The sequence below is a fragment of the Entelurus aequoreus genome, linkage group LG06 (assembly GCF_033978785.1).
Source record: "Entelurus aequoreus isolate RoL-2023_Sb linkage group LG06, RoL_Eaeq_v1.1, whole genome shotgun sequence".
Lineage (NCBI taxonomy): Eukaryota > Metazoa > Chordata > Actinopteri > Syngnathiformes > Syngnathidae > Entelurus > Entelurus aequoreus.
The window spans coordinates 45,653,131-45,797,309 of NC_084736.1; the positions used below are offsets into that span (position 1 = coordinate 45,653,131).

General features: G+C 38.4%; 4 protein-coding genes across 13 annotated transcripts in view; all 4 read right to left on the bottom strand.

The window, feature by feature from the left end:
* Window positions 1–13,430: 13,430 nt before the first annotated feature.
* Window positions 13,431–55,753, bottom strand: tbx5b (T-box transcription factor 5b). Of its 5 annotated transcripts, XM_062050797.1 has the most exons (13): window positions 55,322–55,753; window positions 52,588–52,769; window positions 52,020–52,111; window positions 49,452–49,559; window positions 49,060–49,210; window positions 45,280–45,429; window positions 45,021–45,115; window positions 44,738–44,857; window positions 41,167–41,314; window positions 38,003–38,155; window positions 26,731–26,822; window positions 22,411–22,661; window positions 13,431–17,062 (listed from the first exon to the last, which is right to left on the bottom strand). In XM_062050797.1, exons 5-13 carry the CDS (start codon window positions 49,093–49,095, stop codon window positions 16,554–16,556), a joined length of 1,554 nt encoding a protein of 517 aa, XP_061906781.1. In that variant the 5' UTR covers window positions 49,096–49,210; window positions 49,452–49,559; window positions 52,020–52,111; window positions 52,588–52,769; window positions 55,322–55,753; the 3' UTR covers window positions 13,431–16,553. The 5 variants fall into 5 exon arrangements, with proteins under 5 accessions (XP_061906781.1, XP_061906782.1, XP_061906780.1 ...); XM_062050798.1 differs by lacking the exon at window positions 52,588–52,769; XM_062050796.1 differs by lacking the exon at window positions 52,020–52,111.
* Window positions 55,754–58,345: 2,592 nt separating this feature from the next.
* plekha2 (pleckstrin homology domain containing A2) lies at window positions 58,346–107,513 on the bottom strand. Its single transcript, XM_062050808.1, has 12 exons — window positions 107,133–107,513; window positions 86,462–86,622; window positions 86,309–86,365; window positions 80,168–80,216; window positions 79,928–80,025; window positions 73,049–73,180; window positions 72,864–72,944; window positions 72,729–72,797; window positions 72,584–72,654; window positions 64,659–64,722; window positions 63,829–63,906; window positions 58,346–59,632 (listed from the first exon to the last, which is right to left on the bottom strand). The coding sequence occupies exons 2-12, from the start codon at window positions 86,600–86,602 to the stop codon at window positions 59,192–59,194; spliced, it is 1,281 nt and encodes a 426-aa protein (XP_061906792.1). The 5' UTR covers window positions 86,603–86,622; window positions 107,133–107,513; the 3' UTR covers window positions 58,346–59,191.
* Window positions 107,514–111,257: 3,744 nt separating this feature from the next.
* On the bottom strand, window positions 111,258–117,560 carry si:ch211-113d22.2 (uncharacterized). 2 transcript variants are annotated; one of them, XM_062050813.1, is made up of 3 exons: window positions 117,437–117,560; window positions 114,456–114,569; window positions 111,258–113,810 (listed from the first exon to the last, which is right to left on the bottom strand). In XM_062050813.1, the coding sequence occupies exons 1-3, from the start codon at window positions 117,483–117,485 to the stop codon at window positions 113,587–113,589; spliced, it is 387 nt and encodes a 128-aa protein (XP_061906797.1). In that variant the 5' UTR covers window positions 117,486–117,560; the 3' UTR covers window positions 111,258–113,586. The 2 variants fall into 2 exon arrangements, with proteins under 2 accessions (XP_061906797.1, XP_061906795.1); XM_062050811.1 differs by having other exon boundaries at window positions 114,456–114,596; window positions 117,437–117,548.
* Window positions 117,561–120,274: 2,714 nt separating this feature from the next.
* Window positions 120,275–144,179, bottom strand: part of LOC133652257 (transforming acidic coiled-coil-containing protein 1-like) — a 69,450-nt gene continuing 45,545 nt past the window's right edge. Inside the window, exons 4-14 of one of the 5 annotated variants that reach the window (XM_062050802.1) lie at window positions 137,908–138,271; window positions 132,155–132,203; window positions 131,994–132,072; window positions 131,299–131,345; window positions 129,079–129,213; window positions 128,924–129,000; window positions 128,809–128,852; window positions 125,784–125,944; window positions 125,444–125,550; window positions 123,135–123,255; window positions 120,275–123,064 (exon numbers count right to left, since the gene is read on the bottom strand). In XM_062050802.1, coding sequence (XP_061906786.1) covers window positions 122,996–123,064; window positions 123,135–123,255; window positions 125,444–125,550; window positions 125,784–125,944; window positions 128,809–128,852; window positions 128,924–129,000; window positions 129,079–129,213; window positions 131,299–131,345; window positions 131,994–132,072; window positions 132,155–132,203; window positions 137,908–138,271 — 1,253 coding nt within the window. In that variant the 3' untranslated portion in view covers window positions 120,275–122,995. The remainder of the gene's footprint in view (window positions 123,065–123,134; window positions 123,256–125,443; window positions 125,551–125,783; window positions 125,945–128,808; window positions 128,853–128,923; window positions 129,001–129,078; window positions 129,214–131,298; window positions 131,346–131,993; window positions 132,073–132,154; window positions 132,204–137,907; window positions 138,272–144,179) is intronic. The other 4 variants (XM_062050803.1, XM_062050806.1, XM_062050805.1 and 1 more) reach the window with 4 other exon arrangements.

Consider the following 144,179-nt stretch of genomic DNA (forward strand, 5'->3'; position numbering starts at 1 on the left):
ATGACAGCGAATGGTTGGAATGACTCTTTTTCTGATAGGTGATGATGCACTTCAACTCGCCATGTTGCCACTTTAATGACTCAAATGAATGCAACTATTGAAACATGAATAGTAAAAGTCTCTACATTTTCTAACTTGAAAGTCTGCAGTCACACAAGAACAGGAAGAGCAGCATCCGCCTAATAAAGATGAAGCATAATAAACTTTTAGCAATGACACTCCATCTTGGGCCACTTATTCTACACAAAATGACATCATTAATGGCGAGCCTCGCACAATTGCCCCTTAGTGTCCTGCAAAGGCATCCGTATATATTCAAAGCAGCCATTGGGTCCCTAATGAAATAAAGATACGTTTGCTGTCCCTTTTAATAAAAGCTTCTTGCTCGGAGGCAAACTGAATGTATATATTCAAGCAATAACTTTGGTTATTACTTTAGTATGAAAACATAACCTCAATATTCTTACAGTAATGCTGAGCATTTTCAAAAACCTTTTCACTTGTATTACATTTTCTCTGATATTTGGTAAGAACTGCAAAGAAAATTAAACTACAAAAATAAAAATCATTAAAAACCGTATAGTTATAACAATACGACTAGTTTCAGCTGTCACCTATGGCAGTGATGTGCATTGATAGACTAAATAATATGTGTCCATTGAACTGAAATATATTTGTTATGTTTATGATTTTTGGGGTTTTGGGAGTTTTGTAGTTTTTGTATGTTATTGACTTCTTGGCCATTGTTCTGTTTTCACCTGTTTGTTTCAGTTTGTAGACACTGCTGGGCCTGATGGGGGAGCGGAGCCAGGTGACACCTGGGACTGATTAGGCCATTAGGCCTTTTAAGCCGGGGACTAAAATGGTTTGTTGCTTCGATTGTTCTGCCCTTCGTGTCTTTGAGATCCTGGTGTTTGCAAGTGTTTTCAGTTGTTATCTACTTCTGGCTTCTTGCTTCCTCGCCCTAGTTTTGGTGACTAGTTAGTTACCCTTTTTCTTTTCCCAAGCAGTATTGCTTCGCTTTTTGTGTGTGGACTATTTACTGTTTATTCCCAATTTTTGCTTTCGTTGTACTTTGTACCTTTTATCAAGCCTTATGCTTCGCTTTCTGTTGGGACTTTTTTTTGCCATTTCGCCTCATCAGCTTCTGTGGAATAAATTCTCTATTGTTTGTGAATCTACCTGCCTCGCATTTTGGGTTCCTGCCTCAGGGATCCTGACAGAACGAACCAACAATGGAACCATCCGAGACTGAGGAGGTTGGCTTGCCTATAAGCACTGTGGGCCGAAGGCTCAACGACCATGAGAATGCCCTGCAAGATTTGAACGCTATGGTCCAGTCGTTGGCAGCCAACTTCGGGGAGATGTCCTTTCTGTCACCTGCCACCAGACCATCACTTCCTGGGTCACGTCAACCCAGTATTGCGCCTCTGGCCAGATTCGAGGGAGACTTTTTGGAGTGCAATACATTCATCCACCACTGCCAGTTGATGTGCGACTTCCAGCCTTCCACATATTCCTCTGTTCGAGCAAAGGTGGCAAACCTGGTCAGCCGGTGGTGCAACAGCTTGGGCAGTCACAATCTTCAAGAACTGCCCTGAACTCCGAGACTCTCTGACAAACTTTGTGGTGGAGTCCAGGCAAGTGTTTGATCACCCTTGAAAGAGAGGCGGGAGATCGACTGATAACGTTGCGTCGGGACAAAGAGTCGGTGGCAGAACATTCCATCTCCTTTCGGATTCTGGCAGCTGAAAGCGGGTGGGATGAGCGTGCTCTATGCTCCATTTTTTGCTCCAGTCTCAAACCTGGCATGAAAGATGAGCTGGCACCGCGTGACACGTGAGCGGTCGAGGGAGAAGACCATGGAACGCAGCATTCCTTCCACCTGTCTGGCGAATTCTGGGTCCACATCTGCTAGAGTTTCTACTTCTGGACCAGCTACACTGGATACACTGACGAGGTCATGCAGCTGGGAGGTAGCCATCTCTCGCCAACTGAGCACAACCGTTGGCTCAGACTACGATTGTGCCTGTATTGTGGCCTGGCAGGCCACATAGTTCTTTGATACCTAATCAAACCTAAGCCTCTGCAGTCTACTGACAAGCAGAACTTCACCTTGGGACACTCGACCTCTGACCTTTCCTTGGCACGTCTGCAGTTGGAAGGTACTCCGTTGTGGGAGGGGTGTTCTACCAAGTTTATTTCTTTGATTGACTCTGGGGCAAATACTTGTTTCGTAGATGTGGACTTTGTAACGGAGCATAAGATACCTACCGTTCTGCTTACTACACCTAAGATAGTTCGCTCTCTAGATGGTAAGATTCTAGCCCATATTACCCATCTGGCAATTGCCTTGACTTTAATTCTGGCAGGGAATCACAGAGAATCTGTAAAAAAAATGTCTTATACCTTCTCTGTCTACACCGGTTATTTTAGGGCTCGCTTGGTTTAAGGTACACAATCCCTTTATAGATTCGACTAAGATAAGTGTTACTGACTGGAGTGTTTTTTGTCATGCACATTGAATTCAGGCAGCATGTCCATCACTTATGCCAAATCCTGTGTCCGTTAGTGAGATTGACCTCTTTCTAGTGCCTCTCGCTTATCATGACCTTCCTGAGATTTTTAGCAAAGACTGTGCTTTATCCCTTGCTCCTCATAGGATTTACGACTGTGTTATGAATTTTACGACTGTGCTATGAATTTACTTACGGGAGCACCCCTACCTTCTTCTTGCCTTTTTAATATTTCCCTTGCTGAACGTCGCTCTAGGGAGGACTATATATCTAGCTCGCTTACTTCAAATCTAAAATGACCATCTTCGTCCACTCTTGGTGCAGGATTATTTTTCGTAGACAAGAAATATGGCTCATTAAGACCCTGTATTGATTATAGAGCACTCAATGATATCACAGTGAGGGATAAGTACCGTCTGCCATTTATGGGGTCCGCATTTACTCCACTGCATTCTGCCACTGTGTTCACCAAACTAGACTTGCATAATGCTTATCACCTGGTTCGGGTCAGAGAGAGGGATGAGTGCAAGACACCATTTAATACACCAATGGGTCATTTTGAATATTTGGTCATGCCGTTCGGGCTAACTAATGCTCCAGCTACCTTTCAGAAATTAATCAATGATGTGTTACGAGACATGCTTGGCCGTTTTGTATTCGTCTACCTGGATGACATTTTGATTTTTTCGTCATCCCTTGGGGAACATATTAAGCTTGTGCGCTTGGTCCTTCAAAGATTACTTAAGAACCGGCTGTTTGTTAAGGCAGAGAAGTGTGCGTTTCATTCCGATACAGTTTCTTTTCTTGGATTCATTGTTGAAAAGGGACAGATCAGAGCAGACCCGACCAAGATTCAGGCAATTGATTGGCCTACGCCTACCTCTTGGAAGCTTCTTCAGAAATGTTTGGGTTTTGCTAACTTTTGAAGACGCTTTATTAGAAACTATAGCCGTGTGCTGACGCTTTGAGAAAAGTCACACTCACTAAGGTTCCGTTTAGGTGGTCTGAGGAGGCGGAGGCAGTGTTCAACACGTTAAAGAAATTATTTACTTCCCCTCTTGTGTTGTCCCACCCTGGCCCCACTCTTCAGTTTACAGTGAAGGTTGGTGCCTCAGAGACAGGGTTGTTGCAGTGTTGTCTCAACGTAGTGCCGATGATGGTAAACTCCACCCCAGCACTTTTTTTTCGTGCCGTCTTTCTTCAGCTGAGAGAAACTATGATATCGGTAATAGAGAGTTGCTGGCCGTGGTGCTGGCCTTAGGAAAGGAGGCATTAGTTAGAGGGCTCTGTTCATCCGTTTCTGGTGCTTACTGACCATAACAATATGGAATATTTATGCTCCGCCAAGAGACTTAATGCCCGCCAGGCGAGGTGGGCTCTATTGCTGACCAGATTCCGTTTCACTCTCACCTATCGTCCGGGATCTCTTAACCGAAAACCTGATGCTCTTTCCAGTGCCATCCTCTTTCCAGACCACCCTTCCTCAATCCCAAGTGGTGGGGGCTCTCCAGTGGGAGGTGGAGGATCAGGTTTTGGACGCACTTCGGAATACCCACGCACCTGTTGGCTGCCCTTCTGCACGATAATTTGTCGTTCCTGAAATACGGGCAGATATCCTGGCTTGGGGTCATTCCTCCAAATTAGCTTGTCATCCGGGATTACGTCGCACTCTATTCTTGTTGTCGCGGCACTTCTGGTGACCAACAATGGCTGCAGACACAGAGCAGTTTGTGGCGTCGTGCTCTGTGTGCTCCCGGAGTAAGTCATTCCATCAGGACCCAGCAGGTCTGCTTTGATCCCTCCCTGTTCCATTGAGACCCTGGTCCCAAATTGCTATGGACTTTGTTACAGGATTACCACCTTTCAACCGGTACACCACAGTTCTTACCATTGGGACCTTCATGGGATTCCTTTGGATATTATCTCGAACAGAGGACCTCGGTTTACGTCAGCGGTGTGGTATGGTAGGCTTTCTGCAAGGCGTTGGGTGCGTCATTCAGTCTCTCTTCCGGCTACCATCCCCAGACTAATGGTCAGTTGGAACGCACTAATCAGGACATGGAAGATGCTATCAGATGTGTTTGCTATCAGGACCCAACTAAGTGGGCGGGCCAACTTCCCTAGATTGAATACACCCATAACACCCTTATCAGGTCAGCAACTGGAAAGTCTCCTTTCTACTCAGCCTATGGGTTCCAGCCTCCAGTCTTTCCATCTCTGGAGTCAGAAATAACCGTTCCTTCCTCGAACAGCATTTCGGACGGGCTCGCCATGCTTGGCACAACACTCGGACAGCCCTGAAAAAGAGGTCTAGATGCAATCAGCGTGCAGCCAACTGCCATCGTGTTGCAGCGCCCTGCTGTGCTCCAGGTCATAAGGTGTGGCTGTCATCTAAAGACGCTCTTGCTCTATCCTCTAAGAATGTGGCTCCTCGTTACGTGGGGCCTTTTGAGGTGAAGAGGATTATCAACCCGGGTGCGGTCAGACTCAAACTGCCAACTTTCATCCCACTTATCATGTGTCTAAATTCAAGCCAGTTGTTACCAGTCCTTTCAGCCCCCCAGCTGTGCTTTCTCCTCCCAGGCTGGTTGACGGTCATCCAGCATTTGAGGTTAAGGCCATTATTGACTCTAGCAGATGCGACTGGGGCGTCCAATACTTGGTAGATTGGTAAGGTTATGGTCCTGAGGATCACTCGTGGATCTCACGTAAATTTATCTCAGACCCATCTGTAATTGCAAACTTCCACAATAAGTTCCCCGAGAGACCAGGTAGGCCACCAGGTGGTGGTCATTGGGGCGGGGGGTTTATGATGCAAGATTTATTATTTTGGGGTTTTGTAGTCTTTGCCTTTGTTATTGCCTTCTTGGCTATTGTTCTGTTTTTCACCCGTTTGTTTCCCTTTGTAGACATTGCTGGGCCTGATGAGGGGGCGGAGCCAGGAGTTACACCTGGGACTGATTAGGCAATTAGGCCTGCAAGGGACTGCAATTGTGTGTTGTAGTTCGTTACTTCGATGTTCTGCCCTTTGTGTCTTTGAGATCCTGGTGTTTGCAAGTATTTTCAGTTGTTATCTACTCCTGGCTTCTTGCTTCCTCGCCCTAGTTTTGGTGACTATTTTTTTTTTTACTACTTTTTACGGCTTCACGCCACATTTTTTTAGTTATCTTTTTTTTCCCAAGCAGTATTGCTTCGCGAATGTTGGTGGACTATTTACTATTTATTACCAATTTTTGTATCTTTTATCAAGCCTTATGCTTCGCTTTTTGTTGAGACTTTTTGCCATTTTGCCTTGTCAGCTTCTGTGGAATAAATTCTATATTTTTTGTAAATCTATCTGCCTTGCGTTTTGGGTTCCTGCCTAACATTTTCTGACAATATTTTCTGTATGATTCCAATTGGGTTTTTTTTCCGTTTTGTAAAGTAAGCTGCATTTTCATATTTCATGTTTGAATGGAGGGCAGAAACTTGCAAACCTCTGACGGGAAAAAAATATGGAGGACTTTGAAATCAAAGTATAAAAGATTTTCCTGGGTAAAGAATGAATGTACATTGTATACAAACAAAAGGTAAGACCACAAATGGTTTTCAGTTTTATAAGAAAATATTAATAAATGGGATTAAGAAGTATGGTGGTGTTTTGAGATAAGAGCTGTCTCTCGGCTAATAAGTGGCAAGCAAAACTTTGAGTTATTTGGCGTAGCAAATGTCACAGTGAACCCCGTAATAAAATAAAACCAGACATTTGCAGCTAGAATAGTCATTTACCACATTAGCAATGTATAGAGTGTATTTGTTTAAAGTTACGACTAGTTTAAAGTTATCTTCATTGAAAAGTACAGTGCTTTTCCTTCAAAAATAAGGACATTTCAATGTGACCCCAAACTTTTGAACGGTAGTGTATATATATATACACATATGTGTGTGTGTATATATATATATATATATATATATATATATATATATATATATATATATATATATATATATATATATATATATATATATATATATATATATATACATATATATATATATATATATGTCACGTTATCGATGGGAAAATGCATTTTTAGACAATATGATTTGCCTGAGCGTCTAGGAGACACAGAGAGTAACCAGCGGTGGAAAATGGATTATAAAGGACATATTTTAAAAAAATTAAATGAAAATTGTAACATTTTTAAACTTGGGAATTCCCGCAGGCCGGATTTTGGACGCTGACGGGCCAGATTCGGCCCGTGGGCCGTGGTTTGGGGACCCCTGCACTATACGGTATATCATACCTTTACTTGTAAATTAAGTCCATTCGCCTTTCCTTCTGGATGAAGATCTCTATGACTTTGTTGTAGAGGTCCTCCTTTTTCTCTTTTTCTTTGAGTTTTAAAAGTCTCTCTTTCTCAATTGAGATAATTGCCACGAAATGCAAGCTCCTGTTTCCCCAAAAAGCAAGTGATGTTTATCAGCTCTTTTATTATCTCATGATTTTCCTTTACACTTGCATTGTGGATGCTGAAATTTAGTCTCCTTTGTTCATTTTGGAGCCAGATCAATACGTGATATTCCAAACGTTTTTAAAGAAATCTGACCTTAAATGTGGGCAGATGAGCTTTTATGTTTTTTGGGGCTTCTTGGCAGGTTTTTCAAATGCATCCCATCCATTTACTACCGCTTGTCCCTCTCTGGGTCCAAACACGGTCACTCATTGAGAATAAAAGGCAGGAAAAGAAATAAATACGTTTTTTTGTATAGCACAGCCACAAAGCCATTCTTTTCCAGTATACCAATCCTTTTGAAATGAACGTGTTATTTTCTGTCCTCGGACCACATACCTTTGAACCAAATCTGGCAGCTCTGGCGTTGGTCTCCCAGTATTAATGACTTCTTGTTTTGATTGAAAGTCCAGTCTTGAAAAATTCGTCATTTTACAAATCAAATCCTCCATTTTTAGGGCGAAAAAGCATCACAGTTTGTGGGAAGTGTAGCAGTTGTTGTCTGTTGTTTTTTCTTAGACTTCTTAAGGGTTAACAGGTGTTGGCAGTTCATGAACTTTTGATATATCGCCCCCTACCTTGAGGCAGAGGTACTTGCTGCCTCGTGGCCTGCCTTTTCCCCGTGGCAACAAGCACGCACCCCTCGCACGCACACGCTCAATACACTTTGTGTGTAGCCGTGGAGGCACCACTCTTGTCTGCCACGTTATTTTCATCAGGAAACACGGAATTTCCGCTATTATGACCATGTACATTATCAAAATATACAGGAACCTCACCAAAATCACATAGAAAGCACAGATCCAAAAGAGAAATATTAAAACATATTTTATTTTATTACTTCGTTTTTGAACATCTCATGGTTAAGCCTTTTAACCCCCTGGTGGCAAGATGAGGCACTGACTCACTTGTCTCCCCTGACAGCGCGTCACTGACAGAAGCAGAATTAGGTGCCAAAATGATGTCTAAACAGCAGACATTTATCCATGAAAATATGGAAAAGCTGCTGATTGTGTGTTTGATGGAGAAGCAGGTGAAATAAGATGCCGCTCTCTCCAAGGTAAATGCTGTACATCATTTTTAAATGACTCCATACATGACTGTAGTTGTTTGTAGTACATTCAAGTGCAGTGATTCTCAAATTGTAGTACGCATGCTCCATTTAGTGCAGTGGTTCTTAACCTGGGTTCGATCAAACCCTAGGGGTTCGGTGAGTCGAGCTCAGGGGTTCGGCGGAGGTCAAGACACACCGACTCATCGTGTAAAGAAAAACTTCTCCCTATCGGCGTACTACGGATACGGCAACAGCAGAAGTCACACTGATTTGCAGGTGTGTAATTTGTTGTGAGTTTATGCACTGTGTTGGTTTTGTTCTTTGAACAAGGTGATGTTCATGCACGGTTCATTTTGTGCACCAATAAAAAAACATGGTAACACTTTAGTATGGGGAACATATTCACCATTAATTACTTGCTTATTAACATGCAAATTAGTAACATATTAGCTCTTAACTAGTCATTATTAAGTACTTATTAATGCCTTATTCGGCATGGCCTTATTATAACCCTAACCCTCTAACCCTGACCCTAACTAAATAACTCTAAATTAAGTCTTTGTTACTTAGAATATGTTCCCTATACTAAAGTGTTACCAAAAACATATAACTTTGTCTTGAATTTGAAAAAAACCCAACATTTTATTTTTCACTAAAGAAGGGTTCGGTGAATGCACATATGAAACTGGTGGGGTTCGGTACCTCCAACAAGGTTAAGAACCACTGATCTAGTGGTACGTCAAAGAATCACTCAATGAAATATTCAAACACAGTGTTACTGTTCAAACTGTGTGTAATGTTAGTGGCCAAAAATATTGTTAAATAAAACCTCTGCCTTGTTTTTAATGAATACTTAGGCCTACTATGCTACTGTATTTTAATGGTGGTACTTGGAGAGCCAAGTGTTTTCTGAGGTGGTAACTAGCGGAAAAAGGTTGAGAATTATTCCATTATTTTTATACAATATTTATTTTTATTTTTATTTTTATAAGGCATGTTGCATGTTACTTGTACCCACGCTAAAACAACTATTTTTTTAAATGATTATTTATTACATTATTTTATATTGGCAGGTGGAGGATTGGGGGGTCAGTTGTTGCCTTTTCTTGAATTTGTTAAAAAATGAGGAAAGGAGAATGTGCAAAAAGTGCATGGAGGAGGATGTGTGTATGAGTGTGTGTGTGCGTGTCAGGAGATAAGCGGCACTTAAGCTCTTTGATCACAAAGGTTCATCCATCTAGTGTTGGAACATGTGTATGAGAAAGTCCTCGACTGACTGATGATCACACGCACACACACACACACACACACACAGACACACACACACACACATTACCGTTATTTTATATCATAGAAAATCTGCCTTTTTAAAACCAGGTTACAGTCCTGAATGGGTAATCATTTCAAAAGTCATATTTGCAGGGGAATATGTAAAACCTTCTATTCGACTTGCGTGCATAACTGACCTCGTTTACTGTACCAGCAAGCAGGAGGAGAACCAATCCATCTTGAAAAAGCAGGAGGCCCCTCTGAGCCCACCTCATTCTTGCCCCCCTCATTTTGGTCTGGCAACGAAGGGTTAAGGAGGAACAGAACCTCTGAAGAGCTGCCTGCTTAACCTCCGACCTCAACGTGTGAGGAGAAGGGGAAAAAAAGGAGAAAGAAAGACATGCGAGTAAACGTACACACAACTAGGTGAAGAAAAAAACATTTACAGCAGGTGTTTTGTGCAGCCTCGCTGAATTTGTGTGCGTGTTTTAGGGAGCGGCACCCATGTTTCAGCATCCCCCAACCCCAGCAGACTCCTCTCCTCTGTGGGCAAGCAGGTTGTCAGTGAGGGGGTCCAGCTGGTGCAGACTGGAGATGCCAAACAAGCTGTCAAAGATAAGAGGCGGGTGATGAAGGTACGCCTGGCAACCACTCTGGGGGGACGGTTAATGAGTGCGAGGCTCGGGAGGCGCTCTTACGTGTGTGATAACAACAACATATACATTGTTACATCGCTAATAGCCTCCAAATGTTATTGTAGGACAATTTGCAAGAATACTCTCAGGAAAGGGAACAAGGTCATATGACGTAAAATTAAATTGTCAGTGGTTCCACTCGCGAAAGTGCAGACTATAAATAACCTAACGAGGAATGTTAATTACCTCTGTCGTGTGTGTTTCCACGTTAGCAGGATTATGGCAAATCTGCTAATCTAATCTTTTAGAAGAGGAACACATAACATCTTGGTCATTATCGCTGTGGAAAAACGCCAGTAGACTTCTATTCTTCTTTATTTTGTTTGGGAAAACTGTAATTGTGGCCCCCTTCAGGACTGGGGTGGAACAGCCGAAGAGGGCTAGGATATATTTTATTCATCCCACAAAGGGGAAATCATGCAGTTGCAGCGCAGATACAAAAACATCCAAACCCTTTATTCATCGAATCGAAAATACTGAAATTCCAAGACATAGTGAATTTGCATTTACCATAAATTGATTAACGTGGACCCCGACTTAAACAAGTTGAAAAACTTATCCGGGTGTTACCATTTAGTGGTCAATTGTGCGGAATATGTACTGTACTGTGCAATCTACTAATACAAGTTTCAATCAATCAATCAATCAATCAATGCAAACAGCTAAAATTATGCAAACTACAATCTGCTACCAAAGAATAAACAACAATTCTTCTCAACAAAAGAGGAGAAATATAATCTTAGAGACAAATGTAATTTAAAACATTTGTACGCACGTACAACATTTAAGACCTTCAGTATATCAGTATGTGGAATGAAGTTATGGAATGGATTAAGCAAAGAAATCAAACAATGTACTGATGTGATCCACTTCAAGAAACTCTTCAAACTTAAAGTGTTTACAAAGTACAAAGAAGAAGAACCATGATAAACATTCTGAATTTATCTCATCCATCCATTCATTTTCTAAATAATCTTACTCATCTCACCATATGAAATATAACTTACTTCACTAATGATTTATTCATTTTTTAATGTTATCACTTATGGAGTATATTGTGAATAAATTGAGAATGGGAAGTGGACAAAAGTTTTAGCAACTGTTATGTAAAGGAAAAGGGGTGTTATGATCCGTTGCCCGGATCAAGTTTTGTTTAGTCATGTTCTGTTTAGTTCTGGACTCCCTTAGTTTTTGTTTTGTGCACCCCTGGGTTTGTTTTGGTTACCATGGGTGCTGATTGGTTTCACCTGCCTCTGATTAGTGTTCAGCACGCTCACCTGCTGCCGGGCACTAATCAGAGAGCTATTTATTCACGTTGTGCGCCACACTCGGTCTGGCTTCGTTGTTTGCTAAATGCAACAGTTACGTTTGGTTATTCCTGTTTCCTAGTTCATTATTCCTGTGCTAATTAAGTTTTTACCTTTGCTTCTGCGTGCGAACGGCACGCATCCCTTTTGTTTGTTTGTTTCCTGCATGTTTGTATCTCTTATATGATTCATGACAAATAAATCATCTCCTACCTGCACGCTTCGTCCGGAGTTGTCCGTCTACATCCTGGGAGAACGACCACGCAGTAAGATGCGACCCCGACATGACAAGGGGTAGGATTAAATAAGCTCTGCTTCTTCCTACTCCTTTTCGAACATGTTGAATAGAGAAACTGGAAATTGTATCATGTTGTATGCATGCATGTTCCAAATAAACACAAACTCAACTCAACTCAAAAAGTCCACAAAAAAATAAGGTACAAAACATGAAAACAAGATGGAACTGTTGAAAGAACACAAAGTACATATAAGACATTGATAGAGCACAGAGCTGATGCAACCATCTGCCACTTCAGCGGTGCCATTTTTACATACAGCTACAAAGTTAGTCACAACAAAAAAAGCAATGAATAATACACTTTGTGCATGATTGCACCAAGCATAGACAGACAACAAAACAGAAAACACAATTTCTAAACTGTGCATTAGTCAACTTGTTGCACTTCATTGTGGCTCCTAATGCATCTTGAGGCAGCACGATAAAAAAAGGAAAGTGAAAGTGAAAACTGAAGTGACATTACTAATTTCAAAGAGCCTTTTGAAAGACTAGCTTATTATATTTTACTGATTTATTTTTTTTACTGACGGAAACAATCACCTATAGCAGTTAAGTCATTTTAATTTACACCATTATTAACCTATCGGTGGGCATTATCAGAAATACTGACTATATATATATTTTTTGCAACTAGTCTTTAAGATGTTGTCATATTCTCGTGTTTTGAAAGTGACATCACTATTTAGAATTTCCTCTTGATTAAAACAACTTTTTAGCGCAAGAGCTTTTAAGCAAAAACACATCCAAAATGTATACAATAAAATGTGCTTATGTAAATAAAACTAGAATATAAGTTGCTGGCGCAGCATGTGCATAAAAAACTGCTCCCAAACGAAAGGGGCCAGCAACTGTGAATTGGTTCACATCAGTCACATAAGGGAGCCGCTTCAAAAGACACGATTTGTTCGCAAATGGCCCTACAACACTCACCTTTAGGCATTTCCACTCAGCACCAACATTTTGGAACAGAAGAAATATAAAAGCAAGATACTTTTGTGGCAGCGTAGGAGAATGTTATGTAAAAGTTTGACTTTTGCACCTCCGTGCACTTAACTGTGGTGCATTCAAGGACCCTCAATTAAAGTTAGAAAAACAGAGCCATCACTAGGTTTTAGAGACAGAGGGAAACTTAACTCCCAGGAGATTGTATGATAAAATAATTACATAATCACACTATTATGATTTGTATTATCCATGGATGAGAATACGATGTGAATCTCTACTTTACGACAGTTAACATATTAATAATCATATTTAAGTTAATAATGACAGATTATATGATCATTCAATTCATATTCTGGCAACTTAATATTGAATTTGATGGCACTTTCTGTAAAAAAAAAAAAAAAATAAAAAGTTCATTTTTTAAACAAATTTAGATATGTTTATTCCATCTTTAAAAAGTCAATACACTTAGACTTAGACAAACTTTATTGATCCACAAGGGAAATTGTTCCACACAGTAGCTCAGTTTCAAAGGATGGAAAGGGTAAGGATGGAAAGGATAAAGCAGGTAAAAAGTAGCTAAAAATGTATCATACCATATCTAATATTTACATATTATATATATAATATATACTGATATATTATATTTTTATATAAGGTGTTTTTTAAAAAGCTGGTTTCAAATACCGGTAAATCCTTGCAATAATTAGTTTTTAGTGCCTGCATGTAAACATAACAAATGTGCGTGTATGTTTGCAAAATTCTGCAGACATGTCAGCATAATCATAAAGAACCAAACTGCAACCAACCGCTACCAAAATTCTGAAAAACTTTATTCAGTTCTGTATATAAATCCAATTCAACATACAATTTTACCACAGCTATTTAACACCATGTGGAAATAGAGGGTGGACCCAATTTTGAGGACATATCTCAACACAACAGCATCTTGTTTCACAAGAGTGACAACAAATCAAGAGTAATAAATACTATAAAACACACACACAAAAAAAACTTTCGCACCATCTCACACACACACACACGCACACACGCACACACACGCACACACGCACACACGCACACAGACACATTAAGGAATGATGAGGGTTTGCTCTCTGCAAACTGAGCACCTTCTCATGTTACTGCATATAAAACCAGGGTGGAAATGTTAGAAAATGGCTACAAAAAAATAAAAATCTCAACTTGCTTCGATATTCCACAGAGCCACGGTTTGTCCTTTTAACGGGCGGCAGGAAGTAATACTATCCAGATGTGACAGGAAATGACTTTCCTCTATGAACTATTATGTGCAAATAACAGGGGCCAATTAGGGTGCCTAATAACAGACTAATGATAATAAACTTATATTAACCTGAGTGGATCAAATATCTCATTTACAGCACTGTGTTGCAACTCTCACAGGTCAAAGGTCAACACAGAAAAACAAAAACAAAAAACATGTCATGAAAACTCACCGCGCTTTAGCTCTCGGACTGGTCAGCTATGTTGGACGAGGGCGGAGTCGGCCCTCAAGATGATTGGTTGGCTAGTGGGGGGTGACGGAGAGGACACCGGTGACAGATGCGTGATGTTGAGATGTGCATTTACCCAGAATGCAGTGGGAAGTGTATTTACAGGTCCCTCAGCCTGTAGCACGATCTAAACAAAGTGTTTATCTCGCTGGTGCCTGCAGCTACTTCTGCTTGTCTCATTGCAAATGAGCTCAGAGCGGTCTTGAGTCGAGCTGACACAGCCTTTACATGGCCACACACACACACACACACACACACACACACACTCACACACACACACACACACGCACACACACACACACACACACACACACATCCTTGTATTTGTTACCTTCTTGAGACCTCCGAATAATGCCTACCTCTCTAGGACAACCCTTTCTAGATATGTAAAGATTTTTATTTACAACATTAATGATATATACATACTATGCAAATATAAAAAAGGTAAGCTTTTAGTTGTTGTTTTTTTCTGAATGTTTTGTTTGTAATTGGTTTTTAATTTTCATTATTTACTTCAAGTTATTACAGTATGTCTCTATATACATATTTATTTATTTTTTTAAATTAATTTTGGCCAAAGGGGGTGCATTTAAATTTCTTACACACACTTGTAATTACATATGTTGGCCAGAGGGGGAGCACTTTTAATACCAACACACAGTCAATTTGAAAAATCCCTCCCTTTTGGGACCACCTTAATTTTGATAGATTTCACCACCAGGGGTGCAAATGAGACATTCTCTATTAGATGCAATGGTTTTCCGTATTGGGACCATGATTTCAGTCCTAACTGGTTCACCGGTCCTCATATGGAAGGTACTTTTCCATGTTAATGTCTCAAGAAGGATTGAAATACGAGAACACACACACACACACAGATTCTTGTATTTGTTACTTTCTTGAGACCTTCAAAAAATGCCTACCTCTTTAGGACCACCTTTTCTAGATATTTAGAGATTTGTATTTACAACATTAATAATATATACATATTATGCACATATAAAAAAGGTAAGCTTTTAGTTATTTTTTAAAAACATTTTTGGTTTGTAATTGTTTTTTAATCTTCACTATTTACTTCAAGTTATTACAGTATGTCTTTATATTAGCGATGTCCGATAATATCGGCCTGCCGATATCGGCCGATAAATGCTTTAAAATGTAATATCGGAAATGATTGGTATCGGTTTTTTATTATCGGTATCGGTTTATTTTAATTGTATTTATTTTTTATTAAATCAACATAAAAAACACGAGATATACTTAAATTAGTACACCAACCCAAAAAACCTCCCTCCCCCATTTACACTCATTCACACAAAAGTGTTGTTTCTTTCTGTTATTAATATTCTGGTTCCTACATTATATATCAATATATATCAATACAGTCTGCAAGGGATACAGTCCGTAAGCACACATGATTGTGCGTGCTGCTGGTCCACTAATAGTACTAACCTTTAACAGTTAATTTGACTCATTTTCATTAATTACTCGTTTCTATGTAACTGTTTTTATATTGTTTTACTTTCTTTTTTATTCAAGAAAATGTTTTACATTTATTCATCTTATTTTATTTATTTTTTATTTTTTAAAAAGGACCTTATCTTCACCATACCTGGTTGTCCAAATTAGGCATAATAATGTGTTAATTCCACGACTGTATACATCGGTATCAGTTGATATCGGTATCAGTAATTAAGGGTTTGGTCAATATCGGGATATCGGCAAAAAGCCATTATCGGACATCCCTACTTTATATATTTATTTTTATTTTTTTAAATTAATTTTGGCCAAAGGGGGCGCATTTCAATTTCTTAGACACACTTGTTATTACATATGTTGGCCAGATGGGGAGCACTTTTAATACCAACACAAAGTCAATTTGAAAAATCCTTAATGTTGATAGATTTCACCAAAAGGGGTGCAAATGAGACATTCTCTATATTCTTTTTTCCTTGTTGATGTCTCCAGAAGGGTAAAAATACAAGAACACACACACACAAGCACGCACACACACAAACTTATGCCTTTTCTGCGTCATGGATGTGCTTTGCTCCACTAAAGATTAAAAAATAAATAAAAAAATACTCCCCGTAGGGGCTTTTGCTGTGAGATTATTGTGGTCCATAAAAGTCTGACGGTGGGTCACAATTTACATCTTTGACAATGACGCAAAGTGGAGGGGGAAAAAAACAGCCTGGTTCTGTTCAGTGTTTGGTCTGAAACGGGTCTCACAGTGCAAAACATTTGGTTGACATCAGTCTTTGGGTTACAGAAAGAGAATAAAACACAACTTTGATGTTCCTTGTGCTGCTCAAATTTGGAAGTCCAAGTTTTTAATGAAGCGCCGCTCCATGCGGCACACGGGAGGGACACTTTGGACCAATTGGCACGGCACAGGATGACACAAAGGTGATGGAGTTAGTCCCTGCGGAGTGCAGCGTCTTTTAGGAGGCGGCGCTCCATTCGGGAACGCCGCACCGGATGTGCGTCTCTAATGAGTGATAGCGCGGGGGGGACAGGTTGGGGGCGAAACGAGGATACTCTCTGTGAAGAGGCGGGCTGAGTTGCCTGCTGTGAGCGTTCCCGGCGCTCTGGCTCTGGTAGAGGGCGTGAGAAACAGGCTCCCCCAGCGGCGGAGAGCCGTGGTGGGCTACGGCGCTGAGTCGAGAGCCCTGCGGACTGGAGCTGTAGGGGGCGTACGGCGGGTAGGGCTCCACAGGAGTCATGGCGCCGTACGACCAGGACGCACAGCCGCGCTCGTCGACTCGGCCCTCGGAGCCCGCAAACATGCACGCCTGGCGCTGGCTCATCTCCGAGCTGTAGGGGGCGTCGGTGAGCAGCAGGGGCGAGGGGGCGAAGGAGGAGGCGTGATAGTAGGACTCGCCAGGGCCCGGTGAGCTACCAGGGAACCCTCTCTTGAACTGGCGGGTTCCCGAAGAGCAGTTGTCATCCGCTGCATGGAGAAAATGTTATGACATTAAATCAGCACAGAGAAAGTTACCGCTACTTTAAAAGACCTTTTATTGCCGAGCTCGGCCCGAAATGTGCACATAAAAGAAAACCGCATTGGTTTTGCAGCTTGACATTTACTGAGGCAGAAAAATAAAGAGTGCTTGATTCATGTTGGTGGGCTGATCCTAATGGACTGCACGCATTATATGGAGATGGCACTGAGCTTATGGCAGATACTTTGTCTTCTTGGGGAATTTAGACATAAACAGACTTTACCAGGCTTAGACTTTATTGTATTCAGGAAACTCTTCTATGCTTCCATTGTGCGTCCATAATGTTTAACTCTTGGTGTGCAGCACTCATAAACAGATTGCAAATGAGCAAGAGAAATAGGCTGACCCTAAAACTAAAAACTAGCATTAGTTTGTCCCTCCAGGAATTTGCGATGCTACGATGGCGCCAATTCCCGCAAATTATGTTCGGCCTCGCAACTTTGACCAATTGCTTGTATTCCGACACATGACTTCTTCCCGGAAGTGAAAACCAGTGGTGGTCAACCAAGCCAAGATGGCTGTTGCGTGCGAACTGAGTACAAAAGAGGCTTAAATCTTCCTGCAAAAAGCAGATACGAGCAAAAAAATCTAACTATGCAATGGAATAAATCCATATACTTGATCAAGAGTGATATCAGGGATTATACGTCGGTCGCGTTCTCAGACATATCAAACTATTGCGCGCCAGACACCATTCTACACGACAAAACAGATGGAAACTTGGAAAAACATGAAGGTCTACAACTTTATTGTGTGTGGCTGGGTCAAGGATATTGGTATCAAGACTATCCCGGATAAATATGCCTCGTTTTTGCACGGGTAAGGTTGCATTTCATGATTTAACTTTGCGTCTACTGAGTTTTGTAGCAATTGCATGCGCTGTTTACGAGTAGCGTGTTTTCCCCTGTCTTTATCAAAATATAACTATAGATGTCAACATTGTGTATGTGCTGAAAGATTCATTTATGATTGTTGCTTTTGGTAAAAACTTAACTCTTTTAGGTTTTGCTCACATTTGCTTTCTTTTATTTAGACGTGTTGGTGCTTTTCGAAAAACTCGTAGCAAACATGTGATAAGAAATACAAATAATATCAAGATAATACTTAAAGGAGAAATAATAAATGTTAAAAGTATATCAAACAAACCTTCAACAAAGTGATCACCGCAAACGCATGCATTCTTCGACTCTGCTCCCTTGGACTGGAGTGTGAGCTGCATGCTTTTCTCATCATTGTTTTCTAAAATTTGCAGTCTTCCGCCCTTTTCGATTACCTCTCGAGGAACTCTGAAGAAACATTTATACTTTTTGCGATTTGAACGATTCGTACAGCCGAAAACAACACAAGCATAGGGCATTTTTTCTTCGAGAAAAGCTAAATGTCTCCTCGTATCCATTGAGAACAGAGCTAGCTTGACCACCCCACATATTTAATGGGCGGGACATGAGCTAGCTTGACCACCACACATATTTAATGGGCGGGACATGAGCCGGACATGACACTACACATTTTTTGCCTGTCTAATCTAAATGTTTGTTTCTTGTGTAGACTAAGCAGGAACATCAACGTGTAACAATATAGAGCTTGAAAAAGTGTGACGTAGTAAACCCAATGCGCATAGTAGGTCTTGTGGGCCTCTGAATCGCTTATTTACACATCTGAATGCAAGTCAAGTTCAACAGCGCAACAGGTGGCATCATTAACTGCCACAAACATTGTCATGATTGCTCCAGGGGAAAAAAAGTATTTGGTGAGATTTTTGTTATTTCTAGCGTGAAAGCAAAGCCGACGAAACTTGGGTTAATAAGCTGATAAAGAGACGGCAAATAGCCTGTGTAGCAGCCGTGAGACAATCAAACATGACTTTTAACGCCATCACCTGGTACATGTTCATGCAGTGTTTCTTAACATTTTTGGGGCCAGGAGCACCCCCTAGAGGGTCGCCAAAAAAAAATCTGTTTCTCAGCTGTTGTCCGTATGAGCCGCAGTGGTACTCAGTTGTAATACCCGTTTCCACCACTTGTGGCAGTAATGACAACATCAAACAAAGAGAATACGTCTGGAGCTAAAGTCATAGAGAAGTTTCTTAAGCGCAAACATTATGACTGAAGTGGTGAAGCTGTGTTTTCTTTTGTATTTTAATTTTATTGACAGTTTAGTTAAGAAACATCTTATTTATTATTAATTTAGTTCCTTTGCAAATTTATTTTTTATAGTTTTTTAAGAGTCCCTTCTTTTGCTTTAAAATTGATTCGAGCTTAGTTTTCTAATTAGCCTGACCTAAGCCATGATAATAATCTTTGTGATTAACACACGTTTTCATATCAATTCATAGGGTTGTAAACTATAAGTAGGTTATATATAATTATTGAATACGATTAAAATCAAGAGTATAATTATAAATTCTGTGTTAATATTTGAGTGGAAAATTTGGGCTCCGAGGTCAAAAAGGTTACGAACCCCTGTGTTAGCGTGTTCACTGCATTTTCAGACTGGTAAGTTTGTTTTATTTAGTTACACCCGTAGCATTTTGTTGGTTGTTAGCATTAGCCAAGCTAGCTGCGGGCTACAAACAACATATAATGTTTTGGAAAAGAGCATGTCTGTTTACTTTTAGTCTTGGGTAAGCACAAAAATGAATGAGTATTATTTTCGGTGAAGTACTGTGTAGTAGTAGTAGTGTTTTTTTCAGGTAAACCTGCTGATGAAATAAGGCTGGGCACCCTTACTCCATCTCGAACACATAAGAGATTAAGATGATGCGCAATTTGAACAAAGGACAATGAACCTTAACAGACTCTGAAATTATTCACCGGTATTAAAAACTACTACACTGACGAGATAAAGATGAGTTTGGCTTTGACAATGGCGGAAGATTACTCAAATCTCTTGCTCATATGGATCAATTTCACCAATTGTACTTATTTTTTTCGAGGTAGCGATCCTTTAGAAAAGGGTACAGTTTGTCTCGGTAGGGTTCCCTTATTTTTATTTTTATTTTGTACGATCCATTTTAATACAGTTTGTTGCTCTCTCTCATGTTACAGGAGGTACAATTCAGCCATGTAAACAAAAGCTTTGGCCAACAAAAATGGCTACTGTGGCCCCACAATGCATTGCGAAATCACATGCCCTTTCGAGCTCTACTGTATATCAACTCTATTACTCAAACGGCATAAATGTCATCCTCCCGCGTGTACTTCCGGTTCCTGTCAACAGCGCTAGGCCTTCTGGGTAATGTGGTGTATAAACATTTAGCAACACACCGGCATCTTCACTGCCTATTTATTTATATTTATTTCACTTTTATTTATCCAGGGTAAGGCAATTAGGATTTTCATTTGGAATGCTGATCTCGCAAAGAGGCAACATTTACATGTTAGAGATGTTGAAGTGTGATGCAGCACTTTGTGCTACATTTTATATGAATGAAAAGTGCTATTGATAGATTGATAATCTCTCATTGTCTCTTATTCATCAACGATATTAAAACAATTATTCTTACTTATTTCAATTTTAAAGTGATTCATAATTTTAATTATAAATTTTTTTTATTATAATTTATTTTTAGAATACACTTTTAAAAACTTTAAAACATTTTTAGGCCATCTCTATGTTTACTCTCTGTGTGTATATGTCGGCAACCAAAAGGAGGTTTTGTAACCTGTAACTTATTTTAAGATATTTTGTTATTATTACTAAACCAAATAATACATTGCGTGAATCGGTTTGAATCGAGAATCGAGTTGAATCAAGAATCGATTCAGAGTCGAATCATCCCCCCAAAAATCGAAAATCGGATCGAATTGTGAGGTGCCCAAAGATTCCCACTTCTATGGTTTATGTCGTTTTGTTTCATTGTGCTTTGCTGAGCGTTTACTTTTCGACTTTATTTAGCCATCCTTGAACGCACCATAGTTGTGTACAATAAGACAAAGTAAAACCTTCGTTGCCAAATTTGCTATTATAAGTGACATTGGGTTCATTTTGGAACGTGTAGTTGATTATATCCCAGTTCGCCACAAAAAATAAATAATTTGTTGAAAATAATTACCAGAGTGAATACAATGATGTATTTTTCAATATTCAACATCAAAACTTGATTCTCCAGTTTCAAAGTTATATTGCAACACAGAAATAGCGTGAAACACATGTATAGTTCATGATCAACATCAACACCTATTCTAAAAAAATCATGTATTTTACTCATCTGGTACATTTTTTGTGTTAGCTTTTATCACCTAGCAAAGAAAAGACAGATGAACATTTAAAAGCAAGGCAGAAACTTAATGACATAAATATAGAGCCAAGGAGATGACATTATTGAGTCTCAATATTTTTATTAGTCTGTTTTAAAGTGGGAACACCTACTAGTACCACTAATAAATATTTACAGAATTGCTATAAAAAGCAAATCCACGTGTGCTCCCATATGTTTCTTATAAAAGCTCGAGACTGAGGAATGAGTCAATTTCTGTCTTTAATGTATCCCAAAAGGGCTAATTAGTGGACTCATAGGTCAACACTATTTGTATTGTACCTTTTCCACCAAAGCTAAAAAAAAAAAAAAAAAAGGTACAGGCATGTTCTAAAGCAGTTTCCATGCCTGTTCTAAAGGTTTAAAGGTCAGAAAATAACAATCAGTAATTTTAAGGGGGGATCTTTTTAGGACTTTGCATCATTGCAGCTAAAGAGACATATGTTTTGTTGAGGGTGTACATCAGTGCTGTTTGCTATTCAACTGACGGCCCGGGGGCCAAATCTAGCCCGGGAATGACACCATACCGGCCCCCAAGTGGGACATTCCTAAAAACACTAGAGTGCTCAAGTTGTAAAGAGGAACTTGAACCACTGTGCACACATTGGCAGATCCTCACTTTGACAACCTTGATAACCAACATAGAACACCGGGGTCCATACTTGGGATTCCTCACGGCACCCCTTTAAGTCCTCTCCTTTTGGCAGTTACAATGTTTTTCTTAAGGTGATTTATGTAACCAAGGTGTTGCTGTAACTTGTGTACTTCAGATGCAGTCAGTATAGTCATAGTATACTAGTGATGTTCCTCAAGGTTCCATTTTAGGTCCTCTCTTTTTCATCATTTGGGCTATTCAACTGGTAGCCCGCGGGTTTAGTTCTAAAATCTAGTGAGAGACTCACATTTTTGCAGAAGGTCCTAAGAAACAGATGAGGGCTCCTGTAACTCTGACAAAATAGACAAAAATAAAACTACTCTGGAAACGTGCTCCCCAAAACAGTTGAATATCCCTTGTGTACATTCAATAGTCCCTCTTACCTTTCCTCTTGGTGCAGTGGTAAAGCTGAGGCTGCTGGACATGCTGAGGATGAGACAAGGCGTATTGAGTGGGCGAAGCACCAAGCAGGGTCTGAGGGCTGCTGCTGCTGCTAAGGCCGTTCTCACAGCAGTAGGGCGATCCGGACGTGTCGGGTGAGCCCCTCAGACGCTGGATCTCCCCACTGAAGGGACTCCCGGTGGGGCATGATCTCTGGCGGCCAGTGCTGCGAGGGACCACGGGGTAATCCTTACTGCAAAATGAATACAAGACTAGATTACAGGGATTTCACTACATTAGCTTCTACCGTACATGCTCCTGTTTCGCCGTGCCCTCACTCGCTCTCTTTTTCGATCTTTTCTTTCAAGTCTACTTAGGCCTTCTCCATCCTTTCAGCGCTGATCTCCCTCTGTAAACACAGCCCTCCCGGTGAACTCTGTGGTATGTAGGGGACAGCGGGCCACATCTCGCTGACTGGCGCTGAGATTGTGACACGCACAAGCAGACACACGCACGCTCAAACACGGCCAGCGCCGCTGTGAGATAATTTGCTGTTCTAAAAATAAACATCCAGCCATGTGTCACTTCAGATATAGGCCCGTCTCCAAACCAACGCAGCACAATAACAAAGGGGGGTGGTGCACTGCATTGCACAGCACGGCACCCCCAGTGACATTCTTTTCTTTTGGCCTGCAAAAATCCTCCAAACTGCTTTTCACAATGGAGTGCAGCAGCCATAGTGGGCGCCAGGAACTTGATGAGCAGTGACAGCGCGATTGACAAGCAGTAGAATGGCATCACACGTTGTGTTGTTGTGTTAATGCTACAGACCTGCTTTCGGGTCAAGCTCAGCCTTCAGGTGACGGCGGTTTAGATCTTTTTTTTTTACCACTTAGCTCAACCCAACACATGCACGCTCGCGCCATATGTACGACATCATAACAGAGTGGAAAAGAAGGAGGAGGAAGAGGAAAATATCCTTTGAATGTGTCAGTTCTCTCGCACACAAACACAATGGATCTTTCAGAGAACACACACAGTCCTACCCTGACACACCTGCAAAAGTAAGAGAGCCAAGCAGATCTGGAGCCACATCTGTAAGACTCTTAGATCATCCTATTAACACCATTCATTCAACTCCTATTTCACTTTTACTCAGCATGATCTAGCTGCTCTTTATTTAGCTTTGTTCAAGAGCAGGGTAGGGCATTGTTTGAATTCGGACGAGTATGGTTCCGATTTCCGTTCCCAGTTCGGATTCTGGTTCCCAACGATTCTTTTAAGGGTCAGGGTCAAAAATAGGGATGTTCCGATCAGGGATTTATGTTGCCAATTCCGGAAATCCATGAGTGAGAACGCCCATTTATTTATGGTGAGTGCTATTGGCAGTTTAACAATATTAGCACATATTTAAACTACTTCTTAAGTCTCTTTTATTGCATTCAGTTGTTTGATCGACCCAAAGTCAAAAGTACACAAAAACTAAACAAAAGCAAACATTACTACTCATTAAAATATTTATTTTGCATTCAAAGTCCTCCTGTGTCCAGGGTAATTATTCGCAAAATTTGTAAACATTAACAACTATTTTAAAAAAAATGTTGAGAAAATAAAAATATGGATCTAATCACTATCGATCATATACTGATACTATACCTTCATGTCGACACCACCAAGTTATGGATCGAGCCGCCCTCCTATTACGTGTTGTATACTGCTGATGCGTTCGATTTACCTCGGAAGTCGGAGCTGGGAATACACAGCCGAGTTCTGAGTGTTCCAGTTACGAGGTCGGGAATCAAGATGGCCACAAACACAAAAGCTTTTCCTGCACTTAACTTGTTTGAATATTAACAACTTATGGGAAAATATGGACTCTTTCTGCAACACGGTGGATGAAGAGCAAACACAGATGCTATTGCTAGCGATTTAGAACATTTATACTACATGAAAACATTTTTTAGTTTACACCACAGTAACGTTACCATTTACAAACGTCCAACAAATTTAGTGTAACAAAAACTATTCAGGAAAAAAAATAATACAAATCATAAGTGCTGATAATGGATATTACAGAAGCTTATATTATTTTTTACATTTAGAGCAGCATTTTTTAAGTCAATTCGGGCGCGGTGAGAATTGTTGCCTTCCAGTTACCTCGGAAGTTGGAAGTAGGAGCTGGGAATGACGTTATCAGAGCTGTCAGCGTTCCTGTTACAATGTCTGAAATCAAGATGGCCACATCCACGAAAGCTATTTTTGTGCTTGCCTTGTCTGAATATAAACAACTAACGGGAAAATGTGCACTCTTTTTGCAACCTTTAAACACGGTGGATGAAGAAGAAACTTTGTAAAGAGCGTATATAGCACATGAAATAAATGTAGTTTACACTACGGTGACGTTAATCTATATAAAAGGTTTAACAATACATTGTATATGGCTCATTTACTGGGACAAAAACTAATCAGAAGTGCTAATGAACGCACCAGGTGCATTCCATTTGTACTGAGAAGTCGGAATTTCCGAGTTCCTAGTCGAAATTTCAACTGGAACGCCCTGCAACGTCGGTAAAGAGGTGAAGCGTAAATACTCATTATCCTCATTATTTGTTTGTGTCCAAATTTAGTGATTTTTACTCTAGGATTTTATGGTTTTATAATTTTTTTTCTTACCATCATGACAAGTGAGGCCCAGCCTCACCTGCCTACCCTGACCGCTCATCCCTGATAATTACATTTAGGATATTAAGAAATGCAGTTTGTTTTCCGTAATGGAAGTGATTATTATTAACTTAGGGGAGTGACTTCACACTTTAAATGGAGATAGACAATTAGCTGCTAGCTTGTCAGCCAGGGGACATAAAATAAATACAGTGTCGGCTAGAGGGGATTTGCATTTTTTCAAGAAAATTGTACCATACTGATTGGTGGCCGAATGACTAGCACATGCGTAAAAAATTACTACAGGGCTATTTTCAAGGAGTATAAATATTAATCCTTTGAACTTGAATATAAATGTTATGTTTCTTTCCACAGGCATGAACTTTCCCAAAAGTTTCAGTTTATTTTTCAAAAACCTCATAAAACAACATTTACACATGTCCGAGTATTGTTCAGTTTAGCGTTCATGCTGCCGAAATCGTGCCAATATATACCAACCGCATGGATAAACCATCATTTTTTAAATGTATTTATGGTGAGTGCTATTGACTATACTGTGTCCCGGAAATTCTTCCCTGTGTTTGTAAATATTAACAAAAATGAAAAAAAACTAAGGATTTTGAGAAAATGTAAATTCCTGGCAGTGGCCACTTGATAGTAACAGAGTAGCCCAACAGTTATTTTTATATTATCCTCTCTCTAGACTCTCAACCCACTATCTAATTAATCTATTTGTTCATTTTCTCTTATTAGCTGCTTACTTTCTGCTGTAAAATGCTTCCATCTACACTTCTTAAACTTTACGACTAGTTTACTGTGTTAAACATGATAATGTAACCTCAGAACTGCAGTTTATTTCCGCCAATGGGGGATTATTGTGGAGCGCCGCCACTAGGTGTATGGAGATAAACAGTTACCTGCCAGCCGCCTGTATGCCACCTAATTCTTCCGGTTGGCAGACTGAGTGCTGAAAATTGGAATCAATGTTTAAAAATTTGGACGATTCTGAGAGAATCCGAATGTAAGGCCCAGTTGCCTATTCGAGACACGTGTTTTATACAAGAGTGCACAAATCAAGGGTTTGTAAATGTTTTAGGAATTGGTGAGTCATAATTTTGTTAACGTCTTATCAAGCCTATAAGTCAGCAGATAAAAAGAGCCAAATTGACTAAATGCTTGCCAAATAAAGCAGGACTTTTTTGTCTAATGCCCCTGAAGGGAATAAAAATAAGGTCATAAGAGCCTCATATAAAGTCCAAACTGCTGTCATGCAGGACGAAAAAGAACGCACACACACACACCTGTCTATCAAAGTTGTCTTTACATTTTGCTATAAAGTGGTTGATAATTGCAACAATATGAAAATAATGTATGCCTTTTTTGTTAAGTTAAAACTGACTAATTGCTTTTAACTTGTTTATTAATGTATTTATAGACTCTTTACAAGGGTACCGTAATTGTAAAATGGCAGCTGGAAGGGCAAAGCATTGCACGGTTGAATACAGTGATCTTGATGTGATTTGATTGACACACACACACGCACACACACACACACACACACACACACACACACACACACACACACACACACACACACACACACACACACACACACACACACACACACACACACACACACACAAACACAAGAGTGTACTCACCCTTGCAGTTTGGCTATGCGGTGCAGCTCGTTGTCATCACTGCCTCTGAAGCCCTTTGCAAAGGGATTGTTCTCTATCTTTAACTGGGTAATCTGAGGACAAAACAAAGGAGCTCTTTTATAGACCTGCGCCGACATTAAAGCGCAGCACATCCAAAGCGCCATACATGCACACAGACACACCAGACACTTTTAAACCTCCTCTCTGGCGAATGAAAGTCAATGGTTTATTATTAGCAGGGGCCCCGTAGATGTTAAAAGCTGCACTGCTAAAGCTCTGCTCGGCCAACATTCCTCAGCCGCTGACGTTCCTGACGGAGAGGACAGTGTTCTCGCCAGCTGACAATGAATAAACTGTTTAGCCAAACAGTCGCCAGGTTTAAGCATTTTCAGGGCCAAAGCTTTTAGAGGTCCAGAGCTTTGATGTTGGGTCCTCGAACTTTTCTCATGGGGAGAAGCGTGTGTTTGGCAGCAGAACGAAGGCGAACTGCACACACAGTGACACCAGCTCAGATCTGAAATCTTAGATTACAAGATAGTACTAATATGGCAACTACATGCTTAGCAGGTATATAGTAGCACATCCAAGAAAAATATATATCGTAATTTAATGACCTTCAACAAACTGCTATTGCAGAAAATACAAAACAAAACAACGTATCGGATTATATCGGCTTCCAAAATCTCCTATATAAGATTCCGATACATTTATTTAAGTTAAAGTTAAAGTACCAATGATTGTCACACACACACTAGGTGTGGTGAAATGTGTCCTCTGCATTTGACCCATCCCCTTGTTCACCCCCTGGGAGGTGAGGGGAGCAGTGAGCAGCAGCGGTGGTCGCGCCCGGGAATCATTTTTGGTGATTTAACCACCAATTCCAACCCTTGATGCTGAGTGCCAAGCAGGGAGGTAATGGGACCAATTTTTATAGTCTTTGGTATGAACTCCCAACCTACCGATCTCAGGGCGGACACTCTAACTACAAGGCCACTGAGCAGGCATTTGTGCTAAGCTGGACAGCCAGTTAACATCTAAATGTCCTCCATTAAGCACACAAGGCTGGTCTGATCTTGTATTTACAAAATGTAAACATGGTAGGCTATAGGCTACTAGAGGCTAGCAGCTACACAACAGCTAAGCACGCAATAACACACAAGCTAATAAGTGTCATACTCGTTGATTGAACAATATTGCAGTCTTAAACACAACATTTGTCAATATAAACACGATTCAAATAATTATAGTTGCACATTACTTATATATACAAAGTCTCCAATGCAGAAGCATATTAGAAAGTATCGGATATATACAATGTATGCAGGATATATACAGTATATTGCATTAATACCGCTATCTTACAAATACTCAGGTCTCCAATATCAGTATCATATTGGAATACGGTATAAAAATCAGGGTAACACTTTAGTATGGGGAACATATTCACCATTAATTAGTTGCTTATTAACATGCAAATTAGTAAAATATTGGCTCTTAATGAGTCATTATTAAGTACTTATTAATGCCTTATTCTGTATGGCCTTATTATACAACCAGTAAGCCATTAACTAAGAGTCTTCCCTCAATAAGGTTAGGGTTAGGTTTAGTGTTGGGGTCAGGGTACTTAGAATATGTTCCCCTAGTGTCCAAATAACTCTAAATTAAGTCTTTGTTACTTAGAATATGTTCCCCATTCTAAAGTGTTACCTAAATCGATATGAATGGGTATACTCCTACAAATAACATCTTATATTTACACAAGGGCTGTCATAGTTAACGTCATAACGAATAAAATAAAATTTCCTTTAACAATGCCAAATTTTTTGACATGCCATTACCGTGTGCACATCCTGTGTGACCCTTGGTCCATACCATAGCGTGGGAAAACGCAACAGCATTCAAAATGGACCAAGAAAAGTATATGATAAATGGCAAGTTTAGCTTCTGGCAGGTGGCTCTCTCAAAAAGACCAAAGTTGTTTCCATCTACTTTCACTGCGGGTTGAGTTATCACCCGAGTAAGTCAAGTCTCAAATGCCACTTGCTAGCTGCTAGCTTATGCAGTGAGCCCTTCTCCCCCTCGCCAAAGGAAGACCACGCCGGAAAAAGCATGGACAACTACAACTTTCAGCAGCTAAATGGGTGACGACAGCTTTAATTTTGTGGTCGATTATTATTGTGGAGGACGAAGGGCAGCTCAAAATGACGTTATGAAGACTGAGGAGAGGCACTTCGCTGACACGGCCACACACTCAGCTGAGCTGGAGAAGGTGCTGAACCACGCCAGGTTTTTTTTTAAATTGTCATTTATAACAGGTTTGTATTTAAAGTAAGCCTGTGTCAGAAGTGGTACGCATTTGTGAGAGAGTGAGCGTATGTCTGTAAGAGTGTTTTTGTCCTTTTTCTGTTGAGCTGTTTAAAAAAGTATAATGTTTAAAAAAATAAACATTTGCATAAAGCAAACATATTGTCCAGTCCCATGTTGATAGTATTAAAAACTCTAAAGTATACTTATGATTGATTTAAAAAATATATCTGTGTTTAATTGTGAAAAGTTACAAGTTTACAGTGTTCGGAAAAATTGTGTTACACAATAACGGCCTTAAAGGGGAACTGCACTTTTTGGGGGGACTTGTGCCTATATCGTTCACAATCATTATGAAAGACATCACGACGGATGGATTTTTTTTTTAATTCATTCAGGTGAGAGGCATGATTTATGATCTAAAATAAACGTACAGGGAGCAGGGAAGCGAGGAAACAGCAGACCACTCGATGATGTAAACATAGGGAGACACGGAAGACATCACGTCGCCGCTTTAAATAGTTTGTCTGTGTTACTTAGCACTTATAATAACAATGTCACTAATACTTGGTTAGAATTCAAGTCATAAAATGTGAATAGAATATTGTTGGCGCTTTTTGAATGGTTATTTATCGCCAACAATAAAGTGCAGTAAGCAGACTTTTATTTACGTTTATTTAATATTTAGAATGCATTTTTAAAAATCCATCCGTCGTCATGTCTTTCATAATGATTGTGAACAATAGGCAAATGTCACGACGCGGGCTCGAACCCGCTTTTCCTCGACAGCTGGTGCTGCCGGCACCTCCGTTGGCAGCGTGCTTAGACACGCCCCTGCTCTAGCTGAGCGCAGCACGCCCACTGCATACACAAGATACAGTATAAGAAAGTTTTTCGAAAAAGTAACACATTAATTACTTTCCCTAGTAATCAATTCCATCTATAAAAGAACAATTTTGCTAGTTATTAAATTACTCTTTTGGGAATGTAACTGTAATTAATTAGTTTTCTAAATAATTTTTTCTAAAATTGCAAGTTAATTACGGATAATATTAGATTAATCCTGATTTTAAAAAATGTTATTGATAGAGTGACCTAATATTCATCACCAAATAAAATAAGATATGTGTCTGAGATAGGCTCCAGCACCCCCCGTGACCCCGAAAGAGACAAGCGATAGAAAATGGATGGATGGATGGAATGTAACTGCAATTAATTACTTTTCTAAATTATTTTTTCTAAAATTGCAAGTTAATTAGGGATAATATTAGATTAATCCTTATTTAAAAAATGTTATTGATAGAATGACCTAATATTCACCACCAAATAAAATAAGATATGTGTCTGAGATAGGCTCCAGCACCCCCCGCGACACCGAAAGGGACAAGCGGTAGAAAATGGATGGATGGATGGATGTTTCTTCCCACTCCTTTTCGAACATTGTAAGTAAGTGATCTTCTTTAATGTAACTTGTCTCATGCAAAAAGTAGCATACCATACCACTTAGAATGACAATTCTATACAAACATGAGCTCATCTCATCAAATCTAGTGTACATGTATTTGTGTAAATGATAAATGATAAATATATGGTCAGTGATTAGGTCAATGCATATGTGAGTGCACAAATGAGTAAGGAGACTGACTGGTGTGCTGGGTGGCAAATTTCACGACTAAGTACACTTTGACTGGACTTCATATAAAACTGTTACCAAGTTTTGAGCAAATAAATGATGCGCATTCATGTAAAACATTATAAAAATGTTCCTGAATGATATTCTGACAATAAAATTGCATTTTGTCCAAATATTGGACAAAATGTTAATTTAAATTAAGCAAGCAAGCAAGTAATAACCTGTGATTAATCATGATTAATCCAAATTCAAATGTGTGATTAATCTGATTAAAAAATAATAACTGGAGAGCACTCAGATTAATATAATTATGTAGTAAACATTCTCCTTCAATTTCTGCAATGAAGATATTACCAGCAATTTCAAGCAATAGTGGATATCAAGTGAGTTAACAATAGTTAAATGTAAAGTCTATTATCATTATCTTTGCTTGTGTGTAATTACTGAACTCCTGTTTTTATGACTTTTAGAATTCAAATATTATTGACTGGTATAGCAATCATGTGAAACGCAAATTAGCAAAGGGACTTTAGGCCTCAGTGATCTGTGTTTTGAGTGTAACATGCATGAGCCAAGATCAAGGGAAAGAAGCAAGCCATTACAGAGTGACACTCTCACACCCACACCCTGGCTCTAACACATGCACACACGCACCCACACACACACACACTTTTTTTTTCAGATATGCTCGCCAAAACGTAGTTCAGTAATTACACACAAGTAAAGATAATGATAATAGACTTTATGGACATACATAATATAGACAAAAAAAAAATGTTTGTGATCTCCAGGGAAAGCTGGACACTTTGGGGTGAGGACATTTTGGTCAAGGCTTTGTTCTAAGGTTAGAAGTGGGTGAAGAACAGTGTAGATTTGGGGATGAGAAACCCTGTCATAATGGTTTGGGTTTGGACAAGAAGCTAGGATATCATGCAAATGGACATCCTCATAGGAATGTAAAAGTAAAAATGTTTTTTGTAGGTTTGTGTAGAAGTTCAACTAATTTCATGTGTGCATATAAAACTTTAAAAATATATATTTTAGTTGCATATTTTTAACTATTATGAGTCTGTAGTTGACCATCTCTGTAGAGATAATGCTAGTTAGGATGAGAAATGTTGTGTGGGCACAACAACGATTTATACTGTATGTGTATGGACTAGCTGCATCAAAACATCTTAGCGTAGTAAATGCCTGCCGAAATGTTGTGATTTGAAAAGTACATGAAGAACAAAACATTTTTATTATTTAGGGTTGTTTTCCAAAAAGTGATTTTGTGCTTTTTTTTTTTTTTTTTAAGTAAAAACCTAATTCAGTAAAAGTGTAGGCAAATTTTTTTTTGACTGACACGCCTACTGTTTTTTTTTTTTTGTCCTTTCCAGCTACTCAGGCAAATCATATTGTTGATGTAGATGCCCATATTTGCTGTTCAGATTTACTTTACAAAAGAGAAGTGTGGGATACTTCTCTTGTTGCCTTATTTGTATTTGACTTTATTAAATGGATTTATATTAATGTTTGGCACAGCCGGACCGGAGCAGGAGGGGATAGGAAAAAAAAAAAAAAGGAAGACAGAGGGGGAAATTGCAGGGACGAGGGGGATAAGACAGAGAGACAACAACAACAACAAACACAACAATAACAATAACAACCACAACAACAGAACAGCATCAGCAAATACGATATGTACAAATGCGATACGAAAAGTAATAGCAAAGAAGCAGTTAGTGAAGTAAATATTAATAACACAAAAATGACAATGAACATTATTACAGTACAAATGGAGCAATACAAATACCAATAGAAAACACACTATTGATAATAAATAATAACAATAATTATTACTATTATCAACAATACAATTGTTTCAAATGCAATAATACATATATGTAATAACTTGAAATACAAAAGAAAGCAGATAAATGGAGGGGAAGAAAGAGAAGCGAACTGTATTTTCCGACTGTTTTGGCCAAAAACATGCTTAACTGATACAGTAGTGAAATTAGTCAAACAATCTAATCTAATTATAATGCATTTCGATATTATTTTCAAAATGTTTTCTAATCCTGAGTTACAGAGAAATATGATGCACTTTTATTTTAAATAGAAAAATTGGCCAGTTAGCATCTTTATATGGAATACAAGTCCCAGAATGCACTGCAATGGTGTTTGTCGCATTCATGTAATTTTCCCCATGTTGGCAGTACAGTAACGTGCAGTCACTGGAAGCAGGTGAGGCGGGGCCTCACGGGCCATCATGGAAAGAAAAAAAATGTGAAAAGAAAAAAAAAAAATTTAATTGTTATATGTATCCAGTGATTATACTATAAAGTTATTTTCCATTTAACTTCACCAGTTTTAGGTTATTTTTATTCAAAATCGCTGAATTTTCACATTTGCTGTTCAAATACTGAGAAGAGACGGTGCAGTGATCAGCAGCCAGTTGAGGCACGTCACTGCGTTGTGCCTCAACATGGATTGCGGACTCGGCTAACTGCTGGCCTGCTGTGCTGTGAGACCGTATTGCTATATGAATTATATTATACATTTCCATAGTTTAGTTAGCTGAGGTATATAATGTACAGCGTATTTTGTCAACAACTGTATGTGTGTAAGTATTTCTTGTGCTGAGCGATCATAAAACGGCTGCAAAAGACGCACTGGCTGAGGCTCGCAGTAATCCCGCCTCCTGGTGGTAAGAATGCACCCCCGCCGTAGAATGCACCCCCTGACGGGAGTGTTATATCAACTAAAGCCCACACTTAAACTTTCCATGTGCAAGATTGAATCTATTTAAAAAAGTTATTTCATAAGAAGCCAAAAAGTGCAAAAACAATAATGTTCGTGTTGGAGGAGTTGTGAATGACTGCAGGGCCACAACATTAGGTACACCTGCAGACTGCAGCACGGATTTCATATTTCATTCATTCACAACTCCTCCAACACGAACATTATTGTTTTTGCAATTTTTGGCTTCTTATTAAATAACTTTTGTAACCTATTTTTATGGGCTTTCCTCTTTGTAATGTTAAGTTCCTGTTATACGCTGTTATACAGTATATGCCTTGAGCTCTTATTTTGAAGGCGCTAAGAGCAGAAGTGATGACACGTTGGAGTGGAGCGTAGGTTTTTGAAAGAAGGTAAATAAAGTGGTCCTTGTGTAAAATGGAGTCTCCGTGTTTGTTTTTTTTGTAGTTTCATTCAGTATAGGCGACATTTATAAGCCCTCGGTTACACTTTTTTAAATAGATTCAATCATGCACGTGGAAAGTTTAAGTGTGGGCTTTAGTTGATACAACACTCCCGTCAGGGGGTGCATTCTACGGCGGGGGTGCATTAATCCAGCACAACAGCGGCGCATGGACTTCATTTATAAGTAAAGGTAAGACCATAATAAGGTTTTTTTTAGTAAATGTGCTTTTTTTGTGCTACAGTTTGTAAGTGTAAAGTTAAAGTTAAGTTAAAGTACCAATGATTGTCACACACACACTAGGTGTAATGAAATGTGTCCTCTGCATTTGACCCATCCCCTTGTTCACCCCCTGGGAGGTGAGGGGAGCAGTGGGCAGCAGCCGCGCCGCGCCCGGGAATAATTTTTGGTGATTTAACCCCCAATTCCAACCCTTGATGCTGAGTGCCAAGCAGGGAGGTAATGAGTCCCATTTGTATAGTCTTTGGTATGACTCGGTTGGGGTTTCAACTCACAACCTACCGATCTCAGGGCGGACACTCTAACCACTAGGCCACTTGTAAACAATAACAAAAAAACGAGCAAAAAGGAACAAGAAAAAGAAAAATACCGAGCTAATTACTTCAGTATTGTGTATATTCTAATACTATACTAGATATCCAGAGTATCGACATCTGCGGTTAGCTTTTTGTGTCGTCTTAGGTGTGTACTTTTTCCTTAAGTCCTCCAGTGATAATGTACTGTTTTAACCCCCAATTCCAACCCTTGATGCTGAGTGCCAAGCAGGGAAGAATGCTGGTATGAGCTTTTAAACATAACCCGTTAACTGCTGCCAATCGAATGGTGAATAAGATACTCTTTAGGGTTCATATGTTTGTAAATCTGACTGTGATGAAGTCAGTGCCTCACCAGCCATGAACCTCACCGCACGTCACTGTGGCAGTATGTTTATTTGCTATTGCTTTTTAAAATCCATTTGGATTGATACTTTTATGACTCAAGTCAGTGGAGCAGTATTAAGCTTTATAACATGTTATCCTATTTTACTGGTAATCCAAACTCTGTTAAAAATTAAGACTAGTTGGCTAGATAATTTAGGACAGTGATTCTCAAACTGTGGTACGTGTACCACTACCATCGAGTGGTACTTCAGAGAATCACTTCATTAAAGTACAGTGGGGGTTTTTTCTATGTTCAAAAACATTGTTACTGTTCAAACTGTATGTAATGTTACAGTGGCCAAAAATATTAAATATAAATGTTTAATAAAACCTCTGCCTTGTAGTCAATGGAAATAGGCCTACTACGCTACTGTATTTCAACGTCTGTCATTACGGTGGTACTTGGAGAGCTACGTTTTTTTTGAGGTGGTACTTGGTGAAAAAAGTTTGACAACCAATGGGCTGGAGGATGTAGGCTAAGCGCCTGTGCTTAATGAACAGAACCTGACATTATTGTGGTTAGCGGAGTCAGTGCTGAAAATTTTAATTTCCCCTCTGGGATTAATAAAGTATTTCTGATTCTGATTCTGATTACAATATGAATCATTGACTGCCTTATCAGCATTTAGCTTAAAGGAGAACCTATGATGACTATCAGCTTTTCTGATTTACAAATGCTGTGTTAAATAATGCCAAAGCGTCAAATAATTTTGGTGTGAGCTTGCAAATAGTTTTGATGCCTCTGTTCACATGGTTTTGCAGTCTGGCCATACATCGTAACTCCAAAGCGAGGTGGAAGCACTTATTTGGGCATTAAGTGAAGCACTCAGACCACCAGGAAACATAAAAAAGGTATAATTAATAATTATTTTAGTCTAATCTTGACATGCACATAATAACACTAATGTGCAACATGCAGTGTCATAAATGTTGCTAAAAGCAGCTTTTTTTATGCAGAGTCGGTATCGATTGACGAGTATGCAGGCGTACATAATGTTGTGACCGGGTGAATCTATGTAAAGATTATGAAGTTTATTTTCGACCGTGTCTGGAAAAAAAATTGCCGTGACATCTTCAAGATATGTATTTCAACAGTGTAGACTTTCAAAAGATCAATTGTGATACATTTGGAGAGGATGGAGCGTGGTTTCATTTGCAATCTGGGAACGCCTCCAAATATGAACTTCTTGCAGACAGACTGAAAAAAGCGGTTATTAAAGTGACTGTGGAGCAAAATGTATGTAAAATTTAGACCAAAGCATATCCAAAACGTATTATCTAGACCAGAGTGTTGGCGCCCATGCATTGTAGGGCCGCAAGCACCCCCTAGAGCAGTGGTTCTCAACCTTTTTTCAGTGATGTACCCCTTGTGAACATTTTTTTAATTCAAGTACCCCCTAATCAGAGCAAAGCATTTTTGGTTGAAAAAAAGAGATAAAGAAGTAAAATACAGCACTATGTCATCAGTTTCTGATTTATTAAATTGTATAACAGTGCAAAATATTGCTCATTTGTTGTGGTCTTTCTTGAACTATTTGGAAAAAAAGATATAAAAATAACTAAAAACTTGTTGAAAAATAAACAAGTGATTCAATTATAAATAAAGATTTCTACACATAGAAGTAATCATCAACTTAAAGTGCCCTCTTTGGGGATTGTAATAGAGATCCATCTGGATTCATGAAATGAATTATAAACATTTCTTCACAAAAAAATAAATCTTTAACATCAATATTTATGGAACATGTCCACAAAAATCTAGCTGTCAACACTGAATATTGCATTGTTGCATTTCTTTTCACAGTTCTTTTTGACAGACATTTTTTAAAAATCTCACTTACCCCTTGGCATACCTTCAAGTACCCCAGGGGTACGCGTACCCCCATTTGAGAACCACTGCCCTAGAGGGCTGCCAAAAAAATATTATATCACTGTTATCCGTTTGTAATGCACTTTTTACCACTTGTGGCAGTAATGACAATCTCAAACAGAAGAAGTCTGCAGCCAAAGTCATAGAGAAGTTTCTTAAGCGCAAAAATGTGACAAAATTCAAAAGATCTTGTGAAGTTCTTGTGCCCTTGGCATTAAAATAAAAGCAGATATAGCAGGTCCACATTATGTATACATAACAAGTAGGGGTGTGGGAAAAAATCGATTCGAATTCGAATCGCGATTCTCACGTTGTGCGATTCAGAATCGATTCTCATTTTTTTAAAATCGATTTTTTTAAAAAAAATTTTAAATTTATTTATTTATTTTTTAAATTAATCAATCTAACAAAACAATACACAGCAATACCATAACAATGCAATCCAATTCCAAAACCAAACCCGACCCAGCAACACTCAGAACTGCAATAAACAGAGCAATTGAGAGGAGACACAAACACGAAACAGAACAAACCAAAAGTAGTGAAACACAAGTGAATATTATCAACAACAGTATCAATATTAGTTACAATTTCAACATAGCAGTGATTAAAAATCCCTCATTGACATTATCATTAGACATTTATAAAAAAAATTAAAAAACAACAATAGTGTCACAGTGGCTTACACTTGCATCACATCTCATAAGCTTGACAATACACTGTGTCCAATATTTTCACAAAGATAAAATAAGTCACATTTTTGGTTCATTTAATAGTTAAAACTAATTTACATTATTGCAATCAGTTGATAAAACATTGTCCTTTACAATTATAAAAGCTTTTTACAAAAATCTACTACTCTGCTTGCATGTCAGCAGACTGGGGTAGATCCTGCTGAAATCCTATGTATTGAATGAATAGAGAATCGTTTTGAATCGGGAAAAAATCGTTTTTTAATCGAGAAACGTGTTGAATTGAAAAAAAAAAAAGATTTTGAATCAAAATCGTGACCCCAAGAATCGATATTGAATCGAATCGTGGGACACCCAAAGATTCACAGCCCTAATAACAAGAATACTATTTTTTTCTGAAAAGCATGGTAAAATGTAGAATAGAGCTGTTTTAAGTTATGAGTGGCCTAAAAAAAAGTGCTGAGTCCTTATTGTGTGTTATTGAGTGGTATTGAGCCTCAGTGATGTAAGTATATGGTGTCAAATGTTCCACTGCCTCACACAAACCCCACTAAAGGCCCTCCCATTTCTCCAAGCACCCTATAGGATATCACCTCCTCACTAAAACGCTGGCTGCAGCAGTGTGCGCTGTGTAAAACTAACCTTATGGTTCTGGTAGGAGGTGACAGCGATGAAGGCGGTCTCAGAGAAGACATGGGTGCAGAAGGCTGTATTTTTGGAGCCGAAACCATTGTTCTCGTCCGCCTTGACAATATGGAGGCGAGGCTGGTATTTGTGCATGGAGTTGAGTATTATCTGCACAGGGGTGAGATTGAGAGGGTGAGGCTTGAGTGAGCGGTCGTGTTCCAGCAGCAGATGGGGGCTGGACTAAAACACATTTCTAGGACGACCTCAGTGTGAGTGACAATAGATTCATGACACACAAGATCAAAGTTAGGGAAGTTGAGATGTACAGCCACTTTTTTCCCCCTGCAGCCTATATGGTCTGTTACTACCACTTGTCTTGTCAGCCATTTAGGAACGCTTAAAAAAGTGTCTATAGTATGAAATAAATGCATCTTTTTACATCTTAGACATACCAACACCACTTTGATCTACATACTGCAAGAGAGGCATATACTAATTGACCATTACCTTGATTAGAAGTGCACTGTATCCTATTCAAAACTATTTTTTGTAAGGTGGGTGAAAATTCCCCGCTCAGCTCTCAGTATGACAAAGTGCAGTTCTACATCACTGCAAACTAAACATTTGGTTACATTCAGACTTCTGTAGCAAAACTGAGCATTAGTACTTTCTCCTTAACATACTGTACTTTGCAATATAAACCCTCTCATTAGATTATACATGGCACACATTCTTACACAACACGGTGCATCTCAATACATTAGAATATTGTGTAAAAGCTATTTAATCACAAGTTCAATTCAGACAAAGACTATGTAAAAGTTTATTTAATGAGGTATATGAATTTAGGCTATAAGGTTTAATCTTAAAAAATAAAGGAATTAAGACTGTTTTCCCCTCGCAAAAATATTAGTTTCACTTTATAAAAAACGATCTACCGAAATAAAGGACCTTTTCAAAGACGTTGTAATTTACTGAGCTGCACCTTTACTTTTTATTTGCAATAAATAACACCAATGATAGTTTTATTACTCACAACCGGCCCTTAGCATAAAAACTTTAGGGCCACAACTATGGGCCACATGATCATGGTATCAGCTTTGGAAAGAGTTGTAGATTTTTTTCTTTGATTTAAATCTGTCAGTTATAAAATACGACGTCATAAAAGTTCAGATAAACACAATTTTGCTGTCAAAATTCAATATTAAGGTTGTTTGAATTAAATAGGAATGTAGGCACCAGCACCGCCCGCAACCCCGAAAGGGACAAGCGGTAGAAAAATGGATGGATGGAGGGTGTAACATACACGCCATTAAAAAAATGCTAAGCATTGGAACACGTCACTGTTCACTCAACACAAACGTCATAAAGACATCAAAGCTCACATTAGTCCATCCACACCCACCGCCAACATTTGGGAACCAGGATAAGGTGGTAGAAAAAAGGTAAAAATATAATAAATCTATTTGTGGCACCATCGGACAAAGTTATGTTTAAGACTCCCTTTTGCATCGCATAGCACAATTGTGGTGCGTTCAAGGAACCTTGATTAAATCTATTTTTTAAAGATAGTGGAGGCTTAACCCCTGCAGATACACTAATGATATTAGTAATTATTAATATTATAAGAATAATGTATTATTATCATCATTCACTAACGATAATCCTACATTAATCAACTAACCTCTAGATTTAAAATATAAAGTAAAGAAACTTTGACAAATTGATAATCATGTTTAAGTGAATAATAACAGGCTGTGTGATTATTAAAACTCACATCTTGGTAACATTACAAGCAATTAAAAAAAACCTATAACTTGTTTTTAGTGCATGCAAAAATACTGAGTGTGTCTTTGATTTTAATCCGCCAGTTATAAAATATGATGTCATAAAAGTTCAGATAAACAAAATGTTGCTGTCCAAAAGTTCAATTGATTGAATTAAATAGGAATGTGTAAGATACACACCCTGGAAAAAAATGCGAAATTGTTCAGCCAAGCATTGGAACACTTCACTGTTCACTCAACACAGACGTCAAAAAGACATCAAAGCTCCCATTAATCCATTCACACCCAGCGCCAACATTTGGGAACCAGGATAAGGTGATACAAGAAATGTAAAAATATAATAAATCTATATGTGGCAACATCGGACAAAGTTATGTTTAAGATTATCTTTTGCATGTCATAGCACACAATTGTGGTGCGTTTAAGTAACCTCAATTTAAGTTCGAAACAGAGGTGTCACTAGTTTTTAAAGACAGGGAAGGCTTAACCCAGGAGATACACAAATGATAATAATTATAATAATGATTTATTATTAACATCAACTACTGATAATCATATTCTCTATACTTAACATTATAAAGTAAATAAAAACTTGACAAATTGATAAACATGTTTAGGTTTAATAACAGGTTGTATTAACAAAACTTACACAGCTTGGCGACATTAAAGCAATAAAAAAAACTTTGGCGTACTGAGTGTGTGTGCGTGGTGCGATGATATTATGTTTAGGGTAGGGTGGGGGCCCAACAATAAATAAGTAACATTCATGCTCAAAATAAGGCCACAAAAATATTGTTTACAATTTAAAACACTTGTCAACTTAATAACATTGAATTAACACCATGCACTTTTGCACAAAAGTTACAACACGCCAATGAAAAACCCACGCGTGTTATTTTTTTCTCTCCATGGAACTGCTGGCCTTTAAAGTGCGCGCGTAAATGTGCTTGTGCGCGCCCTTAATCTAGAGGGGCTCAGTTTAATCGCAATGACGTGCCCGCCGGTGACATGCCTCAACTAATGGACTTCACAAGTCTCCGGGCTCATTACTTAGGGGCCTGGAAATGTGATGTTTTGTATTTGTTTCAAACAATGCACGTCGGCATGCTGCTGGGAGCCTAATTGGCGCGGCTGCAGGACGCTGCAAGGGAGCCATGGGTGTGCACTCATGTGGCCCCCATGCAGGACTTGTGCTCTGTCCACGTAGGAACGCTTCAAAACTATAACGCAATTACTCTTACAACATGTGAAAGACCTCTCAGAGTTATTTATTTCAAAATGCACACATGCAGTCATTTGGTCAAGACTAAAACATTACCCGTATCGTTTGAAAGTACCGATGACGGTTTTTGTTGTTGTAAATGTGCAGTTAATTTAAGCAGCAACGCTCACATGTCCAAATGGGTCCAGGTGGTTGTTGGTGAGTTTGAGTTTCTGGAAGGACACCAGCTGGCGGCTCCAGTGGGCCCCCGTCGCAGGAGAGTCCGGATGGACGTAAAGCCTGCCCGGCATCGCTGGTTCGGCCTTCCCCGTTACAGACCTACAACGACACACACACTGCATTTATAACATGTACGCACACACCATCATCCAGTGGGTCATGGTCAGTCTGGTCCGGCCGGACACCCCAGATCCAAACATCTACCGTATCGATACCAGTGGTGGTATCAGTATCGGATCGGTTTTAGCGTGACGTACAGTCGTGCAATGTTTTTATTTGTGTGTTTTATATGTTCTCCATGTATTCTGTGGACAGTTTGAGTCACTTAAAAGTTCAAATTTCACATTTCCGCTACATAAACTTCAACCCCGGAGTATATTGTGAATAAATTGAGAACAGGAAGTGAACAAAAGTTTTAGCAACTGTTATGTAAAAGAAAGGGGGTAGGATTAAATAAGATCTGCTTCTTCCTACTCCTTTTTAAACATGTTGAAAAGAGAAACTGGAAATTGTGATGTATGCTTGCATGTTCGAAATAAACTCAAACTCAAACCCAAGGAGCTTCACGGGAAATGAGAGTGTTGCACAATAACAATTAAGATAGTTAGATAGGACCAGTTTCATTTAAAACACAATTAATACTGTAAGATGGGGGTCCCTTGACCTGAAAAAACTGCAAACTCCGGGAATGAGAGCCAATTTAGTTTTTGGTTTTGTTTACACGGGGCTTCTGCTGATTGAGACTTTTATTAGTAGCTAGTATCAGCAAATCCAATTTAATGCCTTTTATTCCCTTTAAATACACTTTAAATCAATTGTATTGCCCATGGTGTCCTGCAGATCGTTACTATATTAAAACGCATAAAAGTATCTGTACAGACATATGTGTAAGCGTTTGACAATGATAATGTTGCATAAATGAAAAGTTTACATTACCTGTGTCCGATAAGCACTAATGTAATCATAATATAAAATAATAATAAACTTAACCCTTTCAAACGCAATAAACAGATGTTAGTGTTTTTAACCAATGGAAGGTCAATAACTTAATGATCCTAAGTAATAAAGTGGACTCTCAATATTTGTTAGCAAAAATTGCACTTTAATAAATATTGAACATCTTGAAGTGCAGTTTTTCTTCCCTGATTGGAAAAAAGGGGTTCGTTTTGTTCTCTTTTTTTGTTTCCAATTGCACATTTGTATTTTTTATAATGGTATTTAATGCTTTTTAATGCCATTAAACACCTCTATTTTCGCAAAAGCTATTTAATGACATTTAATGATTTGTAATGACCCGCAGACACCCTGTTACATATTTTGCACTATTGACTTTATTTTTGCCTTGTGGACTATTTAATTAAAGGGAATACATTGATAGTTGCGTTAATGTGTTGATATTACATTTACTTATATTGAAATGTTTAAATTTTGTTACAGCTGTTTACAAATAAGTTTGTTGATATGTTTGGCCTAAAATCTTTGCCTTGTGGATTATAATCACAATCAACAAAATTAAGGCAAAAATCACAAAATATTTCAAAATAACGACCATGAAATATGTCAGGTATCGGAAATAGTGGCCATGAATTTACGCGATATCAGATAGATGCAGTATCGCACCTCATGTAGTAACCTGCTCTCTCCCCTGCAGTCTACACACAGGCTATAGACACACACATTATGCAACATGTGTACTCATATATCAATATTCACAATTAGACACTCCATAAACTCAACCGAATTACAATTAAATACAATTTTCTTTAGATTTTCCTGACTGATGCATTATTCAAAATAATGCAATTGAGCTGAATATGTTTTTGGGGCATGGGAATGTTACAACAATTAATAGTTCGATTTGATTCCAAATCTTGGGGTGAAAACACAATTGATTCTCAATTCAACACGATTCTCGCAATATATTACAAATTATAATGAAACCTTCCAAAACAGGTTACACAAGTTCCTCCTATAGCTGCTGATGTATGACATACATGCAGTGAGTAAGCACACAGATGGACTAAAAACATATTTTAAAAAAGTTGACACCTAAAAAAAAAGTGTACATTTTTCAAAATTATGAATCAATTTAGAGCCATAATTTAAATGTGAATTTATTTTTTCCCCACACATGAATGTTTTTAGCCCCATTTGTAAAAGTATCAACTGTGGTTTGCAAGTCTACACAAGCACAGCTCCACACATGGAAATGAACAAAGTTGTGTGTTACATGGAGTAAGAATAAACACACACAGCAGGAGCATGAGAGGAACTTTTCTCCACAGGGGTTTTGTCAATATGACTAGAAAGTTTGGAGGTTTAAAAAAAATAGTAATAAAAATCTAAAAAGCATGGCCTCTATAAGGACTTATGAAAATATGATTTGAATATTGCTTCCTAGAGAGTCCTATTGAGGTTTCCTGGAGCAAGGCACAGCATCTAGCATATTTGGTGTCCAAACATTGAATTTCCCCTAACAATGATACTTTTATACAAATACTTTACACCAGTGACACACTGTGAGCTCTCGCTCATCGGATTCCAGTCGAACCATGCATCTGAACGGGTGACTTTAATCCGTTCCGTGCAGTCTGTCCGCCCCGTGAACCTTTCACATGCAGGCTGATTTAACCAGTGGGGAGACGCGGAGGGAATGGGTGAGAATTAGGCCAGAATGGTCTGGAAGGATTGTCTGACTTTTAGGCAGTGCAGCCATAACACTGACAGATTATATCTCCATCTCATAACCCTTTTCAAGACCATAAAACATTTCCTGAATTTCAAAGCATTTAACAGTAAATACTGTAATCAAAATTGACTGTAACATTCCAGCAAATGACTGTAAAAATGACAATACCCTTATATTTCACAGCAACTAACTGTTATTTCACAGCAAAATACTACAATCATAGTCCTCTGTAATATCACAACATCCATCCATCCATCCATTTTCTACCGCTTGTCCCTTTCGGAGTCACGGGGGGCACTGGAGCCTATCTCAGCTGAACATATTACTGTAAATTCAAACTGATATGTCTCTGAGGGGGTTCCGTAGACTACGTTGCAAACATAAGTGGCAGTATTCTGACAATTGTGAAGTTACAGTATACAGTTTTAATTGTATTGTTATTAACCGTAACATTGCAGCTCTGCAGTTACAGTAAATTGCTGTAAAGATATTTCACAGGAATTGATTGTAGCTAAGATAGGCTCCAGCACCCCCCGCAACTCCGAAGGGGATAAGCGGTAGAAAATTGATGGGATGGACTGTAATTCCTGTGAGAGTAACACAATTATTAGCCAATTTGCTGTGATTTTACAATGAAAACGTGTAGTTAAGATTATCTGAGAAAAAAATGTATTGCAAGATGAGGTCAATAATGTGGGGAAAGGATACCATATTTGTATCTCCAGAAACTATATTGTTGTTGCCTGCACTGTCAGTGTAAACACAGGCAGTACTTAAATTGTCCACATACTTTGTAACATATGAAAAGGAGAAGGACAACAGATCAAACTAACCATTTGTTGTCTGCAAACTTGTAGCGGTGGTCGTCGCTGGGAACAATGTCCATTAATAGGATGTATTTGGTTTTGGGGTTGAGTCCTGTAACCTTCACCTTGTAACTGGGAAACATTCTCCTTTTTGAACAAAGACAATTAATATTAATATTAGAAGAACACACTGATTCATATATGAAAAGGAAAACTAATTATAGGACACTTAACCACAGTGAAATAAATACATGATACATTTTCAGGGTTAACTAATAATTGTATTGTAAATAATAAACTTTTGGCCTACCGTCCAGCCTTGGTGATAATCATTTCAGTTCCCACTTCATCAAACCTTGTCCAAAGCTCCCTGTCATGAAGGTACACTTTGATTCCTTCCATCCCCTGCAGCAAAAACAAAACACTCATTGGACACAAATAAACGCCTGTTCCTATTCAAATAAATACACATTTAATTTATTATCTGACTCACTATTTACCTTTTAAAATTTAAAAAAAGATAACAATTTCACAAAAATAAATGAATGAAGGTTGAATAATGTTCATACCGGCTGACTGGAGGGTGTCAGTGGTGAAGCAGAGGATTTAAAATGGTAAGTGCTGGGACTTTCTTGTTTGCTCTCCTTGGGAGAATCCATGCAGTTTGAGTCTGGACGCTCAGCGAGGCCAAACTGGTCGCCTCCGTTTGCCATGTCCCCCTACACACACATATCATTAATATTAATACATTATATATATATATATATATATATATATATATATATATATATATATATATATATATATATATATATATATATATATATATATATATATATATATATATATATATATATACTCACACATATGTGTGTGTACGTATATATATATATTTATTTATAAATATATATATATATATATATATTTATTTATAAATATATATATATATATAGATTTATTTATAAATATATATATATATATATATATATATATATATACATATATATATATATACACACACACACAAGCACACTAACGCGCACACACACACACACACACACACACACACACACACACACACACACACACACACACACACACACACCTGTATATATGTACATACATGTATCTGCACTAAAGCATGTATATTAATCATACTTTAATAATTTGTATATTTACCTAATATAAGGTCAACTGCAATGCACATATTAGTATGAAAATAATAGACACAATTTGCCCATAAACAAAATAAATAAATAAAATAAAAATACATGTATCCATGCACGGGATGCTATAATTAAATTAGTTTTTTTGCATGTTTCAACTTCTATTTTGTGGTGAACCTTTTCGTGCCTTGCAAAATAACGACTTAATTGTACTATAATCTAATTATTGGCTTCCACTTCAAAGGAGATTAAACGTTTATCTACTTCACCGTTCACATTGTTGTGTTTGTTTTGGGCTACTGAACATGCATGCACGTTATGAGGGCCAACAAACAGGTTGCACTATGGTCCATATATAATTCATTAATAAAGTCAGCATTTTAATGGAAACTTTGCATGTTTGCAACCTGCACAAAATATACATATAATAACATATTGGTGATACTAAGCGTGCATTTTGTGTTATGGGTGCCCCCTTCAAGGCCTGCATGCATGCATCCATGCTCTGTAATATACCTCAAGCACTGCACACTGTGCACACTGCACAAAACACGCTCGTCATCCTGAACGCAGCACGACCACCGCCTCTTTGCTGTTAACTTCCTGTTTTTAAATAAATCAATCCAAACAGTCCAGTTGTGTTAGCGAAAGCTTGTCAAAAAATAAAAAATACAAAATCAGACATATTCCATGCGCAGTGTCGGTGATCGTTTGTTCCCCGGGAGCGCGCATGCAGCTGCCGCCTTCCGCAGCCCAATCAGATCATTGCAGCTTTAATTTAGTGTCGCTCCTCTCCCGGTTGCCCTCACCGACTCGGTGCCAGCCCCGATCTGGACCCCGCTCATCACATCATTCATTACAAATGGAGTCAAGTCCGACTCAGCCACAAAGCCCCGCCCCCCGTGTGGGTTTCCTGCGCGCCTATTGGTCAACGCCGTGCGTCGGCATGCGCTCCTCCGTCTCTCCTTTGTTTTTTAATCTTATCTTAACTCTCCCAATGATATTATATATTCATGTGTGCGTGATGATGTTGCCTCTGATCAATTACACTGACCGTCATTTGTTGTTAATACAGCAAGACATAATGTGACGTCACAGAACAATCACGTGTAATCTGCTCGATTGAATCACCGCACTGACCGGATTACTGAGGGTCCTGATCACCGGGGGCAAACATGACGGGGTCAGCGGGGGGTCACGTACGTCCCTCCTGCCTTGCACGGTAACTAACACGCATTCATTCAGGAGAGACATTCACGCATCGTCGGCCATTGCGTGGCTGACTGGAGCCATGCACACAATGGACATGATATCATATTTGACTATACGGCGGTTTGTGCGGGCATTCATGGGGAGCGTGCCTCACGTGACCTAGTACGTGCTAGAATAACATATTACATTTTAATTATTTTGTAGTAATCTAAATATCTATGTTTTAGAAGTTGCAAGGATATGAGACGATATACACAAACAATTTGAACAGTACATTTCAATTAAAGTTCATGCATGAGGTCAAATAGATACAAGACCAGACGTCACAACCGTGCTTACGTTAAAGTATTAATAATACTTGTATAAATCAATCATCATCGTGTTCATTTTAAATATGCTGATTTAGTCGTTTTATTTAGTTAGTTTATAGATTTGTCATCACCAAGGTTTTGTATTTAAACACTTGCCCGCGGACTGCAATTACCGTACGCACGCTATAAAAACGAATTTAGCGTTTTGTTTTTTTCCACAGTTCTAAACAAAATATTGGTGTCATAACTTTCGAATATCCCACATGCCAACATTAATTGTGAAGCGTAATTGTACATTAATTACACGCGTAAAAATACAAATGACCACATGCGTGTGCAAATATACTGAACAGTCAAAATGAATGATTTGAGTTTATGCGTATTTCAGAATTTCTTCACAACATAACGGACGCTCACGAAACTGCAAATGTGACACATGTTGTAAAAAGTTCTGCTGGAGGTTTCATTGAAAATATATAATTTTCTTATGTTCCGTGTGTTGTGTTTTAGGATCCCCCTCACTTCTGTGAATATGCACATTATTGAAATAATGTAAATATATATATAAATACATTATATATAAATACATATATGTATACATATATATATATATATATATATATATATATATATATATATATATATATATATATATACATATATATATATACACACATATATATATATATATATATATATATATATATATATATATATATATATATATATATATAAATAAATATATATATATGTATATATATATATATATATATATATATATACATATATATACACATACATACATATACACACATATAATATATATATAAATATATATATACAAATATACACACATACAGTATATATACATATAATATATATACATATAATATATATACATATAATATATATATACATATATATATATATATACATATATATATATATATATACATATACATATATATATATATATATATATATATATATATATATATATATATATATATATATATATATATATATATATATATATATATATATATATATATATATATATATATATATATATATATATATATATATATATATATAATACATAATTGGAGCCTGTGAGCTTCTACTTTGTAAAGAAAACGTAAAACTGCAAACACGTTAAAACTAATAAACACACACACACGCACACACATTTATTTTTGTGGGCACGTAAACATCGGTAAAAATTTACTTTTAACTAAAAATTTGATTTTAATGTCAAAATTCAAAATTTCTGAGGGACTAATATTTAGATTCTAAGAAGCATCTTAGTAACAACCATGGTTTCACTAACATGATGGGAAAATATACTAATGCAATAGATATCAAGTGGAAACATCAAAAAGTCACGAGCAATATTAAAAAGGTAAATGGATGCATGTAAGGAGATCCATGAAATATTTGGCAAAGTATAAAACAAAATAAATATTTTGCGTGCATGGATTTGCAACAATTTAAGGTATAACTCATAATCCTTTTGTAACTATATGATCAAAGAGTAAGGTTGGATTTGATCAATATGGCTCCGTTTGAAAACACATATTCTTATTTTCCCCTCATAGACTATGCAGCTGTCTGGCTTGTGAGGCAGACGAAAAGTGAGAGGAGAAGCTTTCAATCATACCTGAAATGAGGTGGCGCTGGCGGCTGGACAGCTCATTATTATTGTCCCATCCGGGCTTCAGCTGACTGGATCCTCTGTTCTCCGTCTGGAGGAAGTGGCGATGGGGTCCCAGACCTCCTGCACTCAGCAGGTCCGTCTCACACACCTAGAGCTGCACCACAGTGTGTGTGTGTGTGTGTGTGTGTGTGTGTGTGTGTGTGTGTGTGTGTGTGTGTGTGTGTGTGTGTGTGTGTGTGTGTGTGTGTGTGTGTGTGTGTGTGTGTGTGTGTGTGTGTGTGTGTGTGTGTGTGTGTGTGTGTGTGTATGTGTGGCATCACAGGGCAAGGTCAAGTAATTTCTCTGCAAACAATCACATCACACGCAGGGTCCAATACATTCCACAACCCCCCTACCCTGCCTTCAGGTCCAGTGTGAGGTGGTCTCATCATGTGGGAAGAGCAGAGTTCTGGTGGGGCTGGCAGTGCTCCAGGCAGAGCCTCCGGGTGCAGCTGAATGAAAACCTGGTCCACATTGATATGACTTCATTATTGGTATCAAACATGTTAAGTTAATGTGAAAGTACCACTGATAGTCACACACATATAGGTGTGGTGAAATTACTATCTGCATTTGACCCATCCCCTTGTTCACCCCCTGGGAGGTGAGGGGAGCAGTGAGCAGCAGTGGTGGCCGCGCTCGGGAATCATTTTGGTGCTGTAACCCCCAATTCCAACCCTTGATGCTGAGTGCCAAGCAGGGAGGTAATGGGTCCCATTTTTAAAGTCTTTGGTATGACTCGGCCGGGGTTTGAACTCACAACCTACCGATCTCAGGGCGGACACTCTAACCTTGGGAGACGCCACAGGTTCTGCTCTTCTTCAACAACTAATCATCACACTGCAAAAATGTAACAGCATTTCACTGAATTCAAGTGTTCTTCACAGTAAAATACTTTATTCAAAATGTATTGTAACAAAATGGATCTAACTAAAGCATATGACACCATTAATCATATTATCTTAATCAAAAAATAAAAAACAATATGGCATCAGAGGGTTGGTCTTAAACTGGATAAGAAGCTACTTAACCAACAGGAAGCAAAATGTGAAGCTAGGTGAAAATATGTCAACAAAGCTAGGGATAACTTGCGGCATACCCCAGGGATCAATACTGGGACCAAAATTGTTCTGTTTTTATATAAATGACATTGGTAAATTAACAAAGTACTTAAAGTTGTGTTATTTGACTAGACCGCGTTTTGTTCAGGAGAGAACACACGGAAGCTAATGCAAACAATAACAGAAGCTATGAGCAAAATAAAGAAGTACAACCTTACAGAACATTTTGATTTATAACATTTGTATGTACGTACAACACTTAAAACTTTTAGCATATCAGCATTTGGAAATAAATTATGGAATGGATTAAGCAAATAAGTCAAACAATGTACAAATTGTGATTCAGTTTATGAGGCTGCTCAAAGGAAGAAGAATTATGACATACAACTTATGGAAAATAAGATATTATCCATCTCATAGTGAATCATCACTGATTTACCTATATTTATGATGAGAGCTGATGTATTTGGAATGCATTGATGTAAATTGTGTACAGATTGAGAACAGGAAGTGATCATATGTGTTAGTAAGTGGAAAATGGTAAATAAACCTCCTATACCGCCTATATTCCTTTTCAAACATGTAAAGAAAAATTTAAAATATTGCATAATATGTGATGTATCATAGTGATACTGTATACATGTTTGAAATGAACTTCAACCAACCAACCAATTGACTGTAAACATTACAGTAAAAGACTGTAATCATAGTCCTCCTCTGTAATATCACAACAAATTGCTTTGGTTCCGTAGACTACATAGTACACTCTTGTACAGTAGGTGGCGGTATGCTGGTAAACCAAGAGAGAAGATTAAGAACAAGAAGAAGAACACTGCTAAAAAAAAGTTATTGTTGCCACAGTACATATTACTTGGGTTACATACGTAGGCCGTATGAGAAAATCGTGGTTATTGTATTTACTTGACAATTACAATTGTGAAGTTGTAACATGTTGTAACTGTAAAATCACAGCTCAGCAGTTACAGTAAATTAATATTTCACAGTGAATTGCTGTAAATCTTACTGTGAAAGTAATGCAATTGTTTGCCAGCAATAAGCTGCAAATTTACAATGGACATTTTTTCAAGGCACTATTTGGCGACACAGGAGTATTTTAGCCCAAACACTTTCTATGTTTTGAGTTTAAAAATCATTGTTATAATGAACAAAAGTGAAATTCCAAACATTTCTATTATTTTTGGCAAACAAGTTTGCATCCACCCTTTTTCAAAGCCAGAAGAGATGAAAATAAAATAACACTCATTTAATCTCCCATCAATTTATTTTTAAGTGAACTTTAGTTGCTTATGTTACGACAAAAATACATTTTGACACTAAACCTTACAAACAGGATGAGCTTTCATTATTTCAAACATGAGTTTAAAAGCTGGCTACTTTGAATGTGAAGAGAAACAGTATTTTTACTGTGAGGTATTGCAGCGCCCTCTTGTGGGGCTCCGATTGTAAGCAGGGAATGAACAGGAGCTGATAGAAGGACGTGTAGAGGGGAAAAGTAAAAACAAAAGAAGTAAACAAAGTTCAGTGTGACTTCATCAAACTCCTATTAACTGCTTCATGCAAGTAAAACAATAACAACGCATCCAGTTAGAGTGTGCCAGGAGCATGAGTGCCCTTTGGAGTCCAAAAAGAGACGCAGTGAGGACACACTAGTGAGGGGTTATTCATGTGAGAACATTAACATTTGGGGACGCAGTGTCTGGCTGCCCTGAGAGATGCTGTCACTCGAAGGCGTCAAAGTGAAGTGCAACATGACCTTTCAACATTAATCGTGTAAAATTCAGAAACAAGATATTTTACCTCTTTTGTGTATTTTTATTTGACATAAAAAAAAACAATACTCACAAGATAATTAAATGCCTAAATGATAAGGAGAGGTTTGATGCTGCAATAAACCTGAGGAGTCAGCCACTCTTCTGCTTGATGTCCCTCAGTACCTGCAGGAGATTTGTCTTTACCAGACTGAAAACTCATTTTAACACAGCTGACATTTCGCAGGCTCTCGGGGCTTTTGCAGAGAGGATTTAAACCGTTCTACATAGACATTTAATGCTTGCCGGCCCCGCGGTCGCCGACGGGAACCTGGGCAGGGGTCAGGACACCGTTTTTTAGACTCCTGACCTAACGCAGCGCTGCAGTGGACGTGTGAAACACCTCACTTATCACAACCGCCGGGCCTTAGATGGCCACGTGTACGCGTGTCTGCATCATGTGATGGAGGCGACGGCGCGAAAGGGCAAACAAACTGGCCTTTGTAAGTTGGCCCTTGGGAGGAAAAAGTTCAAATTTGGAAGTCCTAGAATATGTCTTTACTCATTGAACACTTCCTTAATTATTCAGGAAATGTCCAAAATTGGATAAGGAACAAGTGATTAGATTTAGGGTGTTATTTGAATAATTTCTACTACTTTACCTTATGAGTACGTTACTAAACTTCTTCGTGTGTGTATGCCTGCGGCCCAGACCTCGCCTCCACCCACAGAGACAAAATGATTGGATGTCTGAGAAGAGGGTTCACTCAGTTGAGCTCATTTCGCTATAGGACCAAGGCGCTCAGCTGCTGACACTGATGCAAAAAGTGAACCATCTGGCAGTCTTTTTGGAAAAAACAGACAAACAAAAAAATATGCATTAATTTGGCCGACAATAGAGCCGACAATAGAGCTTTTAATACGGTCTTACTGTGATAATGCATGTTGATGTCACATTGTACCTGTGCTGCAAATTTGATAGCGACATGCCAAGGAAGGCAATGTAGCATTCTTGCTATGGACTAATGTCCCCCCCACAGTGCAAAAAAATTAGCAATGCTCGTCTCCGGGGAGCGAATAAACTAAGTTTCTTCCAAGCATCATCCATAGAGGACGATGAATAGCTAAACATCCTACACTACACACCGTGGGAGGATATGCTAACTGCTAACCTCCAGCTAGAGCTCTAGAATGTAAACAATGGTGAGCAGATCGATACAAATACCAGTAGTAATGTAGTAATAATGTAGTAGTATAATATCATGTCGATACCACAGTGTCACCGTTAGATCGTTATTTTTTGTTATTGTTTACAAATTTAGGAAATAATTCCAAATTATTTAAATCAGAGCCAATAGTAGGAAACCATTTTAAAACGTAACAGATATTGTTACACCGCCATCCTTTGTTTTTGTCTGATTATAATTGTGATCAAGAATTTAATCATTCAATGATCTTAAAATGTTAAGTAACGATATCAGCTTGTTATGACCAGTATTGCCCTGTAACTACTTGGTATTGGATCGATACCCAAATGTGTAGTATTGCCCAAAACTAATGGAAAGTATCCAAACAACAGAGGACTAAGTGCTTATTACATTTTAAAAAGAAATGTAGATAGAAACATGGTACAACAGAAAGTAAACAGATATTAACAGTAAATTAGCAATTAGATTACCAATAGTTTTGAGAAAACAATAAAACTGGAAATGACGCATTATGTTACCACCTATGTCAGCAGCAAAATTAGGAGCCTTTGTAACTAATTTTAAAATGATTCTATCATCATCTAGATACCAAAAATATATTGTGGTATATATTGTTATTGCAGGAGGCTGCAATCGATATTGTGATATAGTCTTTAGGCCATATCGCCAAACCCTTAAGCCTAACCCATATTTATCATTTAATTGATTACCAACCATCAGTAGATTGTAATTGTTTCTGTTTATTTGTCTGTCTCTCAGTTAGCAACATAGCTCAAAAAAGTTATGTGCCGTTTTGAAGAAACTTTTAGGAAAAGTGAGAAATGGAATAAGGAACCATTCATTACATTTTGGGGGTTGGTCCCGATCACCGTTCAGTTCAGTTTCAGTTTATTTCGAACATACATACGATACAATGTAATGCATCACATATTTCTTTATCTATTTTTTTAAAGGGGTCTTTACAATTGGGAGATAGTACTTGGTGGAAATCTGTGCTCAAAGAGTGCTTTGCTGGTTAGATACTGCACTGATTTGGCTATATTTGAAAGAACAATAAGGAAAGGAACCTAAACTAATCTGTTACAGCGTCAAACTGTTGCCGTCATAAAATTAACTTTTACAATTTTCATGTTGGGGTTCTGAAAAAATGTATTCAAATTTAAATCACAATTGGTATCTATTCCAATTCCAAATCAATTCATATTCAATAACTGATGGAAAAAAATCTAACATTTTTAAATAAGTTTTTTGGCCATCTTGGTGCTTACTCGCTGCGTGTATACATCATGTGTCAGCAGCCAAGAGGACCTTTTGTAACTGAAACCTTGTTTTAAAAAGGTTTCGTCATAATTTTCTATACCAAATAATAAATTGCCAGAATCGGTTTGAATCGAATCGTCACCCCGAGAATCAGAATAGGATCGAATCGTGAGTTGTTGTAAAATTCACATTCCAAAAAAGTGGTACCGTTTTCTATTTACAGTAATGCACTGTAAAAACAACAATCACAGATTTTACTGTAAAACTCTGGCAGCTCAGTCACCAGAATTTTTACGTAAAAATAACTGTAGTGTCCTTTTTCAATTTATAGTAATTCGGTCTAAAAACATTTACATGGGTTAATTTTTTGGTGACTGAGCTTTTGTTTTTTTTACCGTAAAAAATCAAAAATTTCCCAATTTTCTTTTACAGTGTGTCAAGTAAGTAACATTGTTAATCAGATTAATCACAGTTTATGTGCATACATTAGGATTAATCCTAATTAAGTATCATTCATTTTAATCTATATTATTCATATTCAATGTTGCATGAGCGAGGAGACTCAAGAAATAAATAAATATATGGACTTTAAAGACCTTTAACATCATGTTTTTGTGAACAAAAACGGTTAGTTTTTCTAAACAAACACTTATCCATGTCAATGTGGACCGGTTACTCATTTGTGTTAATAATGTACTATTTAATAGGCATGTGCTTCGGTGAAAAAGAAAACTGTAATTGTTCAAACCATTCTCACATTGGACAGTATACTTCAAATCGGATGTTAGCGTTTCAAAATAAAAGAACACCACACAATTAAATAAATGGATGGATGGATTGATTGAAAACTATTGTATTATTATTATTTAGCCGTTAAATAAACATTGAGTATTTACGTTGAGACCGATAACTTGTATTTACAACATACCTGTTTGGCGCCATGACGTTTAAACAGCAAACCAGGAAGACTTCAAGATGGTGGACGTTTTGATTCGAGTGAAGATGCCGCCAAATATCCCTTAAATCTTTTATAATCATCTGGTTGAAATAAAGATGTCTTCGTTTTAAAAGTACATTTTTTACTTTAATGTTGCTAGTCTGTAGTAGAATATAAAGCCACTGAGGTTGTCACCGAGTCAGGCTCTCAACAACTGAATAGTTGTGCTGGCTAGAATTGAAAAGTGCTGGCTAATCTTCGTCCGTTGAAATAAGTTTAAAAAATCCACTTTGTTTTATTTATGGGTAGCCGATATTAGTTTGGTTTTTAAGTGCAAATGCAAGGTTCCAGAGTGACTGTCAATAATGTAAACCTCAATCAAATAAACTAAAAAAAAAGACAGGAGTAACCATAAGCGTAACAGTTTTGTGCAGTCGTGAAAACACCCGTTTAGTGACAAAGGTTCCTGTTAAGGGTCGACCGATTCTTATATTGTTATATTCATTTATTGAATTCAAAACTCTTTGGATGATTCGAGCTAGTTTTTGCTTTTGTTTTGCTGTTACAAATCTAGAATTTTACTTTTTTCCTTAAACAATTGTATGCAACGAACAGGAATAATTACAGTTAATGACATTACAACTTTTAATTGATTACTATTGTTAACATTCCTTTATTGTTGTATTTAGACTTAGACAAACTTTATTGATCCACAAGGGAAATTGTTCCACAAAGTAGCTCCGTTACAAAGGATGGAAAGTGTAAGGATGGAAAGGATAATGCAGGTATAAAGTAGACAAAAAATGTATCATAGTAGCAATATAAAATATAACATAAGTAATATTTACATATGATATATACAGTATATCATATATACTGATATATTATATTTTTATATAATATATACTGATATATTATATTTTTATAAAATATATAACAAATCCCAATTACCATGTACAATAAATAATACATTTAAAAATAATAAATTGACTACTTTTTGCTACACTATGCGGCCTGTGTTTCTGATTATAATCACGATTAAGAAAGTAAAGGAAATCTAAAATCATCCAAGTATCTGGGAAAATGTAAAAAACGTATGGTATTGGCTATATATACAGTGTATTTAATCGATACCATAATGTGCAGTATCGCCCACCTTGTGTACCTGTAGTTAAATACTAGGGCTGTGAATCTTTGGGTGTCCCACGATTCGATTCAATATCGATTCTTGGGGTCACGATTCGATTCAAAATCTTTTTCTTTTTTTTTCAATTCAACACGATTCTCGATTCAAAAACGATTTTTTCCCCGATTCAAAACGATTCTCTATTCTGCGGCTGCTAGACTCTTGACAAGAACGTTTGATCATATTACGCCTATACTGGCTCACATGCACTGGCTTCCTGTGCACTTAAGATGCGACTTTAATTTAGGTATAAAATACTACACGGTCTAGCTCCATCCTATCTCGCCGACTGTATTGTACCATATGTCCCGGCAAGAAACCTGCGTTCAAAGAACTCCGGCTTATTAGTGATTCCCAGAGCCCAAAAAAAGTCTGCGGGCTATACAGAGCGTTTTCTATTCGGGCTCCAGTACTCTGGAATGCCCTACCTCTACTGAGATGCTACCTCAGTAGAAGCATTTAAGTCCCATCTTAAAACTCATTTGTATACTCTAGCCTTTAAATAGACCCCTTTTTTTAGACGAGTTGATCTGCCGTTTTCTTTTCTCCTCTGCCCCCTCGCCGGGTTATTCCGGTTCCGGTGACCATGGATGAAGTGCTGGCTGTCCAGAGTTGGGACCCGGGGTGGACTGCTCGCCTGTGCATCGGTTGGGGACATCTCTGCGCTCCTGACCCGTCTCTGCTCGGGAAGGTCTCCTGCTGGCCCCACCATGGACTGGACTCTCACTATTATGTTAGATCCACTAAGGACTGTACTTGGAGGGGGGGTTTCCCACATATGCGGTCCTCTCCAAGGTTTCTCATAGTCATTCACATCGACGTCCCTTATGTGGGCTCTGTACCGAGGATGTCATTGTGGCTTGTGCAGCCCTTTGAGACTTTTGTGATTTAGGGCTATATAAATAAACATTGATTGATTGATTGATATTCATTCAATACATAGGATTTCAGCAGCATCTACCCCAGTCTGCTGACATGCAAGCAGAGTAGTAGATCTTTGTAAAAAGCTTTTATAATTGTAAAGGACAATGTTTTATCAACTGATTGCAATAATGTAAATTTGTTTTAACTAATAAATGAACCAAAAATATGACTTATTTTATCTTTGTGAAAATATTGGACAGTGTGTTGTCAAGCTTATGAGATGCGATGCAAGTGTAAGCCACTGTGACACTATTGTTCTTTTTATTTTTATAAATGTCTAATGATAATGTCAATGAGGGATGCTATGTTGAAATTGTAACTCATATTGATAGTTGTTAATATTCATTTTTGTTTCACTACTTTTGGTTTGTTCTGTGTCATGTTTGTGTCTCCTCTCAATTGCTGTTTATTGCAGTTCTGAGTGTTGCTGGGTCGGGTTTGGTTTTGGAATTGGATTGCATTGTTATGGTATTGCTGTGTATTGTTTTGTTGAATTGATTCATTAAAATTTTTTTTTTTTAAATCAATAAAAAAAAACCAAAAAATAGATTTTTAAAAAATGAGAATCGATTCTGAATCGCACAACGTGAGAATCGCGATTCGAATTCGAATCGATTTTTTCCCACACCCTTATTAAATACACTTGGAACATCTCTGTTGAAACACAGACAAGCGTGACACCTGGAGGACAAACAGTTGTACTGCATATATATGCCTCTTGAAATGACACAAAGCACAAAATACATTTATTTTACCATTCATGTTTTTATCAAACATCTTTACAAAGGCGGACTGTTTGCTAACTGGCTCTTGTGACCGTTACTACTTTGGAATCTTGTTAACTTGTGTAGCTATCTCTCCAATGTCGTAAATGAGAAAATTGTCATCAATAACCACAAGAGCAATACAAAAACAAGATTTAATATAAAAGGAGGAAAATTAAGGGATTCAAGCATGAGTTGAAGGCACCGGTGTGTTTCAATACAAACTATTTTAGACACCTTAGAGGAAGTTGTCAAAGTGGTGAAGCGTATGCAGTGGTAAAGGAATAAAAACAAGTGCAAAATTGCTAATAAATTACATGAAGTGACAGCGTTATAAACCTTTATAATGCTACAGGGGAAAACATGAACCACATTTAGACACCATTCAACCTGCTAGTCAGCAGTATATTCTTCATCAAGTACCATATAGTGTTGCTATATTATTTAATATGGTGTTAATATGGTTTCATGTCCAAAAAAATATTTATTACAAAAAAAGAAAAAGAAAAAAAAGAATGAGCTCGTTTCTCAAGTTTGAGTTTTTCCACTTTCACTTATGGTCAGGAAATGCTTGTTAAATGTTAATAAAGGTTACTGTGAGACATTTGTGTCATGTGTCTCTCTGGAAAGAATACTATAAGAAAAGATTATGAACAATAAAAGTCACATGCCTGAGTATTTATAGCATGCTATTTTTTGTCTGATTGTAGACAAGTGCCTGGGGTTAAAAGCATGTGCCATCGTTTGCAGCCCTGCAAGAACAATTACGTTTTTCAAGTTTTCGGAAGAAGCTGCACAATATACATTAACATCAACAAAAGGCTTCATCCTATTTTTAACATTCCTCTGAGAATACAACACTGTATATCCCCATGTTACCTGTAACACATCCATATGACCAGCAGGTGGGGCCCTAATAGCAGGTCACCTTTTATACAAGGAATACTACATGACCACTCACATTCGCGTCCAATAACAAAACCCAACCTAGACATCAGTGGTACGGAGGCTGTCATCCTCCAAGTTGAAGGGGAAAGTGCACGCTGTGTGAGACTGGGGCTGCGAGCGGTGCCGGCGACGCCCGCACGCCGCATCCCCGGATGCGGTGAGGATACCCAGTCCACAGGAGGGCGCGGTAGGGCAAGAAGCTAGGGTGGAGAGGGAATTGGAGGAGGAGGAGGTGGAGGATGAGTTGGGGGAGGAGGAGAGTGAAGCAAAGGTAGGCACGGCGCTGAAAGCGCTGTCGTCGTCGTCTTCCGCATCCATGATGGCAACCCCAGGTGGGAGGATAGGCATCCACGGCTGCCAGCCCGGCGTCACGGAGCATGACTTGGTGAGCACTGGGCGGTGCTCTTCGCCTCGTCGAACTTGACACGCAGAAGCTTTGTGACTTCGATAGAGAGATGAAGCTCTTTTAAATAAAAACCCCTATGGAGAAAAACAAAAGGATGATCAGGAGCTTTCACTTTCCACTTCACTCAAGAAGACCACTGCCAACGTTGGACAATAGTTTAGATTTGTGTTGGTTTGACCACATTATGGCGAGCAGCGGCTTCTTGCAATCATTGGTGACAACCTTCTTACCTGTTATTGACTATGGAGATGTGTTGTACATGAATGCTACTGCTGGTTGTCTCCACAAGCTGGATAGTGTACCACGGTGCACTGAGATTTATCACCAACTGCGCTCCCCTTACTCACCATTGCGTATTATACTCAATGGTTAACTGGACATCTTTAAGTGCTCGACGCCTCAATCATTGGTATGTTTTCATCTACAAAACCATTCTGGGTATCACTCCATCTTATCTGTCTTGTCTTTTAACAAAGAAACAAGGAAGTCACAATCTTCATTCAATGAATGTTCTGCAATTTGTCGTACCCAAAGTAAGAACTGAACTGGGCAAGAAAGCATTTAGGTTTTCAGCACCGAAGGCTTGGAATAACCCACAATCGAATATTAAACTTCAAACCCTTGTTACGTTGAATGAGTTTAAAGCTTCTGTAAAAGGACTGCAGTCTACCTTGTCTGTATGCACATGTGTTATGTGAGCAAGTTTTAATGTCGTAAATGTGATGTTTTATGTATTTGTTTACTGTTTTTAATGTAACCTTGCTGCTGCCCTCTTGGCCAGGTCTCCCTTGGAAAAGAGATCTTTGATCTCAATGGGATTTTACCTGGTTAAATAAAGGCTAATAATAATAAATAATAAGTGTGCACTGTGACGAGAACGAAGCAGTATGTACAACAATTCTAACAAGTGGAATCCAGTTTAATCTTTAATCCAGAATTTTTTATGGATCATTGACAATATATGTCCCATATTGTACTCTTTGTTAAGACAATCAATTTTCAACATCAGAGAGAGTTATGGGATGACTCATCTTTTTTAGTTTGCTTTCAGACTGCTTACATCGCCTATTAAAACATTTTAGCCTTTTATTCTTTTCAGAACTACATGTAATTGGCTTTCTTGACAAAATATTTCAAAACCCAAGGTTTTTACAAACATGTCTCAATAAATATACAAGTAGATGAACCGTTGGCTGCCCCCAGCGCTATGTCTTAATCAGGCTGGCACATCTGGACTACAGATTCCCGGCACTCAACGGTACTCATTTTCAGTGCATCTGTTTGTGTCTTCATGTTCAAATATTAATTTGTTTAATAATAAAATCCTATTTTGTTAATATAACATTTAACAGTGAGCTAATACTGATAACTGTGCGGTCCAGTAGGGCTAGGTATCATGGCCAATTTCCCCAAATCGATTCCAACTCAATTTATAAGGTTCTAAATCAATTAATCAAGATTCAATTAGATTCGATTTGATATACACTTAAATGTAGAAAATGTCTAAAGTCTGTTACAAACTAGAAATGTACTTAAGTTTTTTTCTACCTCAAACTTTTTGGACAGCTGAGTTTCATTTGCAAGTATTACAGTATATAGTAGACTTTGAATGCAGTTTCAATTTTAAGACGTTAGATGGCAGTAGTGTATAGGCTACGGTGTGCTGGCAGGAAGTAGTCTTTACCAGTAAGCTGAATATAGTCTTTTGTTGCACCCTACAAACTGTTTATACATTAAGTTAGGCCCTGGGCATATATCGATTTTACCAATAAATTAGACAATTTAAAAAATATCAAATTTATGTTTTTTTCCTAGAGAGGGGGGGTTACCCACATATGCGGTCCTCTCCAAGGTTTCTCATAGTCATTCACATCGACGTCCCACTGGGGTGAGTTTTTCCTTGCCCTTATGTGGGCTCTGTACCGAGGATGTCGTTGTGGCTTGTGCAGCCCTTTGAGACACTTGTGATTTAAGGCTATATAAATAAACATTGATTGATTCTCCTCTTGCTCCGGCATATTTTTTGGCCCCCATGAGCTTCCGTAGCCCTCGCCCGTCTTCTTACTTCTTTAGTAGAGATCCACAAGCCTAGCAGAACATGGCTAATGCTAATGCTAACGAGAGCGAGATGTTTGTTCCAAAGAAAAGTGTTGTCAGTGCTTTAGAATTGCAGTTACAGGCGTGGAACAAGTGAATGCAAGCTGCAAAGTTTCTGTAGAAACGGCAGCAGCACAATAAACTTTTTCCAGCATCTGAAACAGCATCGAGCAGAGTGGGGGAAATGCAACTCTTTAAGAGGCAAACAAGACCGCAAAAACCACAAACTCCACCTAAGAAACAGCTTACTATGTTGGAATGATTTTACACAAGGCATGTATGATGATACCATGTAATGGAGGACAATGCACGGAGCGACCGCTTTAGTGGTCGCTCCGTGGTCACTCTGCACAGCCAAACCAGACAGCTGTACGCATGTGTGCTGCTGCAAAACTCTTGTAGAATTATAACGCATTTAATAATCAATATCGTGATATATTACATGTGCAATGCAATGAAGTGTAAATTGTCAGTACACACTAACAAGGAGCCCAAGATACTTCAGGGAAAAGCCTGCGTTAATCCACTTACTAAAACTATACAGTAATCTCAATGTTTTACTTGATTATTTATTTGCATACAATATACAATACTACATTTTTATTTACCATATTATTTTATTTAAAACAGAAGTTTTAAGTTGCACTTTTTGCACTTCCTTTAACGTCCTCTGCGAGCTGTCGTCACGTCCGCTTTTCATCCATTCTAACAACGTGCCGGTCCAGTCACAAGATATGTGCGGTTTCTGTACACACACACACGTGAATGCAACGCATACTTGATCAACAGCGAAACAGGTTACACTGAGGGTGGCCGTATAAACAACTTTAACACTGTTAGAAATATACGCCACACTGTGAATCCACACCAAACAAGAATGACAAACACATTTTGGGAGAACATCCGCACCGTAACACAACATAAACACAACAGAACAAATACCCAGAACCCTTTGCAGCACTAACTCTTCCGGGACGCTACAAAATACACCCCCCCGCTACCACCAACCACCCCCCCCCCCTCCATACACACACACACACCTTGTAGCGTCCCGGAAAAGTTAGTGCTGCAAAGGGTTCTGGGTATTTGTTCTGTTGTTTTTATGTTGTGTTACAGTGCGGATGTTCTCCCGAAATGTGTTTGTCATTCTTGTTTGGTGTGGGTTCACAGTGTGGCGCATATTTCTAACAGTTTTAAAAGTTGTTTATACGGCCACCCTCAGTGTAACCTGTATGGCTGTTGATCAAGTATGCATTGCATTCACTTGTGTGTGCGTGCAGAAGTCGCACATATTATGTGACTGGGCCAGCACTCGGACTGGATGAAAAGCGGACGTGACGATTTTCGGGAGGGGCACTGAAATTTGGGAGTCTCCCGGGAGTGTTGGCAAGTATGAGAATTAGCGGTGAATGCGGTGTTACCGCGGCACCGCCGCTGTATATAATCGGCGGGCCAGCTCTAGTGTTAATTTGATATCGCCTCAGGGGCCAAGTGAAATTACACGGCGGGCCGATTTTGGCCCGCGGGCCAGAGTTTGACACCCATGCCTTAGAGAAAGTTGTCAAAGTGGTGAAGCGTATGCAATGGTAAAGGAATGAAAACAAGTGCAAAATTGCTAATAAATTACATGAAGTGGCCCGTCATACACCTGTATAATGCAAAATAATTATACTTTGTTGTCCAGTCGTCGTTAAAAGTCAGATTTTTACAATTTATTTAGATTTTTTTTAAGGCTGAATGAGTAGTCTTCTTTAACTCACCCCACTGCTGCTTCATCGTGACACAAATGCCTTTGCCCCCTGTGTGGAGGGTGGGAGTGCTGCATGCATGAGCAACCCTAAATTAAATGGTTTCATCAAGCCTATTTCGGTGATGTTCGGCGGGTCAAATGAAAAGCCTTGGCTGGCCGGATGTAGCTTGCGGGCCGCCAGTTAAATAAAACAGCTTTAAGCTAAATTGGGAACTTCAGGTATTACATTTCGTGCCATCTCATGTGTCTCGTGTGTGCTGGTATGGCAATAAAGTTTCTTGAATCTTTGACTATAAGTACCCAATTTGTATTTTTATTTCAAATTCCTGTCAAAACAGCCACATTACATTGACCAGGGTTTCATTTATAAAAGCAATGGAAAAAGGCTGCAACATCCAAAGGGTGGTGTTACAGTGTTACTACCTTATGGGGTCCTCTGAAATCCTGAATCTTCATCTCGATGTCCCTGATCCAGCCATGCATGTCCTCTGGAGAGTCTGTCTATGGAGAGAAGATGCCATGTTATAACAATGTCCGTGTACCCATTTTTTCTCTTAAATGACCCACAATGCATCTGCTACATAATACTCAATTTTGGGCTTACTATAACTTTACCGTTTTAAACATGCCTGGACGTTATAGCAGTATGGACGCAGAACACAATGACTGGACAGACTACAATATTGGGGAACTGTACCAGACGACTATGAGCTCATGGTCAATCAGCACATAGTGACAAAGATGTTGGTCACAGCACACTATTTATACACACAGGAGACAGACTTTAATGATGGTCAACTATTAATGGAACGTGTGTAAGAATAAAGACGATCTATGTACTGTACAGGCCTTAGCCATGTATGTCAAGGTGCAGTATTTATGAGACCTATATGCATCTTGTGCAGTGTTGCAAGTACTTAAGTTACATAGAAAAACATCACATCTGTGACTTAAACATAAATATCCAATTATAATATTCTGTCATGCTTCCCTTTTTCTTGCACAAAAAAATAATACGCTTGCCATTTCTCTCAGCTGTTCTCCCGTGGGAAGGGAGCAACAGGATGTTGTTGTTGTTATGGTAACAGGTGGCTGCGGCCGTTTCGCAAAAAACAAAGCTTGTGTTACACATCAGCAGTGGAGCATTTCAAGAAAAACATCACAACACACCTGCTGCCTCACAAGATGACCACCTAAGAATAATCTCCTTGTACAAAAATGTTGGTCCAATTAATCAGTATTCAGAGTTTTACCTGAACATAGAAGGTTCGGGATCCAGTGATGATCTCAAACAGGTTGTCTCGCAGCAGCAGATCACTGATGGACACAAAATGGAACATGATATCACAAACTAGAAGGGTCAAAAAATGTATTACATTTTTCACCAAGGGGACATCCAATCTAAAATATCTATATTTTCTCTTGGTTTGTATTAACTTTAGCATTTGTGCTAATGTTACTGTTTCAGTCCACACACCACATTGTCAATTCAAGTTCATTTTAAACTAGCTTTGTTTAGCTAGCACAAACATTGGCTTGACTTAGTTTTTTTTTTGTTTTATTGTGGATTGTTGGCGTAAATTGGCAGCCAAGTCCAGTGAAAGGATTCAACAGAGCTGCTGTCCTGCAAGAGCTAACAAACACAGCTGAGCTATGCTGCTCTGTCTGGCTCTCTCACTGACGTCACACATCCCTTGGCAACAGGCACAGCCTTTTAAAAAGGCACACAATCACACACACTGCTTTCACGAAATGTCGTTCAACTACATATGCCAGATATTTAAAATGTTTAGTTTTTTTTAAAGCAACAATAATTACTTTCCCTAGTAATTAATTACATTTATTAAAGGGGGGTTACCCACATATGCGGTCCTCTCCAAGGTTTCTCATAGTCATTCACATTGACGTCCCACTGGGGTGAGTTTTCCTTGCCCGTATGTGGGCTCTGTACCGAGGATGTCGTTGTGGCTTGTACAGCCCTTTGAGACACTTGTGATTTAGGGCTATATAAATAAACATTGATTGATTGATTGAAAGAGTAATACCGTTACTAAATGAATTACTTTTTTGGCAAAGTAAAGACGTACTAGCTATAATTACTTTTTTAAAGTAATTTGCCAAACACAACTGATGTTATTTTTCATTAATACCTGCACGTAATGGTTGATATTTTAGCGGTTTTGTTTACATTTAATGTCACCTTTTATTTTTATTTTTTTTAAACAATACTACCCCTACATTTACTTGGTACCGGATCCACTTATACCTCTAGTTCTAGTTCTCCCATGACCTAGAACAGAGGTTCTCAACACTTTTCTTTCCACCAACTACCACCTCAGAAAACACTTGGCTCTCCAAGTACCACCATAATGACTGATAGTCATTCTGTCGGAGCTACAGCATTCCTCCATGGAAAGAGAAGAACTTTCCAGAAAAGACAACCATCTATGCAGCAACCCACCAATAAGGCCTGTACGGTATAGTGGCCAGACGGAAGCCATTTGTCTGGTCTGATGAGACAAAGATTAAACTTGTCGGCATGAATGCCAGGCATCATGTTTGGAGGAAACCAGGCACCGCTCAATAACCAGGCCAATACCATCCCTACAGTGAAGCATGGTGGGGGCAGCATCATGCTGTGGGAGTGTTTTTCAGTGGCAGTAACTGGGAGACTAGTCAGGATAGAAGCAAAGATGAATGCAGCAATGTACAGAAACATCCTGGATGAAAACCAACGCTTCCCATCCAATCTGATGGAGCTTGAGAGGTGCTGCAAAGAGAAATGGGTGAAACTGCCCAAAGATAGGTGTGCCAAGCCTGTGGCATCGAATTCAAAAATACTTGAGGCTGTAGCATCAACAAAGTATTGAGAAAAGGCTGTGAATACTTATGTAAATATGATTTTTTTTGGTTTTTATTTTTAATAAATTTACAAAATGAAAAAAAAAAAAAAAAATCACATTGGCATTATGGGGTATTGTCTGTAGAATTATGAGGACAAAATTAATGTATTCCATTTTGGAATAAGGCTGTAACATAACAAAATGTGGAAAAATTGAAGCGCTGTAACCTTCCTGATACACTATTGCCTGTTTTTCTGCCATTGCTACGGTGGTTGGTTGTTATGAAGCTTCTTCGATTTTATTAGATCACTAGTAGTGGGTAATAATGTGAATTTTGATATCTATCAGATAACAAGTAAATACATGGCTAGTATCGCCGAAACTGGTAGCGATACTGATATTTTTCAACTTGAAACGTCATAATTATTGAATCATTTTGTGAATTTGCCTCGAGTTAGTTGATTATGATTATGAGAACACAGGAAAAATATGTTCTTCAAATATTTTTTTTTTAATAACTAAATACAACATTTTAAAATATTGTAATAGTATATTAATTATACTACACACAATTGTTTAAAATAAAGGTCATTATAACAAAAAAATAATGTAACAAAAATATTAATTTTAAAATGTAAACTAAAATGACTAACATGACATGCAGATAATAATTAATGCTGTTTGCACTGACACACTGGAAGAGACGCTGCAGTCGCATAAACTCAGTGAGGAAAATCGAGAAAGTAAAACAAAAATATCGATCCCACCACGCTAGTATTGATACCATACTAATAACCACCTTAGTATCGATACTATATATATATATATATATATATATATATATATATATATATATATATATATATATATATATATATATATATATATATATATATATATATATATATATACATACTGTACACCCACCCCTTTAGATTACGTTTGTTCATACGACATTTCAGGCTTGCAGGACTAGAGTCTGTAGGACAGAATCTTAGTGTGTGTGTTTTGCTGTGATAACTCAATGACGACAACCTTCTTCTTTTTATACGTATACTTTACTGAGGGAACACCATAACAAACCGGCCACTGCCGTTCACATAACAGACTAAACACCGGAGCCCGCGCATAGAGCAATGCATGCTGGGAATTACCGTAAATACACTAAAAGAGTGTACCATAATAATGCGCAATGCAAAAACAGAACATTTACAATCTCCCACTTTTTCTTTTTAGTTTTTTTAACACAAAAAATCAGTCTATTATTAATGTCCATAAGTATGAAAATGTAAGAACATGGTGATCAACAAAAAAACTTATACAAAAAAAACTGTCCACAAAAGAATAGTCTCTATTCCAGTTTCCACTCTCCAACACTGAGTGCCTTTAGGAGCTGAAGTGCGGATGCACCTCGTTTTGTCAAACAGTCAGCTAGCTGCTCTCCAGTAGGTGCCCAGAGAATCTGTTGAATTCTTTTACACTGAAGAAGTTCTTTGATGCCACTTATTTCAAGGCGGAGCCTTTTCTCTGTCACTGACTTAGTAGACTTGATGGCGTCTGCAAGGGAGTGGTTATCAGTGACACACACTATTGGTAAGACATGTTGTGATACATTCCCTGTGGTAAGTTCTGCATGAAGGTCAGATAAAGAAATGGCACTGTCAACAGCATCGGCAAGGGCAAGAGTTTCTCCAGCAAGAGTGCTCCGTACGACTCTTCTGATCTTTTTTGACTGCCAATACACAGGGGAGAATCTTCCTTCCTCACCCATCAGCAGAATGAGATGTCCCCCTTGAGTGCCTCCATCTGTAAGGTTTCCCAGCGAGGCGTCGCAGAACACTACTAGCTTTAGAGAACTGTCTTTTCCCAGGTTCTGAAACTTCAGTGTCACATGTTCTGATTTCAATTTTCTCACCACCTTGTTTGTGTCATGTAAAGTCTGCACAGTAGCATGTTTTATGTTAGCTGCAAGGACACATGTATCAAACATAATATCCGGTCTACTTTGTCTGGCAACCCACAGAAGTTGACCTATTTTTGATCTCAGGTCATCAATTTCACTTTCAGTCAAAAGAGCATCCCGTCTCATGGCTCTGGAGATGTCTATGTGAATTGGCTGGAGATTCTGTATGTAATTGTCTTGATGCATACATGTTACTCCATTTGCAGTGACATACTCCATGCCTACATAGCGAAAGCTGTCATGTTCTTCTCTGCCCATTTGAAAGGCAGATTGCAGGTGAGGGATTATAGTTGTTGTGAAAATCTGTGAACCACCCCAGATGAAATCATCAACATGACAAGCAAGCACCCCAGACACATTACAATCTTTATCCAACCAATAAAATATAGCAGGGTCAATTTGTGACATCTTTCCTCCAGTTTGCAACATTGTTTCTTTAACCCTATTGTACCAGTACAGTGATGCATCATTTAGTCCATAAACACATTTGTTTAGCTTCCATAGAGTTCCCTCACTCTTGGCTTCAGGTGGTGGACGAACATAGATGTCTCGGGATAACTCATTTCCTTGAAGGAATGCTGACTTAATGTCCATAGAGTGGGGTGTCCATCGGTTTTGACATATCACAGACATGAGTAGTCTAAGAGACTCTGAGGCACATGTTGGCGAGTCTTTTGGGAGATCTTTTGTGTTTAGCTCTTCAAATCCTCTCGCCACTAGCCTTGCTTTTGGAACTATGCCGTCTGATGTGTCTTTGAGTGTACACACCCATCTTGTGGAAATACATTTTTGTCCCATGTTTTTTACTTCATCAAACACACCGTGTTTCTCCCAGTTACTGATTTCAGTAAGTTTAGCTGATTCAAATGACACATCCTTTGTAACAAGTACATCCTCGTGATCAGATGGCTGTTCCACCCTGTCCAATGACTGAATCTGCAGTGTGTCAACCTGTGAAAGGTCAGCTGACCTTGTTGTGCCAGTGAGGTTAACTGGCTCAATGTACTCCAGATTGTACCAGTTCTTGTGTTTTCCAGTTGCCTTTCCTGCTCGACCTAGCACTTTTGCTGTGTGTAAAATTCCAGTGTCTCTTTCCACATACTTAATGAATTGTCCTGCTTTTAGATTCATACTACGGTCTGTTCTTATGATAGAAGGTTGTCTGTCAGATGGATCATTATCTTGCTCATTGCTGTCTCTGTCATTATTAGAGCTCCCTGCCGCATTCTCTGTGTTAGGCACACTGTCTCCATCACTAGATACAGTATTGGGTAGATCTTCAACATGTTCAATACCACATTTTGCTGCATTAAGTTCTGTCTGGCTTTCTTGGCTGTCACGAGACGTGTCAGTGTAGTGATCTGTGGCCTTGCGCAGTCTACAGCGATGCACCCGGACATAGGAGCCTCCATGTCTAACAAATATTACCACCCCGTCTCGTCCAATTACCACCCCAGGGCCTTTCCATTCATTGCAGTCCATTCTTTTGTAGTACACTTTATCTCCAGTTTCGTAGTATTCATCTGTGCTGCGAAGCTGTGTGCGCAGAGCTCTCCTGATTCTCTCAGAGCACTCTGCCTCAGTAAACGCTGTCCTTGCTTCATGTAATGCTGAAATGTGCTGTCCTACCCATTTACTCATGGTAGTGCCCTCCAGGGCAGGTGGTTTATCAACCAGCACAGAAGGTAGGTTCGGGTTTTGTCCAAACACCAGCTGGTATGGACTAAATCCATGCACATTGTGCATTGTATTCTTTGCCATCAAGGCCCAATCTAAGGCTGTTTTCCAGTCACAAACACTGCTTTTCTTCACTTTTAACAGGATCTCTGTAAGGGTCTGGTTATGTCTTTCCATCAATCCATTACTCCATGGACTGTAGGCAGCAGTGGTTTTCACTTCAATATTAAAGTTCTCAGCCATGTCCCTCATTTCCTCGTTATTGAATTCACCTCCATTGTCACAAAAAATCTTAGATGGGGCTCCATGAACACTCACCCAGGAATGAATAAAGTGCCTCACAATTTCACTGGATTTTTTTGTTGTAACAATGCTACCAGCACTGAACCTGGTGAAGTGATCAATCATGTGGAGGTACCACACATTTGGTTCTAGCTCGTGTAGATCTAATGCCACAGTTTCATTGTATGTTGAAGCCATTGGTAGACCAACTGATGGCTTTGGTTTGGGCTTGTTGTACTTGAGACATGTTTCACAGCTACTTACGATGTCATTCAGAATAGTAACACTCTCATCATCATTACTTCCAGCACTAATTAGTAATTTTTTGAGTTTATCAACTGAGGCATGTCCAAACTGCTTGTGAAGTTTCACCAATACTTTGAGTTTTTCATCTTTACTCATGCCATCTGTTATGGCCAGAACTTCATCAGTTTGGGGTTCATTCTCACAGGTGGCTGTGCAATCTCTGTCCACTATGTTTACACAGTAGTGTCCTGAGGATGTAATCTCAAGAGGCACTGGTTTCTGAAACATTGTGGCTTTATCATTCTCAATGTCAAGCACTGCTTTTGCCCTCTTAAGTGACGTTTTACTTAGTAGTAAAGGAATGTTCACTGAGACCACCTCAGTCTCTATGTGGCACCTGGTTTGTCCTATTTTTGCTGGGACTTTTACTTTTTTTATGGAATGAACAACTTGTCCATCACCAAACTTAAAAGCTCTTCTACTCTGTGTATTTTCCATTTTTTTCTTGTCACTCTCCTTCAGTGTATGAATGTAATTCTCCAGCCATTTTTCACCACAGACTGTTCTGGTGCATGCAGTGTCAATTACAGCTGAACCTAAGGCTTCTACCATGAGTATTTCAGCATCAGAAACTGACTCTTTAGAAAACAATGTAACATTGCACTCTTCAATTGTTTCTGTCTCTGCATTTTCCTCTGTCATTTTTACATGTTCAGCCTTATTTGGGCAGTCCTTAGCCCAGTGAAATGTACTCTGGCAGATAGCGCACTAAGATCTTCTGCCGAACCTATCCAGTGGGTTTGAGCCAGTCAATGGCGCCCCCTTTTGGTCGGGTTGGGAACGAAATTTCCTTCCGTCTCTTTTCCTTTGATCCACATAAAAAGCAACATCTTCGCGCATGTGAATTCCCCCGCTGCATGTGGGCGGCTGCACATTGTCTCCAAAAATCCTTTTTAAAGCTGACTTCATGCTTGCAAATGTAAGTGTTGAACAAGCTGTAAGCGCAAGCTGTTTATCTTTAACATCGAGACTGGCTGTATCCAACAACTTGAATGCCAAAACAGCGTCGGGAAGAACCATGTCAAATTTGCGCATTTTGTTGTACCTCTGCTCGAACTGAACGATGTAATCCACCATGGAAACTTCGTTTTCTCTCCGAATCTTGTCAAAGTCCGTGTATGCATCATAAGCTCTGTCCTTTTCTTCTTTTAAGAATACATTATCCAATGCCTTTACAAGGGTCTTCATCCCGTCATCTTTGTTCAAATCATCCGCAGGTATTTCCAAAGCTGTATCTCTAGCTCTCCCCCTCAGCGAGAGAGCAACAGCTAATGCTTGTTTCTCCTTATCCAGATCGGTAACACGTATCCACATTTCAACCTCATTTTTCCAGCTCTCATATGACTTCTTTTCTTCAAACGCAGGAGGGACTCTGTAGTTAGCGTTGTTAGCCATCCTCTGCTACCATTGATAACTCAATGACGACAACCTTCTTCTTTTTATACGTATACTTTACTGAGGGAACACCATAACAAACCGGCCACTGCCGTTCACATAACAGACTAAACACCGGAGCCCGCGCATAGAGCAATGCATGCTGGGAATTACCGTAAATACACTAAAAGAGTGTACCATAATAATGCGCAATGCAAAAACAGAACATTTACAGCTGTGTTGATATTGTCGTAGCACACCAAACACCTAAGGATCAAAACTGCAGAACCTCTACCGGAGGGGACGATCGATTTAATTCCCTGAGAACATAAAGGCTTGGATTAATGAGAATATTCACAGGAATGAATGACAAACAAAAAATGATAATAAAATCTTTACACATGCTAGAATGTATGCAATAGTGCATATTTTTATGACTTTTAACTAATTTCAATTAACTTCAACCACATTTAAATTTGTGTTCTTAACTTTTAAATATACTGTAGGCCTATTTCCTTACTGTAGCTTTTTATTGTTTAGGTGTAAAGTCAGTTAAGTTTATTGTGGCCACAACTAGCGGTTTTATTGCTAATGGTGCATTTATGACGCAAACATTTCAGATGAAACATTATCTGGATGAGCACACCCTGCATATGTTTATAATCAATTTCAAGAGCATGAGCAAAATTGTGAGAAAGCAAGAACTGGAAACTCCACGGTCACACTGACTCACCCCGACTTGACGAGGCATTCATGGACCTTCTGAATGTCCCGAAGGGGAATGGCTCGCAGAGGCTCCTTATCCTGGCACACAAACACAGCAGACATAAGCCGATGAAGAAGAGCAGTACAGATGAAGATCAGCAGGCTGTCCTCACCATCTCAGACTTGTAGTAACTGACCGCGTTGTTATCTAGGGTAAAAAAGCGTCTCTTCCAGCTTTTTCTCTGCAAAACATGTCAGTTTCCTCATGCTCATCCTCCTTTGAAGTTAAAAGGTAGCGGTCTACTCACAACATTGCCTTGCTTCACACAGTAGCTGGACCTCAGCACACCAGGCTTGATGCCCTTCTTCTCAGTGTCCTCTGATTCATTCTGAAACATCACCATCTTCCCAATCACCAAAACATGTCTGTGTATACTCTATGTGCTAAACATTTTTTTTTACAAACACAACTTTTATTTTAGGGGCACTATACCTGAATAGGAGTGTGCACTACCACTCCCCCGATGATTTCTGTCTTGTACGCGTGCTGCTTCTTTCCACCATGAATGTCACTGACAATTGCAGACACATGGGACCTTGAGGGTGCCGGACCAGACTTAGGAACCTACCCGTAAGCAACATCAACAGTCACCTATTTTGCAAAACTAACATTATAACAGTAATACAGCGGAACTTCGATTTACCAACCCCTTCATTTGTGAACTTTCCGGGTTTTTTTTATCGTGCCAAATATACCTCAAGTGTCTGTGTATGAACACATCATTCATTCATTTTGTGTCCCGCTGGGACCCCAGATTGAGGAAGCCGCAAGTTTTTAATTGTGATTAGAACTGACTTTTCTGGAAAAATATGCCAAAGTGGACTTATTTTACAGCAGAGGAATTACAATACATCTCGTTCAGCAGCGTGTCTTCCAAGAGCGCACACACACACTCAAATCCCCGCCCCACTCTCCGCCCTCTGTCTGCGTCTTTCTCTTCTCTTGTGATCTGCTCCTTTGCCGATGTGTACTGTAAGTGAATTTAAAAAAATGTTAATGTTCATTATTGTGGCAATATGGTTGTTAAAGTTAAAGATTTTTGTGATTTCAGATTTTTTGTAAGGGCACCAAAAGGACTTCTGTGTGTGTGCGCGTGCTGGCAGAGCAGCGCATAGAGCACAGTTTAGTTTGTCATTGTTGTTGTTTTAGCTTATTAATAAAGAGACAGTTTATTCATCACCTCCTTGTTATGTTTGATATACAGTACTGTATAGCACTACATATGGTGTTTTAAAGTATACAAGCCTTAACTAAAATATGGACTTTTGTAGAGGCTGGAACCCATTAAATGACTGAGTTAATACTTTTAATAAACATTTGAAAGCTTTTCTTTTTAGTAAAGCTTTTAATTAATGCACCTTTTAACTATAATTTTTAATCCACTTTGCATCCTTTTTATGTTACCCCTGTTGTTTTGATTGAATTGTTGTTTTATTTCACCTATGTTTTGTAAAGCGCTTTGTGATTTTATCTGTGAAAAGCGCTTTATAAATAAAATTTACTTACTTACTTATTAACATTACTTGTATTTACATCGTTTCTTATGGAGAAATTTGCTTCACTTTACAAACTTTTCTTAATGAAGTTTATAAATTGAGGTTCCAAAGGACAATGATGATATTATTTTCATCTATGATTGTATTCGCCTTCTTGTAATTTTTATGCATCTGTGGAGTCTTTGCAAATGTGTCGCCTGTCTCTAACATATATTAGCATTTATGTTAAGTCCGGCGCATTTACACTGTTTATTCAAGTGTTGATTAATGTGCACTGTCTCAATTAAGCAAATGAAATTAAATGAAAATAATCATCTTCCTCAATTGTTTGCTCCAATTTTGAAAGAAGAGGTGCTCAGACGGTCGATTCAAAAGTCCCAGGATTATATGATGTCATGAAGGAAAAACCTCATGAATATGATAGGCACTCACCACTTCATGGAGGACAGCTTTGTAAAAAATAACCAGGCTTCACTACACATCTTGTATTGGATTGTGCAGGTGTATACTATATACCGTTAAAAGTAAATATGGTATAAAGAATGTTTCTCTAATAGACTGAATTTAAAGAACTAAACTTTTAGACAGAATACTCGCAGAGCAATACAAAAAAAACAAAAAAGGTTAGTGGCAATTCTCCAAATGCCTTGTTGATGGCAGAGGTGTGACAAAAATAGCCAAACTGGTTTGAGCTGAAAAGAGGTATAACTCACATGTCAATTAATTTTGACACAGGTATGAATGAAAATTATCTCTGATTGTTGGGAAGCAGAAGGAGATCATGCTTCAAAACGACACCTTAGTAATAATCTGAGCTATCAATTTTAAGGTTTCTAAGTCAGAATCTTGTGCAAGTTACAAATGTAGATCTAACTTAAAGGGGAACTGCACTTTTTTTTTTGTAATTTTGCCTATCGTTTACTATCATTATGAAAGACACGACGACGGATGGTTTATTTTATTTAATGCATTCTAAATATTAAATAAACCTAAATAAAAGTCCGCTTACAGCAGAGCCAATGGGAGCTCCACTATTATGGCCATGAAATCCAATAAATAACCATTCAAAAACCGCCAACAATACTCCATTTACATTTCGTGAATTTAATATTAATCAAGTATTAGTGATATTGTTATTATAAGCGCTAATACAGACAAACTATTTATAGCGGCGCCGTGATCACTCGTGTGTGTCCCTATGTTTACATCGAGTGGTCTACTGCTTTCTCGCTTCTTTGCGCCCTGAAAGTTTTTTGTAGATCATAAATCATGCATCTCACCTAGACAGAAGAAGTCTGAGTAGGTATTCCGACAAGTTGGTAGACTTTGACAGCCATTTAGGACCCGAAAATGGCAAGACTGACACGAAAAGACCTTTGGTCCCCCCGAACCCGTTTCTCCGTGAGGATTATGAGACATTCTTCACCTAAATGGGAATAAATTAACATCCCAGCAGTCGGCATCTTAATGACAGCAGACATTGCACATTAAGTGATGTTTTATTATGTTTGTTGGCTCTCATGAAGTCTGCAGTGAGTAATAATCTGTGATGACGAAGAAAAAAAAAAAGCAAACATTGTGATGCGTTTTTTAAGTTAATGCGCCACAAATGTGTAAAATTAGCTAACTAAGTAAATATTAAATGTTATTATAAATGTACTACATTACATACATATTTACATAATGTAAATAAAACCTCAATGAAGGTGTTTGGATGTTTTTTTAAGTGTTTTGTAGGCGGAATTGCGCAGCTTGCATAGGCCTTATGAAGATGGGAGTGATGGAGTAAATACAGAAGAATGTCTTTCAAGCACCCTGACCTAGGGGTCCAAGATAGAGTCCCGTGAATGCTCAAATTGGCCTGCGAAAAGCACAAAACTACCACAGCCTCTAATTAGTGCGGTGTCAAAAACATTGTCATTACAGCTGGAGCTGTAGGCTGACATTTTACCAGGTGAGATGTAACACAGTGAACACACTCTTAAACTGGTTAAAAACTGGGCTAAACACTATAAAAGAGGACCCTTGGCCAGAACTGCCCCCCCAAAGCCTTTCATTTGGGCTGCCAAACATCACCCAAAAAAGGAAATCATGCAGTTTCATAGAAAACGTCTCATTGATAGAAGAGATACATTGTGAGTGGCTGAATAGCTCAATAGGTTTATTTGCTTCTTTGTTTAAAATGGATCCTCATTAGTTGCTACACAGTAACCCCTAATCTTCCTGGGGTCCATCACACAAGACTTCAATAACATCTAAATACAATCTTAACAATACATTTATAAAAAAGACACTCAATAACAAAGAATATGCCTATAAAATTCTACACAAACAGTAATACAATCCATCATATATAAAATAGGGAATAAAAAACAGTCTGTAGTGTAGTAGTGTTTTTAGACATTATTTGACTCCTTTAATACACGAGGCAACCTATTCCACTGGGAAGCAGCCCTGTACAACACAGTTTTTTGCAGAGCACATGCTTTTCTCCTGGTACTAGTAGGTCTCCATTAGTAGTGATGATGCTCGTTCTTTGAGCAAGGGAATCAGGCATCATTTACCATTACAATTGTTTTTTTTTTATACCTTCTCACTGGCTGCTAATAAATGCTCCAAAACTACAACTGGTTTGGCACTAACAGTGTTCGGATTGTAATCATTCAAATGTGATTAGCAACAAAGTAGACAGCCGTCAACATTGTGCTTCGGAGAGCGAACGGAGGCGACAACAAGTAAGCTAGCTAGAATTGTTAGCTAACGAGTGAGCTTGTTTCGGTGCTCCTGATCGTTTCCCCGTCCTGCAACTCTGTTTGGCATTTAGGCAAGAGGAACAGCAACTATACCTCTGGCTGAGTCGAACATTCAACAAAGTTGGTTTAGATCATATTTTTATTGATATTTCATAAAAAAAAACATGAAAGTGATATTTTGACGCGAAAATTAAAGTTTAAAAAAGCAGATTTCCACATTTGAAGAAATTTTACAGTCCTGATTATCCATCCATTTTCTACCGCTTATCCTTTTCGGGGTTGCGGGGGGTGCTGGAGCCTATCTCAGCTACAATCCGGCGGAAGGCGGGGTACACCCTGGACAAGTCGCCACCTCATCGCAGGGCCAACACAGATAGACAACATTCACACACTAGGGCCAATTTAGTGTTGCAAATAGTAATAGCTAAACTTAGGAGCTTAAATAGTTCTGCGTCAGAGAGCTCTTAACTCAAAACACTTGTAACCCAAATCAACGCCTCCCATTTAAAGGAACTTTAAAGGCCTACTGAAATGATTTTTTAAAATTTAAACGGGAATAGCAGATCCATTCTATGTGTCATACTTGATCATTTCGCGATATTGCCATATTATTGCTGAAAGGATTTAGTAGAGAAAATCGACGATAAAGTTCGCAACTTTTGCTCGCCGATAAAAAAAACCTTGCCCCTACCGGAAGTAGCATGACGTCACAAGCGGTAGTGCTGCTCACAATTCCCCGTTGTTTACAATGGAGCGAGAGGTATTAGGAGCGAGAAAGTGAAGATTACCCCATTAATTTGAGCGAGGATGAAAGATTTGTGGATGACGAACGTTAGAGTGACAGACTAGAATGCAGTTCAAGAGATATCTTTTTTCGCTCTGACCGTAACTAAGGTACAAGCTGGCTCATTGGAATCCACACTCTCTCCTTTTTCTATTGTGGATCACGGATTTGTATTTTAAACCACCTCGGATACTATATCCTCTTGAAAATGAGTCGAGAAGGCGAAATGGACATTAACAGTGACCTTTATTTCCACGACAATACATCGACGAAGCTCTTAGCATAAGCTAAAGTGATAGCATCTGTCTCAAATGCAGATAGAAACAAAATAAATAAATCCCTGACTGGAAGGATAGACAGAAGATCAACAATACTACTATCAGGAGACACCGAACCAAACACTGGACATGTAAATACACGGTTAATGTGTATTCGACGCCTGTCGAAGCCTAGCAATGCTGTTGCTAACGACGCTAACTTAACAACGGGACCTCGTCAGAGCTATGATAAAAACATTAGCGCTCCACCTACGCCAGCCAGCCCTCCTCCGCTCATCAACACCCGTGCTCACCTGCGTTCCAGCGATCGACGATGCGGTCGGCGGCCCGGAGACGTAGGAAGTCAAGGTGAGTTTGCCGCTAGCGCGTCTTCTATCCAACAAAGTCCTCCTTGTTGTGTTGCTACAGCCAGCCGCATACACCGATCCCACCTACAACGTTCTTCTTTGCAGCCTCCATTGTTCATTAAACAAATTGCAAAAGATTCACCAACACAGATGTCCAGAATACTGTGGAATTTTGTCGAAGAAAACAGAGCTGTTTGTATTGTGTCCAAAAGGGTCCAAACACTTCCGTGGACCTCGCGAAGTCAAGCGCATACGTCATCCTCCAAAGGCGTTTTGAACCGGAAGTTCCCCGGGAAATTTAAAATTGCACTTTATAAGTTGACCCGGCCGTATTGGCATGTGTTGCAATGTTAAGATTTCATCATTGATATATAAACTATCAGACTGCGTGGTCGGTAGTAGTGGGTCTCAGTAGGCCTTTAAATCAATTTAATTGGTGCTTGCTCCCACCAGAAAAACATCAACATGTATTATGCCTTTTAAAAAGAAAAACAAACGACTGATAAGAAATTGTGTATAAAAAGAATGCAACAGAATGTATTACAAACAACTACAGTAGTTTTATAAAGTAATGTAACAATAATGTACAACACTTATCTTGGAGAGTGGACTTCTAAGGTATCTCCTTCTAGTTGCTTCTCCATCAAACACATCATTGGCAGCTTTCCCTTATTCTAATAGATAAATGTCTCCCATTTATATATTGTTTTAACATTAATTGCTGGTGTTCTACTCATTCTGCTTCAGGATGGTGCAGGCAAGCAGTGTTACGCTCCAATTAATTTGTCAAGTTGGCGACACACTATCATGTTTTTGATCATTTCTTTTTTCATTCAGTTCTTCTTATCATTATTCTTCAAATCCACTTTCCTCCTTCCCATGGCTGGAAACTAAAGCTACTGTATGTCGATCTCTAGCTATAAGCTAATGCTAGCGAGTAAGACGAGCGAGTAAGACCAGATGTTTTGGGCGGCTCTCACTGGATTTCGACATTTGCTACATCAACAAATGGCGGGAATGTTTCTAATTTAAATTTTTGCTTGCATAACAACGAGCAGAGAGACAGCTCTTATCTCAAAACACTCTTAAGTTGGGTCGCGCTTAAGTTAAGGTATCACTTTTTATATTTTCTTATTTTTCAAATGATACAGGCCCTTACAGTGTTTGCTGAGAAAAAAAATCTGTCCATTGGACAAATGTAAATGAGGACCATATCTTGCAATTTCACTTTTTTACTTTCCTACTCAGTGGCCTAGTGGTTAGAGTGTCCGCCCTGAGATCGGTAGGTTGTGAGTTCAAACCCCAGCCAAAGACTATAAAAATGGGATCCATTACCTCACTGCTTTGTACTCAGCATCAAGGGTTGGAATTGGGGGATAATTCACCAAAAATAATTCCCGGGCGCGGCACCGCTGCTGCCCACTGCTCCCCTCACCTCCCAGGGGGTGAACAAAGGGATGGGTCAAATGCAGAGGACAAATTTCACCACACCTAGTGTGTGTGTGACAATCATTGGTATTTTAACTTTAACTTTGCCCTTTGCTCCTTTTACTGAATTTGAGACCACATCTGAGTGTTAAAATCTTTAAACAATTCTTTACAAAATCCTACATTTTTGAGGCAAAGCATGTAAAATTGATAATAAACACTCACAGTGATCTTGCTGGCCTGGTTGAGAGCAGCGACCCAGTCCTTCATATCCATCACATCATTGGCCTGGAGAAAGTACCTTCGGGATACTGCATTGATGACTGCAGAAGGGAAGAGGGAAAAATATCAAATAGCAGTTCCATAAATACCCACTATCGCAGCTTTGGTTGAGTTTAGTGCATGTTTAAATAAAGAGTTTGCGACAGCGCGTGAGTGTGACTCAGTCTTTACATTAAGACTCACCAAAGCAGAACTCGGTCTTCGGCTTCTGCTTTGCCGTCGCTTCATTCACCTGACAGAAGAACACAAATATATGAATTTTTTGGTCAGTTGTTCAAGAAAATAGAATATATTGTATTTTGTACATGGGAAACCTGTACGTCTGCGCCCAAAGGACAGGCGGATGATGTTAGCGGTTGCTGATAGTATATAATCGAAACCAAGACTAGCCATTGCTTGGCCATTTGAAAAAAATACTATTTTTTAACCTACGATGCTTTATTGACTTGGCTTTCCTTCATTTGTGTAGAAATTCTGCACATTTTATTGCTCTGTAACTAGACAGATAATGACAAAAATCACAACACTAAAATGCATGTTGGTGATTTTTTTAAAGAAATTTCCTGCATGGGTTACACTTTTTTGTTGTTGACAAAAGCGGTTAACTTGTATGTTGGGTTCCACTGTATTACAGTTGACTATCTGTAAGGTAACTATAAAAGTCAAATCAATTGTTATTTTTTTCCAATTGTAAATCTAGTCATAATTTTCAAAAATTAATACATTTTTAATTTATAAAAAATATTGACATATATATATATATATATATATATATATATATATATATATATATATATATATATATATATATATATATATATATATATATATACATAGATATACATATATACATACACATATATACATGTACATAACATACACATACATATACGTACATATAAACAAAGACATATATACATACATATATGTATACACGTACATACATACATATACGTACATACATACATACATAGACACATACTGTATATACGTACATATCCATAACATGCAGCAAATATATACATACACATAAATACGTACATACATACATATACATATATGCGTACATAGGCCTGGGCCGATATTCAATAAGTCAAATAATTGACAATAAATGAAAATTAAAGTCGGTAAGTTTTCCATTGTCGATAAATTGCCATGTGCATGCTTGAAGAGCATTCACACGATTTGCCACTTTTAGCGTTTGTACCATTTTGGGATGAAGAAAAGGGGGTCAATTATCTTGTCCTCATTAAGTGTCTTTGACTCTTTGTGCAGCGACACGACTAGCCCGCTAGCATCACACAATGCAACTTCTTAGCATGTAGCAGCTAACAAGGACAAAATAATCACAAAACCAAATGCCAGCGCACCAACGTGGGAATATTTCATTTTAAACCTTTGGAACAAGATGAGCCTATCAACACCGAGAAGCCAGTTATGTGCGCGAATACAACAACGGCCACTTAAAAACACAACCACTTGACAGACCAAACTCACTTCGCACTCATTTCGCGTTTGCTGAAGAAGCCAGATTACCGGTCAGTGTAAACAAAACAGTGCATAATGGTGTGCGCTCACAGAAAGTGTGGTTAAATACATCGCCAAAGACTTGCTGACATTTAATACTGTTATAAAACTAAACTATTTTAATAGTGCAGTTATGTTGTCATGTCGGTGTTCCTCACTCGGAATCTACCAAACTTAAAGGCCTACTGAAATGAATTTTTTTTATTTAAACGGGAATAGCAGATCCATTCTATGTGTCATACTTGATCATTTCGCGATATTGCCATATTTTTGCTGAAAGGATTTAGTAGAGAAAATCGACGATAAAGTTTGCAACTTTTGCTCACTGATAAAAAAAGCCTTGCCTGTACCGGAAGTAGCGTGACGTCACAAGAGCTAGTATTCCTCACAATTCCCCGTTGTTTACAATGGAGCGAGAGATTCGGAGCGACAAAGCGACGATTACCCCATTAATTTGAGCGAGGATGAAAGATTCGTAGATGAGGAACGTTACAGTGAAGGACTGGAGAGGCAGTGATGGACGTATCTTTTTTCGCTCTGACCGTAACTTAGGTACAAGCTGGCTCATTGGATTCCACACTCTCTCCTTTTTCTATTGTGGATCACGGATTTGTATTTTAAACCACCTCGGATACTATATCCTCTTGAAAATGAGAGTCGAGAACGCGAAATGGACATTTAAAGTGACTTTTATCTCCACGACAATACATCGGTGACACACTTAGCTACTGAGCTAACGTGATAGCATCGTGCTCAAATGAAGATAGAAACAAAATAAATAAACCCCTGACTGGAAGGATAGACAGAAGATCAACAATACTATTAAACCATGTACATGTAACTACACGGTTAAAAATTCTCAGCCTGGTAAGGCTTAACAATGCTGTTGCTAACGACTCTAAGGCTAATTTAGCAACTTAGCAACCGGACCTCACAGAACTATGATAAAAACATTAGCGCTCCACCTACGCCAGCCAGCCCTCATCTTCCCATCAACAGCCGTGCTCACCTGCGTTCCAGCGATTGACGGCGCGACGAAGGACTTCATCCGTGGGTTTGGCGGCAAGCATCGGCTAGGCGTAGTAAGTAGTCCTTGTTGTGTTGCTGTAAGTATTGTACTTAGCTGCTAATACACCGATCGATCCCACCTACAACGTTCTTCTTGGCAGCCTCCATTGTTCATTAAACAAATTGCAAAAGATTCACCAACACAGATGGCCAGAATACTGTGGAATTTTGTCGAAGAAAACAAGAGGTTTCTGTATCGGGTTCGATGGGGTCCAACCACTTCCGTGGATTTTGTGACGTCACGCGCCTAAATCATATCCAAAGGAGTTTTTCAACCGGAAGTGTGGCGGGAATTTTAAAATTGCACTTTATAAGTTAACCCGGCCGTATTGGCATGTGTTTCAATGTTAAGATTTCATCATTGATATATAAACTATCAGACTGCGTGGTCGGTAGTAGTGGGTTTCAGTAGGCCTTTAGTTGTGGTTTGCATATGACTTGTTAATATATCTGTTTAAACTGTAGTGTTTATATTGTTACTTGACACTTTTGTTTAAGAAGGTCCTAACTTGATTGTCACTTAAGAAATGTACAACTTGACCTGTGCCTACTTGTTCAATATTGAAGTGCAACTTTGTTTGTCAATACTTTTTCTAGCTATTTTATTTATTGCTATGGTTGTATATTTAATGGACAACATGGACAAAGATAAGACCTTCTGGAGGAAAGTTCTGTGGTCAGATTAAACAAAAATTGAGCTGTTTGGCCACAATACCCAGCAATATGTTTGGAGGAGAAAAGGTGAGACGTTTAATCCCAGGTACACACCAAGCCTACTGTCAAGCATGGTGGTGGTAGTATTATGCTCTGGGCTCTGGACTAACATTACTGTTCCATATTTCATTAAAATAAATAGGTTTTGTTTTTTAAACTTGAAAAAAAGTCATTAAAGAAATATTTTTTCAATTACTCTTCCTGAAAAAGGGAAATAAGTGATTGTGGAGTTATAAAGAATGCATTGTTTGACTTAGACTGTCCAGAGAGGAGCTGTCAACACTGAAGACAGATGTGATTATCTCTGCTGAAGTCCACATCTGGAAAACGTCAGCAGCTCTTCTGCATGTGACCATCAGCTTCAGCTGCAGATAGCTCAGATTGCTTCTATCTGTGTAACAGCACACTGCTCTCCTTCTCTGTACACACTCACTGGCCACTTCATTAGGTACATCTGCCAGTTCCATCTTACTAGGAATGATAAACATTGTCAAAGAGGTATTGATTGACCCACATGTTTAGTCATGGGCTTGCACAGCTGTGCTGCTTTATACTGAGATAACCCAAAAAAAGCGTACTTATAGAGAAGTGTAATGCATCCCGTAGGACACATTCTGGATGGTTCCCAATATGTTTATACTTTTTTTTTTATAGCATTCTGTTATGGGTTACAGAGAAGATTTAGGCATGAGGAGTCAGGTACAGTATATACAAAATGTAGTTAAAAGTTTGGACAGACTTATTCATGTTATTAAATGAGAAGCTATTTTATTTTGTGTTTAGTCAATTTAATGCAATTACAAACTATGTTTCAGCACACTAATTTTGGAAAAATATAGCCTCAGTTAAGACGTTCTAAAATACTGTTTCCGGATTTTACATCCTTTGAATGTCACCATTGTCTGATACATAGTTTCCAAAAAAAATAAAAAAAAAGTTTTCTCCTTAAAAGCAGCAATTTTATTTCAGGTCATTTATCTACAGATATTAAACATACTGTACATAATAGGATGTTTACAATGTTTAAATCAGCATTTCTTAAGCATATGGCCGCCCACTTGTGGCAGTAATGTCAATGGCAAACCAGAGCCGTGTATAAAGAAAGTATGGCCAACTAAATGATAGGCGCCATCTTTGCTACCAAGGACGTGTGCGGATGTGTCTGGAAGCATGCAATTGCAGTCGTTCTGACATTAGTTTTCCTCACAAAATCAACTAAAATAAGTCTAAATATAGTTCTAAACATACCCCAGCTCATAAACTTACAATTAAAACATACTTTTATTTTTTGCGGCCATAATTGATGCACTCTGCTGCTGCAGTACTTTCATGCAGTGTTGAGTAACCAGCAGGCTCGATAACACGCACCCAACAGCGCAATAAACGTAAAAAAATACACAGAACGACCAAAACACCTACTCATTACCCCCATTTTGCCAAAATCTTTATTAGCTTTGGACCAACAATCACAGAGTAGTTATGACTTGCGTGTGAAATATGCCAACTGTGGTGGCTGCCTCTAATGTAATGTTTGTAATCGCTGAGCGATGCCAGTGCTTTTAGACTTAGACAAACTTTGTTGATCCGCTATCATCTATAATTACACCCAAAAATGGGTTTCTTTTACTCTTCATTGTCCATCTATTTGTATTTGTGTTTCCTTTCTCTTCTGCGGTTACCAAATAGCATTATTTTAGTTAGCTGAGATTCAAGGATAGTCTCTTTTGGTAAACCATCTATTTAAGTTGGTAGCACACATGGTGTCCTGTAGTCTCGAGAGTGCCTTTTGACCAATCATTGAGGGAATCGTCTGAAACCGAGTTGACCACACTCTCTTTACACACGACTCTGTATCAAACAAACAAACAGATGACGTCTTGGGCTAAAGTCATAGAAGTTTCTTCAGCGCAAAAACTATGACTAAAGTGGAGAAGCTGTATTTACATTTGCACTTTTACTTTTTTGACAGTTTATTACTATTTATTATAATTTAGTTAGAATGTATTAACTTTAGCATTGCGTAATTTATGTTTTTTTATCAGTTTTTATGAGTCCCGTTTTCCGCAGTATATTTGATTAGTATTTATTTTTGTAATCAGGTTTAGTAATTGTAATTGTAGGGTTATCGCAGGCTGGATGGGAGCATACAAATTAAGAAGAACATGCATAAGTCCAAAGACACTTAAGGCGCAAACGGGAGAATAGGGCCCTTAATGAGTGTAGTAACTAATACAAATGTATATTTTCCAAACCGTATGGAGTTCCCGGAAGTTTAATTACGTTTAGCAAAATTATTATTATTCGCAAATTTTTCAATTTACAAACTTTTAGATCGAGCCAAATATGCTTCCGTGTACAAACGCTTCATTCATTCATATTGTGCATTAATAGTCAATTCTTAGCTCTTCAGCATGTGTGCCTTTTCTGTGTTTTATTACCTTTTGACAAGTTTTGTCCATTGTTCTACCTAAATATGTGTTCCAAAGACAAAAGACAACAAACCAGCCTGGAAAGGAGGAGGGAATCGCTGTGGAATTTTAAAAAAAAAAGGCTATTTGCGAGGAGTACATAAATGTTGCTTGAAAATATTGAAGAATCAATGAAGCAGACCTTATACCACAGTACGTTGTGATTGTGATGAGACTGGAAAAATATGCCAAAGCAGACTTATTTCACAGAAGAGAAGATTAACTTGTCCAGAGTGCCTTATTTCAAAACCCCCATGGCACTTAACATAGCGCTTCTTATTATCTCGTAAGAAATACACTTTTACACATGCAACAATGTGAATACAAGTAAATTGTTGGTTTTTTTTTGCAATAAATATTTTGTGTTGATATGCAGAAAATTATCTTTCCAACTTGGCGAAGGTGGTTAGCCTTGGAAAGGTGGCATTTACGTAAAAACCTCCTTTTGGATATCTTTAAATTGTGCAGGTGTACGCAATGAAGCGGACATTGTAGTACATACGAAATTCCCACAGTTGGCCCAAGTGAAAGCTGACAGGGAGTTTACCTTGGAGATATACGTAAGTCTCAGGCTGCCAACAAAGCTTGCTCCACTGGGCAGGTTCTGCATGAAAAACACGCACACCATTGTTTACTCAGGCTTAGTTCCCCATTGCTGTTTGTGCAAGTGTGTTGTGTCATTCAGTGATGCACAAAGCACCTGAGGGTTGTCCATGTACCACAGCAAAGCATTCCCCTGCGTATCCAGGATGAAGTAGCGCCTCTGGAAACGGCAGCTGTTCTCCTTCTCTTCGATATCCAAGAAGCCACACACTCGATTCAGACGGTCCACGTACGGCATGCTGCTGCTATCACATATCACTGAAACACACACACATATTCAAGTGCATTTAAAGAGATGACCGGGGGAAGCTGCACATATCATAAAAATCTTTCACACACACGCACAGGAAGCGAGAGAGAGAGCATCTCACACTCAGCAGTTTTTCATGTGACGTGATTGAGGCTGAGCGGCGGCAAAGCCTGAAGCCTGAGGCTGCGCTGAGGCCCTCCACCACAGCCAAAAATTACAGAGTATGCTCAAGATCTGCTCACATTTCCACTGGCCAGACACCAGGGTGGTGGTGATGGTTATGGTGGGGGAGGCTTTCAGATGGTATAATGTTTTCATTAGGACGATGCATTGCATGCCACGCGAGTGAATCACCAAGCTCATGACTGACAAAAATGTTTGAATCATTCAGCCCTCAGACTGAAGATGCTGAGTGGTGTTAAGCACACAATGTTGTGCAGCCAATGTCACACACACACACACACACACACACACACACACACACACACACACACACACACACACACACACACACACACACACACACACACACACACACACACACACACACACACACACACACACACACACACACACACACACACACACACACACACACACACACATTTTATAAGGGAGTCAGACGAGTGGTTAGGTTACTTTCTGTTGTAACATGGTTCTATCTACTTTTCTTTTAAATTGTAATAAGCACTTATTCTTCTGTTGTTTGGATAGGTTACATTATTTCTGAGCGATAGTATTGGCCATTCCAATGTTCATACTTAAAAGTTCTGGATAGTTTGATGATTCAATTTTAACTACAATTGCACTCTGACAGAAACAAAGAATGGCAATGTAACAATATCAATATTTGATTTCCTTATTCCCTTTTTATAACATACAAAACTTTTGATAAAGTCAATGTAACTGAAAAAAAAACAAAAAACTACTAGTGGCTCTTATTTCCTGAGTTTGGAAGCAAATAAAAAAGACCTGATATCAATGTAATCCTGGAGTATCGACCATAGACTGATCCTTTACTTGGTATCAATCCGCCTTGGGTATGTCAAGAGCCCTGGCTTAGCGGTGAGCAATGTTTTTTGTATCCTCCTCCGGTGTGTAGCGTAGCATGTTTAGCTATTCCTTGTCCTCAAGTATGGAGGTTAATTTGTGTATTTATTACAATAACCTTTTTTTTTTACACTGAATTTATGTAACTGATTTTTTTGCATTTGAATTTTGTGAGCTGAATTTTTATACATCAAATTACGCTGACAATTTCATTGAAAAAAATTCAGTGTCGAAAAATTTGCTGCTTCAAAAAGCAACACTCACTTAAATTGAGACTCAGAACCAGCCAATGAGGTGTTGAGTTGCTTGCAAAACAGAATAAAAAAGGTAGTTAACTGGGCTATCGGGCTATAATACAACATTTCAACGCGGCCTGCTACACATTTTCAAACTATATAAATGATTCCAATGGTTAGAATCCGCACTTTTGAGTGACATACGGTTTCTACGTGTCATGATATGCAGTTAAACTGACTGTCATACACAATGTAACCAGCAGATGGTGCTGGATAATGATGGTCAGTTTAACGTAAGAAGAAGACACAGGCTATAGATGGGGTTGACACCTGCTCAGTGGCCTTGCGGTTAGAGTGTCCGCCCTGAGATCGGTAGGTTGTGAGTTCAAACCGCGGCCGAGTCATACCAAAGACTATACAAATGGGACCCATTACCTCCCTGCATGGCACTCGGCATCAAGGGTTGTTGGAATTGGGGGTTAAATCACCAAAATGATTCCCGAGCGCGGCCACTGCTGCTGCTCACTGCTTCTCTCACTTCCCAGGGGGTGGAACAAGGGGATGGGTCAAAGAGGAGCTCGGGCCTCAGAGGTTAATTTCACAACACCTAGTGTGTTTGTGACTATCAGTGGTACTATAACTTTAACTTAACTATGGATGTTTGGATGCATTCATAAAGGGAGGAATAAACGTTTTGAGTGTAAGCTTGTTGTTCACAAGACAAAGTTTGGTCATTAATAGATTAACAACACACTATGGTGACCATAGGAACAGTGATATTACAAACCTCAAAACCAGTGAAGTTGGCATGTTGTGTAAATCGTAAATAAAAACTAAATACAACGATTTGCAAATCCTTTTCAACCTATATTCAATTGAATAGACTGCAAAGACAAGATACTTAACGTTTGAAATGGAAAACTTTGTTATTTTTTGCTAATATTAGCTCATTTGGAATTTAATGCCTGCAACATGTTTCACAAAAGCTTGCACAAGTAGCAACAAAGACAGAGAAAGTTGAGAAATGCTCATCAAACACATATTTGGAACATCTCACAGGTGAACAGACTAATTGGGAACAGGTGGGTGCCATGATTGGGTATAAAAGCAGCTTCCATGAAATGCTCAGTCATTCACAGACAAGGATGGGGTGAGGGTCACCATTTTGTGAACAAATGTGTGAGCAAATTGTCGAACAGTTTAAGAACAACATTTCTCAACGAGCTATTGCAAGAAATTTATGGATTTCACCATCTACGGTCCGTAATATCATCAAAAGGTTCAGAGAATCTGGAGAAATCACTACACGAAAGCGATGATATTATGGACCTTCAATCCCTCAGGCTGTACTGCATCAAAAAGCAACATCAGTGTGTAAAGGATATCACCACATGGGCTCAGGAACACTTCAGAAAACCACTGTCAGTAACTACAGTTTGTCGCTACATCTGTAAATGCAAGTTAAAACTCTACTACACAAAGCGAAAGCCATTTATCAACAACACCCACAAACGCTGTCGGCTTCGCTGGGCCTGAACTCATCTAAGATGGACAAAGTGGAACAGTGTTCTGTGGTCTGACGAGTCCACATTTCAAATTGTTTTTGGAAACTGTAGAAGTCATGTCCTCTGGACAAAAGAGGAAAAGAACCATCCGGATTGTTATAGGCGCAAAGTTCAAAAGCCAGCATCTGTGCTGGTATGGTGGTGTATTAGTGCCCAAGGCATTGGTAATTTACACATCTGTGAGGGCACCAATAATGCTTAAAGGTACATACAGGTTTTGGAGCAACATATGTTGCCATCCAAGCAACGTTATCATGGATGCCCCTGCTTATTTCAGCAAGACAATGCCAAGCCACGTGTTACAACAGCGTGGGTTCATAGTAGAAGAGTGCGGGTACTAGAGTGGCCTGGCTGTAGTCTAGACCGGTTTCCCATTGAAAATGTGTGGCGCAATATGAAGCCTAAAATACCACAACGGAGACGACTGTTGAACAACTTAAGCTGTACATCAAGCAAGAATGGGAAATAATTCCACCTGAAAAGCTTCAAAAATTGGTCCGTTAAAAGGAAAGGCTATGTAACACAGTGGTAAAAATGCCCCTGCGCCAACTTTTTTGCAATGTGTTGCTGCCATTAAATTCTAAGTTAAATGATTATTTGCAAAAAAAAGTTTCTCAGTTCGAACATTAAATATCTTGTCTTTGCAGTCTATTCAATTGAATATAAGTTGAAAAGGATTTGCAAATCATTGTATTCTGTTTTTATTTACGATTTACACAACGTGCCAACTTCACTGGTTTTGGGTTTGTATATCTAATAAGTGGAAGGGTTTTTTTTATCCTTTTGCCTCTTTTTTTCGCTGTGTTCGTTGCATCTTTGTTGCTCTTGCTTGATTATAAAGGATGTCGATCAAGAAGGTTGTCTGCAGTAGAGGAGCAACGTTCATATATTTTAAATAGTCAAGTGTTTTATGGTTCATAGTTAATATTGTAAATTCCATTCTGTATGTTCATGTACATTCGAGTGTCTTTTTCAGTAAAATACTAAACAGACCATCTCAAAATCGGAATTAACTTTAGTTATTTTACTGAATTATATGACATTCAGAGAATGTACATCAAAATATAGAATGTGGGACTTTGTTGCTTCGTATGTGACTCAAAGGTGCAGATTCTAACCGTTGGAATAATTTCTATAGTTTGAAAATATCCAGCGGGCCACATTGAAATGTTAATTATGTTGTATTATGGCCAGGTAGCCCAGTTAACTGCTTTTTTTATGCTGTTTTCCAAGACCTAATTTTTCAGCACTGAATTTTTATACAGAGATTTTTTTACACTTAATTTATTTGCAATGAAATTGTCAGCCCCATTGGATGTACAATAATGCTATTCACAATTCAAAAGCAAAACATTAAGTTACATAAATTCAGTATATAAAAAAAAGCTTTCATATTGAAGACACAAATTAACCTCCATATCAAGTCCTCCAGTGATAATGGCACGTGTAAGAAACAGTTTATTTAGTTTAAATCAGTGATCTAAAAGCTGCACAGTGGAGGGATATTTGCCGCTAGCTTGCTAGCGAGGACGCTACATTGCATTGAGGATGCCTTTGTTTGATTGTCGCTGTCAAATTTACAGGACGCAGCTAGAATGCATTATCGCGATAGAACAATAGTTTTAAAAACTCGGTTATTGGCTGTACTGTTCTCTTTGTGTGTGTAAGTGGACACAAGTCAATAGCCAGCCAAACTCTATCCAAAATGAAAATGAGAGCCGGAAAGTAGCATCCAAGCTCCAAGTGCTGTCAAATCCAGTATGAACCAGAGTGAAACTAGAGAAAACATACAAATATACATAAATAAATTCCTGCATAGTATTAGTAGTAAACTTGTAAATACAGAAGTAAAACATAACATGTACTGTAATTATTCAAAGGCATAAAACACGAATCAATTGCGATGGGGAAAAAAAAGGTTTACAAACTTCACAATTTAAATGAATTCAGCACAACATAACACAAAGGTTATATGTTCTAATACATTTCTAAAACAAATAAAGACAATGCCTTCAAAACACAAAAACTTACAAGAAGTTGAAAAATGCAGCTTTTAGCAGTGATGTGACTAAGAAACTGATTTCCAACATGGAAGTCTGACTCTTTGATGCCACTGTGCATGTCAAAATAAAAGCATCTATGTACACATAAAGTACATTCCACAAAATGTCACAACGCATGTCAAAATACAGGCATTCACAATATGCACTTCAGAAAATTAAGGGCATATTATTGGCCAAATGAATATCATTTATATTGCATCTATCGCGCAATCCTAATTATGATGTCTGTGAATGTAGCTTGTTGTTCCAATTCTGTACAGTAGGTGGCGGTGTGCATCGTAACTCTACTTGATAACATCTCAAAGGGTCTGCCAAAGAATAAGAAGACTTAGCAGGATGGATCAGTGTTGCCATTTCAGCAACTTTATTGCTATATTTAGCAAATATTCGGATCGCTCAAGACACGTTTAAAAAAAAAAAAAGATACTAGCAACAAATCTAGCGACTGTTTTCTGGTCTTATTGAACACTTTTTTGGACTCTAACACCAAAGCAGATCTCTACGAGATTTTTTTTTTTTTTTTTTTTTTTTTTTTTTTTTTTTTTTGATGATTTTACTGAACTATTGTCTAGCATCTCCACTGACTTTGACTGCCTGGTTATAACTGGTGATTTTAATTTTCATATTGACGATTTAAATGACAAGGGCGCAAAAGAACTTTTTACTATTTTAGACACATTTGAACTGTCTCAACATGTGAAAGAGGCTACACATTATAAGGGACACACCCTGGACCTGATTATCACAAAAGGTCTCAATGTTTCTGATGTTCTTGTGATTGATCCTTCATTGTCTGATCATTTCTGTGTTTTCTTTAATATTTCTGTAATTCCGGACACACAAACAGAATCAAAGAATGTCAAAAAGCGGTACATAAATGAACATGCTAATGTCCTCTTTAAAAACGCCATCTCCTCACTACCACCTCTAAACCCATGTCATGCTGATGATCTTGTAAGCAACTTTAATTCCAAAATTGTGAATATCATAGATATCATTGCACCTGTTACAGTTAAAACGATTTCTGGCAAGCAAAAGGCACCCTGGAGAAAATCTGCTGCTGTAACAGCCCAGAGAAGAGAGTGCAGGAAGGCTGAACGAATCTGGCGGAATACAAAACTTCATATTCACCATGAAATCTATAAAGAGAGCCTCCAGGCCTACAATTTAGTCTTAAAAAGTGCTAGAGAAACATTCTTCTCCAATATCATAAACAGCAACACAAATAAGGCCAAAACCCTATTCACAATCGTTGACAGACTGACTAAACCCCCAACACAAATACCAGCCGAACTCCATTCCACGCAGAAATGCAATGACTTTGCATTCTTTTATACTGATAAAATTGAAGGCATCAGACGCACCATCAATATCTCAAGTAAAAAAGTTGGATCACCACCCCATTTAGGCAAAAGTAACACAGCAATGATGGCAAGCTTTAATGCCATAGACTCTAAAACTCTAGTGGAAACGGTGACAGCTCTAAAGTCATCCACCTGCTGCCTTGATGTTTTACCTACCAACTTCTTTAAGAATGTTTTTGACTGCCTATCAACAGACATCTTGCAAATAGTTAATAATTCTATTAAATCGGGCAATTTCCCGAAGGCTTTCAAAACTGCAGTCATTAAACCTCTTCTAAAAAAGCAGAGCCTAGATGCCTCTGTTATCAAGAACTACAGACCAATTTCAAATCTACCATTCATAAGTAAAATAATTGAGAAAGTTGTCCTCCAACAACTAAATCACTTCTTGGCTTCTACTGGCTGCCACAACAACTTCCAGTCAGGATTTCGACCTCTTCATAGCACAGAGACGGCCCTTCTTAAAGTTATAAATGACATCCGTCTAAACACAGACTCTGGCAAAACTTCAGTATTAATGCTTTTGGACCTCAGTGCTGCATTTGACACTGTCGACCACTCAATACTTTTGGACAGGTTGGAAAACTGGGTGGGGATCTCAGGCACAGTTTTAAGCTGGTTCAAGTCATATCTACAAGATAGGAACTATTTTGTTTCCATTGGTGACTTTGTATCAGAACCAACCAACGTAACGTGTGGAGTCCCCCAAGGTTCAATCTTGGGGCCGACTTTATTTAACATCTATATGCTCCCACTAGGACAAATCATGCAAAATAATAACATTGACCATCATTGCTATGCCGATGACACCCAAATCTATGTAGCGCTATCACCAAATGACTATCGCCCCATAGATCTTCTGTGCCAGTGCATTGAGCAAGTCAAACACTGGATGTGCCAAAATTTCCTACAACTAAATGAAGATAAAACTGAGATAATTGTTTTTGGTGCTAAAAAAGAAAGGTTTAAAGTCATCCAACACCTTCAATCACTGTCCCTGAAAACCTCAAATAAAGCCAGAAATCTTGGGGTTATTTTAGATTCTGATTTACATTTCGACAGTCACATCAAATCAGTAACAAAATCGGCCTACTATCACCTCAAAAATGTAAAAAGACTTAGAGGGCTCATGTCAGCTCAAGACTTAGAAAAACTTGTACATGCCTTTATTACCAGTAGGCTAGACTATTGTAATGGTCTCCTTGCAGGTCTTCCCAAAAAAACTGTCAGGCAGCTACAGCTTGTTCAGAACGCTGCTGCTAGAGTTCTAACAAAGACCAAAAAATGTGAGCACATTACACCAATTCTTAAATCCTTACATTGGCTCCCTGTACATCAGAGAATAGATTTCAAAATCCTCCTGCTCACATATAAATCACTACATGGTCTAGGGCCCAAGTATATCACTGATATGCTCCCACTATATACGCCCTCTAGATCACTAAGATCTTCTGAGACCAATCTGTTAGCGGTTCCAAGAGTAAACTCAAATCAAGGGAGATCATCATTCAGTCACTATGCAACACATAGCTGGAATAAACTTCCTGAAGATGTCAGACTCTCCCCAACTCTCACTACTTTTAAAACTAGACTGAAGACTTTTATGTTCACCTTAGCTTTCAGCTAAATCTTTTAATCTTTTAACTTTTAACGTCTGCACTGTTTTTATTTTTATTGTCTGCATTTTAATTTTGCTTTTATTTTCTTTCATTTCACTTTGTTGTCTGTGAAGCACTTTGAGTCTGCCTTGTGTATGAAAAGCGCTATACAAATAAAGTTGCCTTGCCTTGCCTTGCCTACGAGCAGCGGGTGCCACTGTGGGTCCCTCCACAATGTAAAAGCACTAACTGGCGGTTTGTTTGTGACATTAAAAAAAACGACAACAAAAAGAAGCAACAGTTAAAAGTTAATTTGTATTTCTAAAAATACTTGTTTTGCTTTTCAAAAATAATTAGTTACAGAGTGGTATTATTAACAATAAAATTACTGTAAATTGCAGACTATAAGCTGCTACTTTTTTTCCATACGCTTTGCACCCTGCGGCTTATAAAACGGTACAACTAATTTATGGATTTTTATTCACCACTGGCAATTATGTTTTGTGTTCAATAGTTTTCATTAAACACAAGCAGAGACAATGAAAAGGTGTGTTACTGTTTGTGCTACAGCGCCATCTTTGGGATGAGTTTGGTCACTGCAGGTGTTGCGGGTTTAAAATGTATTTCCTGTTTTAATGCTTTGAACTGGAAGTATAATCGCCCATAGCGTTTCTGCTCAAAAGGATTCTTCATTCATCGCTCCAATCAACGTTTGTAAGTTTTACAATATAACTAAACAATTCATACTTACTAAACCGTCCCATCTGTGTAGGAGTGTTTTCATCAATCAATCAATCGAAGTGTATTTATATAGCCCTTAATCACAAGTGTCTCAAAGGGGGTGCACAAGCCACAACGACATCTTCGGCTCAGATCCCATATTAGGGCAAGAAAAAAACTCCTTTATTTTCTGTAATGCAATTAAAAAAACAAAAATGTCATACATTCTGGATTCTTTACACATCAACTGAAATATTGCAAGCCTTTTATTATTTTAATATTGCTGATTATGGCATACAGCTTAAGAAAAATCAAAAATCGTATCTCAAAAAATGTGAATATTTCCTCAGACCAAGTAAAAAAAAAAGATTTATAATAGCAAAACAAAATCAAACATTTGAAAATGTCAATTAATGCACCCAGTACTTGGTGGGGAATCCTTTTGCACGGATTACTGCATCAATGCGGCGTGGCATGGAGGCAATCCGCCTGTGGCATTGCTGAGGTGTTATGGATGCCCAGGATGCTTCAATAGCGGCCTTTAGCTCATTTGCATTATTGGGTCTGGTGTCTTTCAGCTTCTTCTTCACAATAACCCACAAATTCTCTGTGGGGTTCAGGTCAGGGGAGTTGGCAGGCCAATCGAGGACAGTAATGCCATGGTCAGTACACCAGTTACTGGTGATATTGGCACTGTGGGCAGGTGCAAGATCATGCTGGAAAATGAAATCATCATCTCCATAGAGCTTTTCAACAGATGGAAGCATTTAGTGCTCTAAAATCTCTGGAAGCGTCTGACTTGGGCTATGGAAAAGAAGCACTGGACAGTTGCAGAGTGGTCAGACGAAAGCAAGTTTTGTATTTCATTTGGAAGTCAAGGCGCTAGAGTCTGGAGGAAGGCTGGAGAGGAGCAAAATCCAAGTTGCTTGAAATCCAGTGTGAAGTTCCCACAGTCAGCAATGGTTTGGGGAGCCATGTCAGCTGCTGGTGTTGGTCCACTGTGTTTCATCAAGTCCAGAGTCAATGAAGCTGTGTACCAAGAGATTTTAGAGCACTACATGCTTCCATCTGTTGAAAAGCTCTATGGAGATGATGATTTTATTTTCCAGCATGATCTGGCACCTGCCCACAATGCCAAAACCACTGGTGTACTGACCATGGCATTACTGTCCTCGATTGGCCTGCCAACTCCCCTGACCTGAACCCCACAGAGAATGTGTGGGGTATTGTGAAGAAGAAGCTGAAAGACACCAGACCCAATAATGCAAATGAGCTAAAGGCCTCTATTGAAGCATCCTGGGCATCCATAACACTTCAGCAATGCCACAGGCGGATTGCCTCCATGCCACGTCGCATTGATGCAGTAATCCGTGCAAAAGGATTCCCAACCAAGTACTGAGTGCATTAATTGACATTTTCAAATGTTTGATTTTGTTTTGCTGTTATAAATCTTTTTTTTTTTACTTGGTCTGAGGAAATATTCAAATTTTTTGAGATACGATTTTTGAGTTTTCTTAAGCTGTATGCCATAATCAGCAATATTAAAATAATAAAAGGCTTGCAATATTTCAGTTGATGTGTAATGAATCCAGAATGTATGACATTTTTGTTTTTTTAATTGCATTACAGAAAATAAAGGACTTTATCACAATATTCTAATTTTCTGAGACAGTCCTGTATATCTGCAGCTTATCATCCGGAGCGGCTCAAAAATGGGAAATATTTTTTTCTATTAAAATTTAGTGGGTGCGTCTTATATACCGGTGCGCTATATAGTCCGGAAATACGGTACTAACAGCTCTCAGTATTATGTAGTACACTTAGACCAACACCAAGACCAAATGGATCTAATTTAAATCAGTAACGCACACCAGCAACGCACTTTCATAGTTACTGTAGACACCCACTTTCTTTGTACAGTATGTCTGAAATTAAAACATTTTAAAGTACATCTAGTAATGTTATCATAAATTTATAAAAAAGTTATGAACAGTTATGAATATAATTGTTTTTTTTCTCGCCTGATGCACCAACAAGGATTCATGAAAATTGATGGTCGTTTATACACTTTTATAAACAAATTCACATGCAATTATCTACTACTAAAATAAATATACTAAATTAATAATAAATATGTTTAAACTATCCATAAAGTTAAAGTGAAAATACAGCTTCAAGACATTAGCCATAATGTTTGCTCTTAAAAACTTCTCTATGACTTTTGCTTCTGTTTGTTCGATATTGTCAGTACTGTGAGAAGTGGTGAAAAGGTGTATTGCAGCGGAGTACTGCTGCAGCCCATGTCGATTACACTTAAATATTTTTGGGCGGCCCTTTAGTGGGCGCTCGCCGACCCACAATGGGCAGAAATACTGCCTTAAAGGACGCAAAGTATCAACATTGCCGTTATGAGTTTGACACACGTAACTGCACTGTAGGAACTCTTGCATAAATAGTTTTTAAATAATGAAAATACTTCTTCTACTGCTTTCTGATGGCACTCAAATAAGTAGAGAAACTCTGCCCAGAAAGGAAAATAGCATTGCAGTGGTCACACACACGCACAACCAGCCTGGCCAACACACACACACATTTTTTTAGACATCTACCGGTATAAAGATCTGCTTTAACCACTAGGGGAGAAGTGAAGATAAGTTGTGGCATTGTGGGTACCATACATAGAGAACATTTAATCTATTAAATAGCGACAATGTCGCCACAAACCTGTCTTATTTAAGGACACTGCTTTAGTTCAGCGAGGCTACTGACTGACAGGAAGCACATGTGGCCTAATCAAAGTCTGGGACTAATCAGACTAACGAAAGGATGATGCAAACATGATGCAATAGAGGCAGAGATGCACATTATGCAACTCTCATATAATGCCACCATTTAAAAAATGCATTTGTCAATTGGAATTAACTTTTATCTCTATTTTTGGTTTTAATTAATTTTCTAATTAGTTCCACATTATAAATGTTGGGATAACTGACCATTGCATCCACAGGAACGTAAACATAACAGAAAATATAGAGTTAATCCCCTTTGTTAAAAGCTTCTGGGAAAATTTTCCAAACGATTTTGTCCGTGAGAATTTAGAAGCACATTTGTGAGGTCAGAGGTCACAGATGTTCAACCTGAAAGAGGGTCTGCTGACTTGACATACGTCTGAGTCAATTCAGGGGCTGAACCCTCAGAGGACCTGGCCTATGAAGTCAAGTGAGGCGTCGCATGTTCCCACCCTTCAGCCAACAATGCTACATGTTAGTATTTCTAACGTCACATACCGTAAATGTTCCAATTAATGCCTCTACTCGGCTAACCACAGATAGTCCTATTGTAAACATGTGCATGGTCAAATAAAAGTTAACACCAGGTCAAAAAGAAATACACTCTATACATTGCTAATGTGGTAAATGACTATTCTAGCTGCAAATGTCTGGTTTTTGGTGCAATATCTAAATAGATGTATAGAGGCCTATGGTACAATGTGTCTGCTCATTGGCTCAGAAGGCTAATTGATGATTAGAAAACCCTTGTGCAATCATGTTCACACATCTGAAAACAGTTTAGCTCGTTACAGAAGCTACAAAACTGACCTTACTTTGAGCAGATTGAGTTTCTGGAGCATCACATTTGTGGGGTCAATTAAACGCTCAAAATGGCCAGAAAAAGAACTTTCATCTGAAACTCGACAGTCTATTCTTGTTTTTAGAAATGAAGGCTATTCCACAAAATTATTTGGGTGACCCCAAATTTTTGAACGGTAATATATATATATATATATATATATATATATATATATATATATATATATATATATATATATATATATATATATATATATATATATCTCAATCAATCAATGTTTATTTATATAGCCCTAAATCATAAGTGTCTCAAAGGGCTGCACAAGCCACAACGACATCCGCAGTACAGAGCCCACATAAGAGCAAGGAAAACTCACCCCAGTGGGACGTCGATGTGAATGACTATGAGAAACATTGGAGAGGATCACATATGTGGGTAACCCCCCCCCCCCCTCTAGGGGAGAGCGAAAGCAATGGATGTCGAGTGGGTCTGACATAATATTGTGAAAGTCCAGTCCATAGTGGATCTAACATATTAGTGAAAGTCCAGTCCATAGTGGATCTAACACAATAGTGAGAGTCCAGTCCATAGCGGGGCATGCAGGAAACCATCCCGAGCGGAGACGGGTCAGCAGCGCAGATGTCCCCAACCGATGCACAGGCGAGCGGTCCAACCCAGGTCCCAGCCAGCACTTCATCCATATTTTTATATATATATATATATATATATATATATATATATATATATATAGAGATATATATACATACATACACACACACACACACACACATATATATATATATATACATATACATACATACATACATACATATATATATATATATATATATATATATATATATATATATATATAATATATATATATATATATATATATATATATATATATATATATATATATATATATATATATATACTGTATATATAACATGTAAATATTACATAAATGTAATATTTTATATTGCTACTATGGTAAATTTACTTTATACCTTTTGTTTTCGCCCTCTTTTTGTGCCCTTGTGTGCATGATCCTTTCCATCCTTTGTAACTGAGCAACTGTGTGGAACAATTTCCCTTGTGGATCAATAAAGTTTGTCTAAGTCTAAGTCTATACACGATATAAATGCTATAAATTTTGTCGACGATAGTTTTTAACACTATGCATCTTCTTCTTTTTCGTTTGGATAAAGATGTTGATTAGAGGTGTAACCACTATACAGCTGGGCAAATGTTTAACAGACTACTGACCAAGCTCTCGTCCACAGTTGCCAGACCACGATTCCTGTTAGGATGACGGTATTACGCATGTTAATGACACATTCGAGCTGTATCCCGCAAATTTGACAACAACAAACAAACAAAAGGTTTCGTCAATGCAGCGTCCTCACTAGCAGCTAATGTTTCTCCACGGTGCAACTTTTAAATCACCAATACAACATACTATACATCCTTGGCTGTCTGTCGAAAATGGCAGTGCTGCGTTGAATGGGATCTGTAGTCTTTCATATCTCTTATGTCCTTTGCGTTCTATAATGTTTCCCTTTTGTTTTCTTTATGTTTTTGCCTTGTTCTTTGTGGACTTCTTGAGCGTGCACTGCAACCACATGGTTTTGATGTGTGCCTGACAGAGTGGCAGCGGATCACAGCAGCTCCTGACATTTTCATCATTTTACAATTGAGCTACAGTGTGTCAAACTATTTCCCTTATGAATCAATATTTATCCAAGATGGCGCCGCTGTAGTGTGGTGTGTAGTGTAGTGGCTGCTGGTTGCAGGAGCTCTGTGCTCTTATGTATCCTCCTTTTGGTTTTTTGTTTCTCTCGTTTTTATGTTTGCCTTTTCGTTCGGGCCCTTTCAGGACTTTCCGTGAATTCTGCGGTGCTTTTTGTCATCACAGCAGACGATGACGTAGAGCAACAAATTTTGCTTGACGATATATTGACCTACAAATTATTGCCGATAAATGATATTATTGTCATTATTTTTTTGAGACCAAATTAACCAATGACTAAATGACAATACATAATACATAATAATGCAAGTTTACCCCTTTCAAATGCATATGCATATATTTCAACACTGTAATTGGAATGTAAACGTTTACGTATCCAGGATAAATAAAACAAACAAATAATAAAAATAAAATACACTCTGTTAGCAAAAATTTGAACTTGAAATAAAATCCCAACCAAAAAAAATCAAATAGGTTCTGTCACTGTTAAGGAGGAGATTGGGAACCCTCACAAATTCACAACTAAAACAATAAGAAAAATGGCTAAATAAAGTTACTGTGACCAAAATTATCACAGTTTTTATTGCCACAGTATTGTTGAATGTGCTCAAAAAGTACTTGCACACACATTAAAATCTTTTATACTTTCTTGGCAGAGGAAACACCAAATATTGTTCTGGCTTCATAAGAGCCACATTATTATTTCTTTAATTTGTGTGCTTAAATTTTTTTATCTTCTTACATTTTAATTTGTAAATGTTTTAGATTGTTTTTAATTAATGCAAATGGATTGTTTCACTTCCGGTTTATGTGATGTCAAGCGAGTTCACTTCCTATTGAACGGACGTCCGTCTGTTTCCACTCAAAACTGTCGAGTATATATTAGAGATGTCCGATAATATCGGGCTGCCGATATTATCGGCCGATAAATGCTTTAAAATGTAATATCGGAAATTATCGGTATCGGTTTCAAAAAGTAAAATTTGTGACTTTTTACAAACGCCACTGTACAGAGTGGTACATGGACGTAGGGACAAGTACAGAGCGCCAATAAACCTTAAAGGCACTGCCTTTGCGTGCCGGGCCAATCACATAATACCTACGCCTTTTCACACACACAAGTGAATGCAAGGGAGACTTGGTCAACAGCCATACAGGCCACACTGAGGGTGACCGTATAAACAACTTTAACACTGTTACAAATATGCGCCACACTGTGAACCCACACCAAACAAGAATGACAAACACATTTTGGGAGAACATCCGCACCGTAACACAACAGAACAAATACCCAGAACCCCTTGCAGCACTAACTCTTCCGGGACGCTACAACAGTTTTTCAACCTTTTTTGAGACAACGCACATTTTTTTCATTAAAAAAATACGGAGGCACACCACCAGCAGAAAAGGTTAAAAAATTAAAGTCCACCAGGTTGTCGTGCCTTATTTTGAGTTTGTTGTTGTTTCCTGTGTGTAGTGCTTTAGTTCCTGTCTTGCGCTGTTATTTTGGTGACCCTGTTTTGTTGGTGTTCTCCTGTAGCAGCTTCATGCCTTCCTTTGAGTGCTATTGCCCGCATCTGGTTTGTTTTCGCAATTAAGACTATTTAAGTTGTGTGTAAGCTATCCTTCTTTGTGGGGACATTGTTGATTGTCATGTCATGTACGGATGTGCTTTGTGGACGCCGTCTTTGCTCCACACGCTGTAAGATTTTGCTGTCGTCCAGCATTCTGTTTTAGTTTACTTTGTAGCCAGTTCAGTTTTACTTTTGTTTTACATAGCCATCCCGATGCTTCAGTGCCTTTTCCTAGCGGGACTTGCCTTTTGTTAATTTTTGGTTTAAGCGTTACATACCTTTTTACCTGCACACTGTCTCCTGCTGTGCTCTGCATATTGGGATCACGACAAACCATCCTCGACGCGTTCCGACTTCTACAAAGCAATAAGAACTACCTGCTGCCACCTACTGATATGGAGTATTAAAAGATTATCCTGCCGAGCTCTACACAGCACAGGCACTAGACAACGGCACATTATTAGGGACCGAATGTCCCTTTGGGACAGAGGACCCTATTGTATTTCTAAGGTTTTATTAGGGACCGCAATGTCCCTTTGGGACAGAGGACCCTATTGAATTTGTAATTATTATTATTATTATTATACCGCCGCCTCTTTGAGCTGTAATTTGACCCCCTTAACATGCTTCAAAACTCAAATTGGACACACACATCAGGACTGGCGAAAATTGCGATCTAATCAAAAAAACCAAACCCCAAAACTCAAAATTGCGCTCTAGCGCCCCCTAGGAAGAAAACACAGACAAAACTGCCTGTAACTTCCAGTAGGAATGTCTTGGAGACATGAAACAAAAACCTCTATGTAGGTCTCACTTAGACCTAGATTGCATACACTGACATCCCCCAGCAAAAATCAACAGGAAGTTTGCAATTCCCCCTTCAAAACAAATGTTTAGTAAAAACAGTCACCTTTGCCTCTTTGAGCTGTAATTTGACCCCCTTAACATGCTTCAAAACTCACCAAATTGGACACACACATCAGGACTGGCGAAAATTGCGATCTAATCAAAAAACCAAACCCCAAAACTCAAAATTGCGCTCTAGCGCCCCCTAGGAAGAAAACACAGACAAAACTGCTTATTATTATTACACAGACAAAACTGCCTGTAACTTCCAGTAGGAATGTCGTAGAGACATGAAACAAAAACCTCTATGTAGGTTTCACTTAGACCTATATTTCATACACTGACAACCCCCAGCAAAAATCAACAGGAATTTTGCAATTCCCCCTTCAAAACAAAAGTTGGGTAAAAACAGTCACCTTTTTTCAAACATTATCTCCTGACGTACGTGCCTAGCCTATACACAATACATACATGTGTAAGAGGGCATGGATACAAACACAGGAAGCATTTATTGTTTATCCTTTTAGAGCACAACCAAGGCCACTTTTAGGGTGTTTTAGTCTACTTGGCAGGAATCGAAAACTGAAAGTTAACTTGACGTGCATGTCTAGCATATGTGTACAGCTCTGGTAATGGGTACATTCGCACCCACCTGCATAAATGTACTTCAAGTATAACACATGTGTATACAACTTTTTCTCTGTGTAATACCGTATTTCCTTGAATTGCCGCCGGGTATATTGCCTGCCTAGAATTACTGCCGGGTCAAACTCGTTTCGCAAAATAATTAGCGCATGCTTAGCATTACCGCCGGCTCAGGATCAACGCCGGGTCAAACTCGTTTCGCAAAATATTATTTTTATTAGCGCATGTCTAGAATTTCCGCCGGGTTAAACTCGTCACGTCACGAGTGACACTTCACCTGTCATCATTTTCAAAATGGAGGAGGCTGATTTCAATAATTAGAAATTGCATAAAGGGAAGAAGATTAAGAGCTATTCAGTAGGATTTAAGGTCCAAGCTATTGAATATGCTAAAAAGAACAGTAAGCAGCTATGTTTTATTAATATACCGTAGCTGCGTGTGTCAAATATGAGTCATTAAATGACTCCCGCCTCCTGGTGGTAGAGGGCGCTAGTGATCCTTCTTGCGACTACTCGGCTGCAGAAGAAGTGACAACAAGCAGCAACAGCTTTAGCAGTGATCGTTTATTTTTTCCTCTCGCTTGCACTTTTAACATGGAGGATTACATATCTAAAATAAAACAGTTTTCTAAACTGGACTTTCAATCGAAGCAGGAGGTAATAATTAAAGGAATATCTCCATCGAGACAGAGAGACTTTTAAAACTGAAGAAAGATAAGGAAGACTTCTATAAACGTTATCGATGCTTTTGGTCAGAAGGAGCTGCGCATGGAGTTCATTTATAAGTAAAGGTAAGACCATAATAAACGTTTTTTTAATTAAATGTGCTTTTCATGATGGTATCCTTACATCACACTCAAATTTATAAGCACAGGCCTAAATTAACCGCATGCCTTTGGTAAGCGCCGGAGTGAGAAGAGGGGTTTTAAAATAATTAGCGCATGCTTGCCTTTACTGCATGCCTTTGGTAAGCGCCGGAGTGAGAAGAGGTTTTAAATTAATTACCACCCCGGCGCCAATTCAAGGAAATACGGTAATCCATCCATCCATTTTCTACCGCTTATCTGGGCTTGAGCCGCGGGGGCAGCAGCCCAATCAGGCCTCAAAGTCGGTCCCGTCCATCGCTGCTTGCAGCTTTATTTATGATTGATTTGCAAAAAATATTTTTTGGACCAATTAGGTGAAGTTGCATAATTTCCCACGGCACACCAGACAATATCTCACGGCGGGACAGTGGTTGAAAATCACTGCGCTACCATATACACCCCTGAGTATAACCCATTTACCATTCAACGCTTTTGCAGCAACTGTGATTAATTATGATTAATCCAAGTTCAAGAGTGTGATTAATCACATTAAAAATACTAAATACTGGGCACCAGGTATGTTTTGGACCGTAGTAGCAAATCACAAGTGTTTTGTTTTGTCTACATAGCAAAAATGAATGATGAGATGCACACACTTCCTTCTGTTCAAGTCACGCAGCAGGATGTGCAGAGAAGCCCACTCGTGTTAAAGGCGCCATGCATTAAAGGCCTACTGAAACCCACTACTACCGACCACGCAGTCTGATAGTTTATATATCAATGATGAAATCTTAACATTATAACACATGCCAATACGGCCGGGTTAACTTATAAAGTGACATTTTAAATTTGCCGCTAAACTTCCGGTTCGAAACGCCTCTGCGGATGACGTATGCGCGTGACGTAGCCCGGCGAACACGGGTATGCCTTCCACATTGAAGCCGATACGAAAAAGCTCTGTTTTCATTTCATAATTCCACAGTATTCTGGACATCTGTGTTCGTGAATCTGTTTCAATCATGTTCATTGCATTATGGAGAAGGAAGCCAAGCAAGCAAAGAAGAAAGTTGTCGGTGCGAAATGGACGTATTTTTCGAACGTAGTCAGCCACAACAGTACACAGCCGGCGCTTCTTTGTTTACATTCCCGAAAGATGCAGTCAAGATGGAAGAACTCGGATAACAGAGACTCTAACCAGGAGGACTTTTGATTTGGATACACAGACGCCTGTAGAGAACTGGGACAACACAGACTCTTACCAGGATTACTTTGATTTGGATGACAAAGACGCAGACGTGCTACTGTGAGTATGCAGCTTTGGCTTTTTTTTGCGTATGTACGTAACTTTTTTAAAATATATAAGCTTTATGAACCTTGGGTTAGGTGAACGGTCTTTTGGGCTGAGTGATTGTGTGTGTTGATCATGTGTTTGAATTGTATTGGCGTGTTCTATGGAGCTAGGAGCTAGCAGAGGAGCTAGGAGCTAGCATAACACGTACCGTACCGTACGTGCGCGTCACGTACTAACTTTTTAAAAATATATAAGCTTTATGAACCTTGGGTTAGGTGAACGGTCTTTTGGGCTGAGTGATTGTGTGTGTTGATCAGGTGTTTGAATTGTATTGGCGTGTTCTATGGAGCTAGGAGCTAGCAGAGGAGCTAGGAGCTAGCATAACAAACACGCAGGTGTTATTATGCAGGATTAATTTGTGGCATATTAAATATAAGCCTGGTTGTGTTGTGGCTAATAGAGTATATATATGTCTTGTGTTTATTTACTGTTGTAGTCATTCCCAGCTGAATATCAGGTACCGTGAGTATGCAGCCTTGGCTGCTAAACATTCGATAACTTGACCGTATGTGCGCGTCACGTACGTAACTTTTTAAAAATATATAAGCTTTATGAACCTTGGGTTAGGTAAACGGTCTTTTGGGCTGAGTGATTGTGTGTGTTGATCAGGTGTTTGAATTGTATTGGCGTGTTCTATGGAGCTAGGAGCTAGCAGAGGAGCTAGGAGCTAGCATAACAAACACGCAGGTGTTTTTATGCAGGATTAATTTGTGGCATATTAAATATAAGCCTGGTTGTGTTGTGGCTAATAGAGTATATATATGTCTTGTGTTTATTTACTGTTGTAGTCATTCCCAGCTGAATATCAGGTCACCCTCGGCTCTCACAGCATCTTCCCTATCTGAATAGCTTCAACTCCCCACTAGTCCTTCACTTGCACTTTACTCATCCACAAATCTTTCATCCTCGCTCAAATTAATGGGGAAATTGTCGCTTTCTCGGTCCGAATCTCTCTCACTTCATGCGGCCATCATTGTAAACAATAGGGAACTTTGCGTATATGTTCAACTGACTACGTCACGCTACTTCCGGTAGGTGCAAGCCTTTTTTTTATCAGATACCAAAAGTTGCAATCTTTATCGTCGTTGTTCTATACTAAATCCTTTCAGCAAAAATATGGCAATATCGCGAAATGATCAAGTATGACACATAGAATAGATCTGCTATCCCTGTTTAAATAAAAAAAATTCATTTCAGTAGGCCTTTAAGGAAGTACTCAGAGACTCAATAATGCACGATGTGATAATGATGTTGGTGATGAGGAGGACTTTGCAGCACCTGCCATGATTGTGTCTCCCCACGTCAAACACGCACACTCACACGCACATTAACAGCAAGCGTGCCAGAGTGGACTCACCCGCCTCGCAGAGTCCGTGTCTGCGCCACGAGCAGCGCCTCACACCGCTACGACTCCCCCTTGGACACGACGGGCCAACATGACGGACGCGAACTTTGCTTTTAAAAAAACTACTTTGACTCTGACGAACGTCCGACGTGCCGAAGAAAGGAGCCCACTCCCACTCCCACTCCCCGTCCTGTCGTCCTACCGTGTGCTCGCCTTACAGCGCAGCCTTCTTCTCAAGCTTACTTCCGGGTTTCGCTATTGGAACATAACCAACCCCGGATGTAATCCTCCTCCTCCTCGCGCTCGTATGAGGAACTTAGCGGACTCTCTGCTAATTGTACTTTTTAAAAAGCACAATTCCTCATTTTACGGTCTTTTATGCGCGCAAACACTGCCGGTTTTTGTTGGGACTTCTTCAGCGTGCGGAATGTGTGCTCACTTTGGTTATCTGGGACTGACGGAGCACAAAGTAGGTCAAACACAACACACTCACACACAGTGGAGGCTTGGTGGCAACACAACGCTTATGAAAAAAGAATACTGTCCAATAATGATTCATTTATAATGTCTAATACATAATATATGTTAAACAAAAAAAAGTTAAAATACCAATGATTGTCACACACACATTAGGTGTGGCGAAATAATTCTCTGCATTTGACCCATCACCCTTGATCACCCCCTGGGAGGTGAGGGGAGCAGTGAGCAGCAGCGGTGGCTGCGCCCGGGAATCATTTTTGGTGATTTAACCCCCAATTCCAACCCTTGATGCTGAGTGCCAAGCAGGGAGGTAATGGGTCCCATTTTTATAGTCTTTGGTATGACTTGGCCGGGGTTTGAACTCACAACCTACCGATCTCAGGGCAGACACTCTAACCACAAGGCCAATCCAATCCACTTTATTTATATAGCACATTTAAACAACAAAAATGTTTCCAAAGTGCTGCACAACAATATTAAAAACAATATTAAAAACAATATTCAAATATTATCCTTAGCTCCACCAATGACTGAATAAAAACAAAAAATAAATAAATGTAAATATAAAACCAATATAAAAATAAATTTGATTAAAAACGATTTTAAAGGGTAAAACCAATTAAAACAGTAAATAGAAATCAATATTTATAAAAAACACAGAGGACAACAGAGGACAGAGGACCACACAACTCATGTAGTGTTAAAAGCCAAAGAATAAAAGTGGGTCTTAAGACCAGACTTAAAACACTCCACTGTGGGAGCAGTTTGAACATGGATTGGCAGAGTGTTCCAGGGCTTAGGGCCGACCACAGAGAAGGCCCTGTCTCCCCTGGATTTAAGTCTGCTCTTGGGCACCACGAGCTGGAGCTGGCTCTCGGACCTCAGAGCGCGCGCAGGAGTGTAAATTTGGATGCGGTCCGAGATATACTGAGGTGCCAGTCCATGTAAAGCAGGGGTCCCCAAACTTTTTGACTCGTGGGCCGCATTGGGTTAAAAAAAATTGCCCGGGGGCCGGGCTGTATAAATATATATATATATATATATATATATATATATATATATATATATATATATATATATATATATATATATATATATATATATATATATATATATATATATATATATATATACACAAATATATATATATACTTTGTCTTTTTAATCCGTTTTGACATTTAACATTGTCACGTTATCGATGGGAAAATTCATTTTTAGACAATATGATTTGCCTGAGCGACTAGGAGACACCGAGAGTAACAAGCGGTAGAAAATGGATTACAAAGGAAAGATTAAGAAATAATAATAATGAAAACTTTTTTTTTTTTTAATTTAAATTTTAAAAAAATTAAATTTTAAACTTGGGACTTCCCATTTTAGAATTGATTTTAAAACCTTGCTGTTTGTTTTTAAAGCTTTACATCAGGGGTCCCCAAACTACGGCCCGCGGGCCGGATCCGGCCCCCCAGCATCCAAAATCCGGCCCGCGGGCCGTAGTTTGGGGACCCCTGATGTAAAGCTTTAAAAACAAACAGCAAGGTTTTAAAATCAATTCTAAAATTAACAGGGAGCCAGTGCAAACTCTGAAGAATTGGGGTTATATGATATGAGAGATACAACAAAGTAACATTAAGTACTGGGGCAAGATGGGTACATATTTTTGGTACTTTTGTGTGTGCTCATGTATTATTAAATGTTAATTGTTTAATCCATCCATCCATTTGCTACCGCTTGTCCCTTTTGGGGTTGCGGGGGTGCGGGGGGGGGGGGTGCTGGAGCCTATCTCAGCTGCATTCGGGCGGAAGGCGGGGTACACCCTGGACAAGTCGCCACCTCATCGCAGGGCCAACACAGATAGACAGACAACATTCACACTCACATTCACACACTAGGGCCCATTTAGTGTTGCCAATCAACCTAATAAAATATATAAGACAAACATTTGACATTGAGCTGATAATGATAACTGGGCTGTCCAGTTATATATTGTTTTCTTATATGTCTGAGTATCATTTGCAAGTATTATATAGTGGACTTTGCATGCAGTTGTAATTCCAAAATGTTAGATGGCAGTAGCCTTTAAAGTTAAATTTAAAGTACCACTGATAGTCACACACACAAGATGTGGTGAAATTACCCTTTGCATTTGACCCATCTCCTTGTTGTGCCAGTATTTTCTTTTGTTAAGGCCTACAAAGTGTTTATACTGCAAGTATTGTGTATATGACACACCAGCTGTTTGATTGTAATGTGCATCTTTTGTTGGAGTTTTCATTACCAAATTTGGAGGTGTTGCTAATGCTAATCGGTAGCATGTCTATGGCATATCCCAGGGGTTCTTAACCTTTTTGACCTCGGAGCCGAACTTTTCCAGTGCAGAGGGGCCCACTCGAATCTTAAGACTGAACTCTTAATCTTACTCTTGATTTTATTAGTATTCAAAAATGACAATGAACCTACTTACAGTTTACAATCTTGTCTAAAGATATTAAAACTTGTGTTAATTACAAAAATTAATATCAAGGCTTAGGCCAGGCTGATTACAAAATAAATAAAAATCAAATATACTGCAAAAGAAGGCACTCATAAAAACTGATGAAAAATAAATTTGCATACAATTACGCAGTGCGTAAATAAATAATTTCTAACTACATTAGTACTAAATGATAATATATGTTCCCTATTTAAACTGTCAATAAAATTAAAGTGCAAATGAAAATAAAGCTTCACCATTTTAGTCATTTGTGCGCTTAAGAAACTTCTCTATGACTTTAGCTCCAGACTTCCTCTGTTTATTTGATATGGTCATTACTGCCACAAGTGGTGGAAACTAAGTACCATTGCAACCCGTACGGACCACAGCTGAGAAACGGATATACAGTATATTGGCAGCACTCTAGGGGCCCTATGGTTAAGAAACACTGGCATACACTGGTATGTCCAATGTAAAATAGCTAGCACACTTTGAAAAGTGGAGCCTTACTGCACTTTCGAATGCCTTCTTCTTGCTTTGTTGGCATGGAAAATTGTAACCATACCAAGCTTTGAGTGCTTAATTGCTTGTTTCCCCGCCAAGTGTGTGAGTCGATGTCGAGTCTGCAATCCGACATGACGTTACGTGCAACAAAGGTATCAAAATATGGCACTGTACCGACGTAATTCGTTTGGTACCTATAAAAGTACCGAATTCAGTACCCATCCCTATACAGTATGAAACAGAGGCTAGTAACATTAGCGTACAGTAGCTATCTAAAATCCATATGATCAAACTCTCACACCTGGCATTGAACAATAGATAGTTGGTAGAGCTCCAGACTTTATTTTAAGCCGTGTAGTGAGCCTTAAGTAATGTAAAGCAGTTAAATACATTGCTGCACTGAAGTCACTCCCTCAAACTGTCTTCAGTTTGCTCATCCGGTGAAGAGCTGTGACCTCCTGTTCGAGTAAGAGGAAGTGGTGGCACGTATACCACCTGATTGGCGACCGCATGACAGGATAAGAAATCAGCGAGGTATAGCACTCTTATCCTGTCAGTTCAACTTCTTATTGAACATTTGCACTCTCTTCATTAGACGTTTCCTTCCTCTCGTCTTTCAGGGTGAAGAAGCAAAATTGTGAATAATTTGCCCCATTAAGCACACAATCTAGTGCGTCATGTCGTATGGGTGTGTTATTTACTTTATTCAGTCATGTGCACAGGAAATAATTATAAACAATAAAAGCGGTTAACAGTTAGAATAACAGCAATATTAACGAACAACACATGAAATCATTCATTACCAGCGACAAGTTGTCAACACATCCTCTGCAAAACAAGACATTTTTGAATGACTCCAATAATAATAATCTTAGCCACTAAAAGGCTGTAAAATGTCATCCAAGGGAATACAGTTTTGAAAAAGAAACAAACATTACATTTGAACAAACAAATATGGATAATATTTATTATTATTATGTAAATATTATTTGTATTTCTAGATGTTTATGTATGTTTACATATTTTTTTACATTTTAATATATTTTTTGTAAATATACCAATTCCTTTCAAAGGTTCAAATTATTAATTATTATGAATTATTCAAACATTGCCCTTCACAATATACACATTTTCCTAAATTGCAATATTTTGTTTACATTATGTTACCAACCTCTAATTATTGGAAAAGCACAATATTACATCAACTTAGGAGCTTAATTGGTTCTTTACTCAAAACACATGTATCTCAAATCAACGTCTTCAATTGAAATTAATGTAAATACATTCAAAACATATCACATATTCACATGTAACATGCCTTTAGAAATAAAAACTAGCTTTTAGATAATGTTATTCAAAAACAAAACAATATATTGTACCACTAACAACTGCAGTAGTTTTGTTATAATAATGTACATTTACCTTGGAGAGTGGACTTTTACGGTAGCTCCTTCCAGCCGCTGCTCTGTCAAACACGCCATCAGCAGCTTCTTCATATTTTCGTGGATAAATGTCCGCCGTTAAAATATAATTTTTTTAATTTTTGGCTGGCATTAGACTCAATCTGCTTCAGTTTGGTGCAGACGAGCAGTGATACGCCAATTGTGTCGCCAAGTTTGCCACATACTTATTTTTTTAAGTTGCACATGAATAAAGCAACTTCCTTGGGTGAAGGTAATAAAGTTGGGGATGTTGAAATAACACTGCTTGTATATAAACCACACACCTTGAATGCATCACCACCGGTAGAACAATTCATCCTAACACATCAGGGGTGTCGAAAGTGCGGCCCTAACTTTTTAACGACCCGAGGCACATTCTAAAAATACCTTTTAAAAAACATACATGTGAAATGTAATGAGAAAAATATTTGACAATCGGGTAACACTTTAGTATGGGGAACATATTCACCATTAATTAGTTTCTTATTAACATGCAAATTAGTAACCTATTGGCTCTTAATTACTCATTAAGTACTTATTAATGCCTTATTCTGCATGGCCTTATTATACAACCGGTAATCCTTACCCTAACCCCAACGTCAACCCTAACCTAACCCTATGTTAATAACCAACTAGTTAATGGTTCATATTTTCCCCATACTAAAGTGTTACCGACAATATTAACATAATTCAATGCAGGCTGTTTTTTTTTATTTAAAGCTGTTATTGCTAAAAAAAAAAGAAAAAAAAAAGAATCAGAACCAATGTTATGAATTATTAGCTTATTCAAGGCTCCAATTACTGCACTTCAAATATTCCAGTTTGAAATATTTTTTGAAGGAAAATATTGCATATTTTTTGAAGGAAAATATTGCATATTTTGTGTGTTTGCCACAATGCCACATAAGAAATGTTTTTTCTTTGAAAAAAGGGCATAAAATAAACAAAAACATTAGAAAAATAATAAAACCTTATAATCGACGGATAGATCTGAAGTTGATCTAGACACTTAAGCGTTGATAGTTAAAAAAAAAAAAAAATTATGACTTTTTTTTAACACTTTTGGATCCCCAATAATTTCATTGGTTTTTTTAACTCTCATTGCTATAAATAATGAATTAAATATCTATGATCTATGGTGGTGTGAGTTATTGACCCTTTTGAGGTTTCAATTACTTCAAATATTCCACTTAGAATTTTTTTGGGGGGCGGGGGGTATATTCCATATTTTGTGTTTTTGCCATAAAATACAGAGTCTACCGTGACAAAAAAGCATAAAAAAATAAACAATGTATTGACAAATATACCCAAACTTGATCTGGTTATTTGAGTGTTGGATGAAAATAATAAAAAAAATATATATGTATGACTTATTTTTTAAAATTTTATGACCGAGACCCTTATGGGTCCCTTGGCCCCGACATGCCTTGAGTTTTCAGTGGAAAAAGTTTGGACACCCCTGATTCAGGATGGTTCAAGGATGGTTGTGGTTGTAAAAATCTGTGGGGCGCGAGGCTGTAGCAAAAAAAAATGAGGTGAAAGCTGACATTCTCCCAAAAAGAAGTGTCTAGAAGTGACTGAAGGCTAAACGCAGCAGCAGCAGGATGGCGAGCATCAGGGCGGGGCTGCAGGTCAGAGCTGTTGTGCTGTTGCCATGCTGGTCCCCGTGACTGTGGCTCCTGTGTGGGCCGTTACAGTTGTCGCCATGGCAACACTCCATCTTAGCTCCAGAGGTGCTGCCCTGAGCTTTGTCACAGAAATCCTTATAGGTGCACGACTTGAGTACCGTGTCTGAAAAAGAGGTCAGAGGTCACAGTTAAAGCGGACCGTTGCATTCAGGGACACCCCGAAATCCACGCCAGATATTTACACTACCGTTCAAAAGTTTGGGGTCACCCAAACAATTTTGTGGAATAGCCTTAATTTCTAAGAACAAGAATAGACTGTCGAGTTTCAGATGAAAGTTCTCTTTTTCTGGCCATTTTGAGCGTTTAATTGACCCCACAAATGTGATGCTCCAGAAACTCAATCTGCTCAAAGGAAGGTCAGCTTTGTAGCTTCTGTAACGAGCTAAACTGTTTTCAGATGTGTGAACATGATTGCACAAGGGTTTTCTAATCATCAATTAGCCTTCTGAGCCAATGAGCAAACACATTGTACCATTAGAACACTGGAGTGATAGTTGCTGGAAATGGGCCTCTATACACCTATGTAGATATTGCACCAAAAACCAGACATTTGCAGCTAGAATAGTCATTTACCACATTAGCAATGTATAGAGTGTATTTCTTTAAAGTTAAGACTAGTTGAAAGTTATCTTCATTGAAAAGTACAGTGCTTTTCCTTCAAAAATAAGGACATTTCAATGTGACCCCAAACTTTTGAACGGTAGTGTACATACAAGCAACTTAATGTGTGTTTGATGTGTTTACTGACGCGGGCCGGTGATGGTGGCGCAGGCGTCGGCGTACTGCGGGCAGGAGGCCGAGCCTTGTTTGTTGCAGTCTTCCTCGCTGGATGCCGCGCACGTGTGGCATCTGAGGGCGGAGCCTTTGCAGACAGAACAGGACAGAACAGCTGATTTGAAGATAAGCATGTCAATAAATATGTTCAATCACCAGACAGTTCATTAGGTACACCTGCACAGGCCAATAGGATCCGGTGCAAGAGCTGCTTTGTTGTGGTTCCGGTGTAGTGCAGGGATATTCAACTACGTTGTTTTGGGGGCCACATTTCCAGAAAGCTTAAGACTGGGGGGCCAGACTACGCCCTTCATTATATTTCTTATTTTGTATATTCTGTAATACCAGCAACCTCTAAAGTCAACATTTTTATTTTGTCAGAGGTACAGGAGCGCTCTGCTGTTTTTAAGGGCCGCATGAAAAATAATCTAGTCAAAGATCATCTATATGACAGCACTTGAGTGGTTTTAAGAGTCTTCTGCAAAATTATGAGTTTTTTTTTAAACTGAACTCACAGGCAACCAGTTGAATAGCCCAGATGATGAAAAAGAGAGGACCTAAGATGGAACACCACTAGTATAACTAAAGAAAATAAACTACTGACTGCATCTGAAGTAAACAAGCTACAGCAACACGTACTTAGTTGCATAAATCATATTACAAAACATATGTAATTGCCAAAAAGGAGAGGACATAAACGGAACGCCTAAGTTATATAAATCACAAGTTCGGACCCCAGTGTTCTATGTTTGCTTGTAAGGTTAAAATGTCAATGCAAGGATCTGCCAATGTGTTCACAGTGGTCCAAGTTCCTCTACACAACAGGAGCAGTCTAGTGTTTTTAGGAATTTGCTGCAAAAATGTTTGTCTCCCAAGTTTTGAACTGAACTCGGGGGGGCCGGTATGGTGTCATTCCCGGGCCGGACTTGGCCCCCAGTGTAGTGGAATCATACTAAGACAAAACCATAATATTAAAAACACTTCTCACTATGAGGTGTCAAACTACTGTCAATCAAAACGGATCTGACCTCATTGGCTTGTGCAGGTGTACAGAATGAAGTGGCCGGTTTATATACGGTTTGTCGAAACACACACGCACACGCACGCACACACACACACACACACACACACACACACACACACACACACACACACACACACAATTACTAACCGTCCAGGGGAATATTTGTGAATTTATTATTATTGGAGATGAATTTCAGTTTAAGTCTAGAAAGATAACTTGCATATTGCTAAAACAAAAAAAAACATTGTAGTAGAATTTGGATTATCCACGGTGTATGTTTAAAATCAAATCTATGAATAAATCATGCATTAATAGAGACACGCAATTTAAGACACATCAGATTTTTGGAAAATAAAATCTCTTTAACAGAAGAACAATGTGTATATACTGTATATATATATATATATATATATATATATATATATATATATATATATATATATATATATATATATATATATATATACACTGTATATATACATCCATACATATATAGTATATACTTTTAGAGTAGTCATGTAAAATGTCAATTAATGATTTTACCCACACGTATTCCTAGCCTTATCCTGCTCCGTCACTGATAAGACTTTAATGGGAAATTGACCTGAACAGTCTAACTCTGGCACACAGCACCGCAGTAAACAGTTGTACAGTACTGGGTTCAAATCCTGAGTAATTATGCATCAGTAAGATTTTCAAATGTATGTTTTATACAAACTATTGAACAATTTCCTTCCAATTAATTCATTTTAGAATTTTGAATTAAATGCAAGTTTGATTAAAAAATATTTCACATAAATAAATAAAAATATAAGGTGTACCCCGCCTTCCACCCGAATGCAGCTGAGATAGGCTCCAGCACCCCCCGCAACCCGAAAAAGGAACAAGCGGTAGAAAATGGATGGATGGGGATTTTTGTTGTTGTTGTTATATTAGCAGCCCTTCACTTTGGACACAAAGGGCCTGATCTACTAAATGTTTGCGTGTATTGAAATAAATGCAAACTAGCAAAACAGCGCACGCAAAGCTGATCTAGTACGTTTGTGCGCAGAGGATTGTGTCTCTTAAATGAGCAAAATAGAGAGTATTAGAACAGCCACAATACTGGGAGGAGATGCAAACATGATCATTTAGCACTTGCAATGTGATTTATCAAGACTAAAACTGTTCCGCAGCTGCTCGCGTGTCTGAAATGTTCGCACAAACTGGCACAGTTACGCTGCAGGAAAGGAGGCGATTAAGCTGCAAAGACAGACGATTTAAAGAAATAATATGTTTTGTGCGCGTCAACATATTTGGACTGTCATAAATAAAAATATTAGACATATATATTCAGTAATGACATTTCATAAATTTATAGCTTCTGGATGACTTAAAGGGATGATTAAAAAAATTTTGATTCGTTTTGGTGTCTCATGGTCGCATTTTCTTTTTAAATGGAGTTAATTTTTTCACATAGAAAACATTATATTAGATCTCCTATTTGAAACAAACTTCTTGCAATATGCATTTTCTGTCATTCCAGATGCACCCTCACAACACTTTCAGCGCGCTAAAAGTAAGTTCTTTTGTCTAGATTTCACTTCAACAAAGCCTAGAAGGAGATGTGGTACATTTTATATTTGTGTGCTGCATGTTCAACAACATGAAACGCCACAGGTTGGACCATATGATGTCCTAAATGTGGAGGAAAAGGAGTGTCTCCATGGTGACACCCGGTATACACGCAAAAGCTTAATTTAAGTAGGGCGGTCTGCACCACTTTTGCACTTGTTGTCAATTGTACACGCAGTCTTAGTGGTGTCTTGTATTTTGACGGTAATTGCTGTGTGTTTTCATTTTTAGATGACAGTAAGCTGTACACTGACTACTCTAAATTATTCCCAAATTTTAATTCCAACATGTATTTCCACAATGCGACAAAAACTTACTGTGGGCAGCCAGAGAGAGGACCAGCAGCAGGACAACAGGCGTCTTCATGGCAGCAGGCGATGAGTCGAAAGAGCGAGTGGATGAGATTAGATGAAGGAGTGGACGAGGGGGGCAGGGGGGGGGGGGGGATCAGTGTTAAGACAGTGGAAGGTGTCTCATGGCATTAAAGTCTAATCTCTATAATCTCCATTTATGCTGCACAGCCTCCACTAATGGATTTAACAAAACAAGTCTTAGCACTCATTTTGTGTCTTTACGCCGCACTTTTTGAAGCAAACACTTTTCCAGCTGGTTGATGTCCCTACAGACCTGAAGGTGATTGTTGTACCCGTTGAGGCGGTTATCGCCTCAGTCCTCAGTCGGGTGGGATGCGTGCATGAAAGCGTGGGATAAACACAATACATCATCATCCCCGGTATGGAGGTCAACGCCATGACACACATACTGACAACACACACACACACACACACTGTGAGAATTCTCACAGCTGTCACCATGACGCTGGTGTGTACTGTATATTAGCTCACATTGACTGAAATAAACTGGACTTTTTAAAGGACGCATAAATTTTTTTTCCTGATACAATGCAATGAAAAATAAAGTGTACAGAATTACTTTTACCTTCCTTGAAATGTTTGTATTTTACCATTCATTCAGTGAATAGTCCCAATGTTTTCACTATGTAAAACATCCTAGAACATGTAATTATGATATCTACAATAAACATGTTTTAATGTTTCATACTTTTAAAAGTTGTTTGATACTTTTATTTAAAAAAAAAAAAAAAAAAAAAAAGTTTGATATTCTTTACAGTATGCAATTTATTAAAAATAATTTAGCGTAATTACCCGACCGTAGTATAGCCGCTGCTTTTTCCCCCCGCACTTTGAACCTTGTGCTTTATACAATGCTGCGGCTAATTTATGGATTGTTCCAGCTTCACATGCCGCCGACATTTTGACTTGTCACGTCAGACCAAGGAAATTGCCGGACAGGATATGGTGGGCCAATTATTATTGGTCACGTTCAATCAAACGCACTCACACAATCATTTAGTCAGCCATTTAGCGCGTTATGGACTCACCCTTAATCACCCCTAGAGAAGAAACGGCAAAATGCACACAACGCAGCCCCAAAGCCAAAGGCATATTAAACTGGCCATCAAATAAAGAAAAACCCACAGCACGGAACGGAAATCTACCGCTAACAAGCCGCAGGAGAAGGACGAAGACCGCGCTGAGTGACTTTTCCGGACTGTATTTTGTAAAATATATATATATGTATATACTGTATATATATACACATAGTATATCCCCATCCTCCACACTCTTCACTTCTGACCTGCTCAAACCACAAACTCAGCCAGGATCCAGTCAGGCCAACAGCACCCCCCGTATGTGGAATGCCCTTCCTGATCACCTAAGGGCCCCACAGAAGGTGGATGCTTTAATAAAAAAAAAAAAAAAAAAGGACAAAACCTACCTTTTTAGAAAAGTTTGCGGTTCATTTTAATCTGTAAATTGTGTGGTGTGTTTCAAGGAATTTTTTAATTTTTTTTAGGTCTTTTAAAATGATGATTGGAGCCAGGACTCAGACAACATGGAGTCCTGCCCTATAAACACACACACTTGTGACACGTGTGCTGTTCTCAAGAAGCATTGCCTGATGTGAACCATGCCTCGCACAAAAGAGCTCACAGAAGATCTATGATCAAGAATTGTTAACTTGCATAAAGCTAGAAAGGGTTACAAAGCTCTCTGTAAAAGCCTTGATGTCCATGTGTCCACGGTAAGACTGCCTACAAATGGAGAAAGTTTAGCACTGTTGCTACTCTGCCTAGGCGTGGTCGACATGTAAAGATGACTTTGAGAGCACAGCGCAGAATGCCCGGTGAGGTGGAGAAGAATCCTAGAGTGTCAGCTAAAGACTTACAGAAATCTCTGGCACATGCTGACATTATTGTTGACGAATATAAAATACATAAAACATTGTACAAGAATGGAGTTCATGGGAGTACACCACGGAGGAAGCCACTGCTGTCCGAAAAAACATTGCTGCACGTTTGAAGTTTGAAAAAGAGCACCTGGATGTTCCACAGCACTACTGGCAAAATATTCTGTGGACAGATGAAAACAAAATGGAGTTGTTTGGAAGGAACACACAACGCTATGTGTGGAGGGAAAAAGGCACAGCACATCATCAAAACCTCATCCCAACTGTGAAGTATGGCAGAGGTGGCATCATGGTTTGGGGCTGCTTTGTTGCCTCAAGGCCTGGACGGATTGCTTTCATCGATGGAAAAATGAATACCCAATTTTTTCAAGACATTTTGCAGGAAAGCTTAAGAGCATCTGTCCGCCAACTGAGGCTCAACAGAGGATGGGTAATGCAACAGGACAACAACCCCAAGCATAGAAGTAAATCAACAACAGAATGGCTTCAACAGAAGAAAATAAGCCTTCTAGAGTGGCCCAAGTCCTGACCTCAACTCTATTGATATGCTGTGGCATGACATCAAGAAAGTGATTCACACCAGACATCTCAAGAATATTGCTGCACATTTTTGTGAAGAGGAATGGTCCACAATTCCTGCTGACCGTTCTGCAACTACAGGAAACGTTTGGTTGAGGTTATTGCTGCCAAAGGAGGGTCAACCAGTTATTAAATCCAAGGGTTGACATACTTTTTCCACCCTGCACTGTGAACGTTTACATCTTGTGTTCAATAAAAAGATGAAAAACCTATTTTTTATGCAGTATTTGTTTAAGCAGACTGTCTATTGTTGTGACTTTAATGAAGAGCAGAATACATTTGATCACCAATTTATGCAAAAATCCAAGTAATCCCAAAGGGTTTACATACTTTTTCTTGCAAGCACACCATTTCCGCACATTAAGATTTGATTACTGACTGACAAAAAAAATCGTAGACTAGATTATATCTTTATTATTTCTTAAGTCAAAAGTATACATACACAGTACGCCTTCACTGTGCCAACACAAAATTGAGATAAAATACAAATGCAATGCAACTGCGGTTCTGGAATGGCACATCGTGTTCTGATCATTTATGAATGTATGAGCTGTACATGCAAAATATCTGTAATGATTTGGGAGTGTGGTAGTAAAACAGGAGTATGGCCTACAAATAACTAGTTAACCAATTTTGAGTGAAAATAAAGTCAACTATAATTTTTCACGGGGATCTACACAATACATACTTTATGGAAACACCATAAAGTATGCAGATAAAGTCTGCAGATAAAATGCAGATAAGCCATTATGCAAATTGACCCAACCATTAGATCCTAACATCTTAACAGTATTTCATTCACCATGACACTTCATAACTTGTTTCACTTGTTAGAAAAAATGTTACAGTAAATAGTGTCACTTGTAACTCCTATTTGCTATTTGTATTTTTCCAGTACATTCCTTTTTTTCCTACAGGCAGTGAACAAACATGTAAAAGTTATGGTGCAAAAAAATGATCAGTAATAGATGTAGAGAAGGGGTAGGAAGGATTAAATATAAGCTTCGCCTGGTTCCTCCTACCCCTTTTCGGACGTGTTGAATTGTGCAAATGTAACCAAGTGTTAAACATGCCTGAAACAAGTCACAGCATATGTTTAATATGCACCAGGAGTTAACTGTTTGGCATTCAAGGATTGTTGTCCATTGTGTTTGTTGTGTGTAACCAATTTTCCTGCCTCATTTTTGTTCCAGATTACGCTGATTGCACGAATTAGGGGTGCTGAATGTAAAAATCCGATCACACTTTTATAGCTGATATGTTTTGAATATTTAGCTCAGATTCCTCGCATTAAGCTCATTTTTTTGACCTATGAGGTATAAATCAAATGGTAAATCAAAATGTTAAATCTATATCTGAATGTACAGTAAAATCTAAATGTTGAATCTATATTTTCAATTTAGATTTAAATGTTAAATCTAAATGTTAAAGCTCTAGAAAAAATTCAAATATCCCACTGTTTCCTCACCTCACAGTCCGCAAACACACACCCACAACTGCCGTACTGTGGAAAATTTGACATTTAGATATAACTTCTACATTTATATTTACTATTGAGACTCAACATTTCTCACATAAGCTAACTGTGTATAGAAATGTGGGAAAAGTGAGCTGAATATTCATAATATATCACCTAGAAAAGTGTGATTGAATTTTTACATTCTGCACTCCACAAATGTTTTCTCTTCCAGTTTTAGTATCAGTTCAGCTGAGGTGGAGATCTGCACTTGTATGTATATAGAGATGTACAATTTGATCAAAATAGGAGTTTGGCCTTGGTGGTTGTCAGCACTCTACTATGTCCTTGTGCAGTGCAACATAAAAACCCCACCAAGTGCCACAGTGTTCATTGATTGTCTGATAAAAGTTGTGTGCATTTACAACACTAAGTTGCGAAGGATTTTAAAACACTGTTACATTGAGATATATCGTTTCTCCTGATCTACCTTTTCAGCCTTATTCTCGTACAGCTTTGACTAGACCAGGCTATTCGACTAAGTGGTTTTCAGAAATCTAAAGACTGAGGGGGCAGACTTTGTATAGCCCTCAGAACCAGCGTTCTCTGTAGTGGGCATTGGATGTTTGTCCATTTTGTCAGATTTGCAAAATTCGTGAAATAACCTCAATGAAACAGTAGCGCTTCGCTGTCTTTAGGCACCGACTGCAAAAAATCTAGTCAAAGATCATCTTTATCACAGGTGTCAAACTGGCCCAAGAAAAGCCTGAATATAATGTGCGTCAATAAGGCATTTCATCTTTCTTGATAAATGTATTTCAATTTTGACTGGGAAAAAAAATGTAGTGCATGCAAATGCAGTTCTTAACTTAATATTATTTTATACAAGCTATTCCAAAGCTTTTTTTACAAATTACATTCTACACAAGCCCAACTAAAATATCACTTTGACTTCTAATTTCAAGGCATCAATTTGTTGGTAAACTATGATAATCAAATGAAGGTGCAATTGTGTAACAGTAATATCATGACGCGGCCCTCTGAGGGCTTCCGTGACTGTGGTGTGCACACGATAAAAAATTGTTTGTCATCCCTGATTTATATAACAGCGTCTTAGTGGTTTTAGGACTCTGCTGCAAATATGTTTCGCACCAGTTGAATAATCTTGGACTAGACTTTGCCTGCCTTTTCTGCTATACAAACTTCTCAAGCGTGGTTCAGAAGAATACGCTATTCAGGTTGTTGCTTGAACGTAAAACAACCCTAGTCAAAGCTTCTCTGAGCATCTTCTGAACATGAGTCAAAAAGGATGTCATCCTGCTGGAGGAGCTGCATGACAATTTAGCCGTAAAGCTGCTGGGAATTTCATCTAAGCCACAAGCAGGTCATTGATGTCCAGGGACAGGACGACCAAAAAACCGAGGGGTCCACAAAGTGGTGAGAAAAAAGTCCCTATTAGCACGATCTCAGAGAGAGGGAGAAGGAGCAGACACCTGTGGGTGGGGGTTTTAGCGTCTTGTCGGTTGGAGGCATGCACAGGAAGTCATGGTTGAGCCCCTGGAAGATCCTTTCAGTCTACTTTTCCCATTTTGGCGATGAGCTCGTCGCAGATCTTAGTGAGCTCCTCCATCTCTTGATTCTGTGGGATAAACACAAGATGAAGGCAAATAAAGAGATGACTCGTCACCCTAGGATGGTGTGTTGCTTGCCTTCTGCAGCAGGGCTTGTTCCAGCGAGTCGTTCTTCATTTGCTCTTTCCTCAGGCTGGCGGTCAGCGCCACGCTTTCTGAGCTCGCCTTTGTGCGCACCTGAGCGATCTCCTCGTTGGCCCTGATTGAGATTATTATATTGCAGTTTTACTTTAACTTAATAGTCTTTTGAGATAAGAGCTGTCTCTCAAGCTAATTGCTATGCCTTAAATTGCAATCCAAAATGTGAGTTACAAGCATCCCCGCCATTAATTGGCTTAGCAAATGTCACAGCGAACCCTGTAAGATCCGACCAAAACATCTGGTCTTACTCGCTAGCATTGGCTTACACAGTAGCTCAGTCCTTCTCAAATGGTGGGGCGCAGTGCGATGCCAGGGAGGGCGCGTGTGACATGTGGAACGTATTTTTTTGCCCTCACAGTTTATAATGAAGCTTATGTAGCACTTAGCTTCATAGTAACCATGGTGGGAGACGAGGAAAGAGCAGTGTGTTGTTTCCTTTAATGTTAATAAGCTTACAATGTTATGCAGAGGTATAACAATTTTATAGACAAGTTATATTACTCATAGTCACGGTGGAGAGTGCCGGGGGGCGCAAAATAGTTTGTTCTCCCTGAGATGCACTGCAGTAGCTAAAGATGGACATACCTTTGTTTGTCCAAGCATAAAGGACAGTGTTGAGAATAAGTCAATAATGTTCATTGAATTAAAGAAAGAAATCATAAAAAATATGACAGTGTATTGAGCATATCACTGCTAGTCTGCACCATCCTGAAGAAGAATGAGTCTAACGACTGCCAATAATGTTACAGTAATATCTGAACTGCAGGCATTTATTTATTAAAAAATATGGAGAGGTTGCTGATGGTGTGTTTGAAAGAGAAGTGGCTGGAAGGATATACCGTCGTAGTCCACTCTCCAAGGTAAATGCTGTATAACGTTACAGTGGAACCTCTATTTACGAACTTTGGTTCGAAATTGGTTCTTGAACAGGGTTTGTAAATTGAAAAGTTTGTATAGTTAAGCAAATTTCTCCATAAAAAACAATGTAATTGTGAGTAATGGATTGCAGCCTCGACAAAACTTCCTATTTTAGTTAAGGTTTGTACATTTTGAAAACAATATTAAGTGCTATACAGTGCTGTACTTTAAACAAACATAACAAGGGGGTGATGAATTAACTGTCGCTTTATTAACAAGCTAAAACAACAACAACAAGCTGAACTGTCCTGTCTGCGCTTCTCTGCTAACACGTTCACACACACACACACACACACACCGAAGTGTCTTTGGTGCCCTCACAAACGATCAGAAATCATGAAAGTCCGTAACATTAACAACCATATTGCTACAATAATTAAGATTTTAAGTAAAATCCACTTACAGTACATTGGGGCGGCGTGGCGAAGTTGGTAGAGTGGCCGTGCCAGCAATCGGAGGGTTGCTGGTTACTGGGGTTCAATCCCCACCTTCTACCATCCTAGTCACGTCCGTTGTGTCCTTGGGCAAGACACTTCACACTTGCTCCTGATGGCTGCTGGTTAGCGCCTTGCATGGCAGCTCCCGCCATCAGTGTGTGAATGTGTGTGTGAATGGGTGAATGTGGAAATACTGTCAAAGCGCTTTGAGTACCTTGAAGGTAGAAAAGCGCTATACAAGTATAACCCATTTATCATTTATCATTAATATCGGCAAAGGTCTTCTCGTTAGCTGCTCTCATGAGGTGACAAACAAGCAGACAGAAGGAGAAAAGGGAGGGGGCAGGGGCCTTGCAAGAGGTGCCGCTAAATGAGAGGTAGTCTTCTCCACCGCTATGATAAAGGTCAGCTTGGACATCTATTTCCAATAAAGTCAGTTTTCATCACAATTAAAACCTACTGCTGCACGAACCTGGCTTCCTCAATCTCTTCAAAATGAATGAATGAAGCGTTCGTACACAGAGGCATAGTTGGCGCGATCTAAAAGGTTTGTAAATCGAAAAGTTCGCAATTAGAGAGGTTCTTAAATCGAGGTTCCACTGTGTTACATTACTTTATAAACCTCTGCAGTTGTTAGTAGTACATTCTATTGTACAGTTTTTATACAATATTTCTTATCTAAAAGTTAGTTTTTCTTTTTTAAAGGCATGCTGCATGTTAAAAAAAATGGTGCTGTTCAAATTATTTCAGTGGGAGATGTTGATTTGAGATGCAAGTGTTTAAGTTAACAAAACCAATTAAGCTAGTAAGTTGAGGTACTACTATACAGTATATCCTGAAGGAGCTGCTCAAAATTGTTGACAGCAGATTCTTATTTTAGGCAGGTCTTACTTGTCTAGTTTCTCCTCAGCATGGACTTTGAGAGTCTGGTATCGCTGCTCCTCCTGCTTGACTCTGGCCAGATACTCCTGAGCACATTTCTTCAGCACCTCTTCATTCTGCGGAGGATATCAAACTGTATGTTTAGAATCTTATTGGTGTTCCTGCCAACTCTCCCTTTGCTTTTTTGAAGAGCATCTGATTCCAACAAACATTATGATTGTAATTTTTTTGTACAAATCTTGACAAATTGCTAGATAGAATTCATAGGGCAAACATTTAAAAATCATGTACTGTATTGTTGTGTGCTATGATGTACACGTCATGACTGGATGGACACAATTTATTTTACTTTCTTAAAGCCTTCCAGGGTGCTCTTCATGTTTTCATAGCGCCGAAAGATGTCAGACAGCGAGCGTTCCACCGAGTTCAGGTCTGCCAGTGCGGCTTCCTTCTCCATGGTCACAGCATGCAAAGACTTCTGGAAGCTCAGGCTGTTCCTCTGCTCGTCCTCTGAGAGAAGGTGTGGAAGAGTGAAATACCACTGAAGGTCAGGTCTCGTTTATTCCTTTGTTTTGACACGAATATTGCAGGAATGCAAAATAAAACCCAACTATACTTTATACTGTAGTGCAGTGGTTCTCAAACTTTTTTCACCATGTACCACCTCGGAAAAACTCTCCAAGTACCACCATATGACCAACATTAAAATACTATGGCATAGTAGGCCTAAGTATTTATTAAAAACATTGCAAATAATTTATTTAACAAGTATATTTAATATTTTTGGCCACTGTAACATTACACACAGTTTGAACTGTAACCCTGTGTTTGAATATAGAAAAATAAAACATTACTTGAATCAAGTGATTCTTTGGCATACCACTAAATAGAGCCCGCATACCACTAGTGGTACACTAGTGGTATTACAGTTTGAGAATCACTGCTGTAGTGTACACAGTATTTCACAAAAGTTAGTACAGCAATTATATTATAGTTTATCTCCTCAAAGAGACAATGCTAAATAAACTATGGAAAGGAAATTTAGATAAACAGTACTAAAAGAGTATAGTGGTTGCACAGCTTGTATGGCAGCATAGATTTCTTATTAGAAATGCTAAAAAAATCGATTTGCATCCGAATAGTGATTTTTATTCATTCTAAATCGCATTGTAAGTTTAAAAAGTGTATTATAACTTTTTTTTTTTTATATATATATACCCGCGACCTCGAACGGGATAAGCGGTAGAATATATATATATATATATATATATATATATATATATATATATATATATATATATATATATATATATATATATATATATATATATATATATATATATATATATATATATATATATATATATATATACATATACATACATATATATATATACATACATACATATATATATACATATATATATATATATATACATATATATATACATATACATATATACATATATATATATATACATATATACATATATATATATATATATATATAAATATAAAATACGTATATACATATGTATATATATATATACGTATATACATATATATATACGTATATACATATATATATATATGTATATATATACATATATATATATATATACATATATATATACATATATATATATATATATATATATGTATATATATATATATATATATATATGTAAATATATATATATATATATGTAAATATATATATATATATATATATATATATATATATATATATATATATATATATATATATATATATATATATATATATATACACAATTAAAATGTAATAATATATACACAGCAATTTTTTTTTAGGTATCATTAATTTGAAGAAAAAAAAACAGTTTTTTAGGCCATCTCCACGCTTACTAGCTGCACGTGCAGGTGAAACTCAAAAAATTTGAATATTGTGCAAAGGTTCATATATACCAGCAATTATATTTACAAGGTGAAACTAATATATGACATAGGCTCATAACATGCAAGTGGAGATATTTCATAGACTTCTTTTGATAAAAAAATGTATGATTCTGATTTACAGCTTATGAAAACCTGCAACTGAAATTTTATGAAAATGTTGGGTTTTCAAAAACTAAAAAAAAATCAACAGCTATCACTTTGCAGGTAATGAGTTTATATCACATATTAGTTTCAAATTTGAAGTTGAATTGCTGAAATGAATGGACTATAAACACAATATTCTAATTTCTTTGGCTTCACCTGAATAGGTCTTATTGTTTCGAAAAAGGTATTATGATTTATATGCCAAATAATTATATTAAATAAATACAAATAAATATTTGGGAGAATCGTGGTGAATCGAGCATCACCCCAAGAATCGTGCGTTGTAAAAATTCACATGCCTAATATCCACTAAAAATTAAATAATTGTGACTTGCCCACAGTAAAGCATGGTGGTAGGTAGCATTGTTGTCTCGGCTGCAGGAGTGCTACCGGCACAAGGAGCTGCGGTTCATTGAGGGAAACATGCATTTAGAAGGGCCCTATTATGCAAAACCAACTTTTGTTACCTATTTTTATGTATTTGGGATCTGCATAAGTGCTGAAAAATTTTAATCAAACTGTGAAGACACGGCGGAAATATCTATAAAACAATCTTGCCTTTCTTCATACTTCCGGGAAACGAGCAGTTTGGAATTTTCCCCATTGGTGACGTTTCTGCCATTGGTGACGTCAGCCGATTATCCATATATAGTAGATTTACCCAAAGTGCTTTGCACGCGACACTGTAGTCAGTATGGTCCTTCTTTTTTTCTATCTTCTTGTTGTGGGGCAGACTGGCTCGTACATGCACATGCATCGTCCGCTGTTGCCATTTCTAATACAAAGTAGCGTGTAGTTTAAACTTCGGTCAGTACACCTGCTATGGAAACGCTAAAAACTACAACAAAGATGGCGGGGAGAAGATGCATAGGCACGTAAATGAAATCACCCAGGAAACGGCGCATCCTGAAGAGACGGTCAGAAAGGAGCTTGAAAACGGCCTGTAAAACATATTCTACGCAACATTTTGACCGAAGAATCATGTTATTTATATGTTGTCTAGACCACAAGTAAGTGTTTTAAATGTAGGAAAGAAAATCCTAATATCACCCCTTTAACATGTACAGTAACATTCTGACGCAAAGCAGACACACATTTGGAAAACTAGACAGCACAATATTGTTTTATTTTCAAATGTGTACTGCTTCCCAAGCTGTTCACGGACTTCTCCAAGTTACGGTATATCCAAGGTTCACTTCAATCATTGAGAATATTTAATATACCACTGAAATGTCAAAGGTGTGCTCACTTTTTTGTTCTGGTTTATGCTGATAAAAATTACTTTTACTCACCGATCATCTGAGCGATTGTCTTCTCATACTCAGCAACAATCTTTCTGTAAAACAATTGAAAAGCACATTGATTATCCATCCATCCATATCCACCCCGTTTTCCACATTTCTTCACCTCATCTCATTGACTTCCAGGCTGCGGTCCTCATACTTGCCCTTCCATTCGCTCACTTCCACCTCTTTGGTGATGATCTAAAAAAAATGTGATGAAAACTAGAATGTTGACACAAAGATAAATATGATCAATTATACATTTATGAAAGTATGCACCTCTTCTTTAATGAGAGTGAGAACGGCCTGTTTCTCCTCCTCACTGATGCAGATAGAGTCCAGGATCTGACTTCCTGTTTTCTGCATCGCACTTCCTTCGGACTTGTTTTTCCATTCACTCTGGTCTTCATTGTGCTGCAGGATGAGGAAAACAGATGCTTCAAATTGCATTTTTGGATTAGTGAGAGAGCAGACTTTTATTTCTTGAGGAAATAAATATTACTTTCAACAGCTCCCCTTTTAATCATCTACATATACAGTGTCTTAAACTTGTATTTTACTTTAAATCTTGTCCTACCAAACACCCACATAGCACCACCTCTGCCCTTCTTTGGATTATAAGAGACCCACTCTAATCTCCTAAATGATAATCTTAATCCGTCTGTCACTTTAGGAATGTGATGGCCATCATATCAGACATGCAGGTCATTGTGCTGCAGAGCTGACAATGGTGTGTGGAATTTGCTAATAATAGCACTCAAAACTCTACAGTGTTTGTCAATTAAAAATTAAAATTGGATACAATTAAAAATTATGTATGTATTTATAGTTACTGGAGGGTTGTAGGATTAACATTTCAGGAGCAAAAACGCTTACTTAGTCATTTCAATGCCTCACATTTCCCTGTAAAGCAGTAAAACCATGTGACTTCACTCAACCAATCAACAAATAAATATAATACCATTTAAAATCTTTAATACAATTTAATAACATAATTGTATATTACAGGCATATTGTATATTATAACAATATTATAATTACCAAGAAAATTAAGTATTTGTGATTTGATTAGAGCCCTATAATTTAATGTTTAGAAAATACTGTAGGCCACATTCTAATACATTTCGCTCTTGTAATAAGGTAATGTAGGATGTGCATGCATGCAGTATGTTCCCATGAAGATTAAGCATGTTCTTGTATAAACAAAATTACACAGTATAGTCAAAAAACTAAACATACTATATGCAAGTCATTAGTTTTTTTGTAAATTAGGCTGCAACATTAATCGATTAAATCGATTCCACTGTACTGCATAACATGTTAGAAATGCAGTAATAGCAGTATATTATATTATACAGGAGTAAATATTCTCTGGTGGATCACGGACCCTTCAGGTTGGGTCACATACAGCTTGTCAAAAATAATTTTTCCTTCTTAAATGACATTTTTGAATAATTGTCTTCTTCTTTATTCTACTCAATGCGGAGATATATGTAAAATACTATATAAATGTATGGTCTTATTTAGTGCAATTTTAACTCACTTAATGTTATACTGTATGTATGCATATTATCATGTACATTGTCCTCACTTCCTTAATAATGTGCTCTGCAAATCATTTCGGAGAATTATTTATGTTTGAAAATGACATAGGCCCTCCATAACATCCAATCGGTCCATAACTAGAACCCCCTCATTACGTCTCATCACAAGTTTCTACTAAAGGTACATATAAATTAAATAGAGTGGAACCTAAATTTACAAACTTAATTGGTTCGTAAATGGAAAAGTTTGTACATTGAAGCACATTTCTCCTTAAGAAACAATGTAAATATGAATAATAGTTCCAGTCTTGACAATTTTTTTAGTTATGGCTTGTACACTTTGAACACAAGGAGTTGATGAATCAACTGTCTTTATTAACAAGCTAAAACAACTACGACAAACTGAAACTCTGATGTATGCGCTGCTCTGCCAACATGCGCACACACACGCAATAGTCCCTTTGGTGTCCCTTTACAAAAGATCAGAAATCACAAAATCCTTAACTTTGACAACCATATTGCTATAATGATAAACAATTTAAAAAGTAAAATCCACTTACAGTATAGTATATTAACATCGGCAAGGGCCTCTCGTGAGCAGAGGGTGAAGGGGGCAGGGGACGCGTTTGTGTGTGTTCTTGGAAGACACCCCGCTGAACGCGGGTAGGTAGTCTTCTAGAGACATGGTTCATACATAAAGGCATATTTGGCGCGATCTAAAATTTGGTAAACCGAAAAGTTCGCAAATAGAGGGGTTCGTAAATTGAGGTTCCAATGTATTGTTGTAATTAAAGGCTATTTACAAAAATATGTTTGGTTTGACAACAGTAAAAGTAGGTCGCAACTTGATGACCAGGGAAAATGTGGGTACAGGGTGACATCAAATGAATACTTGTGATACAAACAGTAGGAATACAGGCCCAATTTTGAAATCAAGTGAATGAATATTTCTCACCAGTGTGCAGCTGTCTGGATCATCTGGTTTGGAGGTCACATGGCAGACTGAAATGAATCAATTTACGTTACAGGGACTTTCTTATACTGTGTGCGTAAATCGAACCCATCTATAATATTGCAGTAAGCTGTTGACTGTATTTCTAAAATATATATTGTGTAATTAATTGTCAAGATTGCTATTTTGGTTAGTTGTGTTGCAGCAGCACCGTTTATTTGTGCAACACATTGTCCAGTTCTTATCTTTTGCACAACTTCCTAGTACATAGTCATGAGAGTATGCTGCAGATACACAATGTTGGAAGCAATCAATGATTCCCTTCTAAGAATCCACCTACTGGACGTGTGCTATGTTCTGAGTGAGGATGTGTTTACATGACAAGGCATGTCTTGTTGTTTATCTTCTCATGCAGATAAGCACTGACTGACCGCAATGTACAGTCACAGTAGTCATTACTCACTGTGTCAATGCAGTTAATCATTTGTTTTGGATGTATGTGTAACATTAAGGCACTGGTGACCTTCTCGCTGTCCCTGATTGATCGACAATTGTTTGCTAAACTTTAACTTATACCTGTTCCTGGTGCAATAGTGTCCTTCTGGGAGTAAAAACTGAGCTATTTACCAGTATGTGTGGACTGAAGCACATACTACTACACAACAAATGAGTAATAATCCACTTATCCATGTACTTACTGCTTTGCTCTTTGTCCGGTTTGACAGCTGTGCTGCTGGCCAGCTTCTCTTCGTCCGTAGCGTGGCCGCCATGTCCATCCTTCACGAAGGCAAACATGATCGACAATGCAAAACGAACACAACAACTAAACGTGTATGGTGCTAACAAACACACAGCTCACCTTTCCGCTCAGGTCCTTTTGCTGATCCGGCTTTATTTTACTTAACTTTCTGAAAATAAAGATGAACATCATGATATGAGGATTCTTTCATTATGCTATATTGATCTTCCAGATAAAATAATTTTTGGTTGGAAAAAAAGATGTAAAATAGAAAAACTGTGCTTCTCTGTAATGGTCTTGTTTGGCAGGGGATTTTAATCAAGCTAACATGAAAACAATTTTCCCTCATTTCCATCAATATGTGAATTTTGCAACCAGGGGTGGAAGCAGATTGGACTTGGTTTATAGTAATATTAAACAGGCGTATAAAGCTGCACCAAGCCCCCACCTCGGCTCCTCAGACCATCTATCTGTGATGCTAATTCCTGCATACAAGCCCCTGCTGATCAGGAAGCAAGCTACAGTGAAGCAGGTGAGGACCTGGCCAGAGGGAGCAATGTCAGCATTACAAGACTGCTTCAAAACCACAGACTGGGACATGTTCAAAGCAGCCGCCACCAAAAATCACCACACGTGTGGAGGAGTATGCAGAGTCTGTGTCCGCATACATTCAGAAGTGCATGGAGGATGTCAGAGTGTGATCAAGAACATCCCCACACGGGCCAACGAAAAACCCTGGATGAACAGTGAGGTATGTGCAATGCTGAAGGCTCGGAACAAGGCTTTCAAGTCTGGCGACAGGGTGGCATTAAAATCAGCCAGAGCTTACCTGAACCGTGCCATTAAGGTTGCAAAGCGTGCTTACAGTCAGAAAGTGCAGGACTTTTTCGAGAACCCTACAAACACTAGACGAATGTGGCAGGGCATACAGGTCATCACGGATTATAAAGCTGCCCCCTGTCCCTGTGACAACAGTATCAGCTTCCTAGATGACCTTAACAACTACTTTGCAAGGTTTGAGGTACTTAACACCACTCCGGCGAGAAAATCCATCCCTCGCCCTGATGAGCAGCCGCTCAACCTGGATATAGCGGATGTCCGGAAAACCCTGAGGAGAGTGAACCCCCGGAAAGCACCAGGACCTGATGACATTCCGGGCAAGGTGCTTAAGGGATGTGCAGACCAGCTGGCTGGGGTTCTCACAGACATCTTCAACATCTCGCTGACCCAGGCTGTGGTACCATCATGTTTTAAGACGGCCACAATCATTCCAGTGCCAAAAAAAACCACAATCTCCTCCCTCAATGATTACCGCCCCGTTGCACTCACCCCCATCATAATGAAGTGCTTTGAGAGGCTGGTAAAGGAATATATTGTCTCCAGACTTCCCCCCACATTCGACCCATACCAGTTTGCTTATCGCCCTAACCGCTCCACAGAGGACGGCATCTCCTCTGCACTCCACCTGAGCTTAGAACATCTGGAAGGAAAGGACACACACGTGCAGATGTTGTTCCTAGACTTCAGCTTAGCATTCAACACCATCATCCCGCAGCACTTGGTGAGCAAACTGGCCCCCCTTGGATTCAGTACCCCCCTATGCAACTGGCTGCTTGACTTCCTCACAGACAGACCCCAATCTGTGAGAGTGGGCAACAACACCTCCAGTGCCATCTCCCTGAGCACCGGCTCCCCCCAGGGCTGCGTCCTGAGTCCGCTGCTGTTCACGTTGATGACTCATGACTGCTGCGCCAGGTCCACTACTAACCACATTGTGAAGTATGCGGACGACACGACAGTAGTGGGCCTCATCCGTGACAACAATGACATGGACTACAGGGAGGAGGAGAAACATCTGGTTGACTGGTGCAGAACCAACAACCTGGTCCTGAATGTCAACAAGACCAAGGAGATCATAGCTGACTTCAGGAAGCACCAGTCCAGCCACGCTCCACTCTTCAGCAACGGCACAGCGGTGGAGATAGTAAGCAGCACCAAGTTCCTGGGGGTGCAGATAACTGACAATATAACCTGGTCCCTACACACCGGAGCTCTTGTAAAAAGAGCTCAGCAGCGCATGCAGTTTTTGCATCGGATGAAAAGAGCACAGCTCCCATTCTCACCACATAGAGAGGCACTATAGAGAGCCTGCTGACCAACAGCATCTCTGTCTGGACTGGAGCCTGCAATGCCTCGGACTGGAAGCATCTCCAGAGAGTGGTGAGGACGGCGGAAAAGATCATCAGGACTCCTCTTCCTCCTATCCAGGAGATCGCAAAAAGCCGCTGCCTGACAAGGGCTCAGAAAATCTGCAAAGACTCCTCCCACCCCCACCAAGAACTGTTTTCACTGCTGGACTCTAGAAAGAGGTTCCGCATCCTCCGAAGCAGAACCTCCAGGTTCTGTAACAGCTTCTTCCCTCAAACCGTAAGACTCTTGAACGCATCATAATTAAATTATCCCCTCAACTCCCCCCAAAATGGATTAACTCGCTGGAATAAAAAAGACAATATAACATACATCCATAAACGTGGACGCATGTGGAAAAGTGCAATATATTTATCTGTACAGTAGTCTATTTATTTATTTATATTAAGTTAAGTTAAAGTTAAAGTACCAATGATTGTCACACACACACTAGGTGTGGTGAAATTTGTCCTCTGCATTTGACCCATCCCCTTGTTCACCCCCTGGGAGGTGAGGGGAGCAGTGAGCAGCAGCGGTGCCGCACCCGGGAATCATTTTGGTGATTTAACCCCCAATTCCAACCCTTAATGCTGAGTGCCAAGCAGGGAGGTAATGGGTCCCATTTTTATAGTCTTTGGTATGACTCGGCCGGGGTTTGAACTCACAACCTACCGATCTCAGGGCGGACACTCTAACCCAGTGTTTTTCAACCTTTTTTGAGCCAAGGCACATTTTTTGCGTTGGAAAATTCCGAAGGCACACCACCAGCACAAATCATTAAAAAACGAAACTCAGTTGACAGTAAAAAGTCGTTGTCGCAATTGTTGGCTATGACTTTAAACCATAACCAACCATGCATCACTATAGTTCTTGTCTCAAAGTTGGTGTACTGTCACCACCTGTCACATCATGTCGTGACTTATTTTGACTTTTTTGCTGTTTTCCTGTGTGTAGTGGTTTGGTTCTTGTCTTGCACTCCTATTTTAATGGCTTTTTCTCTTTTTTTGGTATTTTCCTGTAGCAGTTTCATGTCATTTCTACTTTGTTTTAGCATTCAAGAATATTTCAATTGTTTTCATCCTTCTTTGTGGGGACATTGTTGATTGTCAAACCTAAACCCCCCCCCCCCCCCCCCCCTCCATATCCCACACCCCGGATCGTAAATAATGTAAATAATTCCATATATATACTCTAATGATTATCTTGTGTGATGACTGTATTATGATGATAGTATATATCTGATAGTATATATCTGTATCATGAATCAATTTAAGTGGACCCCGACTTAAACAAGTTGAAAAACTTATTCGGGTGTTACCATTTAGTGGTCAATTGTACGGAATATGTACTTCACAATCAATCAATCAATCAATTCAATCAATCAGTCAATCAATGTTCGGATGTACATTGTGGACGCCATCTTTGCTCCACAGTAAGTCTTTGCTGTCGTCCAGCATTCTGTTTTTGTTTACTTTGTAGCCAGTTCAGTTTTAGTCTCGTTCTGCGCAGCCTTCCCTAAGCTTCAATGCCTTTTCTTAGGCGCACTCACCCTTTGTTTATGTTTGGTTTAAGCATTTGACACCTTTTTACCTGCACCCTGCCTCCCGCTGTTTCCGACATCTACAAAGCAATTAGCTACCGGCTGCCACATACTGATATGGAAGAGTATTCAAATTACACGGTTATTACTCTGCCGAGCTCTAGAAACCACCGACACTCAATAACAACACATCATTTGCAGACTATAATTACTGGTTTGCAAAAAATATTTTTAACCCAAATAGGTGAAATTAGATAATCTCCCACGGCACACCAGACTGTATCTCACGGCACACTAGTGTGTGCCGCGGCACAGTGGTTGAAAAACACTGCTCTAACCACTAGGCCACTGAGTAGGTGGCCTAGTATATATTTATATATATTTATTTAGTTTATATATATGTATTTATATATATTTATTTATTTATATATGCACCTTATTGCTTTTTTTTATTTATCCTGCACTACCATGAGTTTATGTAACGTAATTTCGTTCTTATCTGTGCTGTAAAGTTCAAATTTGAATGACAATAAAAGGAAGTCTAAGTCTAAGTCTAAATTTGAAGCATTTGGAAATACATAAAAAATACTTTAATTATTAACAAAAATACATATAATTATAAAATACATTAAATAACAAAAAATATTCAAAACTCAAAGATTTGTGCCATAAAATAATTATCTTAAAGTGCGCTGTTTTAGGATCACAATACAAGGGTGTGAAATTAAATTGTGTTAAATTAAAGTGTTCTTAATAAAATACCAATATTTGTACACAAATGCTCTTTTATTGTCAGAATGTCATCCAGAAACCTTTTTTTTTACATTTTACTTGAATGGATGTCATTCACTTGCACGAAACTTGGTAACTGTTTTATCTAAAGTTCTTTCAGGCTGAATTTTTGACAGCGAGCACACCAGTCGGTGTCTCCTCAATCATTTTTTTTAAGATGACATATGCATTGATCTGATCCCTGACCATACAGCAGTTAAGCTAAAAGAGTTTGTACGGTCAAAATACATTGCATGATTAATCTAAATGTTTACATAATTAATGCAATATATTTTTTGATTAATCACAATAAAATATATAATGAAGAAGTCCAAAGAACACTGACTAAACATCAGAAGGAACTTGAGGAATTAGAAGCGTTATAACTCTGTTCTAGAATGATGATAATGGACAGATATATAATTGGCGTTTCTATGGTTAAGTGTACTACACTGATACACCACAAGAGGCTGCTGTCCTACAAAAAAATGATGTTAGCTGTACATGATATCAACTATTACGTTCTGTATAATGTGCAATGCGCGTCATCACGCGTTCTTAATTTGTGTACATTTTTTGGATCAAATATTTGGGGGGAGGAATCTTGCTGCAGGACATCACAAATTATTATATTACATTGTCTTACACTAACATTAACTGCAGTTCTAGATGGTGTTTCCAACACTATTCTAATCCAAATTATTAACACTGCCAAACACCCACTGGACACTTTATTAGGTACACTGGGCGGTATAGCTCGGTTGGTAGAGTGGCCGTGCCAGCAACTTGAGGGTTGCAGATTCAATCCCCGCTTCCGCCATCCTAGTCACTGCCGTTGTGTCTTTGGGCAAGACACTTTAGCCACCTGCTCCCAGTGCCACCCACAATGGTTTAAAATGTAACTTAGATTTTGGGTTTCACAATGTAAAGCGCTTTGAGTCACTAGAGAAAAGCGCTATATAAATATAATTCACTTCACTTCACTTACATAACCAAGAATTCTATTTTCACAAAGATGTTGCTCAGTTATTAATTGCCACTGTCAGAGTTATTACGATGTTTATTATTGTTGTTTGCAGCCGTGTACATAAAATAGGTCTCTATTATTTCTATATTTAAAACAACATTTTTCAAATGCCTTGAAACAAAGTAATAAACGAGCATCTGATACAACAGTTGGTCCACTGTGCACAAAAGCGTGCATTCTCTATGTGTTTTCCTTCTCCTTCACAGACAAAGCAATGTTTGTTCAGCTTCAAAGTGTGAATCACCATTCAGCCAGAGGAGTCTCAAAGTGGAAGATTACTCTGATTTGATGGTTGGTGCAGTTCTTTGTAAAAATGTGTTGTGTTTCTATCTACAGTGTTGTACTCACTTGTTAATTGTACTGCTGACCTCACTGGAGCACTCCTGGTTGCAGGCCTGCTTAACTGGATCGCAGGTCACATTGCCGTTGAGCAGGTCATGATGCAGGGAGTGGTCACCATGGCTCGGTACTAATTTCGGGTCGGAGGTCACAGGAGCTTCATCGTCCACCTCTGAGGGATCGGGTTTGTTCAGCACAGAGTGGACCGGCAGAGATGGAGGCCTCTGTGCTTGAGGGGGAGGATTTGATGGTGGTGTTACAGTCAGATTGAGATTTTGGCTCAGACCAAAGCTATTGTTGTTGGGGGACGAGTTGGTCAGGTTGTTGAGGGCGTCCACTTCATCCTGGTTGGAAATCTTGTGGACAAAGGGCTCTATTAACAAAAAGAGGAAAAGTAGTGTGTTTGTTCTTACATGAGCTGTAATGCAGTGGTGTGTCGTCAGGGCCAGCAAGGCCTTCTCTGCTGGCCTAACATAACCAGAAATCATTATCATGATTAAAGGTAAAAGTTTTTTTTTAATTTACTTTCCCTAAATATCTAAAAGTATTCATATTCTCTTCATGTCATATTATGCTCCTTCCAGCGCTGTTGTTTTTAGGTTATAGAGTTTTTATCCAATCAGAATTCAGCTAGCTTGTGTTGCCATGCTGTACCAAATCTGCCCGAAGCCTTCAGAATCCTTAATGCGAGCATCCGTGCACTGTCAGTGAACGGGCACAGACAGTTGACAGACAGTTGCGATAGCCAATCAGATCACGAGTGGTTGTCAGTAAGGCCTTCTAGATGGCCTAAGGCAGATATATATAGTGATGTTATAAGCTAGGTAACATAAGAACTCCATTACCCAGCATGCCACAGTAATGAAGCGCATGCACAGCGGGATGTTTTTGATGAGCACCTTGTGGGGTAAACTTTAAGAACTCAGCCAACACGCCTAGTCTGCATCTTTTATGATTAGACAAGACAACACATATATTTGCAGGGCCATTTTCAAGAAGGATTTTTTTTTTTTTAAACTACCTCTTGTGAGACGATGTCGGCCAACCCCGGAAGCTCGAATGGGTGCTACGGATTGTGAGTTCAGATATTTTATTTCTTTACTTTTTCACGTTTGATATGTTTTTTGCAATTTTAATGTTTTGAGACTTGTTTTTTCAATTACATTGAGTCAATGTGTGATTTTACGAGAGGGACAAGCGGTAAAAAATGGATGGATGGATGAATGTATTATTTATGTTTTAAGTGTTCCTTGTAGCCTTAACCTCAAAAAGCACAGAATTTCAACAACTACTGGAAAACAAATACTGTTTTTATGTTTTACTCCTTTTACACCGCACATACTTTTGAAGTAGGCACTAGATGGCAGTAAAAGCACATACTTCGAGCTCAATGTCAAATTACTGTTCTGTTTTAATATTAGTAATAATTAATTAGATTTAGAGAAAAAACCTCACCAAAGTCTTCCTTATTCTGAGTTTTTCTTAAATTGCAGAGATACCTGTGGCAGTGGGGGCGTGGTCAATATGACATAATTTGCTATGATGCATATATTTTCTTTAAAAATGCAAAAAATATATACATACATTTAAAAATAATCGTATTATTATAGTACTAACATATTTTTCTTGCATAATATTGTTTTGCTCTATTTTTCAATTACTGCTTCATAATGTACAATATTTTTAATTGAGAATTTCTCAATAATTTAGAGACTTTATTATTTTGGTTACTATATCTCTATTAAAAACGACATCCAACAAATCTTGCATATTTTTCTGATGTTATTGTAAATTGTACTATGTTTAGAGACTCTTCTATCGCCCCATGCGAGCTGCAGCGAGCATGAAGTCTCATTTGCTTCACACTGTTGCAAGCCTTCCTATTCTTAAAAGCCGCCACTGTTGTTATTTGTAGATTGCTGTCCACGGGTATATCTTGGCTATATTAAAGTACGTCCATATCGCAGACACGGAAGGTGACAGAGTGGCCAAGAATGCCAGTGAAAATAGTGAAAATGTAAGAAAAGTAGTAATTTATTTATTTATTTATTAAAACTAGCAATTACTACTAATATACTTGGTCATCTTTAGCACAAAGCTGACACAAATATTTGTCTTTAAATATATATATCTGTTTTTAGCGTCTTTTTTCTTTTTTTTTTTTAATGAAAAAAAATACCAAAATGGCCCACTACTTACTTTGACTTTTCAGTAGACGGCCCTTGGTGGAAAAGGTTTATACACCCATGATCTAAAATATTAGAAGCCAATGAAATAAAATAAAAAACTATAGACAAAGTTTAGTTCGTTAAACATTTTAAATGATACCAACTTATGAATTAATTAATTGGAAAAATTACAGCAACAATAATAAAGACTATTAATAATGCAACTGAACATTAACATTTTCACACCGGCAGATTTTTTTACACACTAGATTATGCAGTTACACAATCATAATATTTTGTAATTATTATGAAAAATATATTCTTGCAGGAGAAAAATAACAAAAATGTAAGAAAAATAAGTAGCAAATTGACAAATTGGAATGTAATGAGAAAACGCTGAAAAGTCCTAACTAATAATTAATGATATACTTAGTCACCTATAACACAAAAGTTTGTCGTGTATATATGGTATCTGTTTTTTTTTTACAAAATAAAATATCAAAATGGCCCCCACATTTTTGACCTTTCAGTATGCAGCCCTTGGTGGAAAAAGTTTGGACATCCATGGTTTAAACATTCTCATCCACTGTCAACACAATTATCCCAAGGATTTTAACCCTCAAGTGGTGAGCTCCCTTCTCATGTTAGAACACTTAAAATGGCTGCAGGCTTCCTTTCACAGCCTGTTAACAGCGAGCTAACGACCACAGCAGCAGACGGTTGAGTCATACTTCTCGTGCTGTATAATACAGAACTTTCCGTTAGTGAAAACCACTCCCCCTCACATGCACTGTTAAAACCTTCCAGTGCCCACTCTAGAGACAAGAAACATCCTCATTCTTGTGTGAATCATGTTTCTCGCTTTATCTTGAGTAAGTCAAAGGTTATTCAATGTGTTTTGCCGGCCCAACTAATGAAAAAAAAAGTTCCTCTGAAGTTACTCCCCACATTTTGGGATCTCTATTGACACTCACACCCTTCTGAGAGGGAACAGCTGTAGAGGAGCCCCACCCAGTCAGACAGGGCACTCTGCACCACGTGGCCTCGCAACAACGTCAACATCATCTACCCTTTTTTTGCTCATGAAAGAAAGCGGATGAGAAAATGCAAAATAAAAGTACTACAGGTTTCTTCATTACACATGACAACTCATACAGCAATTATCAAGCACTACATGTCTCCTTTGAGGCATCAGTCTAATTATAGTACACCAGTGAATCTTATTCATCAAAATTGTACATTTGGAACAGAGCATGTGAAAGGAAGGGAGACTGTTATATTAGACAAACACATATCTTTCATTTTCTATAATGTTTGTCCTCATAAGGTCATAGGTGACCTAGAGCAGGGGTTCTTAACCTTTTGATCTCAGGGCCCAACTTTTCTACTACAGATATTAACACTGAATTGGTAATCTGACTCTTGATATGAATCATATTCAATAATAATATCTAACCTACTTACAGTTTAACTGGATAAACCTTCTCAAATGACATGAAACCATGTGTTAATCCCAAAGATTATTATCAAGGTTTAGGTCAGGCTGATTACAAAAATAAATAGTAATCAAATATACTGCAAAAGAATGGACTTGTAAAAAACGACGAATAATACATTTATATACATTTATAGTGCTAAAATAAATACATTCCAACAAAATGAGTAATAATAATAATAATATGTTTCTTAAATAAAATGTCAATAAAATTAAAGAGCAAATGAAAATACAGTTCACCACTTTAGTCATAATTTTTGCGCTTAAGAAACTTCTTTATGACTTTAGAGCACCAGACTTTTTCTGGTTGAGATTGTCATTAATTCCACAAGTGGTGGAAGTGTGTATTACAACTGAGTGTCGCTGCGGCCCATGCAGACCACAGGTGAGAAGCAGATGTTTTTTGCAGCCCAACAATGGTTAAGAAACACTGATCCAGGGAATATCCAAGCTGACTTTGGGTGAGAGGCTTGATTCACCCTAGACTGGTCGGCAGTAGGGTTGGGCGTCATTGGAATTTGGTCGATTCCGGTTCTGATTTCAGTTCCCAACGATTCTCGATTCAAATTTTTAAACAGGCACAGTCAAAAAAGTTTCAATTTATCCTTGAAAACCTCGTAAAAACATTTACACATATCCTGAGTTTTGTGTGTTAGAGGTAGGGATGTTTGGATCAGGGTTTTATGCTGCTGATTCCCATCACCCATGAGTGAAATCGGATGATACTGATCACATGTATCAATTGTACATTTTTAAATGCACATGTATTTATGGTGCATTTAAAAATTAAAAAAATATAAATTACATACAGTTTGCTGAGATAGGCTCCAGCACCTAGACAATGGATGGCTGGATGGATGTTTGATCAAAACAAAATCAATAAACTAAAGCAAAAACTATTGTACTATCTATTACTGATATAAATCATTTGGTTTTTGCCCTCAAAGTCCTCCTGTGTCCAGGCCCAATGAATTATTCTCTGTTTGTGTAAACATTAGCAAAATCGAAAAGTATTTTGTGACAATAGGAATATTGGTTGAATATATTTAGCATAATTCATGTAAAAAATACTACCCTTGGTATCAACACTGTCGATTTATAGCTCGATGCTTCTTCCTCTCATGCGTATGCCTCGCACTGTCATGTCATCCTCTATATTATTGATTATTCTCTTTCTAACTCTACTTGTTGATTTCCTATTAATAAATGCTTATAATTTTCTGTAATGCTGTTGCATCTACTCTTCTTAAACTTTACTAAGCACTTTTTTTCGTGTTGTTTCAAACTATCGTAGCAGCTAGCTCAGCTAATAGCATGCCTGATTCTGCTCGCTCTTGATCTACAGTAGGTCTAGGTTAGTATTTGCCTCATCCCTTACTTGAGCGTTCGTGAAAAATGTGTGAAGAATGCACTACCGACCTAATAAGATCGGATAAGTCCGAGAGAGAAAAAGATGATACAATATTATCTGCTCAAAGATGCTACCTGGTGGTTATTTAAGTACACTGCAGCCAGTCCTGGATAGTCCCACTCACATGAAGGATTCTCACAGGAATGAGGCAAAAATACAATCTTACCTATTGTTTGTGACACATGTTCAGCCTTGTCCTCCAGTGATAATGATACTTAGGAACTGTAGTTTATCTGCCGAAATGGAGGATCCACATGGTGTATGGCGATAAGAGGTTAGCTTCTTAGCCACCTCTATGGCAACTAAATCTTGCGGTTGGCATACTGAGCATCAAAAATAGGAATTTACATTTAAAAATGTGGACGATTCCGGGATAATTGGCATGTAAGACCAGATTGATGCCCGATGCCCAACCCTAACTGGGACATATCTTCCCCACTACACACACTGACCGCACTGCCGATTGTAAAGCTAAACTTTACGTTTGGAGTTTAAAGACACACTGCTTTTGTATGCAACGTAAAACATTCTAGCATAAAATCAGTTTTTTTCATATATTAACATTTTTCCATAAGTACCATACAGTAAATGCTCTAGGTCAGGGGTCACCAACCTTTTTGAAACCAAGGGCTACTTCTTGGGTACTGATTAATGCGAAGGGCTACAAGTTAGATACACACTTAAATAAATTGCCAGAAGTAGCCAATTTGCTCAATTTACCTTTAACTCTGTTATTATTAATAATTAATGATATTTATCTTTGAAGTGAATTAGTGAAGTGAATTATATTTATATAGCGCTTTTCTCTAGTGACTCAAAGCGCTTTACATAGTGAAATCTTTGTGGAAACACTGATCATCTTAATGATTTCTCACAATAAATATACAGTATATAGAAACAGATAAATATCAATATGCAACACTTTATTTTTATATTTTCTCTAAGTGCACATTTTTCAAATTGAACATTTTCAAATGATCACTTCTAAGACAGTCTTGTGAAATCACAATATCCCATTTTAACTAGCTAGCCACTAACATTTTTTAAGAAATCATGAATTACTTTGCACCATGTTTGTACAAATAATAACTCATGTAAAATACAAACGTAAACTCTCAAATTTTTAAATCATGTCACACTTTGAACTGGACACCAAATCTGTTATCTGTTTCTTTGTCAGTTAGTGGGAAGCCTGGCATTGCATGCT

Coding starts and splice junctions, on each gene's coding strand:
- tbx5b (XM_062050799.1), bottom strand. CDS start 49,095: ATGAGCTGTCCAGCCGCCAGCGCCACCTCATTTCAG. Junction 45,430..49,059: donor CCAGCGCCACCTCATTTCAG/GTATGATTGAAA, acceptor ATGTGTGTGTAG/GGGGACATGGCAAACGGAGG. Junction 44,858..45,020: donor ATTATCACCAAGGCTGGACG/GTAGGCCAAAAG, acceptor TTGTTCAAAAAG/GAGAATGTTTCCCAGTTACA.
- plekha2 (XM_062050808.1), bottom strand. CDS start 86,602: ATGCCGTACGTGGACCGTCTGAATCGAGTGTGTGGCTTCTTGGATATC. Junction 72,655..72,728: donor GTTACTACAAGTCTGAGATG/GTGAGGACAGCC, acceptor TTTGTGTGCCAG/GATAAGGAGCCTCTGCGAGC. Junction 59,633..63,828: donor ATTTCAGAGGACCCCATAAG/GTAGTAACACTG, acceptor TTTTCTCCATAG/GGGTTTTTATTTAAAAGAGC.
- si:ch211-113d22.2 (XM_062050811.1), bottom strand. CDS start 117,485: ATGAAGACGCCTGTTGTCCTGCTGCTGGTCCTCTCTCTGGCTGCCCAC. Junction 114,597..117,436: donor CCTCTCTCTGGCTGCCCACA/GTAAGTTTTTGT, acceptor TCTTCAAATCAG/CTGTTCTGTCCTGTTCTGTC. Junction 113,811..114,455: donor CGCCACCATCACCGGCCCGC/GTCAGTAAACAC, acceptor CCTCTTTTTCAG/ACACGGTACTCAAGTCGTGC.